This window comes from Chiloscyllium plagiosum, unplaced genomic scaffold (assembly GCF_037043375.1).
Source record: "Chiloscyllium plagiosum isolate Xiang-an unplaced genomic scaffold, Cpla_swu_hap1 HiC_scaffold_39, whole genome shotgun sequence".
Lineage (NCBI taxonomy): Eukaryota > Metazoa > Chordata > Chondrichthyes > Orectolobiformes > Hemiscylliidae > Chiloscyllium > Chiloscyllium plagiosum.
This window is the reverse complement of record NW_028270177.1, coordinates 5,738,044-5,882,222: the sequence shown is the minus strand read 5'-3', so window position 1 is coordinate 5,882,222 and position 144,179 is coordinate 5,738,044. Positions and strand designations below refer to the sequence as shown.

At 44.7% G+C, this 144,179-nt stretch overlaps 1 protein-coding gene across 14 annotated transcripts; it reads right to left on the bottom strand.

Moving 5' to 3' along the window:
* Window positions 1–26,667: 26,667 nt before the first annotated feature.
* On the bottom strand, window positions 26,668–100,428 carry LOC122540892 (transducin-like enhancer protein 3). 14 transcript variants are annotated; one of them, XM_043677140.2, is made up of 21 exons: window positions 99,690–100,427; window positions 99,418–99,515; window positions 98,999–99,062; window positions 98,325–98,369; window positions 77,199–77,261; window positions 74,929–75,033; window positions 65,488–65,517; window positions 63,089–63,293; window positions 61,408–61,424; window positions 53,209–53,325; window positions 52,382–52,432; window positions 50,060–50,212; window positions 46,921–47,047; window positions 44,674–44,855; window positions 44,469–44,545; window positions 42,237–42,486; window positions 38,678–38,925; window positions 37,075–37,222; window positions 33,908–34,058; window positions 30,505–30,581; window positions 26,668–29,319 (listed from the first exon to the last, which is right to left on the bottom strand). In XM_043677140.2, the coding sequence occupies exons 1-21, from the start codon at window positions 99,711–99,713 to the stop codon at window positions 29,212–29,214; spliced, it is 2,340 nt and encodes a 779-aa protein (XP_043533075.1). In that variant the 5' UTR covers window positions 99,714–100,427; the 3' UTR covers window positions 26,668–29,211. The 14 variants fall into 14 exon arrangements, with proteins under 14 accessions (XP_043533075.1, XP_043533079.1, XP_043533076.1 ...); XM_043677144.2 differs by having other exon boundaries at window positions 44,689–44,855; XM_043677141.2 differs by having other exon boundaries at window positions 63,089–63,290.
* Between the last annotated feature and the right edge of the window lie 43,751 nt (window positions 100,429–144,179).

Below are 144,179 nucleotides of genomic sequence, written 5' to 3'. Positions count from 1 at the left end.
CAGGGTGAAATATGTTTTGGAGAGAGGGGGAAAATTGGAACCTATGTTCCCAGGTTCTCTTCCTGAGATGATCTCTAGAATTGTTCTGCTGGTCAGCACGTTGTTTCAGTTGCTGTTCTCCAGAGACACAACGTCCCCCTTACAAATAGACAGGGGAAAATACACATGGATCGAGGGGTAAAACTGGAAAGATACTTCAAATAGTCTTTGCTCAAAAATTGGTTCTTGAACTGATCCAAACTTTTCTTCCTGGCTTCTCTTCTCTGAATGCTTCCACCAGTTTGCAAGATGTTCAATGTGGCAGGTTCAAATGTAAAATGTCCCATATTTATCAATTGAGTGTCACAGCCTACAGCAACTGCTGAAGGAAAGATGAACTATTTTATACATATCCAAAGTGAGCATTGACTGCAGAGAACAGAGAGACAGCTCCTGAGCTGTGGAGATCAAATTCTCTTTGTATATCCCATTCCCAAGCTGCTCAGTTACCAGACAACCAATCATATGGCAAAAGGCCTTTGTCATTGATAATTGGCTATTAGTTTATAGACCAACCAGAGCTATATGTGAATACCCTTAGCTCCAATTCATTTGCAACTATGTCAATAACTGATTGTTCAAAAAACTAGTTACATAATGCTGGCCACGAGGGTCAACTCACCTGCTTTTCAAAACACATTGCAATCCTTTCCAAACACTGGTTTTATATCAACTCTTTCTCATTTCAGTCTATAATTCTTAAAAAGCACAGAAATAAAAATATACATTCCTTACCAGAGGGAGGGTGCTGTAGTTTCTGAGGTGTTGCCTTTCAGATTACATGGAGGAGCCTGCCCCCTCAGGTAGACATAGACAATCCCAAGGCCATTGTTTCCCAGTGTTCAAATCTTTGGGGTAACACTTGACTTTAAAATGTCCTGATTCATTCTTTACTCTTATGATGAAGGTCAGATCTCTATCAATTCCACCCAAGAAACCACCTTGAATTTAGCCACACCCAGAAAAGTGGCTAAATTCAAGGAATCTCACTCACATGCCCCTCTGTGTTTTGGTGAGTATCTGGTCTTATTATCCAATCTTAAACACGCTAATCATAGTCAGGTTACTAACTAAAGCCAGGTTACTAATCATAGCCAGGTTACTAACCAAAGCCAGGTTACTAACTAAAGCCAAGTTACTAATCATAGCCAGGTTCTTATCTGGTTCAGCATTTGGGACAAGGAGGGGTCTATCAGCTCGGATTCAACAGGGTTGCTGCAGTGTTGCTTTTAAAAATGATATCTTAAAACTAGACCATTAAAGGTTAACCATTAAAGGTCAACTGAACATGCCAATGAGTGATTGAAGTAGAGTAGAAATATATATGAGAAACAGGCCTAATGCAAAAACAGCATGTTTTGACTGGCGTGGGGGTAAGGTGGGGTTAAGGGTGAGGATGAGAGTGAGGGTGGGGCTGAGGGTGGTGCTGAGGGTGAGGGTGAGAATGAGGGTGATGGTGGCACTGAGGGTGAGGGTGATAGTGGCGCTGAGGGAGAGGGTGAGGATGAGGGTGAGGGTGAGGGTGAGGATGGAGCTGAGGGTGGGGGGAGATTGCTGATCCTTGAAGACAGTGGAATCTATCCTTCACTTGACTATTTTCTGTTGGAATCTGCTTCTGAGAGGATTGTAGGTGGTGATGGGTCGGGCATGAGGGTTGGGATGTTGGATTAATGCTTCGACCAAGATGGACACACAATGTTTGTCTGGATACGGGGAGCCTGGACAGAGCACTGGAAAACCAGTCTCTGCTCATTGGTGTATTAACACATGTGCACTCATGTTCATTTCAACAAACATTAATATGCTGACACATTAATGCACACAAACACACATATATGATGAACACACACTCGCACACATTAACAACACATTTTCACACTTATACACAGATTCATGCACTCACACACACAGTCACACACATACACAACATTCAAACACACATATATGATTATTCATGTTCACATATCCTGTGTCTCACACACGCTCTCATATATTCACTGGCACACACATTCCACCCAGGCACATACACTCATACTCTTACGTGCACACACTTCCTCACACACCTTCACGCTTCCTTTCAATTCCTTGCACACTGCAAAAAAAAACAGGCAGTCAAAATAATTTCCACCAGCAACTCCAATGGATTCGTAGTGAAATGGCAATGACTACACCCTTACAGACAGCGAAACAACACTGAGTGAACCAAGACTCACAAGGATTAGAACAGCATTTTTTTGCAACTAATTTGGAATTAATAGCCGTAAAATTGCACAAGCACTTGCATCAATTGCATGACAACTTTTGTTTAATTACATTAGTTGTGTCATATAGAATTGTGTTATTAACATATATTAGCATAGATTTTAATATTTAATACATGTTTTAATTAGTACTAATCAGGGAGGGTACATGCTATGAAGTCATTCAGTTTGTAATGGATGGCAAGACATGAGAAGAGTGTTCCTTAATGCAAACCGCAGTAGCATTTGTTTCGATGTGAGTTACAGCTGAGCACATAGCAGATGCTGGAGAGAGTCATTTCCTAGCTCTGATACTCACACACACTCTGAAAAAAGTTCTCAATTCATCCTGATGAGAGATATCTCTACAGTATTCCTGGGTGTGATGTTTCCCACTGAAAGGTGAGAGATTGTTCGGGTTGGTGGCAGTGCCAAAGTTCCATCACGTTATCTTGTATCTCCTCTTACGTGGCTCTGCTGGGTTTTTTTAGATACACTCCTGTGATGTGCGTTGAGACATTTTACAATTTTAGAATTTTACAGCACAGAAATAGACCCTTCGGTCCAACTCGTCCATGCTGACCAGATATCCTAAATTAATCTAGTCCCATTTGCCGGTATTTGGCCCATATCCCTCCAAACCCTTCCTATTCATATACCCATCCAGATACCTCTTAAATGTTGTAATTGTACCAGCCTCCACCACTTCCTCTGGCAGCTCATTCCATACACACACCACCCTCTGCATGAAAATGTTGCCCCTCAGATCCCTTTTAAATCTTTCCCCTCCAACCTTAAACCTCTGCCCTCTCATTTTGGACTCCCCCTACCCTGGGGAAAAGACCTTATCTGTTCGTTCTATCTATGCCCCTAATGATCTTATATATTTCTATAAGGTCACCCCTCAGCCTCTGATGCTCCAGGGCAAAAAAAACCCATCCTGTTCAGCTTCTCCCTATAGTTTAAACTCTCCAACCCTGGCAACATCCTTGTAAAACAATATTGTAGCTGAAAATGTGTTGCTGGAAAAGCGCAGCAGGTCAGGCAGCATCCAGGGAACAGGAGAATCGACGTTTCGGGCATAAGCCCTTCTTCAGGGCTTATGCCCGAAGAAGGGCTTATGCCCGAAACGTCGATTCTCCTGTTCCCTGGATGCTGCCTGACCTGCTGCGCTTTTCCAGCAACACATTTTCAGCTCTGATCTCCAGCATCTACAGTCCTCACTTTCTCCTCAAAACAATATTGTACTCAACTATAAGATACCACCAGTTTTGAATGAATCCAAGAGTTAAGGGGACAATCAAAATGAAAGACAGGATATAGATAGAATGGAATGATGCAAGACAGGAGACTCGTGTGGAGCATGAACACGTTGGGCCGAATGGACTGTTTCAGAGCTGCACATTCTGCATTATCTTCCACGGTGGCTCAGTGGTTAGCACTGCTGCCTCACAGCACCAGGGTCCCAGGTTTAATTCCAGCCTTGTGTGGAGTTTGCATGTTCTCCCCATGTCTGCGTGGGTTTCCTCCAGGTGCTCTGGTTTCTCCCACAGTCACAAAGATGTGTAGGTCAGGTGAATTGGCCATGCTAAATTGCCCGTAGTGTTAGGTGCATCAGTCAGAGGGAAATGGGTCTGGGTGGGTTACTCTTCGGAGGGTCGGTGGGGACTAGTTGGGCCAAAGGGCCTGTTTCCATACTGTAGGGAATCTAATCTAATTTAAAGGTGCTGTACAAATGCAGATTGCTGTCCACTTTCTTCCACACCTGGGCATTAGTTGCCTGCTGAAGGACCCACAACTGACATCACCCTTGGGTGAGGGTTGGGGTGGATCAGGGTAGAAGTGAGAAGACAAGAAAGACACTGCCTTCCATCCCATCCATCCCTCCATCACCGAACTCAGGGAACAGCACTAAATTGTGACCCTCCTAACTCTGAAGACCCCTCCTACTTCTGCAACACAGTAGTTTCAGGCAATGGGACAGAGGCCTACGAAACTCTGAAGCTGCTTCACAAAGTCTGGCCAGCGTTCTAATGCTGTGCGTTCGCTGATGTTTGTCAGGTTGCTAATGTGATTTGACGAGCTGGAGGCCGGAACGGCAGCTGAGTGAAAAAGTCAGCCCCTGTACCCCGCACGACCGCTCAAGCGATAGATAGATAGCACTAACCACCTCTGGCTGCTCTCTCCCCTCCTGCCAGAGATAGCTAATTAAACAGTGGTTTCCCTTAGGCCAGGCCCAATGGGTTTGCACGCTGTAGAATTCAGTCCCCCAGCAGTTTATCACAGCCAATAGCAACACGCTGTGGCAACAACTTATATTTATATAGCACCTTTAACATACCTCCACACCCCCCCCTCCCCCAGGCACCATGACACCAAAAGGAATTCAGTTGACTCAAAGCTTGGTCACAAAGGAAGATTTCAAACTGTGGCTTCAAGGATGGAGGGATTCAGGGAGGCCCCTCTTGAGTTTAAGGGACAAGGCAGCTGAAAGGACAAAGTGGATCAAGTTTCAATACTCAAAGCACCAGGATCCTAAAAAACAAAGATGGCTCCCAAGGGGTGACATGATTGTCCATCCTTAAGGCAGTGCAGGCAGAAAGGTAGGTGTGCTGGCATAATATCATAGCACCAAGTACAAAAGGAGATAATGAGAATCAGATTCACTCTTGTACAACACATTAGATTAGATTCTCTACAGTGTGGAAACAGGCCCTTCAGCCCAACTAGTCCAAACCGACCTCTGCAGAGTAACCCACCCAAACCCATTTCCCTCTGACTAATGCACCTGACTCTATGGGCAATTTAGCATGGCCAATTCACCTGACCTGCACATCTTTGGACTGTGGGAGGAAACCAGAGCACCCAGAGGAAACCCACGCAGACACAGGGAGAATGTGCAAACTCCACACAGACAGTCACCCGAGGCTGGAATCAAACCTGGGACCCTGGCGCTTTGAGGCAGCAGTGCTAACCACTGAGCCACCGTGCCAGCCATGAGGAAGGATTGAAAAGGTTTGGACTGTTCTTCAAGAGAGGAAGGCTGAGTGGAGTTCTGATAGAGATTTGCAGAATCAGATGGGGAATGCTGCATGGAGTGGATGGGGAATCTGTTTCCACTCATACATAAAAAAGAACAAAGAGATTTAAAATGATGTGTGATTAAAAATGCAGGGTTACGGGGAAAAGGCAGGAGATTGACACGAGGGGATAGATTAGGAGAAAGTGAGGACTGCAGATGCTGGAGATCAGAGTCGAGAGTGTGGTGCTGGAAAAGCACAGCAGGTCAGGAAGCATCCGAGAAACAGGAGAGTTGACGTTTCGGGCATAAACCCTTCATCAGCAATGAGGCTTATGGGCCGTGGGGCTGAGAGATAACTGGGAGGGGGTGGGGTTGGGGTGAAGGTAGCTGGGAATGCAATAGGTAGATGAAGGTGAGGGGGGGAAGGTGATAGGTTGGAGAGGAGAGTAGAGTGAATAGGTGGGAAGGAAGATGGATAGGTAGGACAGGTCATGAGGTGGTGTTGAGGCAGAGACTTGGGACTGGGATGAGGTAGAGGGAGGGGAAATGAGGAAACTGGTGAAATCCACATTAATCCCATGTGGTTGCAGGGTGTCAAGGTGGAATATGAGGCGTACTTCCTCCAGGCGTCGGGTGGTTAGGATTTGGCGTTGGAGGAGGCCCAGGACCTGCATGTCCTTGGTGGAGTGGGAGGGGGAGTTTGGCCACAGGGTGGTGGGGTTGGTTGGTGCGGGTCCCAGAGATGTTCTCTGAAACGATCTGCAAGTTGGCGCCCTGTATCCTCGATGTGGAGGAGACCACATTGGGTGCAACAGATGCAGTTGATGACATGTGTGGAGGTACAGGTAAATATCTGTCCAATGCGGAAGGCTCCTTTGGGGCCTTGGATGGAGGTGAGGGGGGAGGTGTGGGCACAGGTTTTGTACTTCCTGCGGTGGCAGGGGAAGTCGCCAGGAGCTGGGTGTGGGCTTCTGTGGGGGGTGGGGGGGGGGGTGGGGGGCGCATGGATCTGACAAGGGAGTTGGGGAGGGAATGGTCTCTTTGAAATGCTGATAGGGGTGGGGAGGGGAATGTATCCCTAGCAGTGTGGTCTGTTTGTAGGTGGTGGAAGTGGCGGAGGATGATGCGATGTATCCAGAGGTTGGTGGGATGGAAGGTGAGAATGAGGGAATAGAGCCAGAAGAGGCACTGTGGGCTGAATGGCCTTCTCATGCACTGGAACAATTCTGAGATTCTATAATGGATCCTTTTAAATTGGTGAAAATTCAAAGCTTCTCCAACAAAGAGAGAAGACAGGATAAACCTTTCCCCACTCTCCCACACCCATCTGCAGTCACACACACACAAACACTTACATACTCACACCAACAGACACACACTTATAGCCCTGAGCCACCAATTCCATTCCCCCATTCCTGACCCACCCCCGTTAATGACTCAACGCTGACATCATTAATGTACATAAGGTTCTCCATGGACTTGACATTGCCTGTGTCCTCTGGTTGGTGGGTACAGACCATGGGGTTACAGTCTTGGAATGGTACATTAGCCATTAAGGACTGAGCTCAGGAAGGAGTTCATTCACTTGCAGGGGAACAGATCATTGGGGTTCTGTACCTTAGAGGCCATTGAGTGCTCAGTCATTGAGTAGATTCAAGATGGAACTGAGTCCCCAGTTCCTGCTTTCTCCCCATACCTTTTGATCCCTTTACCCCTAAGAACTATATCTAAGTCCTTCTTGAAACATTCAATGTTTTGGCCTCAACTGTTTTGTGTGGCAGAGAATTCCCCAGGCTCCCCACTCTCTGGGTGAAGAAATTTCTCCTCATCTCAGTCCTAAACGGCCTGGCCTGAGTCCTTAGACTGTGAGCCCTGGTTGTGAAGTCCCCGGTCTAGGGGTGTGTGGGGCGCGAGCGATGAGGGTGGGAGTTTCATTACTTTCCCTGCACCCTACGTGACTGTGTGGCCGGTGATCAGATTAAAGTCAGGGCCCTTTCATTGCCCACACGCTGCTTACCCCGAGGACAAAAACCTTGCCTGGAAGATCGCCAAACTGCTGAGGGACAGAAAATAAGGGGAAGAGGCTCCACATCAGATGTTTGATAGGGGCAGCACCGTGTCAGCGCCAGCATCAATGAGGAAGTTGACTTTGGAGTAAGTACTTCCTGTTGTACTGTGAGCAAATCCAAACAGACAACTTCACATTCATTATAGCTTAATTATGGTAATTAAAACTGGTAGGATGCAGCAACAGAACAGGAACTGGGCCAACATAATTTGCACATGGTGTCTTCAGATACTGATAACAGCAGCTGATGGTGTGACATAACCTCCCACAGCCATCTGCTGAACTGGAATAACAGCACTGGCTGCTGCAGTTACTGAGAGGCTGCGAGATGAAAGGAAAGCTTTCAACCTTATTCAGCTGCTGCTAATGAATTAGTGATGCTCAGCACCTTCCAAGGGAGCCTGGGCCCTGCCACGTAACGTGGGAGACTACGGGGGAATTGGAAAATATCAATCTAATGGCAATAGGACTATACTTAAGAGGGAAATCAGGAGGGCAAGAAGGGGATGTGAGATAGAATCCGTACAGTGTGCAAGTGGGCCATTCAGCCCACGCCATACCTCCAAATAGCATCCTACTCAGACCCACTGCCCTAGCCAATTCCTATATTTCCTATAGCTAACCCATGCAGCCTGAATACTATGGGTCAATTTCCCATGGCTAATCCACCTGACCTGCACATCTTTGGACTGTGGGAGAAAACCAGAGCACCAAGAAGGAACACACACGTGGAGAGAATACGCAAACTCCACACAGACTGAGGCAGGAATTGAACCCAGGTCCCGTGAGGCAGCAGTGCTAGCCACTGAGCCACCGTGCCACCCGAAAATAAAAGCGTTTCAGGATGGCTTTTCTGGTGTTTGAGCTATTACTAACTGAGCAGGGGGTCATTTTAAAAACTGCAAGATCAGGAAACAGAGTGGGCAGGATTCAAACTTGCAGAGGAAAATCCTAATTGATTTCTAACCCATTGCTTAAATAATCATAGATTCCCTACAGTGGGGAAACAGACCCTTCAGCCCAACAAATCTACACTGACCCACCAAAGAGTAACCCACCCAGACTCATTCCCTACATTTACCCCTGACTAATGCACCTAACCTACACACCCCAAAACACTATGGGCAATTTAGCACGGCCAATCCACCCTAACCTGGTCACCTTCGGATTGTAGGAGGAAACCCACACAGACACAGGGAGAAGGTGTTGCAAGCTCCATGTGGACAGTCACTCGAGACTGGGATTGAACCCAGGTTCCTTGTGTTGTAAGGCAGCAGTGCTAACCACTGAGCCACCGTGCCACCTGTACTTAAGGGCAGGTGTTTATTCCTTTGAGGATACGAGTGAACCAGATTGTTTTTTTCTTCCTGACAATCATCAATGGGTGCACGATTATCAAGAGACTCAATTCCTGATTTTTATTGAGTTTAAATTCCACCACATACCATGGTGGGATTCTAACCCAAGTCCCCAGAACATATCCTCATCTCTGGATTAATGCTGTAGTAATAACACCACTAGGCCATCTCATCCCCAATAGTGTTGGCAAATAATGTTAAGGAGCATTTTGGGGTGGCATGTTGGCTCTGTGGTTAGCACTGCTACCTCATAGCACCAGGATCCCAGGTTCAATTCCAGCCTCAGGTGACTATATGTGTGGACTTTGTACATTCTCCCTGTGTTCTACGTGGGATCGTTCTGGTTTCTTCCCACAGGCCAGGTAAGTTGGCTGTGGTAAATTGTCAGTAGTGTTAGGTGGGCTGAAGGGCCTGTTTCCACACTGTAGGGAATCTAATCTATTTTTAAAAATCCAAACAGATTCTACAAATACACTAAGGGCAAAAGACTAACTAGAGCCCCTTAAACATCAAAATGCCATCAGGAGGTGGGTAAGATGTCCAAATGAATATTTTGCTTCAGTATTTAGTGTTGGGAAGGACATAGAAGCAAGAGAACTTGGAAAAATAAATAGTGATATCTTGAAAAGTATCCAAATTACATGAGATAAGGCACTGGATGTCTTAAAATGCATAAAGATGAATAGATGTCCTGGACCTGATCAGATGTATGCCAGAACTTTGTGGGAAGCTGGAGAGGAGATTGCAGGCCTCTTGCTGAGATAGTTCAATCATCGATAGCCATGAGTGAGGTGCCAGAAGACTGGAGGTTGGCTAATGTAGTGTTATTATTTAAGAAAGGCTGTAAGGAAAAACCAGGGAACTATAGACCAATGAGCCTGACATCAGTGGTGAGTACGTTGTTGGAGGGAATCCTGAGGAACAGGATTTACATGTATTTGGAAAGGCAAGGACTATTCAGGGATAAGATTAGAATGGTGCTGGAAAAACACAGCAGGTCAGGCAGCATCTGTGGAGCAGGAAAATCAACATTTCGGGCAAAAGCCCTTCATCAGGAATCACTCCTGATGAAGGGCTTTTGCTCGAAACGTCAATTTTCCTGCTCCTCAGCTGCTGCCTGACCTACTGTGCTTTTCCAACACCATTCTAATCTTGACTCTAATCTCCAGCATCTGCAGTACCCACTTCTGCACTATTTAGGAATAGTCAACATGGCTTTGTGTGCTGAACATCATATCTCACGAACTTGATTAATTTTTTTTGAAGAAGTGACAAGGGAGATTGATGAAGGCAGAGTGGTGAACATTGCCTATATGGACTTCAGTAAGGCATTCGATAAGGTTGCACATGACAGACTGGTTAGCAAGGCTAGACCACATGGTTTCCAGGGGAGCTAACCAACTGGATACAAATTGGCTTGAAAAAAGGAGACAGATGGTTGTGGTGGGGGTTATTGTTTGCAGCCTACTGGCTTGTTACCAGTGCTGTGGGGCAGGGATTGGTGCTGGGTCCTCTGCTTTTCTTCATTAGTATAAATGCTTTGGATGTGAATATAAGAGGAATGGTTACTAAGTTTGCAGATGACACCAAGGTTGGAGGTGTAGTGGACAGTGAAGAAGGTTACCTCAGGTTATAATGGGGTCTTGATCAGATGGGCCAATGGGCTGAGGAATGGCAGATGGAGTTTAATTTAAATAAATGCGAGGTGCTGCATTTTGGAAAGGCAAATCAAGGCAGGACTTATACAGTTAACAGTAAGGTCCTCGGGAGTGTTGCTGAACAAAGAGACCTTGAAGCACAGGTGCATAGTTCCTTGAAAGTCAAGTCACAGAGAGATAGGATAGTGAAGAAGGTATTTATTGGTCAGAACATTGAGTATAGGAGTTGGGAGGTTGTGCTGAGCACATTGGTTAAGCTCTTTTGGAATACGGTGTTCAATTCTGGTCTCCTGGATATAGGAAGGATGCTGTGAAACTTTAAAGGGTTCAAAAAGATTTACAAGGATCTTGCCAGAGTTGGAGGATTTGAGGTTTTGGGAGAGGGTGAAAGGCTGGGGCTGTTTTCCCTGGAGCGTCGGAGGCTGAGGAGTGACCTTATAGAGGTTTATAAAATCATGAGGGGCATGGATAGGGTGATTAGCCAAGATCTTTTCTCCCAGGGTAGGGGAGTCCAAAGGGGTAAAAACAATGACTGCAGATGCTGGAAGCCAGATTCTGGATTAGTGGTGCTGGAAGAGCACAGCAGTTCAGGCAGCATCCAACGGGCAGCGAAATCGATGTTTCGGGCAAATGCCCTTCATCAGGAATAAAGGCAGAGAGCCTGAAGCGTGGAGAGATAAGCTAGAGGAGGGTGGGGGTGGAGAGAAAGTAGCATAGAGTACAATAGTGAGTGGGGGAGGGGATGAAGGTGATAGATCAGGGAGGAGATGGTGGAGTGGACAGGTGGAAAAGGAAATAGGCAGGTCAGACAAGTCATGGGGACAGTGCTGAGCTGGAGGTTTGGAACGAGGGTGAGGTGGGGGAAGGGGAAATGAGGAAACTGTTGAAGTCCACATTGATGTCCTGGCTTTGAAGTGTTCTGAGGCGGAAGATGAGGCGTACTTCCTCCAAGCGTCTGGTGTTGAGGAGTGGCAGTGAAAGAGGCCCAGGACCTCCATGTCCCTGGCAGAGTGGGAGGGGGAGTTGAAATGTTGGGCCACAGGGCGGTGTGGTTGATTGGTGCGGGTGTCCCAGAGATGTTCCTTAAAGCGCTCTGCTAGGAGGTGCCCAGTCTCCCCAATGTAGAGGAGACCGCATCAGGAGCAACGGACACAATAAATGATATTGGTGGATGTGCAGGTGAAACTTTGATGGATGTGGAAGGCTCCTTTAGGGCCTTGGATAGAGGTGAGGGAGGAGGTGTGGGCACAGGTTTTACAGTTCCTGCAGTGGCAGAGGAAGGTGCCAGGATGGGTTAGATTAGATTACTTACAGTGTGGAAACAGGCCCTTCGGCCCAACAAGTCCACACCGACCCGCCGAAGCGCAACCCACCCATACCCCTACATCTACCCCTTACCTAACACTACTGGCAATTTAGCATGGCCAATTCACCTGACCCTGCACATCTTTGGACTGTGGGAGGAAACCGGAGCACCCGGAGGAAACCCACGCAGACACGGGGAGAATGTGCAAACTCCACACAGTCAGTCGCCTGAGGCGGGAATTGAACCCGGGTCTCTGGCGCTGTGAGGCAGCAGTGCTAACCACTGTGCCACCGTGCCGCCCAGAGTTGTAGGGGTGCAGACACCTGACCAGGTAGTCACGGAGGGAACGGTCTTTGCGGAGGGCGGAAAGGGGTGGGGAGGGAAATATATCCCTGGTGGTGGGGCCTGTTTGGAGGTGGCGGAAATATCGGCAGATGATTTGGTTTATGCGAAGGTTGGTAGGGTGGAAGGTGAGCACTAGGGGCGTTCTGTCCTTGTTACGGTTGGAGGGGTGGGGTCTGAGGGTGGAGGTGCAGGATGTGGACGAGATGCGTTGGAGGGCATCTTTAACCACGTGGGAAGGAAAATTGCAGTCTCTAAAGAAGGAGGCCATCTGTTGTGTTCTGTGGTGGAACTGGTCCTCCTGGGAGCAGACACGGTGGAGGCGGAGGAATTGGGAATACGGGATGGCATTTTTGCAAGAGGTAGGGTGAGAAGAGGTGTAATCCAGGTAGCTGTGGGAGTCGGTGGGTTTGTAGAAAATGTCAGTGTCAAGTCGGTCGTCATTAATGGAGATGGAGAGGTCCAGGAAGGGGAGGGAGGTGTAAGAGATGGAGTCCAAAACTAGAAAAATTTCAAAGGGACCTGAGGGGCAACTGCTTCATGGAGAGTGTGGTGTGTGTGTGGAATGAGCTGCCAGAGGAAGTGGTGGAGGCTGATACAATGACAACATTTTCAAAGGCATCTGGATGGGTATATGAATAGGAAGGATTTAGAGGGAAATGGTCCAAATGCTGGCAAATGGGACTAGATTAGTTTAAGAAATGTGGTCGTCATGGATGTGTTGGACTGAGGGTCTGTTTCTGTGCACTAAGGCTCTAAATACACAGTGAAAAATATGTCATGTTCAAATTAGAACATGTAGCATTACAGAGATAGAGTTGTCTAGAACTTTATCATGACATCTCAAAGTGCTGCACACACAATAAACTACATTGATGTCCAGTTACTACAGTTATCAGAGAACCCAATGGCCTTTTCTGTACTGTATGAGTCTATCAACTGCACCAGCCATATAATTCCTGCAACTCTGACATCAGTTCAGGGTCTGGGTATAATGCAGTGCTTAATTCACCTCCTGATTCCCCAGTGTCTATGCACTACAAGGTCCAGGTTAGGCGTGTGATGGAACACTCCCCACTTGCCTGGGTGAGTGTATCTCCAACCCCTAAGGATCTTCACCATTCACAATAAAGCAGCCTGTTTGATTGGCACTCCTTGGATCCACCAATGGAATCAATGCATATTACCAGTTACGCTGTAACACTGATCAAGCATGAGGCATCCAGTGCTGAAAAGGACAAAGGCATCAGAACCCCTGAGTTCCTTTTCAAGTCACAGAAATGTAGAAAATAGCAGTAGGCCATTCAGCCCTTTGAACTTGCTCGGTCATTCAATACGATCATGGCCGATCATCCAACTCCAGGTCCTTATTCTTGCTTTCTCCCAATGCCCTTTGATCCATTTAAACCGAGGAACTATTTCTGATTCCTTCTTGAAAACATTCAATATTTTGTTCTCAACTATTTTCTGTGACAGTGAATTCCACAGGATCACCACTCTCGGGGTGAAGACATTTCTCCTCATCTCAGTCCAAAATGGCTTCCCCTGTACCTTTAGACCGTCAGCCCTGGTTCTGGACTGCCTGGTCGTCAGGAACATCCTTCCTGTGTATATCCTGTCTGACGTTTGCCTGCACTTTTTGGTGGACATGTGAAAATCCCACAGCAATGTTTCGATAGAGAGCAGTGCAGTCATAGCCCTGGCACTCTGGCGAATATTTACCTTCAACCAGCACCCGGAAAAGCTGGATTATCTGGTCAATATCACACTGTAGTTTGTGGGAACTTGCTGTGTACGAATTGGTTGCTATAATGACAACAATTCAAAAGTATTTCATTGGCTATCAGAGACAAGTTGACGCTTCTGTACGCTTATGTTTTGATCAGGTACAGGGGAGATCCAGGTATGATGCTACTCTCTTTGTTCAAGCAACCGATTAGAGCTCTATAATTCAGTCTCTCACTTGACGACTCACCGCACAGATGTTACAACAGAAGGCTGTCTGTACCCATGGAAACACAAGTCCCCAGCCTCAGAAGGAAACGTATTAAGTTGATCATAATGTGTTCCCTCATTTGAGATGATGTGACGAGCAAAAGCGAAGCTTTGTTGCCAATTACAACTGTGGCTTTAACGAGATTTTGACGAGATCACAAGAGATACCTGCTGCTGACCAATGAATGAAGCAATGTAGGAAGCAGCTTATTCACTGAACAGGCAGACTGTGTTCCACTGAACGTTAACTGCTATGAAAACTCAGCTCCTGCTGCAGCTCCCCACTAACCCAAATCCACACACAAAACATGAAAATTCACCAGACAAAATCACATCATCTGACAGTAGCTGAGGTGATGCAGTGCTGAGCAGGAATTGACACTGAACATCTCTAATACGAGTTGAGCCTATCATTACACAGGGCATTTCCCAGTAAGAGAGAGTTCTGAAAGAGGACAACAATCATGGAGTCACCAAAATACTACTAGAAGCAAGAAAAGTCATGGTGGAGGGTTGTGGGGGGTGGGGTGGGGGGGGGGGGGGTGGGGTGGGAGACTTTATAAATTCTCCTGGACCATTTTAATTATCAGGCTATTTAACTTGGTGGGGAATTTAAGGCTCAATGCTCAACTGTGACTTGGACTGTCCTCAGCCAGTCCTTGCTGAAAGTGGTGGTTTGTCAGTTAACCTGTACTCCCCAAAGCTCCAGATACCTCTGGACTGCTGGCTACCCCCTATTGGCAGTGTTTTGAGATTCAGAGATTGACTGGTGAATATACTTCACATGTTAACCCTCTTGAAAATCTTTGAACTTTCAGTAAATTGTTCACGTTTTATTTCTGGCACAATTTTTTAGAATTAATAAAATGTTTTCACGACTGTTTCGATTTTCTTTTAGCAATGACTGTGGTCTCTTGAAGATTAAAAGATTATAAATATATTTAGAGAGGGAATCCTTGAGTTAGACTGTTGGAATCTGCCAATGGAACTGTTATTGAAGAGGCCAGAATTGGAGAGTGCTGAAATCTAGGAGGGCTGGTCTTTATAGATTTCACTTAATTTCCCCCTTCTAAATGCCATTTCTCTGAAATGTAGAGTCCATGTTAAAGCATGTGGCTGTCTTGATTCATTGCTGGCTAGTCAGATCACACAGTGGATATCCTTCTTTGATTTTCCTTTTATCTTCAGTTATTTCTGAAGAGTAGCAAGAACCAACCTAAAGAGATATTGGAGAGCAAGGTGGAATTGGGAGGAGTGTTCGGACTGATTGCTATAAGTATGTTGTTGCAATACTGTGCACTGTGCAAGGTTCCTGCAGGCTCTAGGGCTTAACGTCAAGTTCAATCACTTTACAACCTGAGTCCATCCATCCATGTTTTTCACTCCTGTTAGGACAGGGACAGAAATTGCTGGAAAAGCTCAGCAGGGCTGGCAGCATCTGTGGAGAGAAATCAGAGTCAATGTTTCAGGTCCAGTGACCCTTCCTCAGAACCAGTTTGGCTCTCATTATTTAGGCTACATTCAGCACAGCTAACCTATTTTCTCACTCTTAACTCTCATCATTTATTCGGCTTTTCTTCTGTTCTGACCTGCTATCCATAAACTCTTGTTTCCCTAACTCTCTGGTCTGAGGTTACCTGTTTTTTGTCTCCCTCCCTTTTTAATTAAAGGTGTTACACTGGCAGTTTACCAACTCTAAGGATTCCTGGAGATTTACTATTCGTGCATCCACTATCACTGTAGCTATTTTTTTACTATGCGGGGCTACAATCCATCAGGTCCAAGGGACTTATTGGTCTTTGAACCCATTACTTTCCTTAGTATATTTTTTATAGTGATAGTTAATGTACATATTTCCTCCTGCATCTCCCAACCTTTGGCCTTTATTTATTTAGTATTTTTGGAATTCCATTAATGTCTTTTAATGTGAAGATTAATGCAAAGTATTTATTCAACTCCTCTGCCATTTCCTCATCCCCATTATTGTTTCCCCACCCTTTCTCTCTCAGGCAATGGTTCCCAACATTTTCAGTAATATGGCACACTTTAATGTTACAAACAATTCAACCACACACCCACTTTCTTCAGCTGAATTAGTTGCTTGTAAACATTGACTTGCATTTACCACGGTAATGGTCTTTGCCTTTTTTTTTTGAAAGGACGTCACCATAGTCCCACTCTTTCGCTAACGGGAAACAACCAATGGAAGTTTAACCTGGGGGTCACCATGTCTCAGATGAGGGGCAAGGTTGAGAAGGTAGGACCTTCCCACTGACCTCAGCCTCTTGGCATCACTGTGCGTTGGAAACCAGCTCACTGACCCATTACAGCAACATGGTGCAGACAGCAAGTTAAAGATGGATCAAAGCTTTTGTTTAAGATTGATTTTCATGACCTTTGTGCAAAATTCCATAACACGCTTGGACAGTTCTCATGGGACACCAGTCTTACCAATGCACAACAGATGTCCTTCAGGTTCACTTCCCCCCCCCACCCCCATTCCTTTTCATTCAATTAAAGAACCTCTTAGACAGTAAGACATTGGGGCAGAAATTAGGCTATTCATCCCATCGAGTCTGCTCTGTCATTCACTCATGGCTGATAAGGTTATCAACCCGTTCTCCCACTTTCTCCCTGTAACCCTTGATCCCCTCGATACTCAAGAACCTATCAATCTCGGTCTTACATATACTCAATGACCTGGCCTACACAGCCTTCTGTGGCAGTGAATTCCATAGATTCCCCATTCTCTGCCTGAAGAAGTTTCTCCTTATCTCTGTTCTAAAAGGTCTTCCCTTTACACTAAGGCTGTGCCCTCGGGTCCTAGTCTCTCCTCCCAATGGAAACATCTTCCCAACATCCATTCGGTATTCTGTATGTTTCAATTAGATCTTCAGATTATTTACTAGTGTACCTAAAAGTTTATGTTCTCATTCTATTTGGTCCATCATCTTTTGTTGGTTTTTAAAACTCTCCACTAAATTTTGCCACATTGTGTGTTTTCTTTTATCAATTTAAAACCTACCACTTTGAGTAAGATCCTGGTTGCCTGTCCAATTATCTCATTACGTGGCTAAGTGCCAAGTCTGTTTGAGGATCGCTCTTTTAAAGTTCCTTGGAGTGTTTTACTGTGTGAATTGTGCTATGTAAATGTACATTGTTGCTGTTTAGGGTGCTTTGTAGATGAAGGTATTAAGATCAGTACATGGAAGGATTGATTGCCAGAGAAATATTTGTCGGAACAAATGCCAGAAGAATGAGGTTTAGTACAGAGTACTCACTGAGTAAATATAAAACTATACAATCATAAATTATACAGATGGGGAGACTTGAGTCACTTTATTACAGACATGCACTCTTGTTAGCTAATTATTTTTTTCTGTCCCCGCAGTGTACGTTAAGTGAGCTTCTGTCCATGTTGTGCTGGTCTAGTGGATATCTTGATAATGATTACTGCAGACTGGTGCCAACTGACCACTGACCAAGATGTCCTTGGGGATTTGGCACAGATTGTGACCATAAAGGATAAACCACAGCAAGGTTCGTCATAACTGCATCTTAGATCTTTAACTCCAGCTCAGATAGTGCATGGACTGAGGAAAAATCAACAAAGAACACTGAACGCAGCACAGTCGGAGGTCCCAGTGTTTCAGGTGAGGTATTATACCCAGATCCTGTCTGTTCTCTCAAGCAGATGTAAAACATCCCATAACACTGTGTGGAAGAAGGAAAGGGGAGATCACCCACTCTAACCCCCTCCCCCACATTTCTTCTGCATCCTGAGCAATATTTGGCCCCAAAACACGATCACTGAAAGCAATAGGACAATGGCAAGCCTATATCTAAGTGTGGGAGCTGAGTGTGCACAAATTGGCTGCTACAGATCCTGAATCAAAATATCGCCAACATGTCAAAATGCCCTGCATTATCCAGAAAGCACTTTGCGATGTTCTAAGGCAGTGCACATTCCTCTGAAAGCTCCATTTTCTATTTTCCTTTCTGATAGATTAGAGATGAGGTGGATGGTTTTGCAAACCTTTAGATTAAGAAATCTACTAGAGATTGACAGTAGAGTACACCTCCCTCTGCCAACCGTCTTTCCTCTTGTGATCATAGCCATGATGTGATGGTGTTACAGGCTTGAAGGACTCAATGACCCACTCCTGCTCCTAGCTCTTCTCCTCCCAGGCTTAGCTTTCCTCCAGCCACTGACAAGCTGCTCCAATTGCATTGGGATCCTACTGACATGAGCCTTTGTTGATCCATTGTTGGTTTAGCTCTGTTGGCTGAATGGCTGGTTTGTGATGTACTGTAACACTGACAGTAGAGTCATAGAGATGTAAAGCACGGAAACATACCCTTTGGTCCAACTCATCCATGCCAAACAGATATCCCAACCTGATCTAGTCCCACCTGCCAGCAGCCGGCCCATATCCCTCCAAACTCTTCCTATTCATTTACCCATCCAAATGCCTCTTAAATGTTGCAATTGTACCAGCCTTCACCACTTCCTCTGGCAGCTCATTCCATACACGTACCACCTTCTGCATGAAAACGTTGCCCCTTAGGTCTCTTTTATATCTTTCCCCTCTCACCCTAAACCCATGCCCTCTAGTTCTGGACTCCCCCACTCCAGGGAAAAGACTTGATCTATTTGTCCTATCCATGCCCCTCATGATTTTGTAAACCTCTATAAGGTCACCCCTCAGCCTCCAATACACCAGGGAAAACAGCCCCAGTCTATTCAACCTCTCCCTACAGCTCAAATCCTTGAACACTGGCAACATCCTTGTAAATCTTTTCTAAACCCTTTCAAGTTTCACAACATCTTTCCGATAGGAAGACCAGAATTGCACGCAATATTCCAACAGTGGCCTAACCAATGTCCTGTACAGCCGCAACATGACCTCCCAACTCCTGTACTCAATACTGTATTGAATTGAATTGAATTGAAATGAATGAATCATTGTCACTTGCATTTTACAGTCAATCATACAGTAAAAAGCTTCAACTATCGCCACAATCCGGCACTATTTATAAAAGTTTTAAGTATAAAAACAGTAAGAAGATAAAACTGAAAGAGAGTCTATCTTCACTCTGCTGCTTCCACCATGAGCCCTGAGCCAGCTCACTAGCAACATGGTCACTGCCATCACCCCTCCCCCACCATCAAAGCAGGAGTGGCCACTTGTAACCAGGAGTCCTTACTCTAGGCCAACAGTGACCGTAGCCAGGAAGCCCACTCCCGAGAATCCCTGCTTCAGGCCTATGGTGACCATAGCCAGGAGACCCCACTCCAGGCCTACAGTGACCATAACCAGGAGACCCTGCTCTGGGCCTACTGCAACTAGGAGTTCCTGGCTCCGCTCCCAGGCCAATTCCCACATCAGCTGAGGTTATGATGAAGGATTCTTCATCTCAAACTCTATCCTTTCCTGAGGTATGATGATCCTCAGATTAAACCAACACTCGTCTCCCTCCAGTTAGAGAGCATCCCCAAGGTCTGGGAAGGTAATGGTAACTTTACCCTTTATCAGTCTCCGCTATACCTTCACATGCAGCAGGATGAGAAAGGACAAAGTTAGAATGTAGGAAACAATAGACTCGTTAATCTAACATCAATCTTTGGTAAATGACTGGAGTCCATTATAAAGGTGGTTATCATAGGATATTTAGAAAACCATTTCAGGACCAAGTAAAGTCAAGCTTAACTAATTTATTGGAGTTCTTTGTGGGAGTATTAAGTAAGGTACATAAAGCAGAACCTGTAAATGTGGATCGTACTTGGATTTCCAAAAGACTTTTGATAAGTTTGCTAAACAACCTATGAGCATATAGTGTAGGTATTAACACTGAGCTGGATAAAACATTGACAAGGGACAAATTAAATATTTTCAAGTGAGCGAGCTCTAACTAATGGAGAGTCTCAGGGATCAGCAATGGGGCCTAAATCATTTGCAATCTACATCAATGATTTGGATAAACTGATCACACATACGGTAGTCTAATTTACAGAGAACAAGATATGTTGGAAAATAAAAGTGTGAAGAGGAGATAGATAGTCTGCAAAGCGATTTACACGGGTTGGTGAACAGGCAAAATGTTGGCAGATGGAGTATAATAATACAGGACAATAGGAGCTATTCCTATAGAATAGAAAAGCAGTAATTTATAAGTTGGGAGAAATTGCAGAACTCTGACATTTGTAATTCATCTACAATATATCCACAAACAAAATGAGACAAAATGCAGATAGAGGAAGTGATAAGGAATACAAATGGTTATGATCTCAGCTGATGGTAATACTTGATGGATGAGATCTCAGAATGAAACCAGAGTTGATAATGATAAGATTAACTTTTACAGTTAGGTAACATGGTTAGTTATTGAAACATATTTACATGAGGCTGCAGATGTTCTACAATAATAGAACATAAGTTTATTACAAAAGAATTAAAAGTAGCTTCTTCCCCGCTGTTATCAGACTTTTAAATGAACCTCTCAAGTATTAGAGTTGATCGTTCTCTGCACCTTCTCTGGCTGTAACACTATATTCTACATTATGTTCTCTTATCCTGATGTACTTAAGATATGGTTTGATCTGCCTGTAGAGCACACTAAACAATACTTTTCAACACAGCTTCATCAAGGGGACATCATTCCTGACAAATCTGTTAGAGTTCTTTGAGGAATTAACAAGCAAGTTAGACAAAGGAGAGCCAGTGGACATAATTTTCTTGAATTTCTAGAAGGTGCCACACAGGAGACTGTTAAGAAAGAAAATAGCCCATGGGGTTAGCGACAAGATATTGGCACAAATTAAAGATTGGCTGGCTGGCTGGCAGAGACAGAAAGTGGGAATAAAGGGGTCTTTCTCACAATGGCAGCTGGTGGCTAGTGGAGTTCTGTAGGGGGTCAGGTTAGGACCACAAGGATTCACATTTCCTTTATTCAGATCACTAATGGGTACTGAGGGTATCGTTGCTAAGTTTGCAGATGACACAAAGATAGGTGGAGAGGCAGGTAATGTTGAGGAGTCGGGGCACTGCAGAAGGACTTGGGCTGGCTAGGACAGAGGGCAAAGAAGTGGCAGATGGAATACAATGTGGGAAAGTTGAGGTTATACACTTTAGGAGCAATAGAGGCATGGACTATTTTCTAAATGGGGAAATGCTTCGGACATGGGAAGCAAAAAAGCACTTAGGAACCCTTGTTCATCTTCCTTTAAGGTTAACATGTAGGTTCTGTTGACAGTTAGGAAGGTAAATGCTATGTTAACATTCAGTTCAAGAGGGCTAGAATACAAGAGCAGGGATGTACTGCTGAGGCTGTATAAGGCTCTGATCAGACTGCATTTAGGATATTAAGAGGGGTTTTAGGCCCCGTATCTAAGGAAGGATGTGCCAGTGTTGGAGGGGATCTGCGGGAGATTTACAAGAACGATCCTGGGGATGAAGGGCTTGTCATTTGAGGAGTGTTTGAGAACTTTGGATCTGTACTCGAGGGAGTTTAGAAGGATGATGGGTTTCAGATTGATTCCATAGGTCAGCGCAACATCAAGGGCCGATGGGCCTCGACTGCACTGTAACAGTCTACGTTCTATGATAAGGGGGAAATCTCATTGAAACTTTCAGAATATTGAAAGGCCTGGAGGAGTTGATGTGAAAAAAGTGTTTCCATTAGTAGGAGAGACTAGGACCTGAGAACACAGCCTCCGATTGAAGGGATGACCCAACAGAACTGAGATAAGGAGGAATTTCTTCAGCCAGAGAGTGGTAACTCTGAGTTCACTACCCCAGAGGGCTGTGCTCAGTGGGATTAGTTCACAGTTTACAAGTTTAATGAAGCAAACTCAGAAATGAGCCAAGTAATATGTCAATCTTCTGCTGCATTGAATGGAAGCCAACTCTCTCCAGTCTGTTTGCAAAGGAAAAGAAATGGGTAAAAAGGTACACCCAGTTCAATGGGGCAGACAGTATTATAATAAAAGCTGACATCCGCTGACAAGAAAATGCCAGGTCCTCCCACTGAATCTCACAACAATGTAGCAAATAAGTCAAATACATATTCCACTAATTGTTCTGAAGTTTATGATCTCTGTAAAGACTGATAAACATTTTAAAAAGTTAAGTTGAACTTCCAGTTAATAGCTAAAAGGATGTCACATTTCCAATTTTTACAATACCAAATGACTAACAAAAAAAAACTATTGACTAAACATTATTTTATCTGCAAGCAATGTATATTTTAAACTACAGAAACCATTGTCATTTTATACTTATTACATATTCCATGCCAGATAGAATTACAATTCTTTTAGAAAGGTTCCCACAGTTGATTCTCTTCAGTTTCCTTGTCTATGTTTAGCTGAGCAGTAATTTTGAGAAACGGCCGTAAAGTTTTCCTTACTTTTCGGAGATCTCCATAAATCCATCACCAACAAAGCCTCAGACAGTCATACTTCATATTCCCAGTCACTCCAGGACTAGGAGAATGTGTTGCTTCAATTGAAGACATCACCTTTTTGCAGCCAGCTGTGGTGACTCACCAACGCAAGGCACATTTTCTCTCTGCTGTCCACGTAAAATGTCCATTTGAGATAGTCATGGATTTGTAGGGAAGCCTGTAACCTGATCTCAAAATGCCTTCATCAGCCCTCCCTTTTCCCATGACAACATAAAACATTTTGCAAGAAGTTTGAACCATAGGAGCTTTGCACCAAATGCTTGCCGATGTGGTTGGGAGAAGTACACTAGCACATTTTTCAACAGCAGGAGGATGCAGTGGAAATACCATTGATGTAAGTTTCTTCAGCAGGTCTTTCAGCAATTCATCCAAGATCAGCAAAATCAGGCTGCTGGATCAAATCTTTATTTATCCCATTGGACTCATTGCTTCATGTTCAAGCACAAATAGCAGAAGGATTTTGTGCATTCAATAGACTTCGCAGCCATTTGAATCTTGCTGCAACCTGTATTTCAATTTGAAAATTCCTTGGCACTACATCACAAGAGTAAAAGGTATCTTTTTCCAATATTTAGTTATATTCCTCAATCAATGTGTGTTTTTAAAAAAAAGCAATAATAAATGCCACACTGCTGCTTGTGTGATCTTCCTGAACCCAAATCAACTGCAGCTCATAGTTAGCACTGAGTGTTTTTGGAGCAATGAAGGGTTTGGGGACATTGAGTTTTCCATAATATAAATGAGGGTTCTTTCTTTTGAGTGAGGCAAACTTGATAACGTTAAATGAATGCAGGAAGTAAGTGACAATACAAAATGTTAATGCAGCAGCTGTTGGAATCTGTAATTCCCACCTCCAGGACGTTATACCAATGCCATGTGTAGGATACTTGGCGGGATCAGCTGGGAGTCCTACGTAGATGGTTTTAAAAACATTTGTGTCTGAAGAACTTCCTGAACACCCGCTCTCCCTATTCAAAATTCTCTTCCCCACCAGGTTCTGTCATGTTCAATACATCACTAGGCAAGCCTCTAGGATATTACATATGTCCTCATTTGGAAAATATTTCAAATGTGCCAGAATCTTGCTGTTTCAGGCTTATTAAAGATATTACATTCAGATTGCATGACAGTCAAACGGCGAATAAACTGCTGTTACCTCCATCAACCCTTTGAGAGATGTTGGAAAAAAGCAGGACAATTTGAGGGCAAGATTCAATGTGATTCATTAAAAAAATATTGTAAAGTTATTATATTAAAAGAAAATCTAACTATTAAGACTGAGGTAGACCCTTGGGTTAATTGGAGAGTTTGACAAGAAGGGATCTCAGTGGGTATAATGGATACAATCAATGAACTATCTCAATGGTTAATCCAGTGCAGATCACTCTGCAGCTGACACTGTGATCGAACACAGAAGACCCAATGCATCAGGGACAAGAAATGGCATCTAGTCTATTAGTTCAGGAAAATTACTGAACACTGCATAGTCAACACAATTACACAGTGTCCACAAAACTAACTTTAAACTGGATTGGAAAGTCACCTCCATGTTTAAAACAAGATGGCATGCAATATTGTGGGCAACTTGCCTGAAGTATGTCAGTCTGAATTGCCCATTCACCACAAACCTCCTTATGCAACTCACATTTATAAAATGCCCCTGGGGTAACATCCATGTAAACAAAACCAGGCAAATGTCAAAAAGGAGGCTTTGTCACAGGTGACCAAAAGCCTGGTCAGAAGTAAGTTATAAAGATGGATTTTAAAAGGTAGATGAGGGAGAAGGGTTAAGGGAACATTCCACATTTGTTAGTTGAATTGAATGGTTAGGTGTTTGCTTTTGCTCGGCACAGACTGGACAGCTCAAAGGGCCTTTTTCTCCAGTGTTGTAGAACCTCTATGGGTGGACTGGTGGCACAGACACCAAGCGGGCAAAGCAGTGGGAACAAGCAGCCTCTCAGCCAGTCAGAGTATTCCACAGTACTTCAACAAGGAGAATTCTACCCACTGCTCTGATGGCACACAGTTGAATGGGTCATTCTCACATTGCTGTCTGGGAGCTCTTGCTGTGTGCAAAATGCTAGCAGGATCCATTTCTGATGGTGGGCTCTTGCCTGAAACATCGACTCTCCTGCTCCTCAGATGCTGCCTGACCTGCTGCGCTTTTCCAGCACCACACTCCTGACGCTGATCTCCAGCATCTGCAGTCCTCACTTTCTGCTGGCAGGATCGGTGGTGTTACTCGCAATAAAGTACAATGGGTCATCCTGAGGTTGTAATATAGATGCTGTATAAAGGCAGCTTGTAAACAATAGTTGTCTTATTGGCAAATAGATCCTAAATTATGGACACAGTGAAGCATAGACCCTTTGCTTGCAATCTTTGTGCAATTCACTGCAGGCTACTGAAAACAGCAAGCATTGATGTGTGAGAAAACCAGGAGAAAGCATGTTAATCCAGACAGATTGGTTCTCATTTTCTCCAGCTTCACAGCAACCATCCCATCACTAACTGGCTTTGCATTTTATTACATCTTGGAAGAAACAATCTGCTCATATATAAAACAGTGTTGTCCAGCCATACAGCATTTCATTACAGCACAGTGCATGGTTTCACTGTGTAGGTAAAAACAAAATACCACTGATATGCTGGAAAAGCTAAATTAAAACAGAAATTGCCAGCTAATCTGGCACCAGCTGTAGAGGGAGAAACTGGTAACTTTTCCGGTTAAATAGTTGCTGAATTCTATGTGCAGTAACTCACTACAACTCATTAGAGGCATTGATCTGAATAGTGCCGACTTCAAGTGACCATTATACGTTTTCCTGCATTGTCTAAAGGAAGCATCATTGGGCAATGTCACAGAATCCTGGCCATCTCCTGTGCCTTCATTCAGCACATACGGTACGTGCTATTGTAGTATCCAGTCGGGTCCACTGCCATTTTCCCAGAGCCACTCTGGGACTACAGGTCACTCTGCTATAACACACGTTTCATTAACGCAAATTCACTAACGCGATTGACAAGTTGGAGGGCACTGTTTAAAGTGCGAACGGTTGAAGCGTGTATTGGTTATAAGGTGATTCCAGCCACATTAGTTTAAATGGTGCCGTTATTATGCGATTCTCTTTAACATGGGATTACATGAGAATGGAATTACTGCATTACAACAGAGCAGCCTGTAAATAGATCATGACTTCCATCACCTTCATAGGTGGCAATCTTCAGGTCATTGTCACACACTCGGTTGAAATTTGTGCCTCACATCACCCCCTTGTAACACTTCCCCAAAACATTAAACCGGTTGGTTTTTGAGCCTAACACCATCTCATTGGAATGCTTTTCTTTGGGCATGCAACTTAAGACTCGAAACTCCCCTGCACCACCCCTGTTCCCACCTAGTCCCCTCCCCCTCGGTAACTCCCTGCCCTGCTCCCAGCCAGTTTTCCCATCACTCCAACTCCATGCCCACCCACAGCCTCACTCCACCTCACTATGCCGCCCACTCTGTCCCGCACTCACTCCTGCCTAAAAAATCAAGTTCCCATCCTATCAACGCCAACGCCACCCACACCAAAAAACGGAGCTCTCACTCAGTCTCTGTGCTTCCCACCCCCACAAAAGGTCCACTGTTAGGGAAGACAGTGGGGTGAAGTTTCCAAGAATGCAGAGTTAGTAACCCCTGGTGAGAAACCCTGACCAACACCAATCCTGTCCCATTGATCATGGAACTTCTGCAGAGAGTGGGATCGGACATGTGCAGTTGGTGGTGGGGGGACGGGCAGGGAAAGTGACAAAAGAGAAATGGGGGATGGAGGTGTGGTGGGGGAGGGGGATTGAGGACGAGGAGAAGGGGAAGGAGGAGAGGGGGAGACGGGAGGGGGAGACAAAAAAGGGGAAGAGTGGGAAGTCGGAGTTGGTGGAGAAAGGGGTGGAGGAGGTGGCTGGGTAAGGATTAGAGGGTGAGAGTGGGCATTAGAGGTGTGGGTGGAGAAGGGAGTGAGGGCATCAAACCTGCCCTGTTCAAAATAACTAGCCAGTCTTTGGTCTCAACGTACAATCCATCCACATGCTCAAACAGAAAAGGGCCAACAGGAAAGAAATACCTTGGTTTCAATTCTACAAAACATCTCTGGAACCTTTACCAGATTTCCAGTCATATATAGATAGGGCTTTTTAAAAAAAAACTTTTATTGAAGTATTAACAACTGTACATCATCTTCTGAAATCACAAAGTTAAGTTGCTACATATCCCGGTGTTGAAGATTTTGACTTAAACACTTCACCGACTTATCAAGTGGTTTCTAGATGACTCAGCACCAGCATTTACACATTTATGTACATTTTTGCTCAGTTTTGTGTTTACTTAAAAAAAACAAAATTTTGACACAAGCATTAGAAAAAAATTAAAACCAAAATAAGTCCTGCCAATTAGATTACCTTTGGGCTGGGATTAGGTGGGAGGGAGTTAGTGAACATTTACATAAATCGCTCATTACAGCGAAAAAAAAAGGGAAATAAATGAATCAGCAAAACATTAGCTCACCAAAACTAGAAACACATTCAAACTAACTGACTTCTCGAGTAATGTTGGTGACGAGAACCCTGGTTATAGGATTCAGATGGAGAAGGGACTGAACTACTTTACATAATGCGCCGAAAGATTGAATTCTAATAGCAACTGTCACTGAACAGCACGCACCAAACCCCAGTCTCGTTGCTACAGCATGAATCATTGATAGTGACCTCACAGCAACTTACACTGAAGGAGACAGGATTGGAAGGGGATTAAAAATAATGCAAAAAATGATAAGTCTAGGAGAATCACAAAGGTCCCTCTCCTACCATGGGCAGTGACAAAGCTACAGGAAGGGTAGAGACTTCAACTTGAGGGATGCAGGCATCAGGTTTTCGATATTGGTACCACACCAAGCTCTCTCCACAGCCACCCCCACCCCCACCCCCATATTCAAACCACAGATACACACCACATACCCATCAACCCCTCTCCCCCTGCAATATACTCACCATTGACACCTTGCTCACATACCCACCACAGACACTCTCCCTGCACCATATACCTATCACAGGCACTCCACAGGCTCCCTCCACCCATACAGCCACCACAGGCACCAGCCCCTCCATATACCTACCACCATCACCCCCATACACACCACCACCACTTGCACCACATACCCATCACACACCACACTGCAGTGTTATACATCCCCCACACTTGAACCTACCCTTCTTATACACCCAGACACACATAACCCCCCTCCCCACATATTCCCCATACACGGAGAGGGGCCCACATCCCCATACAGAGCTCAGCACCCTTCCTCCAGACCTAAATGCACCTTCCCAGAAACTTCAGTCTGAGCTGATCCTCGCTGCTCTGTGAAGCTGTATTTACTGGGACAAATCAAAATGAATACTAGTGTACCATCATTGCTTTGAAAGTGAGGAATGGAAACAGCACACATACATGTTAGTTTGGAGACACTATCCAGATCAGATTCTTGCTGTTCAAAAATTAAAATTAAAAATAACCAAGACACTTTAATATGGCAATACTGTGCCACAGGTGACCTGGGAATTAAACATATCCAGAACCAGACTATAACAGAGCCTAGGCTGTATGCATCAGATTGTGCAAAGCGGAGAAACCAGTGTTGGGGTGGGGAAAGGGTTAAAACCTGTTGGCCGACATTTACAAAATTCACATCAGAAAAGTCCACAGTCTTCATCAGTGAGATCCAAAGAATTTCTGTTTGTATTCAAGAGGCAAATTTAAGAAGAGAAAGGAAAAGTCACTCGAATCCGTTCCACTGATTCCCTGAGCTGTGTCACCAACATTGCATTTTCCAGATCGATCTCTTCAGCCCCTCTGCGTCAGAGCAGGAGGGGAGAGGGCGAGGAGAATAGGGGCTGCTCAACAACTCTGCACTTGAACCAAAAGTAGATGCTTGATGTTTTGATTGACCATGGGAGAAAATTGCAACTTTATTAAAGTTTTGCCTTTTTCTCTCTCCCCATCTTCCCCAATGCCACTCATCCATTCTTTTCCAAACCAACAAATTCGCTTCCGATTCCAGTGGCAATAAAAAAAGATTCAAACCTCTCTCAGCTTGGATGAGGAACTGGTGCCACACTCTCATTGGACTGAGAGAACATACTCAGAAGGTCACTGGACGCATCTAGGGTCAGGCGTAAAAGTTCACCCACTGTCAAATATTTACAGTACACTGTGTAATACATCCAGGATAATGAAGCACTGCTTCACTCGGAGGTTCAAAAGCTCTCGCTCTCTGTCTCTCTCTCACACACACACACACACACACACACACACAGTCTCTATCAGCAGGACTATCCTGCTTTCTGTGCTCAATAGATTTACCGCTGCAGGTTAAACGAAGAAAAGGAAAGTCTTCAACACCAACCTCGGAGAAATTATAAAACTCAAAATATCTCGGATTCCATCTGGCCACCACAAGCGTTTGTTCAGAGGCAGACTTTGTAATGCTTCCAGTCGCAAGTCCTGCATTTCCCAGACAGACAAGTCTGGAAACTAGTAAACAACTAGTTAACTAGGCCTCGTTAGCTTGACGACAATGCCAAATACGTCCCTGTTCATTTTTTAAAAGCTGTGTTTTGAACCAGAGTGACTCGGTCCCCGAACTCCACAGTTTAAAGTGCCGTTCAGTCCCACCACCGTCAGTAGATGACTTCGTAAACTGTTGCTTTCTTGTCACCTGACCCTGTGACAATGTACTTGTCATCAGCGGAGATGTCACAACTTAGTACAGACGATGATTCCTTTGACTAGAGGGACAAGAAAACAGTTTTAGCACAAATGGAAGCATGAAAGAAATCAAATGACATTCCTCTTTCAAACCTTCTCAGCCAAGGTCATAGTAGTAAGCAGCGTGGGTATATCCCCACCCTTTCCACACAGCCCTTTTGGTGAGGCCAGCAAGAATGAGCCCACAAGCAGTCAATAACCTACAAGGGATTAGCAGAGCTCATTGCTGCTTTCTGCCAATGTTGGTCAACTAAACACTCTCCTAGGTGGATCAGATGTTTCTGGAAAGATCATCTACACATTCATAAATCCTCTCGGAGGGAAACAAAGGGCTACTCAACTGCAGAAGGCATCTCAGAGCAAACACAGCTCCCTGCCCTCCATCCAAAACAGAAAAGGGCAAGTGATTCCGATTGGGAAGATGGACTGTGACCATCACCAGGCCCAGGATTTCAACTGTACCCTTCATTTACAGTTTAAATGGGCTGACTGGCCTTCCACAATGCCGTAATCCCTCCTATAACCCTAGATTTGGCCTGCAGCTTCCACAATTGTATGCTGGCTGACAGCTGGAGCTTCCAAAAAGGAATTTAATTCTTTGTACAGGAAGAATTAAAACCAGTGAGCAGAGGTCAGAAATCATCCATTCAGATGATAAAGAACTAGCTCTCCTTCCTGTGGGATGGTGGGTGGGGTATGCCAGGCAGTCAATGACAGGAACGAGGAGGTGGGTCATACGGTGACACATTGAAAGATATCCACAAACAGAGGAACCCCCTTAAGCTACTGAACAGCTCCAGGTCAATGAGAGAGGAGCTCATTAATCACATACCCTGGCATTTTTCTTTTGGATGGTGGAGGTGGAGGTAACTCATGAGCATCAAAACAAGAATTGATCCCTTGTAGGATCTGCTAAACTGCTTCAAGTCAAAACGTGTGGTGCTGGAAAAGCACAGCTGGTCAGGCAGCATCCGAGGAGCAGGACAGTCAACATTTCGGGCATAAGCTCTTCATCAACATTCCTGACCAGCTGTGATTTTCCAGCACCACACGTTTGGACTCTGATCTCCAGCAACTGTGGTCCTCACTTTCTCCCTGCTTTTCTTTTTTTGAGAAAAAGAAACAAAAAAAAAGAATGACAGAAGACTCATCTCTCTTCAAGAACTAAGAGAATGAAGTACACATCAGAAATTCTTTACACTTACTTGGAATATACTGGCACCATATGGTGTCCTCCAAGCATTCAGCAGGTTATCCTTACCAGTGCTGACAAACCACTTTCCTGTAAATAAACAAGTATGATTTACGTAAAGCAACAGCAAGTTTTTAAGAATCTATTATATTTATAATGATATTACAGCTGTAAATAATCAAACCAGTTTGTACCCATCAGGATGCGCTCAACAGGCATTTAAAGAGGGGGAAGGCCAGGAGGTGAGCTAGAAGGGTTTGATGGGGGCAGATATTAAAGGGATGGTGCTTCCATCTAAATGGGGAAACATATCTTGACTAGAAGCCTCCAATATAAAAAGGTCATCACCAATAGGAGCAGACCATTCGGTCCATCAGTCTCCTCTGCCATTTAATACATCATGGCCCATCTTCAACTCCATTTTCTACATCCTTTGAATTGTTGAGGGCCCAATAATCTGTCCATTTCAGCCTGAAATCTATTCAATGAAAGCACTTCCAGAACTCTGTGGTAGAGAATTCTAAAAAGATTCAATTCTTTTCCTGAGGAAATGTCTCCATATTTCATCTCGAGGCACTATTTGCGTTAGACAAGACACCAGAAAAGGCGTCAGCATGGAGCGGCTCTGTACGGTCACTGCTAACCAGGTGCTTATCATGTCATTACGCCCATGTTCTACATTCCCAGCTAGGGGAAGCAGCCTTTCAGAACAGAGTCATACAGCATGGAATCAGACCCTTCTCCCCAACTCGTCTTAGATACTAGTCGAAATGGACACTCACCAAACCATCTCAAAAGTAAGTGTATGTTTCTTTAAGACTGAAACTATGCACAGTAGTCTCAAAGTTCTAAACATTCCTAGCAACTTTTCATTTTTGTAGTCCAATCCTCTTGCAATAAAGGCCAATTCACCATTTAATTTCCTAATTGTGGTGACGAGTTGCCCTCTTCCACTACAGCAATCCAGTTGGTCTGGAGTCACACATAGGCCAGACCAGGTAGGGACGGCACATTTCCTTTCCCCACGGGACACTATTGACTCTGATCGGTTTTTGTAACAAAGTGACAATAACTACATGGACACCATCATGCAGAGACTACCTCTATGTGCCAGCTTTATTGTTGGAATACAAATTCCACAAACTGTTCTGATAGGATTTTGATTCATGTCCAGACAGAATTACTCTAAATCTCTGATTTACTCATCCAGGGAGCTGAACATAATGCCATTGGCAAGCGGAGGGAACATTAGTAATTTTGCAAGGAGATTAAGCATAATGTACTATAGATTGTAAATAGCCAAGAGCCTACCACAGAACCCTGTTATACTCCACTGGACACAGCCTGTCAAGCCAACAATGCCCTATTTATCCCTACTGTCTGCTTCTTATCCATTATCCAAATAGCTAATACATCATGCAAACACCATGAAATCTTATTTTGCATGGCACTTCAGTGAATTCATTTTGAAAATCCAAATATACTATATCTAGTGTTTCCCCTTTATCCACCCTAATAATTACATTCTCAAAATGAATGGTTTTGTCAAACAAACAGGAACTCTCTTTTATAAACCAGTTGACATGTAATAATTTTGAACACTACACTTCAGAAAGCATTGCAAATCTTTCTTAATAACAGATTCCTGTGCATTTCTGAAGACTTATGCCATGACAATTGGTCTGTAGTTTCCCCTCTTTTCTCTCTCCCTCCCTCCCTTCTTGCGGACTGGTACAACACTTGCTTCCAATCTGCTGGGGCTGCTCCAAAGTCTAGGGAAATTTGGAACTCTCAGCCAGCAGATTATCCAGCGGCTTCAGAAATCCAAGGAGGCGGCTTGTTGTTGGGGGGTGGGAGAGAGAGTGAGAGCGAGAGCGAGAGTGAGAGCGAGAGCGAGAGCGAGAGCGAGAGCGAGAGCGAGAGCGAGAGCGAGAGCGAGAGCGAGAGCGAGAGAGCGAGAGAGAGAGCGTGAGAGAGAGCGTGAGAGAGAGCGTGAGAGAGAGCGTGAGAGAGAGCGTGAGAGAGAGAGAGAGAGTGAGAGTGAGAGAGAGAGAGACAGAGGGGTGGATTTATCAGATTTTAGATTCTCGGGTTTCTCTAGTAATGTTTTTTGCTGCTTGTGCTAAAAAACCTGAATTTCTGCCCTTGTATTAACCCCAAGACTACCTTTTATTTCTGGTGTCTAACTCATCTTCTAGAGTGAAGATAGACAAAATATTTGTTCATTACCTCTGCCATTTCCTTATTCCTTATGATTGTTCGACCTTTCCTAGCTTTTAAAGGAACAAACACTTTCTTTAGCTCTATATTGTTTAAATACTTGCAAAAGCTCTTGATGTCTGTTTTTACGTGACTGGCTAGTTCAATCTCAGCCTGTGTTTCCCCATGGTATCAACTTTTCGGTGGTTTTTCAGACACTTCCAATACTCCGATTTTGTTTTAATACTGCAAAGGCGGCAGCTCTGTTAATCTAATCACTTCTTAGTAAGTCTGAGATTAATTTTCACTGAATCTTTGTTTACCAATGGAACTATTTTTCAACATTTTAAATAACTTTTTTTATTTCTCATTTTATTCACTGTCATACCTTTCAAATCTACCGTACCCAATCAATCAACCCACATGATTTACTTCAGTTTAAGCTTGCGGTTTGTGAATCAAGTATGACATTTTCAAACTCAATGTAGAATTTATATATTACAGAGTCACAGAATCAATCAGCATGGACAGACCCAACCAGTCCGTGCCAAACATAATCCCAAACTAAACTAGTCCTACCTGCCTGCTCCTGGCTCATATCCCTCCAAACATTTCTTATTCGTGTACTTGTATAAAAATGTTTTTAAACATGGTAAATGTGGGCATAGTCACAATTTCCTCAGGAAGTTCATTCCACACATTAACCACTATGTTAAAAAAAAATTTGCCCCCATGTCTCTTTTAGATCTCTCTCCTCTTAGCTTAAACGTATGCCCCCTAGGAATAGCCACCTCCCATTAATGGTATCTAAACCTCTCACAGACATTTATGAAGTCAAAGGTCATCTCTCAACCTCCTACGCTTCAGTGAGGGAAGTCCCAGCCTTTCTTTATAACTCAAACCTTTTGCACCTGAAAACATCCTGAACCCTCTCGAGCTTTAATAAGACCTTTCCTTTAACTGGACAACTATGAAGCTGGCCTGGAAAACAATTGATGCATAGATTTGTCAATACCGAATGAATTTCATCTTTTTGGTATTATGAAATTGGTTTCTGTATGAATATATTCACATGTATAACTATATGGATATGTTATGGCCATTATTTCATGTGATGTCTCCCTGCCACATTATTTTACATTTGGGATTGTATAGTTTTACTCACCCCAGGAGACAATTCAGGAGAATAACAGTTAAGATTGCAACTTCCTACTTACCACAGTATGCAAACTTCAGTGACAGGACACAGCTCTCGTGCAAATGCAGCTGATACTTGTCAGGTTTGGTGTGATGTAGCACTTCGACATTACTGCTCTCCATCCCCACTGCTAACCACTCCCCAGTGGGGCAATAACCCAGAGAGAAGATCTGTGCAGGGGAGCAAAGATAATTCAGTGATTTTCACTATTGATGGCAGTCTACAACAGGTGAATACACAGGGCTAAAAAAAGATGTTTAAAATAAAATCGCGTCAGTGTGGTTAAGTTCTGGAAACTAGAATTAAAAAGCAGGTGATTTTTTCACAGAGAGCTTTGCAGAGGCTGCACTATGGAATCAGTCTGGTCTCCACGTTGCCAATCATCAGAGCATTGTCAAAGGCATGAAAAATATTCTCAAAGATGACCCAGGACTGAGAGGATATACATCTCAGAAGAAAAATAAAAAAGTGTTTAAACAGAATGAAGTTCAGCCTTCCCTTTTTAGGAGGACAGTAGATTGGCCTGACAAAGTCTTCAAAGATCCTGAAAAACGGGTTTGTTATGGTTGACAAGGAAAACGCTGCATGTAAAAGTATGTTGAAAAAAAAATTACTATAATCAAAAAACATGTCAATAGTGATTCTAGGTCAGCGAGCTGATCATAGAATAAGTACCCTGATTGGACCAGGCTAACAATCCCAATCGGGGAGCCCTGGCTGACAGATCTAAACAGGAGTTTCGGAGGTTCTGTTCATCTAGAGCTAGCTCTGAGGAAGTCAGACCAGTGTCAGGTACAACGCACGTGTAAATAAAGGGTGACTCTGTGGAGTTATTTTACAATGCAGTGGAAAGACCACGAGAAATTTCATTGAACAAACTCGCTTTGAACTCACTGCTGCAGGGAAAGATTCCAGTGAATGTGTATATTGATTCAAAGGCAAGATTGATTTAATTACAAGGTTCAAACGATAGTTATTTTGGGGATTGTCTTTAAATTGGAGGGTAAAATGTAGGGGGATGGGGAAGTGTATCGTCAGACATGTTCTAAGGTCTGCCTGATGAAGCCTGGTGGTCATTCAATTATTGGAGATTGGATGGCCCAGATCAATTTACTGGGAAGAAAAGTACAGGTATTTAGGGAGACAGAGGCAGTAACCGGTGTTCCACAGTGGATAGTTGGAGTCTCCAAACTCCCAATAAAGTGCTGAGAATGTCAGATTGTAAAACAATTGTGCTTCCATTATCTTGGAATTCACGGTCTCAAGGAAAATTACTCAGCATGTCTGTCTTGATACAAGGCCCATATAATTTGTGTTGCCATGCAGATGGGTTTTGTGGGGGTCGGGGACAGTTTCTAAAATATCATGGAAACTCTAGGTCAAGTCAGTCAGGATCGGAGAAGGGGGTAGCAAGCACAGGCAATCTGTGATCCAGCATGCAGGGATAAAAAGATCAAATTTACAAGGAATTCAAACAGAGCTGGAAGATTTTTCTAACTTGTACTTGGAGGAGGATCTCTGGGAGAGAAACCCTCACCATGAAAGGCTGTTCTGAAATTAAAAGTTTCCTTGGCTAAGAAAGGAAAAGGAAACCTTTGGGTGCAAGGGAACAAGCTTGGCCTGTTTCCAGGAAAACTGAATAGTTATACACTCCTTTTAATTAAATATCAGTGAAACGCGTTTTCGGTTGCGTCAAATGTTTAGTCAATGGTGCTTTTAGATTAGTCTTCTGTTGCAATAAAGGTATTTAGTAGTGAAATTTTGTCATGTTTTTAAACAGGAAACTAGAATTTATTGCAAAAATGATCAGTCTTGCTGGAAATTGTAAGAAAATCTAGATAACCTCGAAGGGTTAAGAGAGATATGCTGATGGGTAAGAGGCGGCGTGGGAGTGGGTATGTCTCAGGCAAACATGCCATAGACCATTTGGATGAAGGGTCTACCTCAATGCAGTAACTCAAATGTTAAGCACAACAACAGACAGGGGCTAAACTACGCAAGGTACAAGCTCTCATTTATATGAGGTTATGTTCTCTTCATAAACCCAACATCTGTCTAAGTGCTGGAAAGCCAATGAAGTACTTTGTGAGGTGCAACTTTACACATTCCATTCCATGGTCTGATGGCACATCGTCTGCTGATGTTTCATCCAGAGCCATTTTTCTTGGTTGATTAGGTCATTGATAGATTCCCATTGCCTTCCAACCCTTGGGACAGGGAGACAAGCTGCAAGCCAGATCAGCCAGGACAGGAACGAGAATGGAACCTGTGCCATCTGGAGTTAACCAGCCCTCTGTCAGGCAAGAGAAACAGAGGAATGGAAGGGTGGAACTACTTGTCCACGTTTCCCTTTCTTCTTCAGCCCCAAAAAGATGACAAGTGATGTGTCAGATTCACGACCACACGCAGTCATTAAGGCTAAAAGCATAGATGTATTTGAGAAGTTAGAGAAACACTTGGCGAAGGAGGGAATGGAAGGATGCCTGATAGATAAGCTGAGAAGGTGAAGCTCCGTAGGAGCACAGACACAGATAGACCAGCAGGACCATATCACCTGTTTCTGGGTTGTTAACTCAATGTGGTTCAACACACAGATTGTTACTGAGGCAGTGGGACAGGTAGATAAAAAGGTTGGTGCTTGTGTTAACTGCATTCTGACAGGTCTAACGCCCCTTGGCATCCTGGCAAACACAATGCAAAAAAAAACAAAAGGAATTGCAGGATAATGCAGGGAAGTAGAGTCCCAGAACCAACAAGAACAAATGATATCTCCTTGTTCTGTGCTTACTGAAGGATTACTAAATGCATTTCACCAGCGTTTCAACATTAATGTGTAAAACATCAGCACCACGATAAAAGTGATGTATTGGCAGTTCCTGGTATTAACAGTAATGGGGAGGCAATCCTTTGTTGCCCAAGAATGACTGGGACAAGACAACGGTGTATTACTGAAATTACACATCAATGTGACAGCACTGTGCCAGGCTAGTGAGAACATGGATTATGAAACCATCAAACCAGGCACACTATGTACTCTGAGGAAGTTAGTGGCTACAGTTTCAAGAAATGACATTTCTACATATTTGATGGATTCTTTCAACAGTTGACAGGTTTGGAACCAACCAATATCTGTCCCCCGAAAAACAAACGAGACCAGATTAGCCCCACTGATGGCCAGACACTCACCTGTGAGGTAAAGTCATGCTGTTGGAGCTGTCTTCCTTCTCGCAGGTCCCACGATCTCACTGTGTTGTCCAGGCCACCCGTCCATAACTTTGTGCCATCATGGGAGATGTCAATACAACTGGCACCATCTGTGTGCCCTTGAAATTGCCTAAAACCACACAAGTCATTGCTTTTTAATTACAGTTTAAAATGGAAAGAACTGTAGATGATCGAGATCAGAAACAGCCAAAAACAGAGACAGAATGCTGGAGAAGCTCAATGGGTCTGACAGTGCCTGTGAAGAGAGAAAACAGTTAACATTTTGAGTCGAACATGACGCTTCTTCAGAGCTGAAGGACTCCAGCTCTGAAGAGGAATCAGGTTGGACTCAAACCATTAACTGTTTCTCTCCCCACAGATGCTGCCAGACCCAGAGTTTCTCCAACGTTCTCTGATTTATATTGTGATCGATCAAAAAAAAAGTGGCAATTCCCCCAACCCCCCCTCCCAGCACCCCCAACACAATTTACTTCTGAAATCCTACTGCATTTGTTCCTGTCCTTTTCACGATTCTCAGACCAATAGAAGACCAGCGTATTAACTTTCCAGTCACTATAGAGTGATGGAGGCACTTGGAGAAATTGAATGTTAGAATAGGACAGGCATTCGTCCTTTTGGTTTTACTCACAGACTATCACACACAGGGGGACCTTCAAGGCACAAATGACAAACCTCAAACAGTACAAAACAAGTTGTGATTTTGGAATCTCAGAATCCCTACAGAGTGAAAAAAGGCCATTCAACTCATTGAATCGGCACTGACCCTCTGAAGAGCATCCTACCCTACCTCCATAGAAGAGCAGAATCATAGAATCCCTACAATGTGGAAACAGGCCATTTGGTCCAAAATGTCCACGCTGATCCTCTGAACAGTATCCCACCCAGACCCATTCCCCTACCCTATTCCTCCGCATTTACCCCTGACTAATGCACCTAACCTACACATCCCAGAACATTATGGCCAATCCACCCTAACCCGGCAGGCACTCTGCCTCTATTCCTGATGAAGGGCTTTTGCCCGAAACGTCGTTTTTTCTGCTCCTTGGATGCTGCCTGACCCGCTGTGCTCTTCCAGCACCACTCTAATCTAGAATCTGGTTTCCAGCATCTGCAGCCCTTGTTTTTACCTAATTCACCCTAACTGGCACATAGAGTCATAGAGATGTACAGCATGGAAACAGACCCTTCGGTCCAACACCTCCATGCCGACCAGATATCCCAACCCAATCTAGTCCCACCTGCCAGCACCCAGCCCATATCCCTCCAAACCCTTCCTATTCATATACCCATCCAAATGCTTCTTAAAATGTTGCAATTGTACCAGCCTCCATCACTTCCTCTGGCAGCTCATTCCATACACATACCACCCTCTGTGTGAAAAAATTGCCCCTTAGTTTTTTTTATATCTTTGGATTGTGGGAGGAATCTGGAGCATCCAGAGGAATCCCACGCAGACACAGGGAGAACATGCAAACTCAGACAGACTGCCGCCAGAGGCTGGAATTGAACTGGGGTCCCTATCGCTGTGAAGCAGCAGTGCTAACCACCAAGCCAGTAGCCTTACCTGACCAGTGTTTGATTGTGTAGGTCCCAGACAGCAATGTTCCCATCGCTGCAGCAAGAGAAGCAGACTTTAGCGTCAGGGCTGATGGCCAGCGCGTAGCAGGCAGGCGCCGAAGAGGTGAGCTCAGCCTTGATCCTTGGCGTGGGGGAAGCGAGATCCCATATTGTTAGCGTGCTCGCTTCCCCTCCCACAATCAGCGTACGGCCATCCGGGAGGAGTTTGCAGGAACGGATGTAATTATCTCTGTTCTGTGAGGAAAATCAGAGCGGGGGACAGAGGGAGACAAACAACCACGTTACACAAAATAGAGGGCATCCCATCCCAACCGAAGCAAGGGTCAGCACGCACTCCTCTGCATCATGAGGTCGTGGAGTCAAGTCTGACGCCAGACAGTAAAACACTAAATTTAAACTAAATCTAGCCAATACAAGCATGAAGGTTTTGTCTGGGCAGGAAGGTATAGAGTCCAGGTCAAAGGGAGTATAAACCCAGATTAGGAGTGGAAAATGGAAACCCTCCATAACAATCAATCTGGAACTATCTTCCTTCTAAAAGAGGAACTGTTGAAGTTTAGGTATTCAAAAAAACTTCAAAACTGAAGCTGGTTAGAGTTAGGCTCAGGTAGTAAAGGCTGCAGCTGAATAGATCCCGTTAAAAGTACAGACCTGCCAGGACACTATCAGAGCTGTGTAATGGGCTGAATGGCCTCTAAGACTGACTTAGAAAAGCTGAGAGGGCTTTCCTCCAAACACTGGGTTTCTGAACTCCATAGAAATGTCCAAGTGGTTTAGTTTGCTAAATCTCATATGCTCTAATGGCTTTCCCCACGATATCTCGGGAAGTTAAATCAGTTATCATCAAACCTTAAGTTAAAGTCATTTCGAGATGCCCAAGACTATCACATTAACGGCACAGCTCAGAGGGCCAAAGGATTTTGACTATCCCAGCATTCAATAAGAGCAACATTTATTCTGTTTAGGCTCTCCTTTCAAAAACAAGAAGTTCAGTAACAATCATCTTGCAGAAAGTTAACTATCATTCACAAAACTGATGTGGTTCAGGCCAATCAGTCCAATCTGGGTCAGCCAATTAGCTACTATCTACACCATAAAATAGAGGAAAATGAGGCCATTCACCCCACTGAATCTGCTCCACCATTCAATCATGGCTGATATGTTTCTCAATCCCCTTCTCCTGCTTTCTCCCCTTGATCCCTTACTAGTCAGGAACCCCTCTCTCTCTGTCTTAAATACACTCAATGACTTGGTCTCCACAGCCCTCTGCAGCAATGAGTTCCACAGATTAACTACCCTCTGGCTGAAGAAATTCCTCCTCCTCTCAGTTCTAAAGGGTCATCTCTTCAATGAGGCTGTGCCCTTGGGTCCTAGTCTCGCCTTCTAGTGGAAAGATCTTCTCAACATTCACTCTGTCCAGGCCTCAGTATTCTGAGAGTTTCAAACCAGATCCTCCCTCATCTTTCTAAAGCCCCAGTGAGTACAGATCCAGAGTCCTCATACGACAAGTTCTTCATCCCTGGGATCATTCTGGTAAACCTCCTCTGGGTGACAGTGTCTCTTTGATGTGGGAACAATTTAAATGTTTTCTCACTCCAGTGCCCAGCTGGTAATAGCAGCTCCATGGGTGACAATCTCACCTCAAGGCTCCAGACTGTGCCTCAAGCTCTGCTCCAGAGTTTGAACAAAATCCAGATAGATGCTTCTGTGCAGTAATCATATGAATCCCTATTGTGTGGAAGTTGGCCATTCAGCCCATCAAGTCCACACTGACCCTTCAAAGATCATCCCACCCAGATCCACACTCCTTACCCTATCTCTGTAACTCCCGCTGCGAATCTACACAGCCTGCATGTCCCTGGATACTATGGGAAATTTAGCATGGCCAATCCAGCTAACCTGCCCATCTTTGCACTATGGGAGGTCACTCACACACACACAGTGTGGACTCCAATCACTTAAGGTGGGAATCAAACTCAATCCCTGGCAATGTCAGGCAGCAGTGCTAACCACCAAGCCACCATGCTGCCCAGTACTCGGCCGTCCCCTCAGATGAGCATAAGACTACCTTGCAGAGAAAGGGAGATCTCCCAGTGTCATGGCTAAAATTTATCCCTCATGGTTTTCTCACTGATGTCCCTAGGAACTTACTATGTGCAAATTGGCTGCTGTTTCTCCTACATTACAACCAGCATTCAAAATAAACCAGGAGCATGAATGAATTCAGGCCCAAATAAGTAATGAAGGTGCTGACTGATCGAAGGAAATGTGAAACTAAGGGAAAAAGAGTGTGGCTATGCAGGGGAGGGTGGAAAAGGTGTTTGGCTGCCAACTGGGGGATTGGCCGATCGAGGGAGGCAGAGAGAGAGCGTACGAAGAAATGAAAGCATAGAATACGCAAGTAACTAGGAACCAGGAAAACAGGAGCTCGGTGAGGAGATAAATTTCTTCAAGATTAACAAGTTTTTTAACAAAGTGTGTGCTCAACGAAATAATGTGTGTCAGAATTTAAAAGCTTTTCTTACAGTTATGACTTTTAAGTTTAATGAGAGGAGGAGTGGTAAAGAATAACAATGAATTTTACAAAATTATATTTTGAGGGACAACAGACCCATCACCACAAATACAGAAGGTATTGTTACTACGGGAGACGACAGCACCTGAAGGAAGAGTTAGTGAAACTGAAAAATCTCTGAAAACAGAAAAAAGTTGGCTTTGACATCACTTCAAGAGCGCAAAAGAAACAAAAGTTATTTTGGTTTCAGTTCATTTCATTGACTGCAAATGTTTGGGATGTTTAGAGGTGGTGAAAAGGTGGCATATGAATGCAAGTCTTTGGAATTCCCTCCCTAAGGGCATTGGGGTCAACCCACAGCAGGTGGACTGCAGCAATTCAAGGAGGCAGCTCACCCCCACCTTCAAGGGGCAACTAGGGACGGGCAATAAACACTGGGCCCAGCCAGCAACATCAATGTCCCACAAATGAGGTTGCTCTCAGTGGTACATTCACATTTTAAGTCGCACTATACGCAGAACATGCTGACGTCTAATCCAACAACATCTGTCAGTAGGTGACCCAGATTTCTTGTGTCAAGGTGAATGCTCCCTTCTGTATAAAACATTCAGAAATCCCTGCCTTCCCCCCCCCACCCACAAACTGCACAGCTCCTCAAAACTCTGACACATGACAAGGTGGCTCAGTAGTTAGCACTGCTGCCTCACAGCACCAGGGACCCGGGTTCAATTCCCACCTCGGGCAACTGTCTGTGTGGAGTTTGCACATTCTCCCAGTGTCTGCGTGGGTTTCCTCCAGGTGCTCTGGTTCCTCCCAAAGTCCAAAGATGTGCAGGTTAGGTGAACTGGTCATGCTTAATTACCCATAGTGTTAGGCGTAAGGGAATGGGTCTGGGTGGGTTGCTCTTCGGAGGGTCGCTGTGGACTTGTTGGGCCGAAGGGCCTGTTTCCACACTGTAGGGAATCTAATCTAATCAACTCCTGCCCATCCGACTCGGAGTTGGTCCAGCGCCTAGCTCCGTTGCACTTACAAGGCAATCTAACTGGGAGACAGGGCTCTTGCTGCCTGGTTGGCTGATGTCCCAGATTTTCACACAGCCTTTGCCTCCTGTGTACACGTGCCGCGTGGGGTTGCTGATGGTGACGGCGCACACCACTTCGCCGTGGTTCAGCGTGTTGATCTGCCGGGCGTGTCGTGGGATACCAGGCCCAATCAAGGCATCGGGGGGAAAGGGAACGGGCTGCATCTGTCCATCTGCACTCACGTGAAAGGAATACGCTCTGGGGAGGGGAGAGACACCAGAGAAATTAGATAACAGGCTTAGAAAAATGAAAAACGCGAAGCATTCCCGCTTTAAACACTAAGCGCACAATAGTTCCCTTCGCACAACAGGCATTTACAAGAATCTGTCAGCATTCCAGACTGACATCTTACAGTGCAGAGGACAGCCATTGGGCCCATCGGACCAGTGCTGGCCCCTTGCTAGAACTACCCAATTAGTCCCAGTCCGCTAACCCAGTCAGTCCGTCAGTCATTTTTAATTAAATGTTTATCCAATCCTCTCATGAGATGCATTGCTGTTCCCACAGCACCAACAGCACATCCAAGTTCCGATAACATACTACTAGGATGGTGCTGGTGCGCAGGGGAGGTTTTGGGAGGAAAAAGAAAGGAAAAAGAAAAAAAAACAGAACAAGAGAAAGAGAAAGAAAAAGAAAAAGGAAAAAAACAGAACAGGTTGCTAATGCTTCTTCTACCTTACACCTATTTCCATTACTGAAAATGTGTTGCTGGAAAAGCGCAGCAGGTCAGGCAGCATCCAAGAAGCAGGAGAATCGACGTTTCGGGCATGAGCCCTTCTTCAGGAATTAGGAGAGTGTGCCAAGCAGGATGAGATAAAGGGTAGGGAGGAGGGACTTGGGGGAGGGGCGTTGGAAATGCGATAAGTGGAAGGAGGTCAAGGTGAGGGTGATAAGGTGAGGGTGATAGACCGGAGTGGGGGTGAGGGCAGAGAGGTCAGGAAGAAGATTGCAGGTTAGGAAGGTGGTGCTATTTCCATTAGTCTCCTGCTATTTCTACAAATAGAAAACAAGTACTTCTACTTAATCCAATTGAACCAACACACATTGTTCAGCGTCTACAGTAGATCCCTTCAGAACTCAATGGATAATAACCTCAGGTTCCACACAAACTGCAGAGGAAGTAACTCTGAATGGTTTCATCTCTTTTCCCACCTACTGGAGCTCACCATTCTCATACTGGGCTTGAAATATAGACAGCCTATAGTTTCACATAATAGCAATATTGGTATCTAGCAACTGAGTATGTACTGTAGCTGCATTAAAGACAAAATACTGCAGATGCTGGAAATCTGAAACACAAATTGCTGGAGAAACTCAGCAGGCCTGGCTGTATCTATAGAGAGAGAAAAACAGAGCTAATGTTTTGAGTTCAGTCTGAATCTTCAGTGGAACGGTTTAAAAAAAAAGTATCATACTGACTCAAACATTAACTGTTTTTTAAATTCATTCATGGGATGTGGAGTGGGCCAGCATTAATTGCTCAGAGGGCAGTTAGGCGTCAACTATATTGCTGCAGGTTTGGAGTCACATGTGGGCCAGACCAGGCAGGAATGACAGTTTTCTTGCCTAAAAAGGGCATTAGTGAACCAGACGGTTTGTTTACAACAAACAGCAATGGTTTAATGGTCATCATTAGACTAGCTTTTCTTTTCATTCCAGATTTTGTTGAATTCAAATTTCACCATCTGCCATGGTGGGACTCAAGCTGAGCACCGGCCTTAGCGCTAGTTTGGTGACTTCGCCATGGCACGACCAGGGTGGAGGGAAAGCAAGGTCTGCAGATGCTGGAGATCAGAGGTGAGTGTGTGCTGCTGGAAAACCACAGCGGGTCAGGCAGCATCCGAGGAGCACGAGAATCGATGTTTCGGGCATAAGCCCTTCATCAGGAATGAGGTCACCATTACTCTTGGATGCTGCCGGACCTGCTGTGCTTTACCAGCACCACACTCTCGACTCTGCACTCCCACGTCCCCAACTCTCTCCACAGACCTGCTGCGTTTCTCCAGGATTCTGTGTGCTATAACTGAACCGCTCCAAAACTCCAGTTTTTACTCAAAAAACAAAGATTTATTTCTTTTATGAGCCATGAAACATCAGCAAATTAGCACTATAATCGAGCCACATTATAACACACTTCCACCATAATTCCGAAAATGCACAGCGGGATTGGAAAAACTTACGGTTTCCCTCCAGGTATTGAGGCAAGACTGGCAGGGAGTCCAGGCGCTCGCATGTGCGAATGAGGGTCAAAGCTGACCTGTTCAGAGAGATGCAATGCACAATTGAGTTTATATTCATTGACAGGCGCTGTCAATAACAGCCCACTTTTAATTCGGAGAAAATTGCAAGGAATTGTGATGAGAAAGAGTGAAGTTCATTACGTACACCTCCAAAGCTCACCATAGGAGATCGATAGGCGGCCGCTGCAGCGCTCATCTGCGGTGAGATGCTGTGGAGACCAGGGTAAGCTCCTGGACTGGTCAGTGTGCCGTTCATCTCATGGTGAGACATCATCGCAAATGGGGCATACGAGCCAGTCAGAGAGATCGGGGCACGAAGAGTCGGTGCTGGAAGCCAATAAACAAGTTCACACAAGCTGGTCAGTAACTCCTCTGGCAAGTCATAACCGCAGCTCAGTGGTTAGCATGGCTGCCCCACAGTATCAGGGACTTTGGGCAACTGTCTGTGTGGAGTTTGGACAGGTCTCCTCCCACAGATGTGCAGGATGGATGGATTGGCCATGGGAAATGCAGGGTTACAGAGGACGGACACACACACACACACACACACATTAACACACACATTAACACACACATTAACACACACATTAACACACACATTAACACAAAAGCATCCCAAATGTACAACATGGTACTAGAGCTGCCGATACACCAGGATTGGGCTGGAGTCTGCAAGATTCATAAAATTAATTTGCAGGAATCTACCACAACCAAATTATCTGGGAGAAAGCTCATTAGCCAAGTTATAAAAACACTTCAGAAACAGATGATTCAACTACTGCTGAACTTAGACTCATATTTGCAAAAGTAAACCTACACATACAGGCATGCACATAACATTTCCACTCATTCAGCATCTTTAAAACCTCCTTAAAAGACAATGATTTCTCTTTACGAACTCATCCTATAATTCAACTGCAAGGCTGATTTTACATTTCAACTCTTTAGAGAAACTCCTAAAGATTCAATAGTGTTGAATCTTCCACCCAAACCACTTCACGTAGAGATGGATGTGGAGGGGTTGGTGTTGGGCTGGGGTGGACAAAGTCAGAAGTCACATGACACCAGGCTCTAGTACAACAGGTTTACTTGAGATCACCAGCTCTCGGAGCGCTGCCCCTTCATCAGGTGAAGTGATTTACAATAGACCATGTGTCAAAATAAAGGGTCATTTCAACAGACAAACTTATTCATATTCAGCACTTATCCAGTGAACTGGAGAATAGGGGAAAATGTTGCCACCTTATATTAGGGTAGTTCCTACTTTATGCTGAGAGTCTAAACTCCAAAATAAACATGTCAGGCAAAATTCACTGAAAACAAAATGGCCTAATTTCTATAAAGTCGAGTTCACAGGAGCCTGTCCATTTGTGTCTAAGAAATTTAAACAATACAAGGTTTAAAAATAATAACGGTCTTATATGGGAAAGAGAGGATGATATATGGTCTCTTTACTCTGCTATTCAAAAGAGATGATAGTTAATCCATGACCAAACTCTTGTAGACTTGCCTTTGGCTTATCCTCTTTAATAACCTTAACGATATCTACCCATTTGAGACAGACCATCAATAATTGAATTGATTGTTCTTCATGGGAGTGTTCCAAACCTCTACCACGCTTTGCATGCAGAAGAGTTTTCCCAATTGCACACAGCACCAATCTCAAACCACCCCAACATTTCCCCTTTGATCAAATCACCCCATAACTTTCTAGAATCCAGGAAAAACCACCCTGGTTTGAGATTTCTCCTTGTAATTTAACCCTGGAGTCCATTCTCATCAGCCATTACTACATTATCACTTCCAGACACAAACCATGTGTAAAACATTGCCCCTCCTGTTAAAGGTCAATTTGGGTTGTGGTGCCATGTGGCACTCAGTTGATTTTGTTTTTATTTTAGTGGACATATGGGGGATGCGGGGGGGGGGGGCTTCACTGACAATGCCAACGTTTATTGCTAGTCCCTAGCTGCCTTTGAGAAATTGGGGGTGAGGTGCCTTCCTGAGTAGCTGCAGTCCATGTGCTGAAGGTAGAACCACAATGCGGATAAGGAGTTTCAGCAATACTGACCCAGCCACACTGAAGGAATAGTGATGGATTGCCAAGTCAGGATGGTGAGGGGCTTGGCGGGGAGCCTGCAGCCGGTGGTGTTCCATTGCACCTGCTGCACGTCTCCTTCTAGATGGAAGGGGTGATGGATTTGGAAAGTGCTGTCTAATGAGCCTTGGTGATTTTCTGAATTGCATCTTGTGGATGGTACACACAATCATACACGTTGTTAGCTGGTCGTGATTTTTCCGTGACCATCAACGATGGAACACAAACCAAACCCAAGACCTTCGCGTATTAATAAACATAACAAGAATCAGAAACAGAGTTGGAGACAGTTACCTAGCGAGTCCACACTTGGGGGTTTCCCTGCTCTCAGTCCTGGTGTTGAACTGGTACCGGGAGTCGGGGCGTCATTCCGTGGGGTTGGCGTATTTGACTTCAGCCCGGGAGTCGATGATTTATCATTCTGAAAGAAAAAACGAAAAATGATCAGAGGCTATCTGACCGAGCGAAACAAAGAACTACAGACCGTACAGATTGCAAATGCTGGAAGTCAGTCAGTAGATGTGGAGCTGGAAGAGCACAGCAGGTCAGGCAGCATCCAAGAAATAGGAACCTCAATGTTTCAGGCTGAAACCCTTCATCAGGGTCTTGGTCCCAAACATTAAGTCTTCTGTTCCTCCGATGCTGCCTGGCCTGCTGTGCCCTTCCAGCTTCACATCTACTGACTCGGCACAAAAAAAAAGTATTTCTATTGAAATCAGTTATACAGCACAGAAACAGACCCTTCAGTCTAACCAGTCCATGAGCACGTTCCCAAACTAAACTAGTCCCACCTGCCTGTATCTGGCCCATTTCCTTCCAAACCTTTCCTAATCATGGACTTATCCAAATGCCTTTTAAGTGCTGTAACCATACCCGCGTCCACCACTTCCTCTGTCAGTTCCTTTGACATGCAAACCACTGTGTGTAAAAAGAGTTGCCCCTCATGTTCTTTTTAAAATCTTTCCCCTCTCACCTTTAAAAACATGCTCCTAGTCTTGAAATCTCCCCCGGAACAAGGGTTTGAGTTACACAGAGAGGCTGGGACTTTTCTCACTGCAGCGTTAGGAGGCTGAGGGCTGACCTTATATAAAGGTTTATACGGTCACGAGGAGCATAGCTAAGGTGTTCCACATCCTTACAATGGTCCAAGGATTTCACAGCTAAATAAGTTCGAGACATTAAAGATTGCCTTGGAAGGTTGTGGGTCAGTGGGAGACATTGATTTCTCCACTGAATGGTGTTTAGTGGGATTTTTACAAAACCCTTTACTGTATCAGTCACTTATGCAACACTGAGCTCACCCCAGAATTACTCAGATATGCCGCAATCACAAGACTGGTTTACTACACCCAGTGTAAGTGCCAAATAGAAAAATGTTCAGCTGATCATATGCCATTCTGAGTACTTGGAGGGAGTTTGATTCTAACTTTCATCCTCCAAACATAACGGATTTTGTGTTTTGAGAAAAGCTAACATCAGTCACAGAGAAGCAGCAAATTACAACTGGCACATGGCCCAGATCAGACCGTTTTGTAGGACTGGTCTTTACTCCATTCTAACCCCCTCTCACTACATCAACAGACCCTTCATTTTTAACCAACCTGGTCTGGGGAAAGTGACTATTGAACCCAGGCCTCCTGGCTCATATCAGGACACTACCACTGTGCCACTAGATCCCTAATGGGTCCTTTTGTAGCTTGCCTGCAAATGCACTCATGTGGTTTGTATTAACCATATCAGAAAAGTTCTACATTTTAACCACTCACTGGGTAAGGATGATCACATGGAATTTACAGCAGATAGCCAGGCTATTCAGCCCATCTGGTCAGTGCTCATGCTTCTACCTGAGCTCTCCTCCTACCCCCCACCTGCACTCCCCAAATCAGCTCATTTTCTCTCTTATTCCGCCCTCAGTCTACCCCCATGAAGTGTCCGCAGAATTCCTCATCTAGATGGCTATGAAGGCTTTGTATTTAATATTTTTTCATGATTGGAGTTGAAGGGTTATGGAAAAAAAAAAGATTTATTTCCAAGTTCTGTGGATGCCTGAATTGTTCGTCTTAAACTGAGTGCAGTGACGTGGTGGAAAGCCAGTGATAATGGGTTGGTGAAGGGCGATGTACACATTGATCTCTCTCTCAAACTGACTGCAAAACTCCATTTAACACCAGCTAAAACTTCCTGTAGGAACACACACCAAACACAAAACAGATTTAAAAGAAAATCATCTAAGGCTACATTCATCCCCATTACTTTCAACTTCTCCCTTGCTAGCACAATACAGCAATGTAGCCTTAACATTGCAAGATTCATTTCAACATAATACCATCACATGACCCCCCCCCCCGCCCCAAACCGCAGCCTCTCTTGCTCTCCAACTCTGAATCAAGGCCACTACCCTTCCACTGACTTGCTGCAACTGATATACATAACACTGGCAAGTCATTGAAAGGAAAAAAAAACACATCACTGATTGAAACAATCCTGGACTCCGACAGTAACCTTGGAGCTTTTTACAGGAGCAGATGTATTTGAGAGAGAATTCCAGCAAATGACAGCCAGCTGGCTTAAGGAGTAACCACTGTACAGTCAAACAAGAAACCAGAAAGTAGGGCAACCCTAGAGAAGGAAGGGGTCAGGCATTTGACAAATTCTGAGCGAGTAGTGAGTTACATCTTGAAAATTATGAAAATAAAAAAGTTATTTCGTTTAGCAATGTAGCACACTGGCAATGCAAAATGTGTTTCAACTTCCAATGTATATTGCTTTAGGGTTCTCTTGCAAGGAGCTCCTAGAGAACACAAATTCAACATCTATTTCCAATGGAATCAATGGTTCACTTCAAGTCATTTCCCTCTAAACCCAGAGGTTATCAGCCGGAGTCCTTTGTAGATGGTCAAACACACTCCTGCTGTATGTCAACAATATCAGAGGAGGCCGGATTGTCACACTGGGTCAACAAGGTCACTGGGGGTCTGATGGACACAAGACGTTCCTGTGTTTTAACCAGACACAGCCAGATTGAAGAATTGTTGCTGTTTCTGTTGGTACCTTATCCAAACCCCATTTAGTATAGGGGCATTTTCTCCCTTAAAATAAAGAAACCTGCCCCACTATTGCCCTTGCAGCTCTACCCACGCCTCATGATCCCCTTCCCAGTGGAAGAGAGGGAAGGAGGTAGGGAGGGGAGATAAGGAGAGAATTGCTTGGGGGGGGGGGATGATTATGATAATGAGAGCACACTGGGAATCACTCTGGATTAGCTCTGGCTGTTCAGTCTAGACAATGGTCAGAATTTCACTGACCACAACATGCTCTCCTTCCTGTCTGATTGTAGAACCAGATGCACCTAACCTCAATGGTAGGCCAAGACATTAAACCCTTTCAGAGCAAGCGAGTGAGAGGCAGAGGGAGAGCAGTGGGTTATACTCACATGTCCAATATCTTTTGTTTTTGACGAGGGGGTGCTGCTTGATGATGCAATAGAGGCTGGGCTGTTGGGTGCATCTTTCTTTATCCCTCGGGCCTTGTCCAGGCCATTCTCCCGCGGCGAGTGAGCGGGGCTAACACGGGGTGTAGCTGGGTCCTGCCATTATAAACACAGCACTAATTGTTGGAATGAGACACTGACAAACAGTGATTGAGCAAGATTTAAAGAGATGAGCCAGTGTGGTCTCCCTCAAATAATTTAACTCTTTTATCAAACAGCCATATTTCCAGGAATAACAGCAAAATTCCTTTCCCATGAGCTGGTCACTTCTCCAGAACATTGCAAATCCTCCCACGCCACACAACACTCAATAAGGTCAAAGTATTGAAGGTCATGGAGGGGCTTTTCCAGAGAACCTGTCAGTTCCCTCCCCCTCCCGCCACCAAATCCCTACCCTGCCATCTCAAAAGACACAGCCTCCTGCAGTGGACTCATAGCTCCGCCCCCTAGCTCATTGCCAACAGCTGTCTTACAGTAAGAGCAACAACACAGTAGCTGGAAGGCTCTCTCTTTCATCTATAAGAAGCCTTTGGCATAGGCCTCTGTTGTGGATGGGGAGGAGAAAACGTTTTCTCACAGCGGGTCATTGTAATCTGGAATTTACTCTCTAAAAACAAAAAAAAAGGTGGTGCAACCACAGTCAGCAGCAACTTTCAAAAAGACAATTGGGCAAATACTTGAAACTATGACTCTCTGGGTATGAGAACAAAGAGGAGTCAGAGACAACTCCCTCAGATGACACAGACTCTATAGTCTCATCCCGCGCTTTAAAAATCTGTACAGATGTGGGAACAATGGTCAATTTTCACCTCTATCATAAGGACACTCAGGCCAATTGGACAAGGCCTACATTGGCCAGTGAGGAGGTTTCATAGGATAAGGACACATTGGCAAAGTGATCGTTCGTTGTTCATTCCCAGCCACCCTTCAACTGAGAGGCTCACTCAGCTGTCTGCATTCCAAGGTGGAGGAGTTAGATATAGTTCTTAGGGATAAAGGGAATGGGGAGAAAGTGAGAACAGGGGACTGCGTTAGATGATCAGCCATGATCATATTGAATGAGAGCTCGAAGAGCCAAATAGCCTACTCCTGCACCTATTGTCTAGGTTTCTCGTGCAGAGGGCAGTTACAAGTCAACCACAAAGTGGGTGTGAAGTCACACCAGACAGCAAATTTCCTTCCGTCAAGAACATCAGTGAACCAGATACATGTTTGTGGTTTTCAAAAAAATCAAGAAAAAAAAATTGATAGTTAATTGTCACAAGATTTGACTGATAAAACTGAAAGCAAGTTCGAGCAGTTGATATGGTGGGGTTTGATACAGGGTGTTAACCTGGGTCTGTGGAATACAAAATCCAAGGACATCACCACAAAACCAACAGGGGCTCCCGGAGTTCATAACGCCCAGTTTCACACCAGGTGACAAGGTGCATGGAGTTATTCAGGGACACGGTCAATGGTTATTTAACAAGGACAGAATAAAACAGGTGCTCAGAATTAGGGGCATCACAGAAAGGAAAACGCCAAGACAAACATTCTGGGAGGTATTCTGGAAATCTCTCTTGACAAAACAAAGTAAAAACGTCAGATAAACAAGATGAAATCTCCCACGAGAGCCAACATCTGACAGGAAATCTGGAAATGTGATGGTAATGTCACTCTTTTCCAAATCCTAGGATTTATCCTGGCTTTCACCAGGTACAAAAGAGCAGGCAGGCAGAAGGAGGTGAAGGTTCCTTCAATTTCTAGACCAAATTTAGAAAGATGCCCATCTTCATATAACTGATCTTGGTCTAAAGTTCCTCTAACAAAAAAGGAACCTTAGTAAGGCAGTGTGAAAATAGCAATTTTGCCTGCTCTAGCCACTCAAAAAAAAAATCAGCATAGAATGATCAGATATTTTTTAAACTCATTCACAGGATGTGGGCATCACAGACTGTACCGCCCATTCCTAATTGCCCAGAGGGCAGTTAAGAGTTAACCAAATTGTGGGTCTGGACTCACATGATGGCCAGACCAGGCAAGGACTGCAGATTTCCTTCCACACTAGGTGAAGGAGATGGGGTTTTCCCTGAACCTATGATGGATTCATGATCATTAGACTCTTGATTCGGTTTTTAAAAATTGAATTTAAAAATTTGGTGGGATTCTAACCTGGGTCCACAGACATTATCTGGATCCCTGGATTCACACTCCAGTGATAATACCGCCAGGCCATCACCTCCCCCTTATTTCCTGGTGTAAAGAAAAATCACTAATTCCTACCTCATTGGAAACATCTACAACCAAGTCATCGCTTTTATCACCGTCACTGTCCTACAGAAAGAGCGAGAAACTAAAGTTACTCAGCATCCAGTTAAAGACTGACCAATGTTCACTTCACAACTAAAACTTCCAGCACCTTCAACGTAAAATAAATCTTTTAGAGGCTGGGTGTGCTCAATGGATACCATATGGAGATTAGGAGGAGATCAATAAATGCATAAAAGAAAACATTTAATTATATAGTGCCTTTCACAATCTCTAAACATCTCAAAAAGTGTATTACAGCTGAGTAACGCTCACCCTAAGCTTCAAGTGACAATTGATGTGTAAACACCATTCCCAGCATTCTACTTATGGAAGTAACAGCTACCCACAGACCTTAGGGCTGCACGAAAAGAGAGGGACACAGGAGTCAAGCAAGTAGAAATATAGCAGCCCATTCGTGCGTAGTGCACTATGAGGTATAGGTGGAGGGAGAGAAATTGGCCCAGGACATTAGGAGGAAAAAAAAAATCACCCCAGCGCTCCCTCCTTCAATAGTGCCATAGGATGTTTTATATAATAAGGTGGATGGGACATCGATTTATATGCATTTTTGAAATACAGCACTGACTCAAGTGTTGTCTTCCCTTGGTACTGCACTGGGAATGTCAGCCTGGATCCTGTACGCAACATTCTGGACTGAACTCACCCTAGCTCAGCTGTGGCTGACGACAGCTGAGTTGGAGAATCAAATTTTGAGAGGCTTTAAAATCCATACACAGCCCACCAGCCCAGTCTCACTAAATCTTCAAATCTTCCAAAAACAGCACTACAATCCAACTTACATATCTGTTCATGGCCTCCTTCTCTTCCACCTTTCGTTTCTTTGCATCCAGATACTCTGAGGAACTCCTGCTGTTCCTCTCGGGCCTCAGACTGTCTGATGGTGAGATACAGTTATTCTGCAGGGAAACCAGAGGGGTTAGTCAAAGACCTAAGCAGAGCAACTCATTACCACTCAGACCAAGAACGGAGCTGATCAAAGATCACTGAACATCAAATCCAATACAAGAGTGCAAGACAGACGTGCAATCGGAAAGCGTACAGCAAGATACACAGTCATTCTGTATTGCCTGAATTATCCTGGAGATAAAGCCACATGACTGGAAGCAAAGGTGGTGCGAGGGGTAAACATTTTAAAATAGTTATTTTTATTTGAACAGCCAAGAATCATCAGATTCTTCTCACTTCTTCCTTGACTGAGGGAGGACGGGATGCCACAAGGGAGACAAATGGCTTCCTTTGAGTCTTTTGTGGTGTAGTGGTAATGTCCCTACCTCTGGACCAGGAAGTCTCAAGATCCATTGGAGGGGAGGGGAGATGGGGGGATGGTGATGATTTAGTGGCATTATCACTAGACTATTAATCCAAAGATCCAGGTAATGTTCTGGGGATCGGGAGATGGTGGCATTTGAATTCAATTTAAAAAGTGAAACCTGGAAATAAGGGCCTAATGTTGACTGCCAATCCCATTGTCAACTGCTGGAAAAAGCCCATCTGGTTCACTAATGCTTTACTTACTGTAGGGAAGGAAACTACCATCCTTATTGGGTCTGGACCACATGACTCTAGACCCACAGCAGTCCCATCAACACTCGAGACAGCAATTGTCCCTCACACAGCAGCACCAGGAACAATGGGAGAAGGACTACGCAGCAGGCAAGCACGGACAAGGAACAGGGACGCGACGAAACTAGCAGTCATCTTATTGCAAAGAGGAAAACAACCAAGGCATACAGCGAGCAAACTAGAGTCACTTTCAGTTAGCTCCTCTTTAAAATACACCCCTCAAGATTGTTACAAGCCAGCGAGGAAAGAAATTAAACTGCACACAGCAGAGCATTCCCATGTCACTATGAATGGAAATATGCAACAGGTTTGTGTGTTATTGGAAAAGACATGTTAGCCTGGGATTGAAAGCCAGCTTCAAACTGTCAATCACTTCAGAGCACAAGCGCTCCCAAAGTACTCCAGTACTTTACAGAATGCAAGGCCGGAATATGAAGACTGAACAGACGCCTCATTGCTTGAGAAATAAAAAAAAAGAGGAAGGGGACAAACACACAAATCAGCGAGATTTCAATCTCTATTCAACTCCATCCAGAAACCCACTCATTCAGCGAAACAAAGAGAAGGGATTTAGCCTGGAGACTGTAATACAAGCCAACATTAGGCCTAACAACTTGCTAATCAGCCGTGCTTTACATTTAAAGCATCAACTCATTCATTTCCAAAACTGCTGCAGGTACAGAATAAGGCAGTTCAAGAGGCAAGCTCCCTAAAGGAGCTCTCACAGCGTGAGCTGCCTGAGTGAACCGCTGAGAGTGGAAAGGCACGAAAAGAATGTATCAGGCTGATTGGTAGAGAGAGAGAGAGAGAGAGAGGCGGAGAGAGACACAGAGACGGAGAGAGAAACCATAGTGCCTTGTCTTCATTTCTCAATGATGCATCTATTCATTGCGCTCAAAGAGAAATAACAACAGTGTTCCTTCAGAATCATCAACCTTTCTTCGTTTGCTGGTGGGGGGTTTGAGGGGAGAATTAACTCATGACTGCGGGGAAGACCACAGAAGTCAATCAAACTGGGGAAGAAAAAGCTGGGGATATTGGAGAAGTGTTTCAAACATTTTCCAGAATCCATTCAATCCCTCAGAAAAAGCGACCCATTGCCAGCACAGCGGTAATATTCACATCATCGACAATTTTTTTTTTATTTTTCTGAATGGAGCTCTTCCAAGATCACAGCCCATTCAGGCCTTTATAGAGCTTTTCTCCAATGGGGTTTCATGGTTCTCATTTTTGGAGTGTAATAAAATAATACGCTTTTATCTTTCGGCCGCTGTGAATTTTTTATAAAGGTTATAGGAGAGCAGGCGGGCTACTCAAAGTTTTTCTTTCTGCAGACGTTTGGGACTCTTAAAGATCTGCTGAATTCTCGCCTCACTCCCCTACCCTGTCAAAGTCTTTGTGTGAAGTGACATTTTGAAAAATCAATATCAAGCGGCCACTGGTGGAGCGTGGATGTGTGTGTGCACACCTGCTTGCAAGTGTGGGTGGGTGGGAGATTGGGTGTGAGGCGTGGTCAGGGCCAATCCCAGCATCAGCTCCTCCCACTACATAAAAGCCTCAAAGTTGACAGGGGTCACTCTCCTGTACTCCCCACACCCCCCGACTTTGAAGTAAGTTTTATGTTAAAAGAAACAGTGACCAAGTATTAAAAGACAAGATTCGGCTCAGAGACTCTTGCGGATAGTCTACAGAAAGGTGGGGGATGGGCGAAGGACAGAAAATATTTTCAGCACACTTACTGAAGTCAAGATCTTCATACACCTGTTGACTGAAAAATGAAATGCCCAGATATGAAAGCAGTAAACCCCTTGCCTTACTACACAACCCCCACCCTCAGGCAGTGCCAAAATGAAATCACAGTCCAAACTGTCAAATGGACTGAAGTAGTGCTATAAGCCCAGATCTGTGAATACCTGCTCCATTACCCACTGGTGTAGATGCTCTGGGTACACTCAGGAATGTTCCTAACCTCAAACATTTCAGCTCTGGGATGTTATGGGTCACACCAAGACCAGAGTAGACCATCCTTTATTACAGCCAATAGCAGTTTGCTCTAAAACACCACAACACTTCCCAGACACACTGGCAAACAAAATTCAACCTCGAGTGATTGGAGATGGGAGAACAAGCAGCCAAGAAAAGTTTCAAAGAAATTCCTTTAAAAGGAGGACACAGGAGGTAGAGATTTTAAGATAGCCAGTTCTCTACAGCTCAACACAAGGGCCATATCAAAAGCCAGGCAACTTAGAGAGCTTCTTTCTGGCTCTTGTTTTAATGAGAAAACTGGGTTCCTGTAAATACAGGTCAAAAATTCTCATTTCTTACAGCCATTCAAAGCAACACCTCTGAATGACAAAACCCATCTCACACTCGGGAGTTGGGTGAGGGGAGGCGAGATCCCCTACACACCACCTTTCCTGCTGAATTCTAACAGAATCAGAGCAGGTACTGCACAAATGGTGGCCATTTAACCCATCATGGCACTGTCAGCCCTCTGTAACAGCAATTCAGCCAAAACTCCAGATGCAAAGTAAAAAAAAGTCAGCTTGGACTGCAGTTTTACCCAAGAGTTCTGTTCACAAATAAAGATGGAATTATTAATTTTCAGCCACATTATCCTGGGAAAGAGATGGCAGAAGATGTGGATCAATTTCAGTTTTGATGGAGCCAATTTAAGTTTTTTTAAAACCACAATTTAAACAGCTATCCAAAAGAAAATGACAAAATTGTACGTGGCAGTGAGTTCAACAATCAGTACTGTACAGACTGAGACCATTCAGGTCATCAAATTTCTTCCTGCTCTTTTGAAGAATAAAGGTCCTAGTCAGCCTGACTTGCCTACTCTTGCCCCATTACACTGCAGCTTCTCCTCCTATAAAGTATCTTTATTTGAAAGAAGTTTGGCTTCTTCAAAATACTCCATAAATGGGACTGAGTCACTGGTTGTGGAAAGTAAATGTTATTCCACATTGTACATTTCACAGTGGCCAAGTTTAGACTCAAACTTGGAAGACTGCGTGGGACTCTAAACCACAGTTGACATGTCAGGATATTAATTTAACACCAATGACAGGGCACGGAGTTGTGTTTTAAGAACACTAAATGTTTTCTGGATGTTAAGTTCCTGGTTTCACTATCTGTACCTCAGTCATACAGCACAGAAACAGAGCCTTCAGTTCAACCAGCCTGCGCTGACCATAATCCCAAGTGACCTGTGCTGCATTTAATCATTGATACCTACATGAGGAACAGGGAAAAAGATGCTGGGTGGGAGGGTAATAGAAGGAGTGGTGGGTTTAGGGTGGGGTTAGCTGGTTTGGAATAGAAATGGGATGGCTGGGCAGCTGTTTTACTGTGGATTCGACATTAGCATACAGCCAATGTTGAAACTGTGCTAATCTGTCGCTTTGAATTCCTTCTCCTGCCAACTTTTAGCTTGGACATAGTCCTCTTCTATTTTCTCCACTCATCATCTTTCATTTTCCTCCTCAGCTGCTCTCATGACCAGTTTCAAGGAGTGAATCGATTCAGGAACAGAACACATGAGGGGTAGGGGTGTGTGCGTGCGCGTGTGGAGTATCCTCATCTAAAAGGGATCTTCCTCCTGCAAGTAGCCAGTGGGAATTCCACCTCTTTCGCTATAACTGCGGAACATTCTCTGGTCCCACTGTCTGTCCTGGAGCAGGGGACTCTCTGTGGAGACATCTCACTATGGGGGTGGGGCCCACCAGTTCAAGGCCCCAGTTGACCCTGTCACTGTAAACAGTGAGTAGGCAGTTACCTACACAGCTCATGGGGTGAATCCAATTCAATGCAGATTCAATTCAATTCAATTCAATTCAAACCTTCATCATGAGGTTTGACGTCCAGTGCTCAGTCCGTCATTAGACAAGGAACAGTCAGGTTGTTGGGGCTGGGTTAAGGTGGTTTGGGGGAGGGGGCATGGACAACATTCACCCTTTGAGATGAAGATGAACACGTCCATCGTCTGCAGTGTCTATTGTCAGCTTTGAGACTTGCAGCCTCCTCAAAATTTGCTCTCCCGTCTTCGTATTATTCACAAATTTGGTAACAGAGACATTATCCAAGTCATAGAGTGTTGCAGCCCCAGCACTGATCCCATCGCCACTTCATTAGTGAGATCACCAACTTGAAAATGACCCCTTTTGGCCAACTCTGGGCTAACAAACAATCTCCTCTCAGAGCTCAGTGCCAAATTTCTTATTAAAGAATCTCTCTGAGAAACACCGAGGCAATTCTGTCCATTAAAAAGATGCTAGATAAGTTCAACGCTGTTGTTAAATCAGTCTTTGTGCAATGCTGATCCTCCTGCTATAGGAAGGATGTTGTGAAACTTGAAAGGGTTCAGAAAAGATTTACAAGGATGTTGCCAGGGTTGGAGAATTTGAACTATAGGAAGAGGCTGAACAGGCTGGGGCTGTTCTCCCTGGAGCGCTGGAGGCGGAGGGGTGACCTTGTAGAAGTTTTACAATCATGAGGGGCGTGGGTAGGATAAATAGATAATTTCCCCAGGGTAGGAGTGTCCAGAACTAGAGGGCATGGGTATGAAGGTGAGAGGGGATAGGTTTAAGAGGGGCTCGTGGTGTACCATTTCCACGCAAAGGGTGGTGTGTGTGTGTGTGCGCGTGCGTGCGTGCGTGCATGCGTGCGCGCGCGTGTAATGAGCTGCCAAAGGAAGTAGTGGAGGCTGGTACAATTACAACATTTAAAAGGCATCTGGATGGGTATATGAATAGGAAATATTTGAGGGGATACGGGCCACATACCAGCAAATAGGAGTAGATCAGTTTAGTAAATCTGGCCGGCATGGACGGGTTAGACTTAAGGGTCTGTTACAGAGCCTCAGCAATAACGCAGGAGCCTGATCAAGGATAAAACCGTTACTTAATCACAGGGGGATTTTTAGTTCTTTAGACTTGACTGCACATATTCAGAAAACTCACTCGCATGAGACATAAACTTGCAATGGCAGTGCAAAGCATCAGAATGCTTTAAACTCAACTAACAAAATGGTTTATTGCAGCCTCAGCTAACAGTTTGCTACGTGTACTCCCGCGTCATCCTCGGACAAAAGAAACCCAGAGCCTCTGGGGGAAGGTGCCAATTGGTGCTCACTCTGACAAAATTAAGGAATTGCTAACTGCCTCATGCCGTCTCACCCTAAAGGGCAGCTCTCTTTACAAAGGAAATTAGAGGCAAAAATAGCAAAAAGACTCAAAGTACCCAGAAGGTGGGTGGGGGACAGAGCTGGTGGAAGTAAAAAGGTCAAACAAAAAAAACCTGAAAAAAACCACAAACTGGCCTTTGACTAGAGGGTCGATCCCCTGTGGTGTGCAGTCATAGTATTAGCCCCAAAGTAGACAGGAAATATCATTCCTGAAGAAGGGCTCATGCCCAAAACGTCGATTCTCCTGCTCCTTGGATGCTGCCTGACCTGCTGCGCTTTTCCAGCAACACATTTTCAGCTCTGATCTCCAGCATCTGCAGACCTCACTTTCTCCAGGAAACATCATTCCACACCAACAGGAAACCGCTTTGATGAGAGGCTCAGTGCCCAACTCTATCAGAGACATGGAGCTAACCACCAGGTCTGTGCCATGCATTCAGCAACCAGTCAATGCCCCCCATTAGGGTCAGGACCAATGCAGTGGGCTGAGATCATGGAGTAGGTCAGGACTTGCCTGGGGAGAGGGGACCGACTCAGTTTCACGATGAGAGGGTTAGACCAGGAGCCCTCTCCCCACACCCACAGAGACAGTGTCAGCCGCTGGGCATTTCCAGCCTGGCTCACACGATGAGAGTTCCTGCGTTGGTCTTTGAAGGCCATTTTCCTGAATCACTTCATCACTTCTCCTCAGTACAAGGGGTGAAGCTGCCTCACTCCTGAACATGGCTTGAATGAGGGAGGGGGGGTAGGTGCCCTGACTGACCCTGGATCTGTCAGACCAACGTAAGGAACAATAAACCCCCAAATGCCAATCCCAAAACAATATTGTGATACAGCCAAGCTCCTGGGCAGCAGGATTAGATTAGATGCCCTACAGTGTGAAAACAGGCCCTTCAGCCCACTGACCATTTGAAGAGTAACCCACCTAGACCCATTCCCCTACATTTGCCCCTGACTAATCCACCTAACACTATGGGCAATTTAGCATGGCCATCTGGGAGGAAACCGGAGCACCTGGAGGAAACCCACGCAGACACTGGGAGAACATGCAAACTCCACACAGTCAGTCGCCCGAGGCGGGAATTGAACCCGGGTCCCTGGCGCTGTGAGGCAGCAGTGCTAACCACTGAGAGAATGTTTTATTTTGCAATACAAAAGGGAGTACTCCTGTTTAGGCAACATCTTCAAAGGCTCTTAACGATTTGTAAATCAGGCCACTCTACAGAGCTAGAACCATGTTCTTCACCCTCCCTGACAGACTGGGAAACTGGAACAATGCAGAGCAATACACTTCTTAGTTCAATGCCTTCACAAATCATTATTTCACACCACTCCACTTACAAATCTCATTATCATCCACCGCAAAAATCTCCAATTACACCGAAACTTTTATTTAACATTCCCGACATTTAAAATCCATTAACCCAGACCCTGCGCACGTGTCAATGGTCTGAGTTTTCTGGAGATTGAATTGTAATTACTCTACACCAAATATCATATGAATAAAAGCAAACTTCATCTTATGAAAACGAATTGTCTTAAGTCACTGACCCACAGCGAAAGCAACGTACAGACATTAACACGAGTGTGTGAATGAGCACTTGCACAAGGAAAGAGAGAGAGGGACAGAGCGAAGCAAAAAGAACAGAAAGATGACCAAGGAGAGAGAAGCAAGACAGCAACTGATTAGAAAGATAAAACGTAGTCAGTTCTTACTCCGCTTCCCAAAGATTTAACAGAGAGCAATTTAGGACACTGACAAAGAGAGTTTGCAGTCCAGCTGTGTGATAAACTTTATAAAATACAGCCAAGTTAGGAACAGGACTAGAACGGTGGTGAAAGGTTCATGATCCATGTGGTAACTATTCAAACTACAAACTTGCAACTTGGGGTTTATTAGTCTGAGGTAATTGTCATGTTAGCCAGTACATTTTCACACAGCTATCAGGCAGAGGGCAAGAGTGAACCAACAGCAATAGGAGGAAAAACCCCCTTAGACAGCGAGCGATCACAGCCTTGCCCGAAAGCGTGCATGGTGGAGGTCAAATCAATTATGGCTTTCAAGAGAAAATTGGATCATTATCTACAGAGGAATTCAGCGTGCAGCCACCGGGAAGGTGCTGAGCTCTTTGTCCTTCCTGTGGTGTGAAGCTCAAAAGGAGAGGGAAACGAGGAGGTCAAATAAAAATCACATCACAAAACTACGCGAGACAGACTGTATACTTACCACGCTGGATTCTCTCTCTGGTCAAAGGCGATGGCATGTCAGAACAGCAATGAGATCAGTGACCAGGTAGTGACAGACAAAGATAAACACGGGAAAGAGAGAAGCAATTAGTGTCTGAATTCTCAACAAATATTCAGTCCAGCATTCCAGTAATGCACTGTGAACCTGGGGTTGAGTCACCAACTCTGACCAGATCCTGCCCTGCGTGTCTGCTGTCCCAACCTCCATTAGACCATCCTCCAGCCAATTGGAAAAGGATCACATATTGAACCAATTGGATCATTTTTAATTATCAGTCTTTGATGGTTTGATGTTCTCAGCAGCCAATGTTTCCTATCAATTGCCTCAATGTTCTCTGTTCTGGGCTTTTCCCCCAAAGCAGTGCAATAAGGGAGCTGCAATTATATAGCACCGTTTATCACCAATGGATGACTCCAAACACTTTGCAGCTAATCCCACACTCATGTACGCTTGCTGTGGCAAGATAGGAAACTCCATAGCCAATTTCTGCACAGCAAGCTCCCACATTTAACAGTGCGCTAATCAGCTTATGTTTATTCGGTGATGTTGATTGAGGGGTAAACCTTAGCAAGGGCACCTGGGAGAACAGTCCTGATCTGTAAAGCAGGGTCACAGGTACTTTCCTCCTAACCCCCACCCCATCCCACGTTGTCCAGAGCAGGCAGATAGGGACTCCAAGTCCTTCCTGAAAGCCTGCACCTCCAACAGTGCAGCGCGCCCTCAGTATGCACTGCATTTGTGCTCTTGGGGGCACAGAGTGGAAATTGAACCCAGGACTCAGTCAGTCAGCGGTGAGGGCACTACTGGCCAAGCCACAAGATGCACGGCTGTCCTGGAGACTCTAAAGGATACCTGCAGAGTTGGTAAACTCCCCCCCACCACCCCCAAACCTGGATGGCAATTAACTTCATTATCACCAAAATGAAGAAAACTTCAAGTTCAGAATGAACTTGTTCAACTGCTGACTTCAAACCTCCCTAACGCTGGCTGGTGTTCAGCTTCCACCATGTTAGATCAATCAGCTGCTATCCCACTCAGTCAGACACTTCTACTACAGGTTTCAATGAGGAAGGCAGCTTAAATACCCTTCTCAGGGTAACAAGGGATGGGCAATAGATGCCTATTTCCCCAGAGTGCTCACATCCCAAGAGGGAATTGAAAAATATCTAGGAATGTCCATGACAATGGACCATTCAGCCCCTTTAACATGCTGTAGCACTCACTAAGATAGTGGCTAATCGGAGATAGTTATGGATTGTTTCCTTTTGCTACGAGTTGCTTTACAAAGTTCTAATCACATGATTTTATATCCCATTGTGCTGTGTGTCTGTCAGCTCCTTACAGTTTAGTTTCATTTCTTATCCTCTACTTTATAAACAATGTCAATTCACTCCTTTTAAATGTCACATTGTGAAGTCCCATTGAATCGTTTCCCTGTTGAAATTTCAAACGCACGGAGAACGGCAAGAAACAGAACCTTGGGAACTGAGTCTCACACACAACAGGGAGGGGTCACCGGCCAAAGGAAGTGACCATTCCCAGGATGGGACTCAAAACACCACAGAGTAAGTTCTCCAATGTGGTGTTCCCACCCACTAAGACCCGTTCACCCTTTCAAAAATAAACAAAACCGAGCACAGAGAGCCCACTCAATCCTCACCTCTGTGATCCAACTCATGGTGATTCTTCTCGTCCTTCACTGACAGGTGAGCCTGGCTTCCCAGAGCACTGGAAAGTGCCAGGAGACCAGAGGTGCTGCCAGTAACTGGGGGGATGCCTGGAGGCTGCAGGGTTGATGGATGGGGTGGCATTTGGACAGCGGGTGGGTGGGTGTGCGAGAGGTGCTGGGCCTGGAGCTGCTGCTGCTGCGGAAAAAGTAAGGGCACAATGTGTTGGAAGGAAACACAGAGATGGAGAAGAGCAGTGAGGACAATGAGGAAGTGACAGAATGCAAGAGAGAGACAGGAAAATCTCATCAGTAACATTTCACGATTAAAACAAAATTTACAAAACAAAAAAGCATCCTGCGAGAGCGAGAGAGAAAATGCCAGAAACAGTGTGGTTAATTTAACCCCAAACTGTACAAAGCAACAAAAATACTTCAGCCAGACAACAATGAAGCTTTGGGTTGGTTTTTTTAAAACCCCCTCCATACATCAGAGTAATGTCCAAATGGAGCTCTATTACTCCTCTGCGTCTTGCTCACAGGATGCAGGGGTTGTGGGATGGGGACTATCTACACCACCAGTGGTAGCCGCTTAGCTTCAAGCGAGCAATGGCCCTGGGATGAGAGAGGAGATGGTTAAGGAAGGACCTGATGTACAATGATGTACTGGAACTCTGACCCAGGTCTTCTGCACTGCCCAGCTGCCCCAGGCAATAGGACAATGCAGCATCTACTTTACCAATCCCACCCCATCTCCAGCTAAAATCTGGTAAATCAGCACAGACCCACGCAGTGTACTTTAACCAACAGCTCGTTCCCAAGTCCAGAGAGACCAACATCGCAACCTCACCGGTGATTTACAAGTCAAACTCTAACCAAAGTGCATACGTATGTGCACACACCAGAACAAATAGTCCAGAAAACAGCTCCGCAAAAAAATCAAACCACCCAAAACAGATAACATCAGTACAGTCAGCTGCACAGCCCCGGCCTACACACACACAGCACCCGTGACACAGCCCCGGCCCACACACAGCACCCGTGACACAGCCCCGGCCTACCCACACACAGCACCCACCGCAACACAGCCCCGGCCCACACACAGCACCCACCGCGACACAGCCCCGGCCCATACATATTATATAAGTTCAGATTTTTGGCTCAAGGACATGCTTTGTAGCTGTTATGGTCTCAGATTATCATTCTCATCCTTGACAGATTGTCCCTCAATTGAATACCCAGGGATTGGCTTTAAACAAGTCAAGGTTCTGGGATACCTCGGAAGCATTCATAACAGACACATTCAGAAGATAAATAGGTCAGTGTCCTCTCATTTTGAGTGAGTTGATCTTTATTTTTAATCTTTTCTTCCCATTCCACTGATGACAAACATATAGTTAGTTAAAAACCGGAATGAGCCAAGACACAATGGGCTGTCTGGTCATTGAGACACCCGCCATCCAATCGTACGGACAGGAGGGATGAACCAGAGGACTTTTCATTGACCTTGCTTGTTCTTCTCATTGGGGGGGGGGGGGGGGGGGAAAGAAAATCGGAATGTCAGAGAACAGGAGGCGGCCATTCAGGCCATCACCCCTCTACCAGCTTTGTGACAACAGGTACCCATTACTCCAAGATTTACCAGGATGTTTCTGGGAATTAAGGGGTTGGACTTGTAAAAAAAAATAGGCTGGGACATTTTTCACTGGTGGGTGCAGGAACTGTTACAACATTTAGTAGACATTTGGACAAGTACAGGACTTGGAAAGGTTTGGAGGGATATGGGCCAAGTGCAGGCTGGTGGGTCTAGTCTAGTTTGAGAACATGGTCAGTGTGGACTGTTGGACCAAAGGGTCTGTTTCCGTGTTTGATGGCTTCGCCCCCCACCCCACAGCCCTGTACACTTACTCTTCAGATTTGGTCCAATATGGAGGGTCCAATAACTCATTCATCTGAACTCTTGCACTCCAGCTATTTCTCTGCCTCACTAAGCGCCCCTGCCCCACACACCCCCACCACAGTTGCTGTTCGGACACTTGCTGACCCCTCGTAGCCAGCCCTGTCTGGACGGAGGGTGAAAGTTGATGATCGGGGCTCAGAGAGGAATAAAATCTGGCACAGGACCGTCCCCATTCTCCCCATTTCTTCCATTGACCCGAGTTAACGTGACCTTAGAAAGCAGAAGGAAGGGGTTTAGGGATAGCAGCTGATATCCACACAGTCCCTATTAAAGCTCAGCCACACTGCCAGTTAGCATTAAGAACACTGCAATGCCAGAAGCAGCCAGGTCTGTGTGCACACACAACTGGCACAAAAGCAGCAACTCACACTGGGAGCATATTTGAGACATATTTTAAAAACAGGTATAAAGAATTCCACTGGGAGGGACTAACCGTGAGAGGTGGGTAGATAGCATGGTGCTGCTGGGGAAATGAAAAAGAAAACAAAATAGATTTCAGATGTTAAATTATAACGACCATAAACTCCCACCGTCTGCATCTCAGCAACCCCACCCTTTTAAAAATAAAAATCACACAATAAACCCTTTCAAAAAGATGACTTCACAAAAGCCAACAGTCAATTTGGTCTTTTGATCGGAATGAGAATAAGCAGGTTCACAGGATGTGGTGAGACACGGGCCAGGGTGAGACGGAGAGAAAAAAATATATCACACGCAATGAGCAATCCGTTCCTGTCATTGTTCCACCTCCTTCCATTCGGCCGCCAACGCATGGACTCTCATAGGAACGAGACGTAGGCCATTCAGCCCCTCGAACCTGCTCCACTCAAAAAGATCAGGGCCGATCAGGTGGTAGTCTCAACTCCACAATCCTGGCCGTTCTCTGACACTCCTCAACTCCCTGTTAGTGAAGACACTATCTATCTATATCCACCTTGAAAATTCCATGTTTGTACCTCCATCACTCTCTGGGAATGCAGTCGGTTCAGATAGAACAGTAGTTCCGTTCCAGTGCAATTCCACTTTATAGCAGCACCATTTAAACTAATGGGGCCAAAATGGAGTTATAGCCAGTATAGGTAAGGAAAAATCGTGTTTTACAAAATAACGGTCTAAGTTCTTCAATCACATTATAGGCAATTAGTGTTGAAGAAATGCACATTATAGCAGAACCAACTATATAGTGATAGACCCTTAACACTCAAAAATAAAATGATTTGCTTCTTTTTGGTGTTAAAAGGAAGCTCCCTAATGTTCAAACTCCAACTGTAGAGGTAACATCCTGTGAGTATCCACCTCTCGCAGTCCACTCAGGACCATGTGCATTTCCTGATCAGCTTTTCTAGACTTCCGTGGATACACATTGAACTTTTCCTCATGAAAGATCCTGCCAACTGTACATCTGTAGTTTCACAATAACCTTGCATTGATCTCCTGCTCCACATTCACAAAATCACACCATCCATAGGGCTGCACTTGTTAGAGCATCCTAGTACCCACAGTGTGAAGCATTCCTTCACCCGAACACCCCAGGGTCTGCCTGGAGCCTGGATATTACTGCCCACTGTCCCCACTGAGGGAAGGATCAGCCCAGTCCATCAAAAAAGCCAACCTTCTGTTCAGCTACACGTCACAGTACCTTGAAAAGGCAGCCAAAGACCCCTCCCATTCCAGTTACAATCCCTTCTGTATCTTCTGACAAATTGCCCCATAGTGTCCAGGGATGTGCAGGTTAGATGGTTTAGCTATGGGAAATGCAGGGTTACAGGGATAGGCTGGGTCTGGGTGGGAAGCCCTTCAAAAAGAATCAGTGTGGACTTGATGGGCCGAATGGCCCGTCTCCACACTGTGAGCAATTCTATACGTATGAAGTACAATCTTAAAACTTGGATTGAGGATTCACAGTAAAAATGCTCATTTGCTGGCAAATTTGCAATTCCCAACTCCATAAATCAGAAAAGATTAAAACGTACAGCCACAGGGATTGGTGACCCGTAGCAATCCTGTATCGAAATCAGCCTAAAACAAGGCAAAGCTGTTGTCACCAATTAAACAGTAACTGCTCAATGAAGGCTCTGTCTTTGGGAGGGAGTTATAGCTCTGTTTTGCTGGTATGGGGAGGGGGGTGGGGGTGGGGGTGGGGGTGGGGGTGGGAGGGGAAGAAAGAAGTGACAGCTGAAGACAGAGTGGAGGGGGAAGGCAGGAAAGGCAGTGGTACAGAGGAGAAAGATGAGGAACTATGTACCATTCTCAGGAATTCAAACCACTCCTGATCACTGATCAGTTTGAAAGTGCACGCACACTGGGCTAGTCAATAGATACTTGATGAACTCCACAGTCAAGCAGCCAGGAAATGGTCACTGCACAGACTCATATTTAAAGGAGAAAGTGAGGTCTGCAGATGCTGGAGATCAGAGCTGAAAATGTGTTGCTGGAAAAGCGCAGCAGGTCAGGCAGCATCCAGGGAACAGGAGAATCGACGTTTCGGGCATAAGCCCTTCTTCAGGACTCATATTTAACCAGTTACAGGAGTAGGGGCTGCTAATACAAGGGAGTCAGAGACCCAGAAATCAGTCCCCCAGATCATGCAGCAGCATCTGATAATGTGACCTGGAGAGCGGAACGTGGAGATGGAGCAATTACTGTTTCAATAACAGGTCAGTGCCTCAGTTGAACTTTGGTGCTAATTTTCTAAATGGCCCACTCGATTCAGATGGCAACCCATTAGCGAGAGAGCTATCATGTGTTTGGTTTGTTTAGAGATTAGAAACAACAATTGACTTATGAAATGGTAATGCACACCACAGTTTGTGAACGTGCTGTTGACTGCCTTGCTTGGTTTATTTAACCATGAAAAGCATCTCTGCTGGGGTTCAATATTCTCCTCACTTCCCAAGGCAGGGAAGGGTGGGGGGGGGGGGGGGGTGCTTGCACAAACCACGGAGCATTTAGGGGGAAAGAAGCCAGTGATTTTGTTTTGGCAACTGAAATTGGAAGCTGCTTCTGTAAAAAGAGTTGAAGCATCGCGCTGCGAGGGATGAGGCACAAAGACCGGAACACCCACTACAATGTTCAGTCATATCTTCACCATCTTGATCAGGAACACACTCACCGTCCCTTCACTGGCACTGGGTCAAAATCACAACTGTTCAGGGAGGCAGCTCAGCAGCACCTCCTGCAGGGCAGGTGAGACTGGGCGAGGAATGACAGCCCAGCCAGCAACACCCACATTCCACCAAGGATTAAAACCATGCTGTATGGGGACTGCTCTCTCAGGTGCTAATACAATCTAATAGGGATAAGAGAGAGAGACAAATCTGACAATCCTACCATCCATGAAGTGGAGGCCATTATGCCTTCTGCCAGCTCTTCAACTCATTTCACTTCCTTCCTGATGTTTCCCCATGGTCCTGGAGTATTTATCCGATTCCATTTGGATTACTCCATCTTTGTGCGTCTACCACCTGTTCCAGATCACACCAACTTGCTGCAGCAAGAGTATTTCTCATCTCCAACACTGGTTCATCCATCTTCAAAACTGGTCGGGGGGGGTTGGGGGGGAAAGAGAGAGGGAGGGCTATTCAACTCCATCAGAATCACTCCACCATTCAACATCACGATGGGTCTTCACCAGCAGCTCCACTTTCTTGCCAACTCCCTTAACCTCATTAGAGAATCTACTCAAAGATGGTGCAGCGTCATCGTGTAAGAGAGAGGATTGCAAAGATTCCCAAACCTCAGCGAGAATTCCATTCCCAAATAGAGCAGCCTTTTATCCAGTGACCATGAACACCTCCCACCCCACAATCCAGCTCAAGGGTGTCCAGTCAGAGGGAAGCAGCTTCTCCGCCCGTCACCCTCACCAAGAAAATCGGTTTCCATCAAATCACATCCCATCCTTTTAAACCCAAGAGTGCCGGCTGACTCTGGTCACCCCAGGAAGCCAGTAATGAACCTTCATTTAACTCCATCCAATGGCAAGTATGTCCTCTTGAGGATAAGGAGATCAAGATTACAAGGCAAGTGGTAGACAGCTTAATCTGCTGTGGCCTTACCCTTATTTATAAAAACGTATCAAAGCAGTTTGATAAGTAGATACTGTGGTTGTTACCACCATCTAGGGAATATAAAACATCGGGTCACAGAGAGCCCGGCATAGCTGACCCAGGATGAGAACTTTCTTCATCGAGATCCTCCAAAGTGTTCTACCCCAGAGACATCGGGAGGAATACACTGTTGTCAAGTATCCTCCAACCAGGAGTAGACAGATTGCAGGCACCCAATGGGAAGTCGTTTTTGGGAAAGCTGGGGTCAACAAGGGGGTGTGGGATGGAGGTGGAAGGTCAACCATGACACCGTTGCATGTTGAAGCAGGCTGGAAGGGCCAAATGGCACACGCCAGCAGCTATTCCTTACATTCGCGTGTTGGATTTGGAAGATTCAATCATTCTATCGAAGAGTAAAAGTGTCAGGGAGCAAAGAGAGAGTACTTAAGGTTTGCTTGTTGTGCTGAGTTTGGATGCCCAGAGAGAGGACGGCAAAATGGTTACAGAAACATCAGGTTCACAACTTATGGAGAAGTGATCGGAGCCTGGGCTGCCAACACTCCAGAAACTAAGAACTGGGCACTGCAGCTAGTAACACTAACGGGTAAAGAAAAACATCTCTGAAGGAACTTTCTAATTTTCAGTCATCTGGTTTAAAAATGCAATTGGGAACCTAGGTTTAATCACAGTCTGTTCACTTTCCAATTGACTGTGGGAAACAAGGATGGATGTGGGAGGTGAGCAAAGGCAGGTGAGGTTTGGTTGGGGGTCACCAGGAGGTGATAGGATTATGTAATAGCCACCACTGCAATGCTCCCCTCAATATTTCATTGGAAAGGGGTCAAACCCTCAGGACGTGTGCTGTCATCCTGCATGCACCTCCTCCAAGGCCATCTATAAACCATCACTTCAGTGACTATTACATGGAATCAAGCCAACACACTTTCACACACCAGCTCCCCCACTCCCCCCTCCCAATTTCCCTCCATGAAGGGTGGTTGGTTTGGGGGAGGGGAGGGGTTGCAGGAGAATAAAGAGTCATTAAAAAGGGGCTTTTTCAATCCCCAGTTGAGACTTGTAAAAACCTGATCATCATGGTCAGATCCCTCTCTGCTTAAATTGTCCCACTTCTCTTCCCCCACAAAGCTCTGCTACAAAACACAACTGAGGCCACATCACTGATCGCTTTCAAGAAGGATTTAGATATAATTCTCAGGACTAAAGGGACTGAAGGATATGGGGAAGTGGACAGGGGACTAAGCTGGATGATCAGTCACGTTCATATTGGCCTATTCCTGCTACTTTTTTTTTGTGTTTCAACTATAGGAATAAAACAATTATTTTCAATAAACCCACTAGAATAAAACAAAGAATTCCAAATACTGGAAATCTAAAACAAAAACAAACTGCTGGAGAAACTCAGCAGGTCTGGCAGCACCTGTGCAGAGAAAGCAGACATAACATTTCAAGTCCGACATGGACTCCTGAACTCTGAAGCATTGCAGCAGTGTGGGGTCGTTGTAAAGCCTAGGAATCTCAGCTAACCTGGGCACAGCCAGACGATAATGACCAAATAATCAGCCCTCTCTTTTAAAAGATGGCGTTGATTGAGGGGTAATGCCTCAATATTCCATATATCCACACACACGGATACAAGAAGAGTCTTCGTTTGATTAATATGTCAAAGACAGCTCCTCCAACAGGGCAGCACCCCCCCCCATAGAGACACCTGGGGCTTCTGTCTGGATGGTTCTTCCCGTCTCTTTCCCGGGATTATAACGTACAACGTTCTACCTCAGAAACAAGAGGAACGACTTGGCTAGTGTCCGATCCCACAAATTCACCTCCAGCGCAGCACACATTGGGATCTTCTCTCAGCAGGAATGGTCTGTTTTACAGTCAGGCAGACATCTGGTGACCATTACAATTAAGAGGTGCCTTTTATACATCACTGACATGCAGGGGAAATCTCTCTAGACCGCAGAATGGTTTCAACAAAACTGAAAAGGCCAAGGTGGTTAAACGTAAGGCACGGTCTCAGACTGAGCTCTCACTCACAGGGCTGTAGAAAATTAAACAGCAACATAATTCACATCTTTTTGGGTAAAGTGAGCCAATAGTTTATCCCTCGCTATTATATGGTTTGGATGGGAATCTAAATATGAAATGGAGTGCCAAGCTAAAATCCAAGAGTGACAACAGAAAACCATCCTCATTTACAGGGTGAGGAAATCATTAACTCTTTCCCCCAAGCACAGCAGAAAGTGCTGAGGCTGGAGGAGGGGGCTCTGTTGAAGATTTCAGCAATAGATCAGAACATGTTGGACAAGAGTCAAAAAAGAAAGAAAGAAAAAAGAATAAATCAGGGAATCTAAAGGAGGAAAGTTAAAGTTAAGATCAGCTACCATTGAACAGAAGGGTGGTACAGGCCTATTCTTGCAGGCCCTTCACGAAAACTAAGGCACCAGAGATGGATATTTACTGACACAAAGTGCCTGCTTCCAATGGGCAGAGATAAAGTGGAGGGAGGTGAACATCCCACAGTAACCGAGGGAACAGGGGAAAAACCCCAGAGCATTAAAAGCAACAATGGAGTTTGACTGGGATCTCAGTTAGGTCAGCAAGCGTCAATGAGCATCATTGTGAAATGACCCGTGATGAAAGAGTGAAAATCTGTGCCTGTTCATTCTGCTGGAAAATGATGCTGAGAGTTTTGCTGTTTGAAGATTAAATTTAGAGGGAGGAAGTAAAACTCTAGAGGACAACTTGTCCAGACTGTTTATGCCTGCAATGGTGTTATATATCAGCCAGGAGGCCTTTTTATTTGTTAACAAGTTCCAGACACAAAAAGAGGACAATCCTTCGCACAGTAGCATCTCACCGAGACAGGAGACAGTGCCTGGCCTTGGAGACTGCAGGGGCAGAGTTACTGACCCAGAGACAGAGATCAGAACTTCTCAAACACAAATATTTTTTTTAAATATAAAACATTCAAAAAGCAAAGCCTTACATACATGATAAGTGCTCTCATCAAAACCTTGCAATTCTGAATATTTTCCACCTTCACTCCCAAACATTGAGGGGACAGTTTATGTTATAAACTTCTTAATCACAACTGGGAACAGACAGTTATAGCAAATTATTCCAAAGGCCAGGCTGTTTACATACTTTATCCAGAAGAAGGAGATAATCACAAAATAAACTATTGAACACGTGTGGGGAGAGAGCAAGAGAGCGACTTAATTTAAAAAAAAAGGGGTTTCAGAAGGTAACACATTGGCTCAAATTCACAAGTGAGGGCTGTAAGGCAAAATTAAACCCTTGCTCCCTGTCCTTTCCCAAAGATGATTGGTAGGTAACACTTCCCACGACTGTGGAGACTGGAGGAGTTGAAAGCAAGAGAACATTAACCAGAAGCAGTCAGAGACAAACCATTTAAAACAAAACCGCAGAAGCGGGATCCTGCATCTGACAACAAACTTGCCTTAATCCAAGAACCGTCAATGAGGAGAGAACATTAGAATAAAAAGGTGCCGCACCATCATCCTGCTCATAGCCACAGGCAGCACAGAGCACATCCTGCACCATAAAGTAACTGGATTGGCTGGCCATTAATGTAGAGACCACCAGTGGCCTTTTGTTGGGGAGTAGGGGGTGGGGGAGGGGAGACTGTTACCCTACACCCAGGTGCCTCCTTCCCCCCCCAATCAAATCAAGCCTCCGTTTTCTTAGGACAGACAAAAAAAAAAGGCCATGCCTGAACAACACTGCAGCGTGTGAGAGACACACACACACACACACACAAACACACAACCACAGTAGAGGCGCTCCTTGATTGCCCATAATTCCATCATTGCAACGGTTCATCAGACAAGCTGACTGAATGGCTGCCTGCTTTAATGACAGCCCAACAGTTGTATTCAGCCAGATTCAAGGAAGCAATTACCTCAAAAATGGGGTCACAGGCCTAACTCATTTGCCTTAATTGAATTCCAATATCTGCCTCCAGCTGCCACGACCCATCTCTTGGCCTCAACTCTCCCACACACAAAAAAAAGGAGGAGGCTAATCAAACTGTGGCCTCTTTATTCTGAAGCCTCCTATACATCTTGCCATTTTTGAAAGAAGGGAAAAAAAAATCTTTTATAAAGCATCCAAGAGGAGACCAGATCAATTTGTCTTCAGGAGTTGGGTGGAGTGTCTGAAGGTAGTTTATTCATTTATGCATCAGAAGAAAAGATTAAAGCAAAGTACGTGTCTGAGGCTTTGGATTTCTCCTTTTCCTGATTACACCCTTGCTCACATCTCCAACACTTAGCGGATCATGTTGTGTTAAACCCCTTTCCACCCCCTCTAGCATCTTCATTGACAGCCACCAGAGTCTTTTCACGTCAAATATCTCCAGTTGCTGCAATGTCACACACCATTGAAACCATTAATTAGACGTGCTAAACACTAATTTAACCCAATTAATTTCTATAGCGACTTGCATCAAAATACAACATTGTCAGAGCCAATTGTGCAGTCACAACTTGAAAGGAGGGTGAGCGACAACTCTTTAATAAAAAGGCACCAGACCTAGTGATCAGGTTTTTAATAAAATGGAACAGGATTCAAGGCAAAACTTGATCTGCCAAGCAATGGGTTTAGCTTTGCAACCCTGCCCCCTCTCTCCCTCCAAAACAAACACTCATTTCAGTTGGTGGAAATTGTTAGGGGCTTCAGAGTACAGCTAAACATCAATGACCTAAAACCAGGAGTTGCAAACCTGCTACTTCACACAGCTTAGTCTCATACTGTAGGTGACTAAGATCAAAGGAACTCTCTCTAACGCTCTGCAGTGATCTCCTCCAGGTACTGCCAGCACTGCTGTGTTAGGATAACGGGCATACCCTTTAAGAGACAGTGTGACAGTACCCCTTTAAAAAGGGATATGCTCGTGAATCTCTCAGAAGATGTGACCCAAGAATGGTTGGGGGGAAAAAGCAGGTTTCCATCCTAACTGACTGCTGAAAGCATGCTGCTCTGTTGTAACCAAATTGCTTAATATAGCCTTGGCACTGATGTGCCCATGTATGATACTTGTACTTGTTAATGAGCTACAATAAATGCCTTTTGGATCTTCCAATACCACATGAGCTACACCTCTTTTCTTAAAGGGAGACAATGGCCTTTTGGTATTATCACTGGACTGTTAATCCAGAGGCCCAGGTAACCCCCAGGTTCAAATTCCACCACTCTAGATGTTGTGGACTGGACAGATACATTGAGGAGGAGAGGTGTGGGAGCAACTGGAAGCAACACAAGAGCAGGAATAGGCTATTCAGCCCATTGGGTCTGCTCTCAATCAGCCACTTCAATGCTTTTGTCCCCTATTGCCATATTCCACTACATTTTCAGTCTGTAAAAATCTACCTTAAACAGACTCAAAGGCTGAGCTTCCACAGCCATCTGGGGGAGAGAATTCCAAAGATTCACAACCTGAATGAAAACAATTTATCTCAGTCCAAATTGTGCCCTTAGTTCAAGACACTACAATCAGGGAAACATTCTTCCATCTGGCCCATCTATCCCTTTTAAATAAAAACTTTCAATGAGAGGGAGGCTTTTAATTGGACAATGGATTGAACAGCCAGTGCAGATTTATAATTATGCACACAGGCTGTGCCAACATTTACTGCTGGCAAACAGCAGTTTTTGATTTTTGTTGTTTCATTAAAGATAGTCTTTGTTACAGATCATTAAAGCACCACCGTCCTTTCAACAGGCCAAATGTATTAGTTTACTCTTCAATACTGTCAAGTAATAATAAAGGAGAGTGTACACACTGTGAGAGGCAGATTGGGAACTCCACGTACCCCGATGATCGAATTTAGTTCCGTCATAGTCACCTGCTTGGCACGCTCAACAGCTTGTGCCACTTGCTGCTGATGCTGAGAGATTGAGGGGAGAATCAGGAAGTGGGAAAGAGAAGAAACACATTCAAAAAACATCCAGGAATTATGCAGTTTCAATTTCTTTTTTTAAGATGGAGGTAAACAAGGTGAAACCACATTTTAAAAAAAAGATTGAACAGCAGGTGGTGTTCAACTAGTGCTGTCCAATAAACACTAACTCAATTCAGCTTGGACTGATCAGACACCAGCAAGAGATAGGCTGAACCAGAACAATATCAGTCACGGTGTGCTGCAGTGGCTCAGTGGTTAGCACTGCAGCCTCATAGCACCAGGGACTTGGGTTCAATTCCAACCTCAGGTGACTGTCTTTGTAGAGTTTGTACACAGTCTCCCCACGTCTGCATGAGTTGCCTCCAAAAGATGTGCAGGTCAGGTGGAAAGGCTATGCTGAATTGTCCCATAGTTTCCAGGGATATGCAGGCTGGATGGGCTAGCCTCGGAAAATGCAGGGTTTCAGGAATGAGGTGGGTCTGGGTGGGATCCCTTTGGAGGGTTGGTAGCGACTCAGTGGACTTAATGGCCTCTTCCCACTCAATAGAGATTCTCATCTCACAAGACCTGCTCAGAAGGAGATGTTGGGTAATTTCTCTACTCCATGCCTAAAGATTGCATTTTCAGATAAGACTAGGATCAATTTTACACACTATTTACATAACTATCCTCCACTGACCGCACAGACACTGGGAAAATAATCCTGTCTTTTTGGGGGGGCCACGAGTGTCAGGGAATATCAACTGGAGAGCCCACCCCCTCCAAATTCCTGACAAACCTTCAGAGGGCAGCATGTTAGAGGGTCTTTGAGCAGCTTTAGGATTGTAGCTGCCAGCTCAGAAGAGGCTGCACCTCCCCACAGTCAGGGTAATGCAGCCCACGCACCATGCAGGGTCTGATCGGCGCAGCCTGCAGCGTGGAGGTGGGAGCAGTTACAGATAGTGGGAATCTCACACAAGGGACTGGTTTTCCTCTGCTCTAATCTTTAACAGAGTGAGAATGGTGATCAGAAATATGTTGAGGAACCATTGTTCAATCAACAGAGACACCACCAATCAGCAGTGTACAAGCCTGGGTCAGAAATGGGGGTGGGGAGTTAATAGAGGTCATGAATAGCCCACCATTGAAGGCCAACGAAATTCTCCAGTTCAAACTCAGAATGATGGCAAGTTGGAATTACAGGCCATTTTGCCATAACGTGCGTTTCATTAACACTAATTTGCTGTAACGCCATTGACAAATTGGGAATGCTGTTTCTAAAGTGCAAACTTTTAGTTGTAACTTTAACGCGATTACATCGCCATCACTTTAAACATTAATGTGCAATTTTCCTACACAGGGTTGTACAAGGACGCAACCATCATGTTGAGAAGAATGACCTATAGATCCTCCAATTGCAAATATGGATTGAAACAGACAAACTTTTGTTAGACCAGGATATCGGGAGCATGGGGAAAACAGGGGGCAAACAAAATGCAGCAGAGTAGAAGGAGAGCAAAAAAGACACAAGGTACTGAATGAGCCATTCCTACGCTAGGATGGAGTGGGCATTGGAACAGCATTGACCAACTGTTAACCTGAAGAAGGGCCTGTGCCCGAAACGTCGAATCTCCTGTTCCCTGGATGCTGCCTGACCTGCTGTGCTGTTCCAGCAATAAAGTTTCAACTGTTAACCTGGGCATGCCAACATAACCAAGAGAAAATCCAGAACTTGGCCAATCTAACTCGTGCTCCCTGGTTGGATCCTTCCACACCAGCAAACTTTCTTCTATTTCAACTGCAGATAGTTCACAGCCAGGGTTTAAATTTTGACATGTGCCTGTATGGATGGAGCATAGACAGATTTGCACAGCATTCCTCCATTAAGACAACATCATGTAAGTGGGGTAATTAAGAGGTTACCCATTCAGATCACACTAGCACTGGGATCTGGAATACTCCCGTTCGGAATAGCCTTTTGTGGAGTGGGGTATAATAACAGAATAAGGTGGTCAGTATAGGCGATACTGAAGAGATGGTGTTTCAATGAAAGAGACAGGAAAGATTTCTCGTGACATGTACTGAATACAAACTGGATACATTTCAGCTTCAGTACTCTCATACAAAGCAGTGAATAGCAAGGAACTGGAAGATCAAGCAGGACCACTTACCTCTTGTGAAAGAAATGGCATGATTTGTGCCAAGATCGTGTTTAGCCTTTTGGCAATTTCAGTCTGAGCAGGAGAAAAAGGAAACAAGAGAGATAAAAAACTTTGGTTAGTATTTCAAACAAACTGTTTTGCAGAACCACATGGCATCAGCAGATGACAAACACAAAGCAAAGAGGCAGGGGGAGATAACACCATTATGGAGCTAACTACTTATTGAAACGATATCACAGAATGCGACTGTGTCCAATAACAACAGCCAAGCAGGAGTCAGTGTCCATGAGAAACACGGTGCATGCCCATTCACAGAGAAGTCACATCCAGTTTTACAGCAGTAACTGGGGGAAGAGAGAACGACTGTGCAAGAGAGCAGGTGATGGCAAATCAACGAGAGTGTAATTTATTGGGGTAAGTGTGTCAGAATAAGAAGGGTCAGTTTTACACTTGACCAGGAGTTAAAATTGGTTTTAAAATTCCTTTAAAAACTTTTCCTGAATCAGCTAAGTCAGTTTGAAGGCTCCAACTCTAATTCAGAGCTGGAGACTTAGAGAGTTATAGATGCCAGGTCATTGCCTACATGGGGTTTAAACTTTGAAGTCCCACATGGTAATTGCTTGGAAGTGATCACAGTGTATCTTTCAGGACTAGTGTCTGATCATTTGGAGATAGGAAGATCTGAGTCACATTTAATAATCATATATCCATTAAAAAGAAAAAAAGTCCTGAAAGCTTAAGCTGGTACAGACACCACCAACCACTTCCCCCCACCCCACCTCCACACACCATCCAAAGCAGGATTTCATCCCTTCTATTTAATCTTAGTTATACAAAGTGCAATAACTGGATCAAAAAAGCTGCTGCTCAAGTTACAAACAAACAGAAATCATTCAAACACTTCCAGCTTTTCCTACACTTCAAACAACTTGATGGATAATCTTCAACTTTCAGCCTAACTTCCCGCACACTCCTGTACAGTGGTGAGACCATTAAGGCCTATAGATATTGGCTGCTCACCATCACACCAGGACCAATCCTTGGCAAAAAAAAAAGCCAGTAATTCCCAACAGCCACCAGAAATCGCGATAGAGGTTTAACCAGAATGACCAGAAAATGGTGGGGAGATTGAGCCCGCGTTCCTTGACTATGGCCCACAAGCACGTTGCCATGGGAACAAGTCAGCACTGCAGGTACATAATGCATCAATTTTGTTGCATCTCTGCCTCTTCACTCAGAAGACAGGAACCGGAGACTTCCTAGCTCAGATGAGACAAGCCTACAACAGGGATTGGAGATTGCTTTACTGAATTAGGAGCTTTCAAAAGGGATTGTACTTTAGCCCAACATGTTAAACAAGGCACTAGAGAACACTTCGGGCACAGTCCAAGTGCTCTGAAATACACAGAGGTTTGCTCTTCTCGTTCTAGTTGCTTGAACGCAATTCTCCACGCTGCCCAATTAAGCACACAGTCTGCCATCCAAACAAATCACAGGCTGCACCTTATGCAGCTCTATTAACAATCTCCCTCATGGTCAGCCCTCACTTAGAAAACAAGGCCAGTAAAGCAGAAATACTTCAGCAATCGCAAAGCTCCTTTGCTAAGGAAACATTTATTCCTGACTACGTGAAACGGTCACTGCTGAACACATTCCTTACACACCATAAATTACACAAGTACCTGTACACTGAAAGGGAACAATTACCTGACTAAACAATTCAAAAGGATTATTCTTGTACATTTCAGCTCACAGACATCTGAAGTTTCATTAAGAGACAATCACCATGGTAGATGTTCCTATTCCCTCTATCACTAAACCTGCACGTAGTCTTTGATGTTAAACAGCTGTCAAAACGACATCAAATCCAACCTTCAGCATTCTCTGTGGGCTCCAGCATAAAGATCAGGAGTACAGCAGACTTCTGAAGTCAAAGACAGTTTGAACAGACCAATAACATAGAAGATGTAAACATATCAGTTCACAAGGCCTGCTCCACATGAATAGGGGGAGTGATGGTGAGGAGAGAGACACAGACAGAGAAAAAGAGAGGGAAAAAAACACAAGATAGAGACAGAGGAGGAGGCTGGCGTAGACTGAGGAAGCTGTCCACCTTTAGGCTGGGATTGTGCTATTCTTTAGGTAATTGATATGTTTAACACAGAACTCCCTCGGGCACCACCACCCAAGGACATGCTGACCCCCTCAGTAAACCTCCACCAGGACAGGATGTCACCAAAACTGAATCTTAAAGTAGGCTTAATGCAAGTAACAACCAAAGCTGTTCTCAGCTCACCAACTCTTCACTGAGCTTCACCTTGCCATGCCCCAGTTTGAGAAGGTCCCTCAGCACCATGTCTCAGTGTAGCCCCCCCCCCCCCCCCCCCCACCCCCCCCACCAACCCCAACGGAAGAGAGCAGATGCTCTCAAACCAATCCGTGCCTCTCAGCTGTCTAACTTTCACAAAGGGGCTGAGAGTCAGTCAGAGGAGGATAAATGAAGCGGAGGCTGCTCCATCAGGCTTAGCCAGCTCAGTGAGGTTGCACCGATGGGTCAAATGGAGGGTGGGAAATTTTTTCCCCCTCTTATTTCAACAAGAATCATACAGCATGGAAACAGTCTTATTGGTCCAAATCATCCACACTGCACAGATATCCCAAATCAGACCTAGTGCCATTTGCTAATTCTACTCTGCTAAACAGCACATTGTGGATTTTGTCTGAAATACTGAACTAATATGTTAAACTTAGTAGAGAGGGTTGAACAATTATCTCACCAGTAGCTTAGTTTACTCATTTAGCTTAAAATCATATAATTTGCTTGGAATATTGTCTAGACCCACTGAACAGAAAAAATGTTTGACCCTTCAACTAAAACCCATTCTCCTCTGCTTTAGAGTGAAATTTATAAATAATTATATTATAAACTTTTATTACAATATTTTATGTACGTTGAGACTTTGGGGATGATGGGGGGGGGGAAAGAGTTCTTCCTGTTAATCAACTTGTAAATTAAGAGCCCTACAACTGCTACTCAAGTAAAGTGGTGTTTTTAAAATGGTCATGGATTTTTTTCCCCCACTGCATCTTTCTGGGGATTCTCGAAGTGACCAACCACTTTCAGACAGAGGGACAGTTCACAAGTCACTCCTGTCCACTGGCCTCCAGATTTTCTGGTGGTTCAACATTGCAATCCCCACACGACACAGATGCCAAACAATTGCAAATAAAAAACAAAAAATCCACTTTACAAAATAACACAAGAAAGCACTCAGCATTTTAAACGTATGTCTGTATAGGGAGAGACTCTACACATGGAGGGCATGTGCCTATCACTGCCTGACCAAAAGCATACCCCACCTGGTGGAACTAGGAAGCAAGCCAAGTCCACAGCATTAACTCATGACAGATTCCTGGTATTCAGGCCCTCCACATTTGTATTTATATGGCATCTTTCATAACCTCAGCACAGTGGCTCAGTGGTTAGCACTGCTGCCTCACAATGTCAGGGTCCCAGGTTCAATTCCAGGCTCGAGTGACTGTGTGGAGTTTGCACATTCTCCCAGTGTCTGGGTGAGTTTCCTCCGGATGCTCCAGTTTCCTCCCACAGTCCAAAGACGTGCAGGGCAGGTGAATTGGCCTTGGTAAATTGCCCATAGTGTCAGAGGGAAATGGGTCTGGGTGGGTTACTCTTCGGAGGGTTGGTGTGGACTTGTTGGGCTGAAGAGCCTGTTTCCACACTGTAGGAATCGAATCTAATCATTCTAAAAATGCTTTATAGCTGACTAAGTGCTTCCCCTGTTGTGTCACAGTGCAGAGCTGGGCAAAGTCTGCCCAGTGAAAAGTCTGCATCCAAACCTCTCCCCTCACCTCTATCCAAGGCCCCAAAGGATCCTTCCACATCCAGCAGAGATTTTCCTGCACACCCAAACACCACCTCATCTACTTGGTCTGTTGCTATTGATGCGGTCACCTGTACACTGGGGAGACAGGATGCAGACTTGCGGAACGTTTCAGAGAACATCTCTGGGACAAATGCACCAAACAACCCCACCGCTGCATAGCTGACCACTTCAACTCCCCCTCCCACTCTGCCAAGAACATGCAGGTCCTGGGCCTCCTCCATCAAATCAAAGCCCAGAAGAAGAATGCCTCATCTTCTGCCTTGGGACCCTCCAACCACACGGGAGCAAGGTCGGTTTTACCAGTTTCCTCATTACCCCTCTCCCCCATCTAACCGTCCAACTCGACACCACCCTCTTGACCTGTCCATCTTCCTTTCCATCCATTCCAACCTAACACCACACACCCCACACCCCCAACACATTTCTTACACCCAAAACATCGACTCCCCTGCTCCTCAGATGCAGCCTGACTTGCTGTGCTTTTCCAGCACCACACTGAGACTCTCCTGCATCTGCGGTCCTCACATTCTCCCTGAACCTGGCAGCCAATGTGACCACAGCAACAAGCTCTTTCCCCTCTGTGCTGTTTAGTAGCAAGTTCAGTCGAGGATTCAGAAGAAGGTTCTATTCACCCAGAGAGTGGCAGGGATGGAGAACCCACTAGCACAAGGGTATTGTGGAGATAAATGAAATGCTGTCACGGCATTGGAGTCTTTGCTCACCCAAGGAATTAGTGACACTGCTGAGGACCACAGCAACCTTCTCTACAGCAGGGGCCAAATTCCAGACAGGCACACCCACAGACCAACAGATGCAGGTGGGAATCCCTTCAAGAGGAAGGCAATGGCCAAGTGGTATTAAAACGCTGCACTCTTAACCCAGAGGCCCAACTCTGGAGACCCAGGTTCTAATCCTGCCATGGCAGATGGTGGAATTTGAATTCAATAAAAATCTGGAATCAAGAGTCTGTGATGACCAGGAATCCATTGTCAATTGTTGGAAAAACCCATCTGGTTTACTAATGTCCTTACCTGGCCTGGCCCACATGTGATTCCAGACCCACAGCAATGTGGTTGACTCTTAATCAGTATTTATTGCCCATGCCAGCCGGCAGTTACCTAGTGACACCCTCATCCAGTGAATGAGTAAAAAAAACCTGTTCCCAAGTGGGATGGAGCAAAAATTAACAGTTATTAGCCTGTTATGGAAAGTCTTAGCGGGTTACAGTTAACCACGACTCAGCACAGCGCAGTTACTTTCAGCTGGCCAGGTATGTGTGTTTAAACAGAGACTTGAAACCTCTTTTCCATTTGAAACTGGGAGGTTGCATTCTGTTTATCCAGAAACAAAATGACAGTGGTTTCTTTTTCTCCTCCTGACCCCTGCACCCCCACCCCCAATTTTAATATGGAAAAAGGAGTTCTCTACTTACAACAGGTTAAAATCTAAAAAAAAAACCTCATTAATGTTCAGATTGTAAGCATATGTACACGGGGATGGGGGGGGGGGAAAATCAAAAAAAAAAGAGAAAAATGATACCTTGCCAGACAGAACGAGTCTGCAGCGCAGATGCAAATACTATTTCAGAGTCATCAAATTCTGCAGTCCATCTGTTCAAACCAGCCTTGCATCATTATCACTTGAAAATTTTAAAATTGAGATTGATAGATTTTTGTTAGACACGGGTTTTGCACAGAGTCTTGGGCTGGACAAATGATTCCAATCAGCCAGTTACGATGCAATTGACTTGCCTGATCCCTTTGCTGCAGGACCATATGCTCACTAAATTCAAGCATTGCCCTACCACCTACAAATACCATAACTAGACAGCAGTGAACCGCAGGGGTTTTGTTTGCTCAACCCAACTCAAGATAAGTGTGGGCTCTGAAAACACATCTGAATAGTCAGTCACCAAAAGTCTGACACACAACACAAAGTCCAAATTAGCAGAGTGTGGATTTTACCAAGCTTTACACCTCACAATAATACTCAGAGAGACCTCAGTGGCAAAAACACACCACTCAGAACAGCAATGGCAATTTTAGCCAAGAATAATTCTCAATCCATCTTTCCCGTTACTATGGCTACATGAGAACCAGTCCCAGAGATCGTTATGTAAATTGCATCTTTCTTTGACCACAACAGTCTGTGAAACCGCTCAATATGCACCAACGCAGGTCATTCAATTGGAGTTTAAGCTGCTAATCGGAGCCACTTTGCAAATTAAGTGCAGATAACGTGAGCAGACAGCAGTAGCAGGCAAAGAGGGGAAAGGAGGTTCCTAACTTGAGGCTTCTGTCCCATTTATTATACTCTTCAACACAGCCTCCCCCATGCTGCACCTCCCCCCCCCCCCTCAACCATAACCCAGACAAATTTATCTTGCTTCACTTTCTCAGGTAACGTCACATATCGCAACACACAAAGTTATGACTCGTTACATTCAGAACAGATTTACAGGAGTGGGAAAGCATAATTGGAGCAGCACTCTATTTGCATTTAGATAGCACCTCAAGATATTCTAAGGGTAGTGATTGTAACAAGGTCAGTCAGCTGGAGCTCAATGAGTTGCCTGATAGTCTGCTAATTTGGTCCAATCAGGGAGCCCTGGCTGACAGATAGTTTCTCTGACACGGTGTCCCCTAACACTCACAGTGGACTCTGAAGAGGCAGTACTAAAGTCAAGGATTGCTCATGGTTACATAAAGGGGTGACTTGGTGACAGGATACTGGCCTCTGTGGAGTTATTTCACCAAGCTACATCCCACAAGCTTATCCTGCATCTGGCTCAGCCTCCAATTCAATGGCACAGCAGTGATCCCAGAGGGAAGTGTGCAGTTGGATTTAGACCAGGATCAGACTTGGCCGTCAAGACGAACACAGTCTGTCTACACCATCCTTAAAAGACAGATATGGACAACACTCTTCTTGGGACAAGCTCCCTCAGTAATGTGCAGTGCCAGAAGGCACAGACTCTGAAGAGCGGAAAGGTCTAACATTCTCTGACAGACTTCTTCCGGGTGACACCATCATTGAATCAAAAAGCACAGGAAGCACCCCTGTTGCCATTCGGCCCATTGGGTCTGTGCCGGCCCTTCGAAACTGCTATCCAATTGCTTTCAGTCTCCAGGAAACATCTCCCCTTAAAAATATTCTATTCAATTTTCTTCAGAAAGCGACTATGGCACCTGCTTCCAGCCATACATATAGTGGTGTAAAAGGGGTTTACTTTCTGTCACCTCTCGTTCTCTAGTCACCCACCATAAACATTTTCAAGGTTAAAAACCAGCCTCAGTTAATTGGTATCTAAATCGTATAGAATTGCGAACACCTTGATTAAATTGCCAACTCCTCTGGTGCTCCAAGAACAACCCCAAGCTTCTCCAGTCTCCATTCACACACCGACTCCCAGTTTGTTTCATAATCCCAACATAACCAGCCCCACCACCATTACCCACCTTGCTAATATCACAACACATACTAACTGGTAGTAATAACATTGCCAGCTTAAATAGAACCAAAAAGGTGATCAAAGTAAACGGATGTTAGGACCCATTCCACAAATCCCATATTGAAATGGAGGGAGGATATTTTGGGATAAACTGGAAATGATTTGAAGTTCCGCCTCCAAAAACCAGCAAAGTAACTTCCTGTCCGACATGACCTGATAAGTACAAACCAGAAAGTGCCTGAAATATTCAGTTCAGCCTCAGGTGAGAAACAGTGTAATATTTTTCTCCCTCCAGTCAAGGACACCGTGAACTCGGTTTCTCTCTTCACAAACATCATCAAGCTTGCCGAGTATTGCTAGGATTTGTTTTTCTTTCAGATTCCACACACCTGGAAAGTCACACTTTTGTTTTTTAGATCCTGGTGTTTCCTGCAACCTCTCATTGTTGTCGCCAATTTAACTAGTCCCCAAGTGTCAAGCATTGAAAAGTCCTGCTATCAAATAAGCTAATATTGCAGTATTTTATTAAAAGTTTTACCTTTAAATTGCACCACAGGCTATATCTCACAATATTGTCAGCAACAGAAGAGCAGCACAGTGACTCAGTGGTTAGCACTGCTACCTCACAGCACCAGAGACACTGTTTCGATTCCAGCCTCGGACAACTGTCTGTGTTGAGTTTGCACATTCTTCCCGTGTCTGCGTGAGTTTCCTCCCATAGTCCAAAGGTGTGCAGGTTAGGTGAACTGGCCATGCCAAATTGCTTATAGCGTTCAGGGATGTGTACGTTAGGTGCATGGGTCAGGAAACTGTAGGAGAATGGGTCTGGGTGGGTTACTCTTCGGAGGGTCACTATGGACTAGTTGGGCCAAATGGCCTGTTTCCACACTGTAGGGATTCTAAGAAAATATGCATGCATTACCCAAGAGTTCAGTCTTTTGAAAGAAAGATTAAGCTGGAAATAAATTCACAAAATTGCTTTTCAGCATCCTCCTAAGACAGTCCGAACACATGAAAAACTTTCCTAGTCAGAGTTCCGTTTCACTGACACTGGGGACTGGCAAACAGCTTAAGTAGCTTTCTCTGTATTAATCAGCCATAGTCTTAAATCAAAATCTTTTCACTATCATAGTCAAATTGCAAGAGTAGGGCTGTTTTGGTGCAGTGGTAGTGCCCTACATCTGAGCCAGGGGGTCTGGATTCAAGCGCCATCTGCTCAGAGAGATGTGCAATAACAAACTCTGGATAGAGTTGATGAGAAAATATCAAATTGAAAACATCGCAAGTACCAATGATGCAAATAGTTTGATAACCCTGTGGTTGTTAAGCTGTCAGAGTCACAGAAACCCTAATAGTTGATGAAGGAAACTTGTGCTCTTTAAGGAAGCAAGCCTCCTTCCCCAAGTTGCCCTTTTGTAATAAGCTGCTCCAACCACATCAGCTCAAAATGCAAGTCAAATACATGGATCTTGGGGCAAGTAAGGGACTGATAACACACACCATCCTTGACAGCAAAGCCACATTCAGGAGAACGAAATTCAATAATCTGCAATATTTTGTCTGGCACTATCTGACTCTTCACGATAAGCGAGTGGAACAAGTCCTCAGTGAGAAAGCAGACTGGAGAGGAATGTGTTGGGCTAAGTTGCTTAAAACAAGCTCTATCCTTTGCTACAAATATCTTTCTTTAAAATTTCATCTGAAACAACAGGGCGGTTGAATACATTATTCACTCTCACTCTCTCCCCCATATCAGGCAACATGGTGCAGTGAGTAAGCCAGAACCTGGGAGGGTCACTGGGATCAGTACTAGGGCAATCTCTACCCCCGATTTGGATAAAGGGACTGAACACATGGTAGCTACTTGAAAGGGGTGCCATTTCAGTAAGGCTAATGTTGTCCTATTTTTAAAAACTTATTTTTCAACTCTAAAGTAATGCAACTACTTTTAATTCCTCTGCTGTATCTAAGAATTGAACCTAAGATGTCACTATAAGGAGACAGACATTGCAAAAGCTCTTCACTGTACTTCTACACGGGGCAACGAAATGACATTGGATAACCGATGACACCATGAGAGGTGGGAAGGAAAGATGTCAAGGTGGTGGAGAGAGGGATAGAGTGAGGCTAAGGTGAGTGAACAAGATGTTGGCAGATGGTGTATAATTGCGGGGGGGGGGGTGGGGGGGGGTGGAAATGGGGGAGAAAAAAAAACATGAATTCACCCACTTTAGCAGGAAGAATAGAAAACCAGTATACAGCTGGAGTCAGCTATTACGAGGGGGCATAGCTTTAAATTAAGGGGTGGTAGGTATAGGACAGATGTTAGGGGTAGGTTCTTTACTCAGCGAGTCGTGAGTTCATGGAATGCCCTGCCAGTAGCAGTGGTGGACTCTCCCTCTTTATGGGCATTTAAACAGGCATTGGATAGGCATATGGAGGATAGTGGGTTAGTATAGGTTAGGTGGGCTTGGATCGGCGCAACATCGAGGGCCAAAGCGCTGTATCTTTCTATGTTCTATTAAATGGAGAATTGAAGTGCGAAGCGCAATGAGCATCACGGAACATGGAATACAAATAGATATCCATACAGCACACAATTCGGAAGACAATTGGAACGTTGCTATCTATTGCAAAGGGAATGGAACACAAAAACAGGGACAATTGTAATGAGGTACAGGGTCTTGGTGACACCACACTTGGAGCACATGGTGTAAGTTTAGCCTCTTTGTTCCAGTCTCCAGAGAGGAAATAATTCTAGCAACAGCATCGTCCTCAAAAAAAAAATCTAATTGGGTTCAGATTAGATTAGTGAGGGAAAGGGCAGCAATTGATAGCAGGTTGAGCACTGCAACCAATATGTGCAAGCTTCCCAGTTTGAAAAGAGACACTCTACCATGAAAAACCGCCCCGGGAGGGGCGGGGGGGGGCCGACGACGTACTAATGCTCCCCACTGACCAAATCTTGGCCTGGTGACAACTGCAACAGGGAGGAAGCAAAACTGGAACAGGGAGCAAATTTTACAACGACATCCCACCCACACCCCAACACTGATGACGATGGCTTCAAACAGGCTGGGTGTTTTTTTTTTAAACCCAGGGTTGGGGTGGTGGGGGGGGGGCAGATAAAAAAAGAGGGGTGGGGTGGAATAGTTCCAGCAGCTGGTTAGAGGGAGAGGATTGGAAAGCTATCCACAAGTAAATGCCAGCAACAGGTGAGAGATAAGGACGGAGATTAAAAAATAGCAAAAACAACCTCAAGGTTACATTTTTCTCAAAGATGTTGTGGTGACATTGTTGTCAAAACATAATGGAGGAGAGAGGAGAGAAAAAAAGGCTGGGACACAGTGATGCCAGAAATACTTTACAAGTAAAACAAAAGGTTCGGGGCAAAGAAAAAAGGACTGGAATCTGCTCCTGCAAACACTTAACCCTTTCAGAACTGAAAACCAAAAACAAAAAATGCTGGAGATCACATTAGGTCAAACAGCATCCATGAAGAGAGAGCAGGCTAACATCAAGTCCAGACCTGCAAAGAGTGTCATCTGGACTCAATGTTAAACTCAGCAGCTTTTGTTTACAGTTCTGATTCCAGCATCGAGTGTAACTTGCTCCGACCCAGTCCTCGTTCAGACCGAATCAGGCAAAGGCTACTCGACAGCAAAGATGCTCCCAGAATCTAGAACTTTGTCCGAACTAAACTCTAAAAAGATGCAGAAGAGGAAAGTCTCAGCAAGTATGCCCAGGAGGGCTGCTAAGGCTCCAGTATGACCCTGCAGTTTCTTGGCCTTTAATGTTAATTTCCAATGTCCTGCTGCGAATAATTAAAAAAAACTGAAGCATTAGAGACAGATTTCCTTCCTCTTTAAAAAGGTTCTTCAAAAGAGCATTGCAATGGAGGAGAAAGGGAGAGGACTGGGTGGGATGACACGTAAGGTCATTTGACAAGATCACCAGGAAGAGATCTGGATTGGAAGGTATTAAACCAACTCCTGTGGCTTGGAGCTGTCACAGCAAGTAGTATTCCTGGATGACCACCCAAACCAGCAACTTCGCATTTAACTAGAAACCAGAGGATGTGTGCCAGTGTCACAGATCCACAAATACGTGTGCACATCAGTCTGAGTGAGAGGATGAACAATGCGAATGACAGATTAAAAATGAAGAGAAAACATGAGCTGGCAAGGCCCATTACACTACACCATCCATTAAGTGAATAAAAACAAGCCCCAGAGCACTGGTGGTCACACTCCTGCTCCACAATTATCAGCACTTTCCGCTGTCTAGCACCATTTCAAGTGCTCACTTCAGTACTCCCGTCAAAAGCATGGTGAAAGCTATTTGACCTTACACTATCATTAGGAACTGAGAAGTGAGACAGAGTATACGTACGGGTGGGGGAGGGACAGGAAAAGGGGAGAAAAAATGAGCTGAGCACAGCCCTCCCTCCCCCCAGTGAACATATACACTTGAATAATTCTTGCAAACATGTCATTTAAGTGGCTGGTGTTTATGATGCCACAAGGGAAAAGAATCAAAGCAGTGAGCAGTGTTTGTTGAAGCTAAGGAGACTCCAACAACCATTTCAATTAATAGCCATAAATCGCATCTATAAAAGATATCCTTTCATGCTGAAAAAATGTCAAAGCACTTTATGCAATGAATTACTTTGTGTACACAAGTCACTGGAGTTCACGGTGGCTCAGTGGTTAGCACTGCTGCCTCACAGCACCAGGGACCTGGGTTCAAATCCTACCCTTGGACAACTGTGTGGAGTTTGCACATTCTCCCTGTGGCTGCATGGGATTCATACCACAATCCAAAGATACACAGGGGAGGTGGCTTGGCCATGCTAAGTTGCCCCATAGTAACCAGGAACATGGTGGATTAGCCATGAGAGATGCTGGGTTACAGGGATGGGGTAGGATTCTCCTCAGAGGGTCAGGGCATACCCGATTGGCCAAATGGCCTGCATCCACACCATAAGGATTCTATGATTCACAAATCATAGAATTGTCCCCATCATCTCCCATCCCAGCAGCCACACTGTTCCTACATTCCCATTAGTAACTATGCCCCATAAACTAGCATGACTGAAACAAGCTAACTGGTCACGTTGCTCTTGTGGGAGCTTGCTGTGCACAAATTGGTTGCAGATCTCCCATCTTAGTGACTGCAATCAGTTCAAAACTAATTAATTTATGACAGATCCTCTCAACAAAAACGGATCAGAAAATCTTTAAAAAAGATTCACTTTGGAAACTAAGTGCCACTATGTGCAATCAGCAATACCCAGCACCACTGACCCACCAAAACACACAAGGAGCGGTCTCTTCCCGTCTCAGCAATAAAGCAAGGACTAGAGGATAATGGGGGTGTCATGATCAAACAATGGACTGGAAATATAGGGACACAGGCTGTTGTATGCCACTTTCAGGTCAGTGTTGAATTTTATATCCTTCACCAAATCAATATTTATTACAATCATTCTTGAAAATAGTAGCACTTACTATATTTTCTTTAAAAACCACAACACCAGGTTATAGTCCAACAGGTTTATTTGGAAGCACTAGCTTTCAGAGCACTGCACCTTCATCTGGAAGCTTACCTGATGAAGGAACAGCACTCCGAAAGCTAGTGCTTCCGAATAAACCCGTTGGGACTATAACCTGGTGTTGTGTGACTTTGTCCACCCCAGTCCAACACCAGCACCTCCACATCATGGCTACTATTAAATATGTCATCACTGTCCTCTTTGGGAGCATTTGATGTTTTAGATTATAAACAAGTCAGTTAAGAACAATTAAAAAATCCTAATGTGAGGCAAGTCTGCAGAACAGACAATCCTGGAGCAATGCCAGCCTGTCTCCACCATTTAGGACGGAATGGACAGCTCAGAACGAAGCCTACTCTCACTGACACGACCAGAAAAGTTACTTCTTGGTGTCAGAGTGATACATCAACCTCTCCAGCCCAGAGATCTCTTGGCATATCCAATCTCTTGACTGTCTCGATTCTTATCGCCCCTCCACTGGAAGTCACATCTTCAGTTGCAGAGAGCTAAAACTCTGGAAATCACTCCAGATCATCTCAAATCAAACATTCAGGAAGATATGCCCCTTGACTGAATTATATGGGGCGTTTGCCCTACGTCAATGTCAAGCTTTGTTGGATGGGAATCCTACAGAGTGCCTCAACATGTTGTACATGTTGATGAGGTCACTTTTGGAGTACTGTGTGCAGTTCTGGTCACCCTGCTATAGGAAGGATATTAAATCGGAGGTGGTTCTGAAAAGATTTACCAGGTGTTGCCACGAATGGGAAGACTCGAGTTCGAAGGAAAGGCTGGAAACCTTTCTTCACTGGAGCATGAGGTTTATAAAATCACTGAGGTGCATAGATAAGGTGAATGATGAGGGTCTTTTCCCCTGATGGGGACATATTTTAAAGTAGAAAGATTTTAAAAAAAGACATGAGGGACAACTTTTTTTTTCCCAAAAGTGATTCACGTGTAGAATGAGTTGCCAGAGGAAGTGGTGGATGCAGGGGTAGTTACAATATTTGAGACGTTGAGACTAGGAAAGGTTTGGAGGGATATGGGCCAAACACAGACAAGTGGGACTAGTTTAGTTTGGGAACATAGTCCAACATGGACTGGTTGGACCGAAGGGTCTATGTTTCCATGCTTATGACTCTACTATATTCAAACAAAGTGCCACTTAAAAAGGCAAGTGTTGTTGCTGTAAATTTTTTTATTGGGGCAGGATTGGGATATAAAATGGGAACAAGATGTTACTATTTAAAGTGTTGCAGGATGCGTTTAAGAGGCAGTAACTTTGCCAGCACTTTTACCTTATAACATCCACGTGTAATGTGAGAAGTGCAAAGAATCACAATTGCTGCTTAAAACACAGAGAAGGCTTGGGAAAAAGAGAGAGAAGAAACCAACAGAGGGCAGGTGTTGAACAATGTACACAAAGCTTTTTATTGCGTGCTCCAGGCCACTACCAAAAAGTATCTACGATTCTATGTATCCTCTCACTGCCCTGGTTACTAGCTCATGCTCTCTCCCAAAGCGGTTAACACCAATCAATGTGCTCACCCCACCCCACCCCCTAACCCTAGATGTCAGATCCCACTCGAAGCTCCAAACTAAACCATCCCACAAGGTAGAAAAACAGCAGAGTGGCTGCACTCCATTTCCCAGGCAGAGTCAGGGTTCAGCACAGATGGACAATGAAATGGACAGCTCTGAGGGAGGGTCACTTGACCCGAAACATTAACTCTGATTTTGCTCCAGAGATGCTGCCAGACCCACTGAGGTTTATCAGGAATGCCTGATGTGGTGTCAGACAGACAGGTTTGGAAGATAGGACACTGCTTGAAATATTCACCAGCCCTACCCCAACCCACTCGCCACTACACAGACAGCTGCTTTGATTCCAGGATGGTTTGCAAACTTACTCCCACTGCTTCACCCCACCCTCAAAACCTGTCTCATCATCTCTTAAATCTCTGCGCCCTTCCAATTCACACCACTGTCACACCGAGTCTTCATCATCCCATCAATGGCTGAAATCACTGATACCAGTCCAACCCCTGGAATTCCCTCCCACCCTCTCCTTCCTCACCTTAAAAATTCACCACACATTTGTTCAGACATGCTAACATCTCAACTCAGCAGTTTCCAGTGATATGCTTCAGGACTCATTGCTACTTTTTAAAAAAATGGTGCTACTGAAACGCAAGTTGATGTTTACAAGGATAAGCCATTGGTATCCCATGATAACCCCTGGGGTAATCCTGCTAGAATTACAAAGGCAGGCCTCTGGGAGGGATCAATTTAAACAAAACCACTAAAGAGTAACAGCACCCAAGGGGAGTTTGGAATTTGCTGCATGTAGCACTTACCCACTCTCTCTTTGCCCCATCCCCTACACACACCACCCCCTGCCAAACACCACGAGTAACCATGGCACAAACCCATCCCACCCCCAACAGGTCACCAACTGAATAAACACTCAGCAACATAATTGCACTGTCTTCCTTAAACTTTCATCTTTGCTCATCTGTTTGTTATGTTTTGTAAAGGCTTAGGAATGAAGGTTCTCACCCAATGTGAGCACCACATGTATAACAGAACCAGGGATGCAGTACTGAAGGAGTACCACAGAGCCAGAGGCACAGTTCCCTCAGTGGGAGGTAAAATCAAGGCACTGGCACCAGCTGTGGGAGTGTTCAAACCAATATCCCTCCCTCAAGGTTATCAATTAACAACAGATCAGTTACCAGATTTTAATCGAACAGCTCAGGAGATTCTGGTTTTATGCTCCTAAGTTGGAAGATGGGGTCAAGATGTAGGAAGGATTTTAACAAGCTCAGTACCAACTTCATCCCTCCTAGAGAGATTCAGATAAAAGTTGATCCTGCCCCACAGTCAGCTCACAACTTCTTATGGGATCTTACTGTGAGAAACTGCGACCCCAATTTCCCTAAAGAACAATGGGATGTCATCTTCATATTGTACAAAAGGGAACTTCAAAAATGTTGTTTGAGTGATTGGAAAGGACATAAAATGCTATGCACTGTCTCAGATGCTCCAAGTTATAGAGATCTTACAGCTCCTACATGCTAGAACTCGGTCAGTCTCGGGCTGATGGTCAATAAATGCTGGGAGACATGCGACAATTCCTACATCCCAGGGACTACATTTGAACAGACCGTTATATATAGAGGCGCGTAGTAGCTCAGTGGTTCGCGCTGCTACTTCACAGCACCATGGACCTGGGTTCGATTCCAGCCTCGGGTGACTGTGTGGAGTTTGAATATTCTCCTCATGTCTCTGTGGGTTTTCTCCCACAATCCAAAGAGTGGCAGATTACAATGGATTGGCCATACTAAATTGCCCATAGTGTCCAGGTATGTGCAGATTAAGTGCATTAGTCAGGGGTAAATGTAGAGTTATAGGGTAGAAGAACGGGTCTGGGTGGGATACTCTTCAGAGGGTCAGTGTGGACTTGTTGGGCCAAACAGCCTGTTTCCACAATGTAGGGATTGTATGATATAAAAACACAAGATACTTTAAAGAATAACACAGGGGAAAAAAAAAGTGAATTAGGGGATAAACTCGATTCATCCATCACACACTGCAATTTTTTGACATCTAGACTGAGTGTCATCTTACACAACCTAAAAACTCAAATTCACCAGTTGAAACATTTTCCAAAAAGAAAAGCATAAAAAAGGAACATCTTAGAATGAGGGATCAATCATTTTTAAACAGTGTACAGAGGAGTGCAAATCTTTGGAATGCTGCTCCCTGGAGAGCCAGTCATTGGGTATTTTCAATACAGAGATGAATTTTTGGAATCCAAGGGGAGACAGGGCAAGGAAGTGAAGCACAGACAGAAGACCCACTTGTGAGAAGAGTCTGAATCAGGGAGGGCACAGTTCAAGAAAGAAAAACAGGGATCTCTCACTGAAGTTGGAGGGGAGGTGAAACTGGGCTCGACTCAGAGGTTCATGACTCTGTGGAAATAGAGCCAGAATCGTTGAACATCAAGGTGACAGAGGTAGCTGGATTCTAGACAAAAGTCAAAAAGGTGATCACGGGCAGGTGGGTGTGTGAAGTAGAGACCACAAATAGATCGGCCTTAAATCTTACAGAATGGCAGAGCAAGCTCGAGGGACCAAATAGCCTTCTCCTGCTCTCTCTCTCTACGCTGCTGGATGTCCTAAAGGCTGGAAAACGTACTGCTCAATTGCAAGTAACCTGCTTTTGGAGGAAAGCAGGAAGAGACAAATCAGTACAACTCCATCCTTTCTTTGTATCAGGACCCAGGCCAACGGACACAGTCAAGTCCCCAAACTGTGAACACCAGGTTTGGGCTAAGGATGGGAATGGTCCAGAGACACTGAACAATGGACCTTTGAACAACTGTCCATCCAAGACCTCCCTTAACAAAGAATTCTTCACTTACAACAACAGGGTGTTAGTGTTTACTGAAAAGTGACTGTTTCTGTTAGACAACACCCAGCATGCACTCCTCCAGTAACCATGGCAATATGCTGGGAAACAACATGCCACAAGTCCAATTGCAGGCTGGGAAATTCCAGTGATACAAAAGCTCATTAGCTCAGTTATTCTGCACTCCAACACAAAACAGCAACCAGCGAGGACCACTGCAAAAGCCAAAATCACGTACAGCCGTTATTATTGTTCAAAATAAATCTCTCAGCTCCGTTAAAGGAACAAGACTAATGGATTATTATCTTGTCATTCTTGAAAGTTGCTTCATTGTTTTCCTGATCTTTACAAAGAAAGCTTTGTTTAGACAGGGCAAAAGATATAAATATTCAGTGGCAAGGGCTGGTGAGAGGTGACAGAGACAGGGATGGGATGTAGGGGCTGCTGGGGGGTGGGAGACGGAGGGGTTGGGAGGTTAAAAGATAGGGAAGGGGCAAGTTCAGAGAATTTGGAAAGGTGGAGAGAAAAAAATGGAACAGTTCCACTGAGGGTCTCTAACAGGTTGCACTTGATTAATACAAATCTACCAACAATAAACCCCATACTAACCGAAAGCCGGTGTGTGGAAATGGATGTGGACAAGGATGAATCGTATTCTGTAAAGGTCATTGCGACTAGAGAGATTGTGAATGCGCAAAACATCACAACACATAGACTGTGGTCTTGACACAGGCCTCCCATCCCATCTACAGTCAAATAAACTAAACACGAAGAAACCAGAGACAGAGTCTTGCTGTGCTTGTTCAAACTGAGAACACAGCAGCTAGATAGACACCAAGTTCCAACTCACTAACATTGATCAAGAATTCCAGAAGAAAGAGAAAAAAAAAAGTCTCAAAACCACATATTTTACAAGCAATAAGATCAATACTACCCTTAATTCTGAGCTGGAAGGTTTCCTTTCAAAGTTTCATTCTTGGGCACATGGAAAGCAGTTTATTGCCGGTCCCTTAATGTCCTTGAGCTCCCTAAAGCAGAGGGGTCAGCTTGACCATTTCAGAGGGAAACCTGGAGTTAACCAGCTCGCCGAGAGTCTGGAGTCACATGCAGGCCAGACCAGGCAATAGACAGCAACGTTCCTTTCTGAAAAGGATGACTGTGATCCAGGTAGAATTTCTGCTATACTCCAATAGTTTGAGGATCAGGACTGAGGGCCTGCTGCATTGCTGGGTGTGCCAGACGTTCAGTCACAAAAGTCAAACCAAAGCCCTGCCTGTCCTTTAAGTGAATGGTAAGATCCCATGGTGCTATTTTCATAGAGAGGCAGAGTTCTTCCTGGTGAACAGGCCAATGTTTATCGTTTAACTTGCAAAATTGGTGAAAGGAGGCTAACCAGTAAATTTATCACAGTCTTGTTCGCTTCCAAATCGGTTACGTTGTAAATAATTCACTGACATCTGCAGAAGGTGAAAACAATGTTTAAAATGCAATTGCTCTCCAGATTGTCTCTCACAGTTACAAGGATACGGCTGCAGCAAGAATCATAGAATCCCTACAGTGGGGAAACAGGCCCTTGGGCCCAACAAGTCCACACCGATCCGCCAAAGAGTATCCCACCAAGACCCATTCCCCAACCCTATTATTCTACATTTTCCCCTTACTAATGCAACTACTAATGCACCAGCCCTGAACACAATGGGCAAGTTAGCACAGCCTATTCACCTAACCTGCATATCTTTGGACTGAGGGAGAACACCAGAGCACCTGAAGGAAACCCATGTGGACACAGGCAGAACTCCACACAGACAGTTGCCCGAGGCTGGAATCAAACCTGGGTTCTTGGGTCTGAGGTAGCAGTGCTAACCACTGAGTTACCGTGCCGCTAAGTGGTCAGTGAACAGACACCCACAAACTCTGCCCGATTCACACCAAGGGCTGAATTGAAAAAGTCTCGATCAGGAGTCAGACTGTTCGCCTCAGCACCCCAGGCCGCCTCGCACCAGCCGCAGCCGCACACACGTCAATAAATCAAAGAGCAGGAGCCACCGAAACATTTCCCAAAAATCGGCAGCTCTGCGGAGAACGAGAGCTTGCATTCCTGCGATGGTTTTTACTGTACCGTGACCTCAGGAAGCCAGCAAAGTATAAATCATTGTCATAACATTGACAACACAGAAGCTGATTTACATGAAACAAGCTCCCAGTAACTGGATAATCTGTTATTTCATCCCTGCCACCCATCCCAAAAAAAAACGTTGACAGAGGGAAACATTTTGCCCAGAGTTCTGGGAAGAACGACTCCGTCCTTCAAACAAAAAAGAAAGCATCCCCATCAGTGCAGTAAACCTCAAAAGGTCCACAGATTCCAACCAACAGGTGAAAGAATCATCAGCAATACAGTGGCAGATCCAGCCAGTCCTCCAGGCAACTCCCTGCTGGACAAAAAATAAAAACGCCACAGCAATGACAGCAAAATCAATGGTAACCAAAACAGAATCTGTTCCAATCTAGTGATCTTCACTCCAGCAGGCACACAGCCCCACCCTGATAGTATCTTATCCACTGAACACGTCACATTCCAACACAGCACTCATTTCTCCCTTGAAGTCATTTCAGATCAGTACCAGAGGGAAAAACAGCATTTAAAAAAAAAGCTAAAAAAGTGACGGGTACCAGAGAAAACTGGAGACAAACATAACTGACAATAAACTTGTTGCACAAGAAAGGGCAGGAAACATGCTCAAGATTGAAAACAATCAAATGGACTAATTTGACATTCACTGGTTTGTGAATACACTGCATCAACAAGTTAAAGGTTGGTCAAATTCCGAGCCAACAGGGATAAAAGGTCTGTAACTGCACAGTTACAGGTAGCTACGGGCAGAGAAAAAAAATCTTTTACGGCCCTTGGGCTTGCATACATAAAGAGAGCAAGAGTGTTGTGGAACAGGTCAGGGAAGGGAGCAGTTGAACAAGCGCCTGAATATTACTGGAGGCTTGACCATTTAGATGGGACCACTATGGAACACTCCCCATTTAAAGACTCAACAAAGCAAATTGAAAAAAAGGAATCTCAGTTTGGATTCCTGGCTTTTTTTTTTGCTCATGAACCTCCTCTCTTTGCTTGGCTTCAAAGTATCAACTTATCACTGGACTGAAATTCCTCAAGCACCATTGAAAACAAACAAGATATTTTTTAAAAACTTACTATAATTCCCTTATTAAAGGTGGAGAGAGGAAAGGCCAAATACAATTGCCCCCAAAACAAGCTGTTTTTTTTATTCATGGAACATCCCCTCATTAATTTTAAATGCCTTTGACATTGAAAGGATCGCTGAGCTTTTATAAAGAATAATATGTAAGGTGGGGACTGATCCCTTCCAAAGCCTGCTTGGGAGAGACAAAAGGAGCCCTGTCCCTTTAAGTCCCTGACTGATTACCCAAGTTTCACATTACCTCCAATTAGTAGCACACAATGCTACTTGGGAAAGCAGGACTGACTGATGTTTGAATTGGAGCACTGCAAAATGAGTTCTCTTCAAAAAGTGAAGCTGTTATCAGTCAGAAGCAGATTGCAGCCCCAACTTGTGGCAGAAAGTGGAACTGCCATTCACAACTCAAAAAAAAAACTATATCCAAACTATTCAAAACAAACCCCAAATTTCACTCCCCCTGCAGAAATAGGGCACACAAAGACCAATCGAACCCTCCACCTGTAAAATCACGGGGACCAGTTTTATGCACAGCCAATACTCAAAATTACAGCAATTCATCTTCCCATCCCAAAGGAAACATTTCCACATTGTTCTTACCTGCTTATGCATCTCAATATTCAACCCATAAGACATCTCGTAATACTGAAACAATAAAAAAATTGTCAATGCATTAAATTTACATTTTGGGATGTTTGAAAATCTCCCTGCAAATTTCCCACTTGTCTGTTGTTTTCTGTGTACCATCAATTGATTTCCACCTAAATTTGATTTTAAAGATTCCTGCTTCCATCTCTGACTGCCTCCTTTTAATGAACAGCTGTGGTGATGGAAATTATAAAATTGTTCACTCATAGACCACGTGGACAGTATGTTTACCTTTTCAAAAGAAAATCATCCAAATACTGTTCACTCAGATGTAAAGGAGAGCCGAATGTTTAGTAACTAGTGTTATTCCACCACAAAAGGGAGGTTAACTACTTACAACTCAACATTAGATTGTAATTTAAAAGTATTTCCCAAATTCAGCAACAATCCCCAGCACAATGATTTAAAATCTTGAAATTAGCAAAACAGACAACTGAATAAGTTTGATTGAGTTGGTGTCAATGGTTATGTCATGTCCTATTTTAATCAGCTCGTAATGAGGGCCAACAAATTTACTGACAAATATTCACATGGATTAACACAGGAACATCCCGGATTGAAAAGAGAGACAGAAATAATTTTTTTTGGGGGGGGGGGGGGGGGGGGGGTAAAAGAAAGAGACTTACCATAACATAATGACGCTGCATCTCTGTTTTTTCGTTTGCCAGTTTATCACATTCCATTTTTAAACTGAATTAAAAGAAACCGTAGAGGAAAAAGTATCAATTTCAAGGGGTTCAGGGAACCGAGACTGTGTCAACACATTAACCAAACAATGAACTGACATCACACGCTGAATAATTTAAAAGCTTGTTTACATGGCATCTACTAACCTAAACAAAGCAAATAAATTGCTCACTGCTTTATTGCTCAATATTATCACTTTAAAATACAGTCTGCTTATTATCTAGTGAATTGTAAATGGAAGGGGGAAGTGGTGTAGGGTGAAAGATAGATTTTGGGGGGAGATAGGGGGTGATGGACTAGATTCTGATCGCTTCCTCTCTTGAACCAACTCAGCGTAAACACCATCGAATTGACCCACCTGTGATACTGAGCTTGCAAGAACTGAAATTCTTCCTTGATGCGGTCGCACGATTCCGCCACGGTGAATTTAAATGGTTGAGCAGGTTGATGAGGAGCCTGCAAGTACAAACAGCATTTTTTAAAAACAACAAAACCTCCGAATCAACAAACACCACTCACTCGATACCGGCGCAATCAGGTGCTAGTTACGTCTAAGAGCAACAACAAAAACTCTCGCTATTCAAGTTAAGAGGATTGTTTGTATCAAAAGAGAGTGTGAAACACACTTACCGGGTGCCTGCCTTGAGGATACATCTTTTAAACAATGTATCCCCGATTAGGGGAAGGGGTAAAAGGGGAAAGAACCCCACGGGAGGGGGAGAAGAGGGAGATACAATTCCAACGATCGATGAACAAGATGCAAGCCCACAACACAAGAGAAAAGCTGTGAAGAGTCTACGGCCACGCCGCTCACGATCAGAACCACTCCCAATGCTACACAACAAAGCAGCAAGTCCTCCGGGCTGCAGGCGAGGAGATTTTGTTTAAAAAAAAAGTCCCTTTGTGCTAAAAGACGAGGGGAGCTCCGACAGCACAGTTTGGATTAAGGGAGCTCATGGTACAACAGTCAGTCAGCAGCGACTCCGGCTGAGGTGGGGGGTTGGGGGAAAAGCAAAGACACAATGTGTTTTTTTTTGTAAAAACAAAAGGATCAGCTTCTCTTCACACAGAGAGAGACAGAAAAGTCGCGATTCAGTTTCCTAAAACAGAATGGCAGCGTGGTCCGGAGGGAGGCAGAGAAATGGGGGGGGGGGAAGGAAGAAGAGGAGGGCGATAGCGTCCACTTTTTTTTGCGAAGGTGCGGCCGGGCAATCTGGAAGTTTGTGCCGGGATCCAGCTCCGTCCTCCTCCTGGAGGATCGGCTCAGCAGCCGAGGGGAGAGGCTCGGAGCTGCGGGGCGACGGCGAATCCCAGAGCCGCAAGCCTCGACGGAGAGATCATGCTCGCTTCTTCCGAGCTGATTGGGGGGGGGGGGTGGAAGAGCGGGAGGGCAGGAGTGTGGGGGGGTGGGGGTGAATCGAGGAGGAAGGGAACACGGAACAACAGCCCAAAAGAAAACCAGCAGCGAGGAGGAAATTGCAATAATCTTCAATGAAGTTCAGCGGCGATTGTTGCAATTGACATAATCCCAAACCGATTTCTCTCTCTCTCTCTCCACCTTGTAATTGCAATTCTATTTTGCAACAATATTTGTTACTGTTACAGTTTTGTAGCAAGACGACAGACAGGGATTCTTTTTCCTGCGAATTGGGAACGATCAGACGGAATGCCACACACAGACAGAGCCACAATCCACACCACGCGGCTTCCCCTTCCTTTGCTTTCCTATTTTTTTCTCTTTCTCTCTCTCTCTCTCTCCTTCCTTTCTCCTTCTCCGAAACTGCCCCGAGAGCCTGACCATATTTGGGTGGAAAGTAACCAACGTTCCGCGGGGCCCGGCCTCAGCCAATCCGAAGACCGCGCGCCCCACGTGGGGCTCAGCTTCATCCCCGGAGGGGGGGGTGGGCTCCTCCGGCCAATCGGTTGCGTCCTGCCTCGCTATTGGTTGGCGTCCCCGGTCCCTGTCAGTCAAAGCCGGCCCTGGCCCCGCCTCCCCGTCTGCTCCCTCCGAGCTGTCAATCAAACCCACGAGGGGCCGCCGCGGCTGTAGCGCTGACAAATGCCTTTGATTCTGCCTACTGCTTGCAAATAGCGGCTGGAATGCTGCTTAATTAGTTTTGAATGTCTTTCCCCCCAACAGCTCAAACAATCTGTCAGTACCATGTGGTAGAAGGATCTGTGTGTGTGCGCGCGAGGATTTTTTTTTGTTTTGGAGTTTGGGGAGGGGGAAAAGATTAAATAGAAAATCAGAATTCTTTATTTTTTAAAACGTGTGCGCTTTTCAAAACACATTAATAAAATGTGATGATCACATCACTACAAAACCCATCAGCTCCGGTGACAGTCGATACTTAGCAAACGTTAATTGCGGGACGCTTTTTGAAAGGGAGTGCAGCCAATTTGTACCATCCCCCTACATGGACATTGGGGTGGTGGGGGTGTTGGAAGAGATAAGTTCCCTACCCACCAAAAGGCTATTTGGGGTTGCTGCCCCGATTCAGAAGCTTTTAAAAACTTAAGTATTGATAGATCCTTACTTCCAACTCCAAGACTTTGACCTCCTCAAAAAAAAGCTATAATCAACACTTCCATAACAAGGGCAGATGTGGGAATGAGGCAAAGGTCGATTGGGGAAATTTCCCCATTATCTTAATATCTAGAGCAGAATGGTCATTTTGAAAGCCAGGCTGCAAGTTGATTCTCCAAACTCTTGTCATTGTTTAATTTCCCATTCAGCCTCCTCTATCACCCAAGTACTGAAACAGCGAAAAAATATCTTATTTTGTTTGCATCTTGTCGTGATCTGTTCTATGCAATAAATTATGACCTTAGTGCATAAATCTCAAGCGCTTGACAATTATTTTTAAAGTGTTCGAATCCTAATTGGAATCGTTTCAACTGTTTATATTACATGAAGTGTCAGGGTCATTTGCTACTGAAAAGATTAGTTTTCATTGGCCGGTTAATTGAGAACGTTGGAAACATCCCACGTGGGACTGAAACTGACTGGCAAAGGCTTGGCTGAAATTTGACGGTAAGAAGGAAATCCAGGAGCGGAGTTTCTGGCTCAGCAGCCCGCCCTGTTAACATGTCGAAAACAAGGCAAGTATAACAGGGCCTCAACAATATTTTCAACAGAAACTTACATTAATATAGCGCCTCTCATAATCGAAGGACGCCCCGAAGCATGCATGGTGGCAACCAATCTGTTCACAGCAAGCTTTTATATTTAAAGCCAACCTGTTAACACACACCTCTGGAGCAGGTGGGATTTGAACCTTGCCCTTCAGGTTCAGATATAAGGGCAGTATTACTGCATCATATGAGCCCGACATAGCAAATGGCAAAAAGCATCAAGAAAGACACTCCATTTTGAGTTCTATCAGTTCTGAAGAAGGGTCACTGGAGTCCAAAGGTTGAGATTAGATTAGTTTCTACAGTGTGGAAACAGGTGCTTTGGCCCACACCAACCCTCTGAAGAGTAATCCACCCAGACACATCTCCCTCTGACTAATGCACCTAACACCATGGGCAATTTAGCATGACCAACTCACCTGATCTGCACATCTTTGGACTGTGGGAGGAAACAGGAGCACCTGGAGGAAACCCACACAGACACAGGGAGAATGTGCAAACTTCACACAGACAGTTGCTCAAGGCTGGAATCGAACCTGGGACCCTGGCACTGTGAAGCAGCAGTGCTAACCACTGAGTCACCATGCTACCCCAAACTCTGTTTCTCTCTCCACAGCTGCTGCCAGACCCCTTGAGATTATCCAGCAATTTCTGTTTTCATTTCAGATTTCCAGTATCCATAGTTCTTCATTTTACCAAAATAGGTGACAGCCACTCAGCAGCCCATCTCTCAAGGTAATGCCTTGACCAATCAGTGTCAACCTGCCTGGTTTATTTTTTTTATATATAATTTAACCCTCACACTACCACCTAAGTGCAGTAGTGCTTGGTTTAAAATTTTAAATGAAGTGTGGCAATTAATTGTCAATCATCATCAACTACTGCATTCTCCATGGTACACCCTCAAGCAATCAAGAGTTCAGAGGCCAACCAATCAGCAGTCTCCTCTCATACAGTCTGGTTTTTGCTCTTGAAGTGGATTTCTTCTAAAATATTTGGCTGTGTTGCATAATGAAGTCTTTGAATAAGCACCACTGATTTTTGGCAAAAGACAAAGGGAAAAACAAGCAGGAGATTAGAATCTTGTCAATTGAAAAAAAGAAAAAATGAAAAGTATTTGATAAAATCTGCCTTTTCCAGGAATTAACAGTTATCATAATGATTAGATATTGCCTTTGTATGCATGTTGATTTTTTTTTCATTCATGGGATCAGGGCGTCGATGGTTAGGCCAGTATTTATTGCCCATCCCTAATTGCCCAGAAGGCAGTTAAGAGTCAACCACATTGTTGTGAGTCTGGAGTCACATGTTGGCCAGAGTTGAAGCATCCAGCATCTGCAGTCCTCACTTTCTCCCACATGTTGGCCAGACCGAGTAAGGATGGCAGTTTCCTTCTCCTAAGGACATTAATGATTCAGATATTCCCTTTTCTGACAATTGACAATGGATTCATGTTTATCAGTAGACTCTTAATTCCAGACTTTGTTTTGATTGATTTCAAATTCCTCTATCTGCAGTGGTGGATTTAAGGGTGCACATTACTACTTTTTTAAAAAAATCAATTTCCCTTGACCTTCTCATCTCTGAAACCTCCTTCAGCCCTACAATTCTCTGAGATTTCTCTAACTATCTGGTCCTGTCTCCTGCACATCACTGAATCCCATCACTTTGACAAACTGGCAGCAACTAGCATGGTGGCTCAGCAGTTAGAATTGCTGCCTCACAGCGCTAGGGACCCAGGTTCAATTCCAGCCTTGGGTGACTGTGTGGAGTCTGTACATTCTCCTTGTGTCTACTCTAGTTTCCTCCCACAGACCAAAGATGTACTGATTAGGTGGATTGGCCGTGTTAAGTTGCTGATAGTGTCCAGGGATGTGTAGGCTAGGTGGTTAGGTTAGCCATGGGAAATGCATTGTTACAGGGATGGGGTGAGTCTGGGTAGGATGCTTTTCATAGGGTCAGTGTGGACTTGACTGCTTCCACACTGTAGGGAGTCTGAGTCTGATTTAATCCTTGAGTCTGATTTAATCCTTGAGTTGCTTGGGCCCAAAATTCTGGAATTTCATCTCTAAATCTCTGTTCCTCCATCTTGGGCGGCACAGTGGTTAGCACTGCTGCCTCACAGTGCCAGGGACCCGGGTTCAATTCCCGCCTCGGGCAACTGTCTATATGGAGTTTGCACATTCTCCCCGTGTCTGTGTGGGTTTCCTCCCACAGTCCAAAGATGTGCAGGTCAGGTGAATTGGCCGTGGTAAATTGCCCGTACTGTTAGGTGAAGGGGTAAATGTAGGGGTCTGGGTGGGTTGCTCTTTGGAGGGTCGGTGTGGGCTCGTTGGGCTGAAGGGCCTGTTTCCACACTGTAAGTAATCTAATCTAATCTTCTTCAGAACAAACTTTAAGATGTAGCTCTTTGACCTGACCAAGTGTTTGTTCATCTGTCCTTTGCTATGGTCAAAGTTGTCCTTTGGTCAAATTTGCTCTGACAACACTTATTGTGAAATGCCATTTTATTGCATTAAGGTGCTAGATAAATATAGATTGTTGTTGCTCCTGCCTCAGGTTTAAACCCTTCCTTGTTCGGAGGTAAAAATTCCACATGAACTTTGAACAAGTACTTTCCACATTCCATCTGCAGTGCATTTTCTCATTTGAGTTATTAACTTATCATTTTTAGAATGTCTATGTGTACATAGAGAATCCAGATTGTGACCTAAATGTAACATTTTGCTATTCTTGTTTGAAAGATACGCCCAATTCTCAGTATCATGGCAGCATCAGAAAGGGTACAGCGTATGCTTCAACGTTACAAAATACAAACAGCCATTGAGCTACACATCAAATAGTTTGTATCACATTGAACTGTCCTGTTCCCATGCCCTTCGAACCCTTCCCTTTCATCCACCTCCACGAACCAGTTTTGAGTGTTGACTGAGTTTCTCCCTCATCATTGGAAATGAATCCCCCAGCCCTGCAGCTCTCTGAGAAATCCAACCCCAGGCTCTGTCCATCTCCCAGCCGTTATCAGTGACTAGTCCTGACCTTCAATCTTCAGAGTTACATGGTCCACTGCTATGCTGATTTTCTCAAGCTGCTTTCTGTTATTCGTTCCTGGGTCGTGGGAGACAGTTTCAAAGCAATGGTTATTGCTACAACTAATTGCTCTGAAAAATTGGCTTTTGTATATACAGCGCCTGCCAAGACATTCCCACTTTCTGAAGTGTTGGAACGTAAGGGGAGTGCTTTCGTGGTAATGTCACTGGACTAGTTACCAGAACTACCCAGGCTAATGATCTGGGAACATGGGTTTGAATCCATCTATGACAGATGGTGAGACTAAAATCATGGAAAGCTGGTCTAATGGCAATGCAACTGTCAGTTGGTGTAAGGCCCATCTGGTTAACTAATGCCCTTAAGGGAAGGAAATCTGCCAACATCACCCAGTCTGGCCTACATGTGACTCCAGACTCACAGCAAAGTGTTTGACTCCTAACTGTCCTCTGGGCAATGAATGCTGGCCTAAATAGCAGCCACAACATTGGGAAAGAACTTGCCTGCCTTTCTAAATAGTTTCATGGTTTCTTTTACATTCAGAGTGGACATTAGACATGGCTTCAGTCTTAAAATCCCATTCAAAGAGCAGAACGTTTGACAGTGCGCTGCTCTCTCAGTACCGGCAGTGGGAGAATGGATGACGGAGCTGAAGGCTGTTGAGTGGGTAATTACACCAATGACCTGCTGACTCAGCTGGTGAGAAGTATTCACCATACTGATTCAGCAAAAATTCCCAAGAAGCTTTCGTGGGCATGGAATGTGTATGGATGTGATGCCAAGACACATTCCTTTCTCTGCAGAGACACACAGCTCCAGCCTTTGTAAAGATTGTGGCTGATGGGCGCCAGACATCTGTCTCCAAGACTCTCAGATACCGAAGTCCATGTATCTACAACAACTTACACCATATTCCGCATATTGACCAATGCAGTAATTGAGAAATATCTTTTTAAAAGGCTATAAAGAGTATCTAGGCATCCATCAATTGAGCTGGCATCACTGAGTGAAACAGAAGTAGAAAGCTCATTATTTATTTACCAACTGAATTCTTAATAATAGTCTCACTGGAATATAATAATGTCCTTTAGTATGAAGCTTTGGCATTTAGTGTTGGCTAGATATTCAACTAGTGAACACTTCACAGAATTTGCACTTTCTGCATGCTCCTGCTATTTTCTGGCTGTCTGCTTTTGCTCAATGGGGAATAGCCTCCTCTCTGAGACTGAAGGTTGTTGCTCCTGCTTCTACTCTGAATCCAGACCGTTAGTCGCCGTGCAGTATTGAGGGAATGCTGCATTGCCAGAGGTACCTCTTGTTGATGAGAGGTTAAACTGAGGTTCCCCCACCTCTATCCTCTTAAGTGGAAGTATCACAGATGATTGCCACTGATGGAAGGGAGGAGATGGGTGGTCTGATTTGAAAGTAAAATTCAGGAAGGGAGCAAAAATAGAAATTGCCGGAGAAACTCAGCAGGTCTGGCAGCATCTGTGGAGACAGAATCAGAGTCAACATTCTGGCATTTTTTTTATTGAAGAGCAGCCCTATTTAGCAGCTTTACAACTGTCCTGTCAGATGGACATAAAGGATCAAAAACTGAAATTGCTGGAAAAGCTCAAGAGGTCTGACAGCATCTATGGAGAGAAATCAGAGCTAATGTTTCGGGTCCAGTGGCCCTTCCTCAGAAGTCTAGCAGTTCTTTCAGTTTTTATTTAGGACATGGTTCTATTTCAAAGGCAAGCAGGAGAGTTCTCCCTGGTAGTCTGGCCAATAATTATCCCTTAAACAACATCACGAAATAGCTTGTTTGGCTATTTACTTCAATGCTGTTGGTGGGAGTTTGCTATCGCACAACTCAGCTGCCATAATTCCTATATTACAGCAATAGTTACACTTCAAGTAAAAATAAACAATCATTGTTTGTAAAATACTTAGGGACATTTGAAGCTCTTGAAAGGTGCTATATAAATGCAACTCTTTTATGACAGAAATAAACTTGTTCACGGTTGAATACCTGAAATCAAGTTCTCAACCCACTCATGAAGGTTAGGTATCACAGAGCTGTTAGTATTTACAACAGGAACACCTTGCATTTATAGATCGCCCTTACTAATAAACCATCCCTTCACAAACATTATCAAACAAAAACACTGAGTCACTCAAGGAGATAATTAGCCAGATGACCAAAAGTCTTGGTCAAAGAGGAAGGAGTTTAGGAGTGTCTTAAAGGAGGAAAGGGAGATAAAGAGATGGAAAGGAATTCTAGAGATTAGGACAGAGACAGCTGAAGGTGCAGTCGTCAGTGTTGGAGCAGTTAGAAATGGAGATGCTGAAATGTCCAGAATTGAAGGAGTGCGGAGATCTCCGAGGGTTTTGGAGCTGGAGAAGATTAAAGGGATCAGGAGAGATGAGCAATTTGAAAAGCTATGGATCCAAAGAGACCGGTCTCATGATTTAAAATTAAACTTTGGGTTTGGAACCCTCCTAGGCAGCTGGGAAAGATCTTCCTTATAATGTGAGTAACTAGTTAATCTCTCCCCAAGCAATCAGGACTAACAGCCAGCAGTGATCACTGCACAATGGCTGTACAATAGGAATCTTTTTGACCTTTAGCTTCTAGAGTGCAATCACCAGCTGAGTCATTTCATGGGTTCACAGTCTCACAGAGTAACCACTTTCATTAAACATAATCAATTGAAGTCCACAATTCTACTTATGCAGCTAGTTTAGCAGTTGGCAGTTTGCTGTAAAAGCCTGGACTTTATTTTCTTCCTAAGCCTGACTCATTGAGTGATCTGGAGAGGCAGATGTGTCAACGGCAGATTGGGTTCCGTTCCAAATTACCCCAGGAAGTAAATGAGAAGCCATGTGCTGGCTGAGTATAGGGAGGCCTCTGAGTACCTTAAGGGTGGATAGGTTGTCGAACAGCTGTGACTCAGTGGGTTTCACTCTGAGTCAGAAAGTTGTAGATTCAAATCCCACTCCAGGACTTGAGCACAAAAGCACATTGGAGATGGCAGCTGACAGGTGACATGTTAAAGTGCACGTTGTCTCAGGTGGATGTACAATCATAGACATGCACAGTACAGAAGCAAACTTTTGGGTCCCACTTATCCATGATGACCAGATATCCTAAATTAATCAAGTCCCATTTGCCAGTATTTGGCCCATATCCCTCTCAACCCTTCTTATTCATATATCCATTCAGATACCTTTTAAATGTTGTAACTATACCAGTTTCCTCTGGCAGCTCATTCCATACATGCACCACCCTCTGCCTGAAAGAGTTGCCCCTTAGATCCCTTTCAAATCTTTCCCCACTCACCTTAAACCTATGTCCTCTAGCTTTGGATTCCTCTACCCTGTAAAAGATTCCCTGAAGTTATTTCAAAGAAATACAAATATGTTCTTGATGATTTCCTGATCAATATCTATTCGTGAGTAACATCACAAAAGCAGATTATTAATTTACTTTCACTGCTGTTTGTGGGATCTTGCTGTGCAAATGGACTGCCATACTTCCCATGGTACAATAGGGACTTTACTTCAACAATTTTTAATTGGCTAGAAAGCACTTTAGAACATCTTTAGACATTGGAGCAGAGAAGAACATTAACACATGGCTGACCTGATTTAGGAATAGCAAGATCCCATAATATACGTGACGCTTTATTAATCAAAAATAAAACAAGTGGAAAGAAACAAAATGATGGAAATACTCAGCATACCCAGCAGCAGTTTCAGAGAGAGAGGCCGAGACGGATTTAGCATTTCAGGGTTTTTAAAATTCACTCATGGTTGTGGACATCACTGACTGGGTCACAATTTATTGCCCAGCCCTACTTGCTCTTTAGAAGGTGTTGGCAAGATGCCTTCTTGAACTGCAGCAGTCACTTGCTGAAGATAGACCCATAATGTCCTTTAGGAGGGAGTTCCAGGATTCTAAACTAGCGACACTGTGGGAATGGTGATATATTTCCAAGTTGGGACAATGAGTGGTTCGGACAGGAATCTTATGGGCATATATCTGCTGCCTTCATCCTTCGAGATGGTAGTAGTTGTGGATTTGTAAAGTTCTGTGTAAGGAGCCTTGGTTGATTTGTGCAGTGCATCTTATGGATGGTACACATTGCTGCTATTGAGCGTCGATGGTGGAGGGTGCTTCAGGATATGGTGCCAATCAAGCAGGCTCCTTTATCCTGGATAGTGTTGAGCTTCTTGAGTGTTGTTGGAGTTGCATCCATCCAGGCAAGTTGGAAATATTCTATTACATTCCTGACTTGTGCCTTGTGACTGATGGACAGGCTTTGGGAAGTCAAGAGTTTGTTGCAGGATTCCTAGTCTCTGACCTACTCTTGCAGCCACAATATTTAAATAGCTAGTCCAGTTCAGCTTCTGGTCAATGGTAACCCCCCAGAATTTGATAGTGGGTCTTCAGTAATGCATATGGCATTGAAGGTCAAGGGGTGATGTCAGGTTTTCTCTTATTGGAGATTGTCATTGCCTGGCAGTCACGTGGTGTGAACATTAGAATCCCTACAGTGTGGAAACAGGCCCTTCAGCCCAACAAGTCCACACTGACCCTCCAAAGAATATCCCACCCAGGACCATTCCCCAACTCGACCTAACCTACACATCCCTGAATACTATGAGCAGTTTAGCATGGCAAATTCACCTAACCTGCACAGCTTTGGAATGTGGGAGGAAATCCACACAGACATGGGGAGAATGTGCAAACTCCACACAAACATCCAAGGCTGGGATTGAACCAGGGTCCTTGGCTCTGTGAGGCAGCAGTGCTAACCACTAAGCCACCGTGCAACTTGCCACTTTTCAGCCCAGAACCAGGTATTGTTCAGGTCTAGCGGCATTTGAACAAGGACTGCTTCAGTACCTGAGGAGTCATGAATGGGGCTGAACATTGTGCAATCATCGACAAACATCCCCATGCTGAGGAAGGGTCACTGGACCTGAAACATTAACTGATTTCACTTCGTGGATACTGCCAGATCTGCTGACCTTTTCCAGAAACATCTGTTTTTGTTTTGGTTTTTATCCCCACTTCTGTTGTGTTGGAGGGAAGGTCGTTGATGAGGCATTTGAAACCGGTTGGGTCGAGGACACTATCATGAGGAACCCCTGCAGAGTTGTCCTGGAGCTGAGATAACTGATTTCTGACATCCACAACCATCTTCTCATATGCTATTTGCCTTTTGCATTGGTCCCATTTTATCAATATTGGAATGTGTTCAAGGTGTCAGAGATTATGAGCAAGTATCGAAGCAAGGAAAGGGAGGAAACTAAAGGGAATGTCTATGATAAGTTAGGAGAGATTTAATGACAAAATTGAATGGCAATAAATCTGAGGAAAGTGCAAAGAACAGTGCCAGTGACATTACCAACAGCAGTGAGTGCTCTAAAGGAATGGGAGCAGTGGTTATTATGTGACCTCAGTATTGGCTCTAATCGAAAATGAAGTGTTCTTCTTTGAGCTTGATTGAAACAGTATCAGAGATGCAGGCCAGAACGGGAGTGGGATGGGAATTAAAATAGCAAGTGACTGGGATCACAGGGTCACACTCACAGGCTGAACAGAGACACTCAGCAAAGCAAGTACCCATACTGCATTTGAATTCCCCAGTGAAGAGGAGACTGCGAGCAGCAAATAACAGCATACTAAAGTGAAGGAAGGACAAGAACTAATGAACACACAATTGCAGATCAAAAGAGATTGAGGCCTCAGTCCTCAATGGGCTGTATGTGAATTACAGAGCTCATATCATTTACAAAGATAGTCATATCAAGTTGAAGCAAATTTGCCTGCCTGTGAAACTCCTCCTTAAAAATGCAGAAGTAAATTGTCACAAGATTCCATCTTTGAATGAGCTGCATAGCCTGCCAGGCTGTCACACACCTGCCCCTTGTGAAAACTTAGTGGCTGTCTTAACCAGCTTTGACAGGTTCTATGGGACTAAGATAAATTATTTGACAACAGAATTATATTAAGAGAAGAAACACCCAGCTAGAAAACAAGCAGCCTTGAGAGACAGTGAAATAGTATTTTGGGGCTACTGTTAGCATCTGTTACTTTTAGGAATAGTGTAAATTTTCTTTTATAACCTTTCTGTGAGTGTGTATATTGGCTGCAGTCATGGAAAACATTAAGTTGTGATTTTAGTTTTTCACTTGGTGAGCTAGTAGCTCTCTTGACTTTGTGTCAGAAAGTTGTAGGTTCAACTCCAGCTCCACAATGTCAACACACTCCTTGAGTCTGATCATCTCAACACCCAGAGTGTTATGTTGTCAATTTCCTTGGAATACAGAACTCTCTTCTGAATACAATGTAACCTGTTTGGTTGTAGTGGGGGTGGGAATGAAAGATTTCCCTGAAGGAGATACCTGTGAAACAGGGAGTTATCTCGCTACCTTGGCTGGTCTCCAACAAGTTAGTTGGCTGTGTCTGCTGGATGTGTTTGCCCATAGACCCAGTGTTTTATGTGTTTCTGAAAGAATTCATTGTGTTTGGAGCTGCTGCAATAATCTGATGTGGTGTTCTCTAAATGCAAAATGTCTCTGCTGGCAAATCGTAGCATAATATTCAAATTGTAACGATACGGAATCTGAAGGATCTCATGGCTTTATACAAAGTAGCACAGTTTCCCCACAACCTGAGTCAATATTTACCACTCAACCAACATCAATTATTTTCTAACTCACTTATGAAAAACTCACTGTGATTAAAAGAACTCATGTCACCTCTGGTTCCTCTGTCAATCACTATCTGTGTCATAGAGCCATAGAGTCATACAATACGGAAACAGCCCCTTCAGCTCAATACCGACCGGCTTTTCAAACTGAACTAGTCTCATTTGCCTGCATTTGGCCCATATCCCTCTAAACCTTTCCTATCCACGTACCTGTCCAAATGTCTTTTAGACGTTGTCATTGTACCAGCCTCCACCACTTCCTCTGGCAGTTCGTTCCACACACTCACCACCCTCTGCCTGAAGAAGTTACCCCTCTGGTCCTTTTTAAATCTTTCCCCTCTGACCTTAAACCTATGCCCTCTAGTTTTGGACTCCCATACCCTGGGAAAAAAGATCTTGGCTGTTCAGCTTATCTATGCCTCTCACGATTTTATAAGCCTCTAAAAGGTCACCCCTCAGCCTCCTACGCTCCGGGAAAAATAATCCCTGCCTCTTGCTACAACTCAAACCTTTAAGTCTCAACATCCTCGTAAATCTATTTTACATCCACTCCAGTTTAATAACATCCTTCCTATAATTTTAGTTACCAACTCTTCTCTGCCACTGGAAACAGTTTGTCCTTAATTTACTCAATCTAAACTCCTCATAATTTTGAACACATTTATTAGTCATGATCACATTGCTGTTTGCTGGAACCTGCTGTGGGCAAATTGACTGCTGTCTTTCCTATATTTTGAAGTAATTTTCATTAGTACTTCCTTGACAGTAAATCCCTTTGGGATGCCTGAAGTCATAAAAGGTGATATATATAAATGCAACTTCTACCTTATTTTTCTTTAGTTCCAATGGATCTGGTTGGTGTAAATTCAGAGACAAGAAAGGTTAGAATCTCTACAGTGTGGAAACAGACCCTTTGGCCTAACTAGTCCACACTGACCCTTCGAAGAGTAACCCATCCAGACCCATTTCCCTCTGACTAATGCACCTAACACTGTGGGCAATTTAGCATGGCCAATTCACCTGACCTGCACATCTTTGGACTGTGGGAGGAAACCCACGCAGACACTGGGAGAATGTGCAAACTGCACACAGGCAGTCGCCCGAGGCTGGAATTGAACCTGGGATTGCGAGGTAGCAGTGCTAACCACTGAGCCACCGTGCCGCCCAATGAGTTTTTCCAACATTTTCTTGAATTTTGGGTTATTGATTTTTCAGTACAAAAGCAATGGAATTTTTACAGTCACTCTGTTAGAGGAACTCAGCTAGCCCTAATCTCCTGCTTTATCCTCACTGTCTGGCTGGTTTCAGTGTAAATGGATCCCAAGATCAACTGCACAAAGCAAATAAGGGAGAAAAGTTTATAGTGTCAATGATTTTAGATCTTGTAATGAGTTAAGATCAAATTCAATTATTCTGATCACCATTCCTGCTTTTTCATATCCCACAGAATTCTCAATCCAGGAATTTCCTTCAAGGATCAACATCTGACACAGCTTCACTGTGATCTTTTGGTGTTGGAATATGACGGAACAGGCTGGGGCTTCTTTCTCTTGAAGAGAGAAAAATGAATAATGACCTGTTCATGGTTGTTAAGATTATGCAAGGTTTGGACGGGTTAAATGTAATGAAGCTGTTTCTACAGGTGGGCCAGACCAGCACAAGGGTGTTGTAGGTATAAGACTGTAACAAAGATATCCTGAAATACTAACAGGGAAGTTATTACTATTGGGGATAAAAGAAATGTGGTGTTAAGGCTACAATCAAAGCAGCAATGATTGTAGTGAAATGAGCAGTTTAGAGAGGCTGAATGGTCTACTCCCGTCCTCATGATTTCAGGAAAGATATATTCATCCACAGAATGTTTAGAATTTGGAACTCACTGAACTGAATTAAAAAAGCTTCATTGTCACATGTACTCACACAAGTACAGTGAGTGAAAAGTTTACAAGTCGCCATCTTAAGTACAACATAACTAGGGGTACAGATTCTTCAGTACAATTTCTTAGGGAAAAAAATTAGAATAATAAAGAAATAAAAAGTCCAGCACTACACATCGTAGGAATAAATGAGAAAATACTGAAATAAAAAGTTCAGAACAAAAGTCCTTCCAACTCGCTACACCGTTGAGCTGAGGTGTATAGATACCACCCTGTCCTCACCCTGAACAACTTCTCTTTCCAATCCTCCCACTTCCTCCAAACGAAAGGAGTAGCCATGGGCACCCGCATGGGCCCCAGCTATGTCTGCCTCTTCGTAGGATATGTGGAACAATCCATCTTCCGCAACTACACTGGCCCCAACCCCCACCTTTTCCTCCGCTACATCGATGACTGTATCGGCGCCGCCTCGTGCTCCCACGAGGAGGTTGAACAGTTCATCCACTTCACCAACACCTTCCACCCCGACCTCAAATTCACCTGGACAGTCTCAGATTCCTCCCTCCCCTTCCTCGACCTTTCTATTTCTATCTCAGGCGACCGAATCAACACGGACATCTACTACAAACCAACCAACTCCCACAGCTACCTGGACTACACCTCCTCCCATCCTGCCCCCTGTAAAAACGCCATCCCATTCTCCCAATTCCTTCGACTCCGCCGCATCTGCTCCCAGGAGGACCAGTTCCAAAAACGCACATCCCAGATGGCCTCCTTCTTCAAGGACCGCAATTTCCCCCCCGACGTGGTCGACGATGCCCTCCACCGCATCTCTTCCACTTCCCGATCCTCCGCCCTTGAACCCCGCCCCTCCAACCGCCACCAGGACAGAACCCCACTGGTCCTCACCTACCACCCCACTAACCTCCATGTACAGCGCATCATCCGCCGCCATTTCCGCCACCTCCAAACGGACCCCACCACCAAGGATATATTTCCCTCCCCTCCCCTATCAGCATTCCGTAAAGACCACTCCCTCCGTGACTCCCTCGTCAGATCCACACCCCCCACCAACCCAACCTCCACTCCCGGCACCTTCCCCTGCAACCGCAGGAGGTGCAAGACTTGCGCCCACACCACCCCCCTCACCTCCCTCCAAGGCCCCAAAGGAAACTTCCATATCCACCACAGATTCACCTGTACCTCCACACACATCATCTATTGCATCCTTTGCACCCGATGTGGCCTCCTCTATATTGGGGAGACAGGCCGCCTACTTGCGGAGCGTTTCAGAGAACACCTCTGGGACACCCGGACCAACCAACCCAACCACCCTGTAGCTCAACATTTCAATTCCCCCTCCCACTCCACCAAGGATATGCAGGTCTTTGGACTCCTCCATCGTCAGACCACAGCGAAACGACGGTTGGAGGAAGAACGCCTCATCTTCCGCCTAGGAACCCTCCAACCACAAGGGATGAACTCGGATTTCACCAGTTTCCTCATTTCCCCTCCCCCCAGCCTGTCTCAGTCAAATCCATCAAATTCAGCACCGCCTTCCTAACCTGCAATCTTCTTCCCGACCTCTCCGCCCCCACCCCAGTCTGACCTATCACCCTCACCTTGACCTCTTTCCACCTATCACATTTCCGACTCCTCTCCCCCAAGTCCCTCCTCCCTATCTTTTATCTTAGCCTGCTGGACCAACTTTCCTCATTCCTGAAGAAGGGCTAATGCCCGAAACGTCGATTCTCCTGTTCCCTAGATGCTGCCTGACCTGCTGCGCTTTTCCAGCAACACATTTCCATCTCCTGTGTATAGATACCATTAAGGGGAACTGTCCTAGAACCAACATAGGAGAAGGGAGTTGGAGGAATAAGGTGAACGAGAGTGGGAAGAGGTCAGTGTGAACCTGTCCTGAATGTTCTGTTTGTCTTCCGTTAATCCAAAAGTCATTTCAGTATAATGGTAATAGACATCTGCTCCTGCACAGTTAATTCCATGTAATTCACCATATCTGAAGCTGGGCTTGAATCACTCAGTCCTCATGCAGGCCAGAGTGTCCTGTTGTTGGTATACTCCTCTCACTGTATTACCACGTTATTCAGCAGTATCCTGATGATTGCCTCAGCTGACGTTTACATTAAAGCAGTCTCCAACCCTCCCAATATCCAAGACCGTCTACAGTCCCCCTGACAGCAATTCATTCAAACTCAAATCTCCAGGCCGACTGGCCTCCATACACCCCCAGCTGATGACAATAGTGAATATGTTGCATTTTCCAATCCATTGGGAACTGTTGTGGGAAGGTATGTAGCTCTTGAAGAGACAGTGTTGCTCTCCAAATTGCATTAACAATTCGATCTAAAAGAATTCTAATTTTTATATTCTCTGTATTTTTGATTTTTTTTTGTATACTGATTGCTGCCTGTACCTTAAGCCCCCGTGACCTTTCCCCTCCTTTGCTCACTCCTTTTTTCCCAAGGGGTAACAATTCTAAAATTAGATTAGAGTTTCTACAGTGTGGAAATAGGCCCTTCGGCCCAACAAGTCCACACCGACCCTCCAAAGAGTAACCCACCCAGATCCATTTCCCCTCTGAATGATGCACCTAACCTATGGGCAATTTAGCATGGCCAATTCACCTGGCCTGCATATCTTTGGATTGTGGGAGGAAACTGGAGCAAACCCATGCAGACATGGGGAGAATGTGCAAACTCCATACAGACAGTCACCTGAGGCTGGAATCAAACCTGGGACCCTGGTGCTGTTAGGCAGCAGTGCTAACCACTGAGCCACAGTGCCACCCGTGCCTCAGCATTGTTTTCATTTCATCTCCCATTCTCCATTTCCACGTTATCTTTCTAACATCCTCTAGCATTACATCTCTCTGAGATCTTTGAGCTCCTCTAACTCTGGCCCCTTGTGCATTCCTGATTTTCATCATTCCATCATTGGCGTGACCCTGCTCCTTTGGCTGTAATCTCTGGAATTCCATTCCCAAAACCTCTATCTTTCCCTTCCTCTTTTTGTCTCCTCCTCCTTCAAAACAGGCATTAAAATTCACCTCTCTGTCCAAGGTTTCAAATTAGTCATTGGCCCCAATAGCACTTCACGTGGCTTGGTGATAAATTTTGTTTGTTATCAATCCCAAGAAGAGTCATGATACATTTAATTACATCAAAAGTGCTTTACAAATACAAATTGTTGTTGTTGATAAAGTCACACAGGAGGTGACACCAAGCCCAGCCTGTAATCTTTCAATTGAGAAGTCAGTGTTCAAGAAAAAAATTTAAACACAATAAAAATCTCTAAGGTTGAATATACTATGAAGGAGGACACTTAGACCATTGTGAGTGTGGTGCCGGAAAAGCACAGCAAGTCAGGCAGCATCCGAGGGCCAGGAGAATTGAGGGTTCAGGCAAAAGCCTCACCGTGGGTGGCACGGTGGCACAGTGGTTAGCACTGTTGCCTCACAGCGCCAGAGACCCGGGTTCAATTCCCGCCTCAGGCAACTGACTGTGTGGAGTTTGCACATTGTCCCCATGTCTGCGTGGGTTTCCTCCAGGTGCTCCGGTTTCCTCCCACAGTCCAAAAATGTGCAGGTCAGATGAATTGACCGTGCTAAATTGCCCGTAGTGTTAGGTGCAGGGGTAAATGTAGGGGAATGGGTCTGGGTGGGTTGCGTTTCAGCGGGTCGGTGTGGACTTGTTGGGCTGAAGGGCCTGTTTCCACACTGTAAGTAATCTAATCCAGCATCTGCAGTCCTCACTTTCTCCCATTTGGTCCATTGGGCCTGAACTGATATTTAATTGATTTACAGCTGATTTGTAACTCAAAGGCTAACTAGGAAGGGGCTGTAAGTGTAGGCCCAGACAGCAACACCCACATTCCATGAATGGATGCAGAAACACAATTCTATTTCTCCATCTTTGATCTTTATCATTTGAGAACTTAACCCAACAAAAACCTATTAAACTCAGGCCTGAAAACTGACTGCTACTATCAGTACCCTCTTCCAAGTTAGGGGGTGGGAGAGAGGTCCGCATTTTCACTCTTTTTTTTTGCATGAAGAGTCTGGCTCTAATGTTAAATTACTTGTCTCCACTTCATTACAGACTCCCCCTCCCACCAAAGAAAAAATAGATCCCCATCCACCGCATCAGAATCTTTAATCATCTTATTCTCCCTGGCCCCCCCAACAAACCCCCCAGCCACCTTTCCTCTTCCCCATGGTTTGGATCACTCCTTAATTGTCTACACTCAAGGGGATACAAGTCCAGTCGATGTAACTTTGTAATTTAACCCTTTCTACCCTGGTATCAGTTTGCTGAATCTGTGTAACCCTTCTGAGTCACTGCATGCAGTCACTCAGTATGCACACTAGGGCATTGTGTCGAGGACGTAATTTGCTAATTTTGGAAATGGTAAACAAACATTAGCTTGCTTTGACCAGGCTGACCCCCTGTATTCCTGGGGAAAACCTTGAGGTAATGGGTATGCGACTGAACACATCTTGTTCAAGGCTTAACCATGTTTTACCTGGAATCCCAGAGAGTCCTCATTTAATAAACTATCCCAGTATCATGTTACAGCCTATCCCATACAACCATAAGATGTAAGTCATGATTTGGAGGTGCTGGTGTTGGACTGGGGTGTACAAAGTTAAAAATCACACAACACCAGGTTATAGTCCAATAGGTTTAAGGCATAAGAGCAGAATTAGACCATTCGGTCCATCAAGTCTGCTCCACCCTTCAATGAGATCATGGTTAATCTGCTAATCCTCAACTCCACTTTCCTGCCTTTTCCCTGGAATGCTTGACTCCATCGCTAATGAAATACCTCAGCCTTAAATATATTTCGCTATTCACCTATATGACCCTAGCTGTAAAGAATTTCATAAATTCACTACCCTCTGAGAGAAAAACATTCTTTCCATCTCTATTTTAAATAGGTAACCCCTTTAATCTGAGATTACACCCACTGGTCCTGAAGTCTTCCAAATGGGGAAACAACCTCTCTGCATTACACCCGCTAAGAGCCTAAAATCTTTCAATAAGGTCACCTCTCATTCTTCTAAACTCCATTGGGTACAGGCCCGAACTACTCAACCACTCCTCATAAGGCAGCCCTTCTATACTGGAGTTGGCCCAGTGAAATGTTTCTGGACTGCCTGCAAGACCAGTGCCATCTTTCCCCAGGGAAGGGCAGCGGAAACTGTTGCTTTTACAGAGAGCAAGGTGCTGCAGATGCTGTAAATCTGAAATGAAAACACCACAGATGTTCACACAGCATCTGTGTCGAGAGAAAAACAGAGTCTCTCCAAGCTCAATGACTATTCATCAGAGTTTTGTTATGTATAGTTGAAGGCACGGAAAAATCCCAAACAGCCAACATTGTTCTGAAAGAATCAAATTCAGATTTCCTCCCATCTGCCAATTTAATTTCTAATTATACCAAAACGCAAATTTCCTTTCAAGAAAAGCCTCTTCAATTTTGGCTTTCTTTTCTCTTTGCTAAGGACCACGTCAGTATGAAATGCAGGAAGGTCTCAAACTGATTAAGGTCAAAGTGGAAATGGAGCCATCACCTTCAGGGTTCCAGCAGATTCCATTCTCCACCACTGTTTTTACTGCCTATCATCCTCAGGACAAAACCCCAATGTGAGAGAACCCACTGCATAATTTAATTGGGGTTTGTAATCTTTAGCAAGGTGCAGAGACCCAGAGTATGAATGTAGCACTCAAAGATATGCTACTCAAACAGCATTGACAAAGATCTGCAGATAAACAGATGCAATGCGACAGCGTGCAGTCAGATAATATCTCCATTAATGTCTGAGCTGGATCGTCGCGAGTACATTGTGGTCACCCACAGACACTCTGCGCACATGCCCGCACGTTTCTTCTTATTGGTAGCATCTGAGCAAGAAGGAGTATCAAACTGTGTTTCCATCTTGTGATAACATGTTGGGCCAAACTTTATTACTCACCATGTCAGTGAAAAATCAAGGCTGACACACCACTGAGGGAGTGCCACAGTGTCAGGGTGACAGTACTGAGGGAGTACCGCACTGGTGGAGGGTCAGTGCTGAGGGATTGCCGCACTGTTGGAGGGTCAGTACTGAGGGAGTGCCACACTGCCAGAGGATCAGTGCTGAGGAAGTACTGCACTGTCAGAGGGTCAGTGCTAAGGGAGTACCGCACTGTCGGAGGGTGTATGTTGAGGGAGTGTCGCAATTCGGAGGGTCAATACTGAGGGAGTGCCGCACTATCTGAAAGTCAGTTCTGAGCGAGTGCTGCAATTCGGAGGGTCAGTACTGAGGGGGAATTTTGCACTGTTGGAGGGTCAGTGCTATGGGAGTACTACATGGAGGGAGGGTCAGTGTGGAGGGACTGCCATAGTGTCAGAGAGTTAGTGCTGAGGGAGTGCCACACTGTCAGACGGTCAGTACTGAGGGGGTGCTACACTATTGGAGGGTCAGTGCTGAGGGAGTGCCGCATTGTCGGAGGGTCAGTGCTGAGGGAGTGCTGCACTGTCAGAGAGTCAGTGCTTGAGGGAGTGTTACACTGTTGAAGGGTTTGTACTGAAGGAATGCCACACTTCGGAGGGTCAATACTGAGGGGGGTGCTGCACTATCAGAGGGTCAGTGCTGAGGGAGTGCCACACTGTCAGAGAGTCAGTGCTTAAGGGAGAGCTGCACTGTCGGAGGGTCAGTATTGAAGGAGTATTACACTGTCGGAGGGTCAGTGCTGAGGGAGTGCTGCACTGTCAGAGGGTCAGTGCTGAGGGAATCTCACACTGTCAGAGAGTCAGTGCTTGAGGGAGTGGTACACTATTGGAGGGTTTGTTCTGAAGGAATGCCACACTTCGGAGGGTCAGTACTGACCGGGATGTGCTGCACTGTCAGAGGGTTGGTGTTGAGGGAGTGCCGCACTGTCGGAGGGTCAGTGCTGAGGAAGAGCTGCAATGTTGGAGGTGCTATATTTGAGATACAACATTAAAGCAATGCCTTCTTAGGGATAGACAATATCCTGATTCAAGGAAGAGAAATGGAGTTCTCCCTGTTGTCCTGACCAATATTTATTCTTCAGTTAATAACATTTTTAAAAATCTGATCATTATCGCATTGCTGTTTGTGGGAATTTGCTGTTTGGTTGTTATGATTGTTACATTACAACAAGCAAAGTATTCATTATTTTTAAAGCACTTTTGACTAAACGGTGCTATGTAAGTGTAACTTTTCTTCCATTGCATTTGCAAAATATACTATGACTGGGGTACCTAAAGGTTGGGGGTCAGTTAGCTCAGTTGTCTGGACTGCTGAGTGACACCAACAGCGTGGGTTAAATTCCTGCACTGGCGGAGGTTACCACATAGCTCCCACTTTCTCAACCTCCCCCCTTACTCTGCACCTGAGGCATGGTGGCCCTCAGGTTAAACCACCACCAATCGTCTCTCTCTCTCTCTCTCTCTCTCTGTGTATCTGTAATGAGAGCGCAGCCCTATGGGGCTACAGTGACTTTATCTTCACCTAGGGGATGATCCCAAATGAGCTTCGTGACCTTAGACAGAATCAACAGTCCTGTTGGAAAAAAAGAAACAAAAAATAAAACTGAACAAAAAAGAAGCCTTTGAAGGCAGCAGCACTAAAGGAACAAAGGCTTTGTCTAAAGCCTAATTTTATATGCCTGGCCTAAATGGCTTGTGTAAATCCGAGTCATTCTGTTCCTGTCTACTTCATACATTCGCTTTCGCTCGCTGTAGCGAGATGAAATGGTGGGATGAAAAGAATCCTTTCCCAGAATGAATATAATTAAGAAACAAAGGGTGCATAATTTGAAACTTATAAGACAGCTTTCATGTTTGGGGTTAGCAGCTCAAAAGGAAAGCATTCCAACAACTAGTGAAGTCGAGTGTCTGACAGAAGGGGTTGGATGCCTTCCAAAGCCTCGGAATAGCCGTTTCTTGGCTGGAATCAATGCGGGCAGAATGAATGGGTGTAGCCACGGAGAAACCGTGACTATTCACCCTCCCCAGTGTCACCAACAATCCCTGGGTGCTGGCACCAAACTGCTCAGTCACAGAAGATTTTTTTCTCTTGTGTGTGTTTGTGATCGATGAAGCCAATTAGTGGCGTAACAATCTGCCTGAACAGCATCAACAGCTCAGCCTTGTACCCTGTTGCTAACCCCTCGGTGACGTTCCACCCCTGGGCCACTGATTACCAGAACAAGCAGTGTGACCACACTGGGGGGGAGGGATGGGTTTGACTCTGGCCTGGACTCTCAGGCCTGTTTCATCACACTTTGAGCGACACAGAAGGGAAAGCAACAAATGTATCAGAAGAAAACTCTCTTTGCTCGGGTTTTGTTTCTTTAGCTGTCTGAAAACAAAATCTGGAACTTCAGGAAAACAGGTTTTTAACTGAGTGGGAGCAGTTAGTCATAGGGGGTCTACAGCACACAAAAAGGCCCTTCAGCCCATTGAGTCTGTCTGAAAAACAACCACTGAACGATTCTAATCCCATTTTCCAACACTCGGCCCATTGTAAGAGCACATCTAAATACTTTTTAAATATAATGAAGGTTTCTGCCTCTACCATCCTCACAGGTTGTGAGTTCCACATTCCCACCACCTTCTGATGGAAAAGGTTTTACCTCACATCCTCTTTAAGCCTCCTGCCTCTTCCCTTAAATCTATGTTCCCCCCACACCCCCTGTCACTGATCCCTCCGCTAAGGGGAAACGTTCCTTCCTGTCGACCCTATCTATACTCCTCATCATTTTACTCATGTCCTCCCTCAGTCTCCTCTGTTCCAAAGTAAACAACCCCAGTCTATCCAATTCCTCTTCATAATTAACCAGGTGGTGGCAGGAAGCTAAGTGACAGGAGATACAGATAAATGGCCAAGAAGGGTTGTCAAACACTAACTGATGGTTAGTTAGTGAAGAAGGGCTAATGCCCGAAACGTCGATTCTCCTGTTCCCTAGATGCTGCCTGACCTGCTGCGCTTTTCCAGCAACACATTTCCATCACTAACTGATAGTTACCCATTTAACTGAACAGATCAGAGTCTAAAGAGTTAAATTTGTGAAGGCAGGTTGTGTTGATATTTTCTAATCATCCTGTTCAGAAACATTATTACACACCTCTAGAACAGGTGGGATCTGAATGTAGGTCACTTGGTTCAGAGGTAGGGACACTACCACTGTGCTACACGAATGCCTTAAGGGCAGGCTGTGTGAGGTTGGTTTGTATCTGCTTTAGGATAATGGTGGCCTTGCCTTCAGCACCAAACCTAACCATTTCCACCATAAACATGTCCATCTCACACACACATCTCTGCTTTGTAATGCTGCTTTGGGCCTTTTTGACATTCGTCCCTATTTCCACCCTTGGTCTCAGTGTCAGATTTTGTCTGAGAACAGCCCAAGTAAACACCTCGGGACCATGTAAAAATCTGCTGTAAACATTCCTGCTGCAGCGGCAGAGTCACTCTGCATGAATGAACTAAAATGGGCTGAATGCAGTTTGTTTATATGGTGCATACGGCAGTATTTTAATGCAGTTTTAAGATTGTATGTGTCATTGGAGATCGATGCTATCGAGATTCAAATCTCTGCCAGATGTAATCCAGACAGTACACATTTCTCAGTTTAGTGGTTATTTAGTGGTGAACGGCTCATGTTTTGTTTAGATTCTGAGTCTCTCTGTTATCCATTTCACATGTTGGGTTTGCAGTTGGAGTGGATGTGCAGCCCATCTCTGCCACATGTGGTTGAATCATACTGAGCTCACTGAAAGTCTGGCTGTGGGACTTTGTAAAGTCAGCTTAACTCCTGGTGTGCTGGAACTGACTCCTGTTTGGGGCAAAGGTGATGATGCAACTCCAGCTCACTCTCACAGTCCATCCTCATGCGGCCTGATACTGACAGGTTGATCGACAGTGGGAGTCTTCAGAATCCTGCCGCACACTTGTAGTGGAGGTCACTGGGAGACAATCCACAGTGCCAGCTCCTCTATGTGAAAAAATTGCCCCTTAGGTGCCTTTTAAACTTTTCCCCTGTCACCCTGTAGTTCTGGACTCTCCCACTCTAGGGAAAGGATCTTGTCTATTTACCCTGTCCAGGCCCCTCATGATTTTACAAACCTCTATAAGATCACCCCTCAGCCTCTGACACTCCAGGGAAAATAGCCCCAGCCTATTCAGCCTCTCCCTTTGGCTCAAACCCTCAAACCCTGGCAACATCCTTGTAAATCTTTTGTGAACTTTTTCAAGTTTAGCAATATCTTCCTTACAGCAGGGAGACCAGAACTGAATGCTGTATCCTAAAAGTAGCCTCACCAATGTCTCTACAGCCATAAGGTGATGGCCCAACTCTTATACTATTGTAACTGGATTGCAGAACAGCTGAAATGGAGAGGGATGAGGGATGAGGGGAGTGGAGTTCCCCAATGTTTGCCTCCTCCCCCCGCATCACAGACCAGCAACTATAGCCACTTGCATTTGTATAGTATCCTTGACATAGTAAACTAAACTTGCCACCCAGTCACATGTAGAGATTTAGGAAAACAGCACATCTTAAAGCAGCAGAGAAAAAAGGTTGAGACTTTTGGGAGAAATTCCAGAGTTTAGGGAACAGGTGTCATTGGTAGATTGACAGAGATCAGCTATATTGCAGTGCTTCTGTCAGAGTCTTTAAAGAGAATCATGGCCAAAGTCTTTATCCCCCCGGAAGGAGGAGTCCAAAACTAAAGAGCATAGGTTTAAGGTGAGGGGGAAAGTTTAAAAGGGGGCTGAGAGGCAACTTTTTCATACATGTGCATGGAATGAGCAGCCAGAGGAGAAGGTGGAGGCTGGTACAATTACAACATTTAAAAGGCATCTGGAGGAATATATGGATAGGAAGGGTTTAGAGGGGTATGGGCCAAGTGCTGGCAAATGGGATCAGATTAGGTTGGGAATTTTAGTCAGTGCAGGCAAGTTGGGCTGAAGGGCCTGTTTCCGTGCTGTATGACTCTAAGACTATGACTCAAAAACATCATCAATAGCATGCAAAGTGGCAACCAGTAAAACCCATAAGATGTTCAACCAGGCCAGAGTCCCTGTCAAAGGAGGAACTGACCCCATGTTAGAGATTTCCAGGTAAACAGTGCTTTCAATAAAAGTTCAGCCGGACAGAACTGGATGTGCTGGAGATTTTACGGAGAGGATTTGGAGACTGAACGCAGAGTCGGGACTGAGTTAGGAGGAAAGGTGAGGTAGGGGAATGATCTAAACTTGTTTGTTTGGTGATTTTATAGATTTATAGAAAATTGTAACCAGAATATTAACCTAAATTGTGGGTTAGAGCTGGGTTCACAGTAAAGGAGAGTCTTAGGATTGATATTGGGATTGTTTTTGTCCTTTGCTTACAGAAAGAGTTATTAACATATGGATAAATTTATAAGAGAGAAAGAAAGAGAGAGAGAGAGAGAGAGCACTGGAACTATTAACCCTCAGGTACGTAAGGAACAATTAGAAGCTGCTATAGAGGAATGGATAGCAGCTCTTGGCTAGAAGAATTAAGATGGGCTGAATAGCCTTCCTCATCTGCTAGTTTGTTGTGACCTTGTGTGTAGAGATTGCCCTGTACCACACTCTGCAGTCAAATGGCTTGCTGACGCTTGCAGCTTGATTTAACAAATTTCATTTTTGTGGAGCTCTAAGCACATTAGAGACAATAAAGTACCTTTGAAATGGAGTTACTGTTGAGATGTGGCACCAGCCAATTCTCTGACAGCATGCTCCCATTGACAGCAGTGAGCTAGCCTGTTCTTTTGAATGATGGATAACCACTCCCAGTTTTTCCTTCAAAGAAATGTCAGTGGCTCTTTCACATGCCCCAGGAGGCTCAGCATTTAACATCACATCCGAGAGATAGCACCTTCATAGCACCGCACTGGAGTCAACATTGGTTTCCTGTGCTGAAGCCCTGGAGTGGGACTTGAACCTTGTGACTCAGAGGTGGGAGTACTACCAACTGAGCTGCAGCTGACACACTTGTGCTCATGCATACACAATAGGCACTTTGGCAACGTGACAGAGAGTGCTTGAAATTTGTGACACTCTAAGCCAGCAAGAGTCAGACAGAATCTTCAGGGGAGCATGAGCGAATTGAGGTTTTTACGATGATTAAACGTTCTGATAGGGTAGATAGAGGTATGATTCCCTCTGGTGGAGGCAAGTCCAGAGCATGGGGCGGGGGTATCTGCAGAATCTTAGAATTAAAGGCAGGCACTTCAGGGAAGCAATTCATCACACAAAGCACAGGGGGCAATCTGTCTCACACTGCCCAAGAAGCTGGTCCAGCTGTCAACAACTGAAAATTTCGAAACTGAGATTGAAAGATTTTCGTTAGGCAAGGACGGTGGAATGAAGGGGGTAGATTGAGTTAGGATACCAACCAATGATGACCTTATTGAAAGTTGGAACAGTTTGAAGACTGAATGGTCTTCTCCAGTTTCCATGTTCCCTAGGAAAGGCTAGGAAAATGAAACATAAATAAGACTGGTTTCAAACGAGAGGCTGTGTATAATACTGGAGTAGAGTACTGCACACCAAACTCTGTTGACAGTTCTCAGTGCTTTGAATGATTGTATAATTACAACTGCATTGTTGTAATGAGAAACCTGCTTTGATCAGTTTAAATGCTACTGAATGCTTTTTCTCTTTCCCATCGACAGTGCGAAGTAGGAGTTAACAGCTCTCACTTCCTGCAACAAGTACCAACACAGAGACGTGGCAAAGCCCCTAATACTCTATGCTTTCTAAGTGGAACAGAACTTGGAGTTCAGCAGCAGAAGCTGGTCCTTTCACATAGAACATAGAACATTACAGCGCAGTATACGCCCTTCGGCCCTCAATGTTGCACTGACATGTGAAACCAATTTGCAGCCCATCTAACCCACACCATTCCATTATCATCCATATGTTTATCCAATGTCTATTTAAATGCACTTGAAGTTGGTGAGTCTACTACTGTTGTAGGCAATGCATTCTGCGCCTCTACTACTCTCTGAGTAAAGAAACTACCTCTGACACCTGTCCTCTATCTATCACCCCTCAATTTAAAGCTATGTCCCCTCATGCTAGCCATCACCATCCAAGGAAAAAGGCTCTCCCTGTCCACACTACCTAACCTTTTGATTATCTTATATGTCTCAATTAAGTCACCTCTCAATCTTCTTCCCTCTAACCAAGACAGGGGACGAAACGTCTGCAACACAAATTCCCAGCTCGGCGAACAGAACCACAACATCTCATATATCTCTATCAAGTCACCTCTCAACCTTCTCTCTAACGAAAACAGCCTCAAGTCCCTCAGACTTTCCTCATAAGACCTTCCCTCCATACCAGGCAACATCCTAGTAAATCTCCTCTGAACCCTTTCCAAAGCTTCCACATCCTTCTTATAATGCGGTGACAAGAACTGTGCACAATACTCCAAATGCGGCTGCACCAGAGTTTTGTACAGCTGCAGCATGAACTCGTGGCTCTGAAACTCAATCCCTCTACCAATAAAAGCTAACACACTGTATGCCTTCTTAAGAACCCTATCAACCTGAGTGGCAACTTTCAAGGATCTATGTACATGGACACAGAGATTCCTCTGCCCCTCTACACTACCAAGAAATTTACCATTAGCCCAGTACCCTGAACTCTGCATTCCTGCTGCTCCTTTCAAAGTGAATCACCTCACACTTTTCCACATTAAACTCCATTTGCCACCTCTCAGCCCAGCTCTGCAGCTTATCTATGTCCCTCTGTAACCTACAACATCCTTCAGCTAAGAGCAGCAAGGAGAGGTCATGAAAGGTCCTTAGTTGGTAGGATTAGGGAAAACCCTAAGGCTTTCTATAGGTATGTCAGGAATAAAAGAACGACTAGGGTAGGAATAGGTCCAGTCAAGGATAGTAGAGGGAAGTTGCGTGTGGAGGCTGAAGAGATTGGGGAGACACTGAATGAATACTTTTCGTCAGTATTCAATCAGGAACAGGACATTGTTGTCAATGTGAGTACTGAGTCACAATTAAGTAGAATGGATGGCTTTGAGGTATGTAGAGAAGAGGTGTTGGAAATTCTGGAAAGGGTGAAAATAGATAAGTCTCCTGGGCCTGATGGCATTTATCCTAGGATTCTCTGGGAAGCAAGGGAGGAGATTGCAGAGCCATTGGCCTTGATTTTTATGTCCTCGTTGTCTACAGGAGTAGTGCCAGAAGATTGGAGGCTAGCAAATGTGGTTCCCTTGTTCAAGAAGGGGAGTAGGGATAACCCTAGTAACTATAGGCCGGTGAGTCTCACTTCTGTTGTGGGCAAAATCTTAGAGAGAATTGTAAGGGATAGGATTTATGAACATCTGGATAGGAATAATGTGATCAAGGATAGTAAGCATGGTTTTGTGAAGGGCAGGTCGTGCCTCACAAACCTTATTGAATTCTTTGAGAAGGTGACTAAGGAGGTGGACGAGGGGAAAGCAGTAGATGTGGTGTATATGGATTTTAGTAAGGCGTTTGATAAGGTTCCCCATGGTAGACTACTGCAAAAAATACGGAGGTATGGCATTGAGGGTGAGTTGGAGGTTTGGATTAGGAGTTGGCTGGCTGGAAGAAGACAGAGGGTAGTAGTTGATGGCAAAGGTTCATCTTGGAGTGCCGTCACTAGCGGTGTTCTGCAAGGATCTGTTTTGGGACCATTGTTGTTTGTCATTTTTATAAATGACCTGGAGGAGGGGTTAGAAGGTTGGGTGAGTAAGTTTGCGGATGATACGAAAGTCGGAGGAGTTGTAGACAGTGAGGAAGGATGTGGCAGGTTACAGCGGGATATAGATAAGCTGCAGAACTGGGCAGAAAGGTGGCAAATGGAGTTCAATGTAGCTAACTGTGAGGTGATTCACTTTGGTAAGAGTAATAAAAAGATGGGGTACTGGGCTAACGGTCGGATACTTGGTAGTGTGGATGAGCAGAGGGATCTTGGTGTCCATGTACACAAATCTTTGAAAGTTGCCACCCAGGTAAATAGTGCGGTGAAGAAGGCATATGGCGTACTGGCTTTTATTGGTAGAGAAATTGAGTTCCGGAGTACTGAGGTCATGTTGCAGTTGTATAAGACTCTGGTGCGGCCACATCTGGAGTATTGTGTGCAGTTTTGGTCGCCATACTATAGGAAGGATGTGGAGGCACTGGAACGGGTGCAGAGGAGGTTTACCAGGATGTTGCCTGGTATGGTAGAAAGATCGTATGAGGAAAGGCTGAGGCACTTGGGGTTGTTTTCATTGGAGAAAAGAAGGTTTAGGGGTGACTTGATAGAGGTGTATAAGATGATTAGGGGTTTAGATAGAGTCGACAGTGAGAATCTTTTTCCACGTAGGGAGTCAGCTATTACAAGGGGGCATAGCTTTAAATTAAGGGGGGGTAGGTATAGGACAGATGTTAGGGGTAGGTTCTTTACTCAGCGAGTCGTGAGTTCATGGAATGCCCTGCCAGTAGCAGTGGTGGACTCTCCCTCATTATGGGCATTTAAGCGGGCATTGGATAGGCGTATGGAGGATAGTGGGCTAGTGTAGGTTAGGTGGGCTTGGATCGGCGCAACATCGAGGGCCGAAGGGCCTGTACTGCGCTGTATTCTTCTATGTTCTATGTTCTATGTTCTATATCCACAACTCCACCGACCTTAGTGTCATCCGCAAATTTACTAACCCATCCTTCTACACCCTCATCCAGGTCATTTATAAAAATTACAAACAGCAGTGGCCCCAAAACAGATCCTTGCGGTACACCACTAGTAACTGAACTCCAGGATGAACATTTCCCATCAACCACCACCTTATGTCTTCCTTCAGCTAGCCAAATCTTAAAATCACCCTCAATCCCATGCCTCCGTATTTTCAGCCTACCATGGGGAACCTTATCAAATGCCTTACTGAAATCCATATACACTACATTAACTGCTTTACCCACATCCACCTGTTTGGTCACCATCTCAAAGAACTCAATAAGGTTTGTGAGGCACAACCTACCCTTCACAAAATCATGTTGACTATCCCTAATCAACTTATTCCTCTCTAGATGATTATAAATCCTATCTCTTATAGCCTTTTCTAACACTTTACCCACAATTGAAATAAGGCTCACTGGTCTCTACTCCCCTTCTTGAACAAGGGGACAACATTTGCTATCCTCCAGTCTTCTGGCACTATTGCTGTAGACAATGACAACATAAAAATCAAAGCCAAAGGGTCTACAATTTCCTCCCTGGCTTCTAGAGAGTACTAGGATAAATCCCATCTGCCCCAGGGGACTTACCTATTTTCATACTTTCCAGAATTGCTAACATCTCCTAGCAAACTTCAATCCCATCTAGTCTAGCAGCCTGTATCTCAGTATTCTTCTCAACAACATTGTCTTTTTCCAGTGTTAATACTGATGAAAAGTATTCATTTAGTGCTTCCCCATCTCCTCTGACTCCACGCACAGCTTTCCACTACCATCCTTGATTGGCCCTAATCTTACCCTATTCATTCTTTTACTCCTGATATACATTTAGAACCTCTTCAGTAAACTACAGCTCCCTCGCTCGACCACTTCCTCCCTGCCTGACAGGTACTTACTTATCAAGGACATGCTGTAGCTGTTCCTTGAATAAGCTCCAATTTCAATTGTGCCCATCCCCTGCAGTCTCCTTCCCATCCTATGCTCCCAAACGTTTGCCTTATCGCATCATAATTGCCTTTCCCTCAGCTACAACTCTTGCCCTGCATTATATACCTGTCCTTTTCCATCGCAGAAGTAAACATAATCGAATTGTGCTCACCTACCTGCAAATCTAACACCTGACCGGGTTCATTACCCAGTACCAAATTCAATATGGCCTCGCCTCATGTTGGCCTGTTTACATACTGTGTTAGGAAACCATCCTGCACACATTGGACAAAAACTGATGCATCTGAAGTATTCGAACTATCGTATTTCCAGTCAATATCTGGAAAGTTAAAGCCCCCAGAACAACTACCCTGTCTCTCTCACTCCTATCCAGAATTATCTTTGCTATGCTTTCCTCTACATCCCTGGAACTATTCGGAGGCCTATAGAAAACTCCCAACAAGGTGACTTCTCCTTTCCTGTTTCTAACTCAGCCCATACTATCTCAGTAGACAAGTCCTCAAAACTCCATTCTGCCACTGTAATACTGTCCTTGACTAACAATGCCACACCTCCCCCTCTTTTACCGCCTTCCTTATTCTTACTGAAACATTTTAACCCCAGAATCTGCAAAAACCATTCCTGTCCCTGCTTTATCCATGTCTCCAAAATGGCCACAACACCAAAGTCCCAGGTACCAACCCATGCTGCAAGTTCACCCACCTTGTTCCGGATGCTCCTGGCGCTGCTGTTGACACACTTCAAATCACCTTTCTCCTTGCCGGTGAACTCTTGCGACCTTGAAACCATATTTCTGACCTCACTACTCTCAACCTCCTGGACACTGTAACTACAATTCAGGTTCCCATCCCCCTGCTGAATTCCATTAAACCCTCCCGAACAGCATTAGCAAACATCCCACACCACCCCCGCCAGGATATTGGTACCCCTCTGGTTCGGGTGTAGACCATCCTGTTTGTAGAGGTCCTGTCTACCCAAGAAAGAGCCCCAATTATCCAGATATCCAAAACTCTCCCTCCTGCACTAACCCTGTAGCCACGTGTTCAACTCCTCTCTCTCCCTATTCCTCATCTCTCTAGCACATGGCATGGTCAATGAAACAGAGATAACCATTCTGTTTGTTCTAGCACTAAGCTTCCACCCTAGCTCCCTGAACTTCCAAATACTGGCAAATGGGACTAGATTAATTTAGGATATTTGGTCCACAAGTTGGACTGAAGGGTCTGTTTCCCTGCTGTACATCTCTATGACTCTATGGCTCTATTATCATATTGGGATAATTATTGGGATCTTACTATGTGAAAAAATAGCAGTTGTGCTTCCAATGTTAGAACCGCACCTGCACAGTGAAACATATTTCATTGGCTGTAAAGAGCTTTGAGTTGCAAACGGTGCTATATAAATGCGTGCCGTTTAAAGAAGAGGCTTCCATTTTCTGTTCCAGCGCCTCCCTGCCCCCCACTTCACCTCCTCTGTCGGCAGCTCATTTGATGTTGCTCAGGAACACCACCCACTCCACACCTATAACTGCAACTGCTGGAGTCACAGCCTGACACCAGTAGTCAATGTGATAATTGCTTTTAACATGTTCATTCACATTTGCTGAAGAACTTTCTGTTCCCTTCCTCAGTCAAATACATCAAAGTACATCCAATTCTCACTATGTGTCTCCTTCCTTTTATTGAAATCACGGTGTTGTCAGCTGAGATCTGAAACACAGACACCAGACCGGTCCCTCCTGACACTGCCAGCATGTTATTGCATTGACTTTTTTATTCTCCCCTGATGATACTTGCTGGAGTTTGGTCCCATGAGCTTTCCCTGACCTTCCGGAGTCAAGCACAGCTGGATATTCAGCCGGGAATTGGAGCCAACTGTTTTCCCATGAGTTTGCCCTCATCATCTGCAGGCAGTAGTGTTAAACCAGCCTTTGCTACAGGAACTGAATGGATTGAGATCTCAGGGTGGAGCGGTGTGCAATCCTACTATTGGAGTATGGGAATTGGCATGTTGCCGGTGTGTGCTGGGAAACAGGATTTGAACGTTAGGTGTTTGTTTTTGGCTAGCACACACTCAGTGGGCCGAAGGGGCCCTTTCCTCAGGTGTGGATCTCTACGATTCTCTGCTGTGTGTCTCCTTTCTGTGAGTCCATGCTGTCAGAGTGACAGACTGCAAATGTGAGCTTAGGAAGCACCACATGGAGAGAATAGGGAATCTGCATTCGGATAGCACCAGTCAGGGCCTTAGCTCATTCTGACAAATTACAAAACCGCCAACCCCGGTACATAGGCCGCTCCGTGAGAGTTTTGGCTGTGAATGTGTGGTGTTGGCTGGAGGCGGGGTGGGGGGGGTGGGATGGGGAAGGGGGGGTGGGGGGGTTGAGGTTGGTAGTTACAACTGAATTTGATGATTGCCTTCACCAAGACACACAGGCTTTTGCCATCATTGGCCAACCTCCATGTGCTACACGTCCTGGTGAGTTTGCTCCTTCACTATACGTTACTGAGCCCAGTGGTAGTTGTATCCCAGCTGAGATTGTCTACCCCATTCTAGACCAGAGACTGAACCCTTAGACCGTGTCTAAATAAATTGAGGAATAACAGGGCAGTCTTTTTCTCTCACAGGAATATGTTGAGTCTGGGAAGGCTAACCCCATCCTTTGAACTCATTGTTTGGGACATAGGAATTAGGAGCGGGAGTAGGCAATTCAGACTTTCCAGCCCGCTCTGCCATTTAACATGATCATAGCTGATCATATCTTGGCCTCACCTCCACTATTCTGCCCACCCTCCATTACCCTACTCATGGTCTAGCATGGCTGAGACCCTGCTAGAGTCTCAACTCCACTCTCCTGCCTGTCCCCTTTATGCTGCTTTTCATCAGAAACATAACTCTTTCCTTCTTGAATCTGTTGATTTGACTCTGCCTCCATTACATTCTGGGGCAGTGAGTTGCACAGATTCACGACCCTCTGAGAGAAATCATTTCTCCTCATCTCAGTTATTCCAGGGAGACACACAGCTTCCCCATCTCGAGAGGCCATATCTGCTTGGAAATATTCCTGGAGGGTTTCGCCCCATCTGTTTTGGTCCTTTACATGATGAGCTGCAGTGGAGGGTTCACTAGATTGATTTCACAGATGAGGGACTAGTCTTATGAAGAGAAATGGAGCAGTTTAGACCTAGGAGTTTAGTGAGATGTGAGGTGATGTAAATGAGATACATAAGATGCTGAAGAGGATTGACAAAGCAGACAGAGAGAGGATTTTAGGCAAAAGTGAGGACTGCAGATGCTGGAGATCAAAGTCTAGATTAGAGTGGTGCTGGAAAAGGGCAGCAGGTCAGGCAGCATCCGAGGAGCAGGAAAATCGACATTTCGGGCAAAAGGGCTTTTCCTGCTCCTTGGACGCTGCCTGACCCGCTGTGCTTTTCCAGCACCACTCTAATCTAGAGAGAGGATTTTGCCTCATGTGGGACAGTCTAGAACAAGAGGTCACAGTTTTAGAATAGAGGGTAGCAGCTTTAACACAGAGATGAGGAGAAATTATGTCTCTCAAAGGGTCAGGAATCTGTGATTTCAATTCCCCAGAGTGCAGTGGTTGCTGGGACGTTGAGTAAATTTAGGGGGAGTCCAGACAGATTTTTGATGGGTAGTGGGGTGAAGAGTAATGGAGAGTGGGCAGAATAGTGGAGGGGAGGCCAAGATGAGATTGTCCTTGATCGTATTAAATGATGGATTGGACACGAAGGGTTGAATGGCCTACTCCTGCTCTTGGTTCTTATGTTATTTTGTCCTGGAGATTAATCTTTAATTCCTTTAGGCCAGGACCATCATAAAATAGGGAATGATACACACAGACCATTCAGCCCATGAAATGTAGGAAACATGAGAAAGTGTTATTCCATTAGTCCCATTTCCCAGCCTTCCCCCACAGCCCCTGAAATGTTTCTCCTTCAATATTCATCCAATTCCCTTTTGAAAGTTACTAGTCCACTGAGCTTTCAGGAAGTGCATTCCAGATCATAACAAGTCAACTGTCTAAAAAAATGTTTTACTCATCTCCCCCACCTCCTTGGATCTTTTTGCCAATTACCGTAAATCCTGAAGGGTTTGTAACCTTACTCCCATCCCTGCATCTAACTCCCTCATGAATATCTCCAGGGGTTTAGTTTCCAACTGCATTATCTAAGAGATCACTCCAGTCAATGATGTTGATGCTCCTGTGCTTGTTAAGTGTGGAGGAGGGACTCTTACACATAGGGTGTGTAGTCTTTGCCATCCCAGTACAAACACGCTGGGAGAGAGAGAAAGGAAAAATAACTGTTAATTAGGCTTTCCAAAAGCAAACCCTGGAATATAACAAAAACTGGGCATCACAGCACAACAGCTACAGCTGCCAACAGGACTATGAACATCCGTAATTAGAAGGAAACATGTTTGGAAATGGCAAAGTAATTAACATGCAGATCCCACTCATCTGAAACAGGTGGGAACCAGTGTAGTTCTGTGAAATTGGCTGCAAAGTTACTTGGTTAATAAGGAAGAAAGACCACAGACCATCCTCATGGTAGCCATCTGAACACCAATAACTTGTTCATATGATGGGACCACTATTAATGCAATGTTTGATTATGGCAGGAGTGCTCATCAGGAGCCTATCGATTCCTCATCCAGCTCAGCATTATGTCCTTACCTCATTAGGTGCAACAACAACACTTTGCATTTATATGACACCATTAGAGCAGTAAAGCTCACAAGAGCATTACCAAGTGACAAATGTATACCGAGCCACATAAAGAGAATTGAGAAATACAAACAGAAATTGCTGGAGAAACTCAGCAGGTCTGGCAGCATCTGTAGAAAGAGAAACAGAGTTAACGTTCTGATCTTCGTTCAGGTCTCTGTTGGGGAGAAGAGCAGATCTTCTTCAAGATCGGCATAACTGGAGGAGAAGTGGCTGTAAACTAAACATGCAAATAAAAGTGAAATACTGCAGATTCTAGAAATCTGGCACAAAAACAGAAACTGCTGGAGAAACTCAGTAAGTCTGTCAGCATCTGTGGAGACAGAAGCCGAGTTAATGGAAGAAGCCAATAAGGGAAAGACTTGACCAACACTTCCATGTCAGGGATTACAGATGAAAAAAAGACCATTTGAGTAAAGCAGTGAAAGGGGAAACAGTCCAGTGTGAACCAATGGCTTCAGGTGAAAATGGTAGAACAGCAATACATTCCCAGCTCTGATTCCCAAGGAGCCTGACTCTCCGAAAGGGAGAAATACTGAGCCAATGGGAATGACTGGGGGACCATGCGAATAGCCTGCTGTGGCACGTTTCAACCACTGGGCCGATGGTCAGCTGTTTACGTGGAGAAGGTCAGATGGCTCGGGCACATCTCATTCATCAGACTATCTGCACTCAGTAAGCTGAATATTGAGTGCTCTCTCTCTCCCTCCTTCACAGTGTTGTATTACAGCAGAAGAATTGCTTATTATGAAAAGTAAACAGATTTAGCTCTTGTACTGTGAGACATCTGTTATGGGAAGCCTGTTCATAGAAACTCTGACCAATATTATGTGGTGCAACAGATTAAAATTAAAATATATTCATGGGCTGTGGGTGTCACTGGAGTTTATCACCCGTCTTTAACTGCCCCTGAGAAAATGCTGTGAGTTACGTTCTATGACAATTGCAGTTCATCTGATGGTGGCACACCCAGAGGTAGACAGACTGGGTTCCAGAATCCTGACCCAGCAGCAGTGAAGAAATAGCTGATATCTTTCCAAGCCAAGCTGGTGAGTGATCTGGAGGGGAACGTGCAGGAGGTGGTATCTCCTGCTGCATTTGTCTTTCTCGTTGGGGGTGACTGTGAGTTTGGGAGCTGCTACTACAGGAGTTGCTGTGGTGCACTTGGTAGACAGCAGGTGCAATGCAGCTGAGGAGTGGCATCCAACATGGAGCATTCACCCAGTTTGTGAGCACATGTGAATATTCAGCCCATCAAGTCTAAAATGAGGACTGCAGATGCTGGAGATAGAGTCGAGACTGTGGTGCTAGAAAAGCACAGCAGGTCAGGCAGCATCCAAGGAGCAGGAAAATCAACATTTCGGACAAGAGCCCTTCATCAGGAGTGCCTGAAACATCAATTTTCCTGCTCCCTGACCTGCTGTCCTTTTCCAGCGCCATTCAGTCCCTCAAGCCTGCTTCACCATCAATAAGACTGTGGCCAATCTGATTGTTAAACCAAATCCCCATTTCCCACTGAGCCCTCGGAACAATTTCTCACTTGTATAACAATTATGTATTAATTTCTATCTTTAAAACATTCAAGGACCCAGTTTCCACTACCTCTTCAAAGATCCCTAACCCTGTGAGACAAACAAACCACCTCTTCTTTGTTTTTAAAGGGAAGCCCCTGACGTTTAGGGTGGGAGGAGTGTGGTGGAAGTGAGACCACCCTTTTCTGCTTGCCCTCATACTTTACACCAAAACCAACACTCCCCCGCCGCCCCCCCCCCCACCCCCCCCGCCCCCCCCCCCACCCCACCCCATCCCTAACCCCTCCAGGAACTGCGATGCTTGAGTGGCCCAGCAGGAGATTCCATCATTAGTTTCCCAATCTGTATTCATCTTACCCACAGTACCATGGACAAGTTCATCAAATCTCGTCAGACAGCACTTTCCAAACCCACAACCAGTTCCATCTAGAAGGACAAGGGTAGCAGATACATGGAACACCATCCATTGCAAGTTCCACTCTGTGTCACTCACCATCCTGACTTGGAAATATATCGCCATTCCCTCAAAATACTGGAATTATCTCCCCAACAGCATCATGGACACACCTACACCAAATGCCAACAGTCAGGCTTTAAAGAGAGTTTTGTTCTTTAATGAGGAGATGGTGGTAAGGTCACTTACCCAGAACTCCAGGTTACCATTTCGGGGACATGGGGTCAAATCCTATCACAGTAGACAGTGCCTTTAGAACTCAATGAAAATCTGCCATTAAAGGCTAATGTGGTGGTGACCAAGCAATTGGCTGCTGTAAAAAGGCTCATTTGTGCCCTTCAGAAGGGGATATTTATCATCTGGGCTACAGAGGACACCAGAACAACAGCAATGTGGCTGACTCTTAACTTCCCAACAAGCCACTCAGTTATATCAAACATCTTCTCAAGGACAGTTAGGAAAAAAGCAACATAGTGCCACCATCCCATCAACAAATTACAAGAGTCTGGGGTGGGACTTGAATCCTCGAACTCCTGACTCAGGTAAGAGTAGTACTCATTGAACCACACCTGACATGTATCATTTGAATGTTCAATGATTCCTCTCTCCCAGATTTTCTTTGCTCTCAGCAGTGTCCTGGAAATTAATCTTCAGTTTTTGGGGATTTCTGGAGAGCTCGGAACCCTTATTTGGAAAGGTGCTTTCGGCCCAGACAGCGTTTCTGATAACTGGCTGTCGCTGAAGGATTGGGTCTTGCAGTGGGTGGATGACACTTGGCCACTGGAGGGCAGCTTCAGGAGGACCAAGCAACATCACAGAGGAGCGAAAGCTGAGGACGGAGGGCAGCCCAGACAATCTGGCACATTAGCATATTGGTTAAAATAGAAACCGTCCCTCCTTCTCGTTGTCCAAATGGCTCACGCAGTTCAGTAAAAGCTACCTTTGTGAGAGGGAAAAGTCACCCAAACCGATGACAGCTGTCCGGCAGGGTTCCCGACTATGGTTGGATACACGACTGGAGGCTGCATTATGTGATTTCCGACCTCCAAACGCCCCACCCGGTCAAACAGCCTCATCTTCCTCACAATCCACTCCCCCACCCAAACCTCCCCAACATCCTCCATCTCCATGCACGCTCTCTGATGATTATTTAGATAGAGGTGCCAGTGTTGGACTGGAGTGGACAAAGTCAGAAGTCACAAGACACCAGATTATAGTCCAACAGGTTTATTTGAAATCACAAGCTTTCATAGAACATTACAGTGCAGTACAGGCCCTTTGGCCCTCAATGTTGTGCCGACTTGTGGAACAAATCTGAGGCCTATCTATCGTACAATATTCCACTTTCATCCATATGTTTGTCCAATGACCTCTTAAATATCCCTAACGTTGGCAAGACTGCTACGTTTGAAGCACACATGCACACACACACAGATATAAGTCTATGGGGTGAATTTGCATTTGCACAATTATATTTGCAGATACATTCTATTTTGTTCAAAAAGCTCACAATCAGTAGGCAGTCAGCCCATGTGACATTTTATAAATCCCTACTTTGGAAATAGAACCAGTCTGACTCTAGGTTAAGATACGGACAGACTCTAAGCTCAGACATTATCTGAGCTGAAATGTCGCTTTTTTTTTACACTGAGAAAACCTTAAGTTATCTCGAGAATGTGACTTGAAAGAAATTCTGGGATTTACTTATCAATCAATCAAGACCTGCAACCCCATTCTAAGTGATTAGAGACTACAGCAGTCTAGGTTTGTTCAGTACATCGCATCAGTTGTATGACACTATGATCTTTTACCATAAATTCTTGTGTCATATGATCCTGACCCACTCACTCCCTGATGAAGGAGCAGCACTCCGAAAGCTTATACTTGTTGAACTATACTCTAGTATTGTGTGATATATAACTTTGTACACTCCAGTCCAACACGGTACCTCCACATATTGGATTATAACCTGGTGTCATGTGACTTCTGACTTTATTTGAATAGAAACAATGTTCAGGGTTACAGTAAAAGTCAGGAGATTGACACTAAAGTTAAAATGCTTAGAGAGTCAGTGTAGGCATTGTGGGCTGAATGGCCTCCTCCTACAGTGTAACATGGTTCTATGGTTCGATCAATAATGCATCATAGAGTTCACAGGAGATGAAAGAGTCACAATTCCTTTTCAACGTTCTACAGCAAATCCCCACCACACAGCAGCTACTGGCCTGGCGGTGCCGAATGGGGCATAATTCCAAAGGTTCCAGTCTGCATCTGCTCCCTCGAACAAGTCAGCACTAATCAAACCCTTGTTGCTTATAATTCCCAATATTCATTGGTTAAGCATGGTGTTGTCAACCCTCCAGCATAGACCTGTGATCTCCCTCATTGAAGAATTCCAGGACAGAGGTGTTGTTGTGTTATGTCTCATGGTCAGTATAAAGTAAAGACTCCATAATCTTACCAGACTATAGGGCTGCTCTTTCATTAGAGAGAGAAACTGGTAATGGTTTAATCTGAGGGTCACTACACCCCAGGCAGGGGAAGATAGAGAGCCCTTCATGGTGATCTCAGTGGGAGCTAAGCCCATGCTATTGACATCACTCTACATTGCAAACCAGTTATCCAACCAACTGAGCTAACCAATCCATTAGTACGTAAGTGTGTCTTTAAGAGATCACCTCATCATAGAATGTGACCTGAATGTATAAAGATCTCATGCTCCATCTTAGCTCAAATCACTTGAAGCATGAGACTCTATTGGAAGCGTGCTGCCTCTGTTGTAAAGAATTAGCTTAATATTAGCTCAGACACTTATGAGCCCTGAGAATGTAATGGTTGTAATTGTCACTTGCAATTAATGTTAATGTCACAATGTTGTGCACAGCCAGTTTCTTACTCTACAGGAATTGAAATGAACATTGCCATATCAGAAAAACTCATCTTCAGCAAAGTTGTGGTTTTGAAAATTTTACTTTGGAAATTTTTTGAGTTTGTTAGATCCCTGAATATCAATGACAATTCACTTACCATCAACACTTATATAATCATCTGTTGAAAATTGTCTTTGTTTATGGTTGGCGTTTGGGGGAGCAATGCCTTGCCAATGGAGTGATGGCCCAGGGCAAAGTGGTAAGAGGTCTTTACTCCTTCATGGGATGTTGGTATCACTGGCAAGACCAGCATTTGTTACCCAACCCCTAATCACCCCGAGCTACACGTCTTGCTAGACCATATTCAGATGTCAGTTCGGAGACCACCATACTGTTATGGCCTGGAGTCACATTGCCCTCTCTAAAGGGGGGTTTTTAAACAACAATCGTTGGTCATTCTCATGGTCGCCATTTCTGAGAGTATTTTCGTATTCCAGATGATTGCCTGAATTTAAACACCACTAGCCTGTGGTGATGGGATTTGTACCCACACACCTGAGCATTATCCTGGCTCTCTGGATTGCTCGCTTAATGGTTTTGGGATTCCACCACCATGTCCCAATACCCAAAGAGGTTATCCAGCCATCTGACTCGAGAGCTGTGTTTCAGATACTGGGCCTCGCTTCTGATTTAATCAGTCACTTTGCCCCAGGATGTGGCAAATCTAGAAAGAGGTTGCATAAGCATCCTTCAGTAATCAGCTTGTGGGTTATCTCGTTGCAGACCAATGGTGATAAACCTGCTGTTGATATGCTTGATTCAGGGTCTTGTGCTGAACTGGAGATTATAGACTATCAATTTGTAAAATCTTAATCTCATGGTGCCTTTAAATCAACAATTGCATCTAACTTTAAAAAAACCTACAAAAGTAAACAAACCTCATCAAATTAATTTGTTGTTTCTGCATGTGATATAGTCATATGATTTTTCAATGTTTATTCATTGAAGTAATTAGATCTCACTGGGTTTTCACTGTATGGATTCTGCTGTGTCTCCAGTGTTCTCGTACTCTGATGTTCTGGTACTCTGATACTCTGGTACTCTGATGTTCTGGTATTCTGATACTCTGGTACACAGATGCTGTGGTCAGTGGTATTCTCTGTGACACTTTCAGGATGGACAAATCTGATGCTGATGTGTACCTTCAGCTGCCAATTGCAGGGTTTTTCGGAGTTGAAGATTTATCTGGAGGGCACAGCTGCGAGCCAAAACCCTGGAGAAAAATCCAGGATGTTTTCAAAAAAACTGTTTTTCAAGAATGCTCTTTGAGCAAGTTTTGTGTAATCATTATAAAAATAGCAAACTTTAGGGAGTAGGGCGTATTTGACAGCTCTGAACTGAATCATCCAAGCAAGCAGTGACAATACCACTTAGTCTCCAATGAAAGCAAAACACTGCAGTTGCTGGAAATCTGAAACAGTCATGGAGAATTCTGGAGAAACACAGCAGGTCTGGCAGCATCAAACAGAGTGAAGGTTCCGATGAAGAGTCGTACTGGAATTGAAATACTTAAAGTGATCCTGTTTCTCTCTCCATTGATGCTGCCAGACCTGCTGAGTTTCTCCAGCACTTTCTGAGTTAGTGTCTATTTCTGTTTCACCACCAGTTGGGAAAGACAAGTCTCATGAAGATGGATGTAGAGGGGGAACCAATGTTGGGATTGTGGGTGCTTTGAAGGAGGGAGACCATGTGGTGATGTCTCTAGGATTCATCCAAGCTGAGATGGTGACCTCAGGTGTACCAGTGTTGTCTGGAACTTATCCTAAAGCCAGCCCACAGTCAGAGGCTTCAGGACCCAGTCACAAACAGGGTCAGACTGCTGGGGGAGGGGGCCCAGAGAGGTTTCATCCATATTCAGTTCTGCCCAGTGGGGATCTCTGTCTAATCTGCCAAACAAGTTCAGAATTCAGTCCGGATTTGTGGATGCTGCAGCTGGCTTTGATGGGAATGGTCCCCAACAAATTGTGTAATTACTGGGTGGGAGCCTGGTTCGAGGGAGATACCACAAAGGGACTCTCTGCCAAAGATTTCACAAAACAAGAGGTCATTGATATGAGATAGTCCTTAACCAATCCGATAGAGAAATTCAGGAGAAAGCATGTTAACCAGAGAGGGCTGAGAATGTGGTTCAGGCAAATACTATAGATACACTGAAGGGGACATTAGACAATTGGATAGAGCTTATGTTATGGTAGGGAGCGTGAATGTCTCTGGACCAGAAGCTCTATCTTTGAACGTGTTTTCAAAGAAAGCCTCTCTATAGTACAACAGGTTGATTAATCTCAGGCATTTGTCTCAGAAGCAGCATCACTTCCCACGTAGCTCATTCGTGTAGCTTGGTACACTAAAGGCGCTATGTAAAGGCAAAATGTTGTTCCTGTTTGATTGTACTGAACATTGTTTGATTCTCTGTGCCTTTCTTGCACTATCGCTTTTGTAAGAGTTTATCAATGACAGACAGGCAAAAAGAGAGGTTGGATAAGGGTCGAGTTCACTGCTTGCTCTTTACACAGCTCTGTTTAAATATTGCTCCTGCTTCTGTCTCAGGAGCTGTATACACTCCAGGTTAAAGTTTGCTTAAGCATCAAGTGCAGCCATCACTGTATACAAGAAACTCCCTGCTCCTCTCTACTGTCCAACTGTTCAGTCTCTGGGAAGGGGGAGTGCAGGAGATCCTCCTGACACTATTGTGGCCTGGTGTTAAGCCACGGCTGAGTGAGTAGCACAATCACCTCAAATCAGAAACTCCTGGTTAAAATTCCACCTCAGAGACTCTAGCACAAACTCCAGATTGACTTTCCCAGAGAGTGCCGCACTGTTGAAGGTGCTGTCTTTCAGATGTAGTGTTAAATACAGGCCCTGTCTCTCCTGTTAGTTGGACAAAAAGGAGCCTGAGAGTTCTAACAGTGTTCTGGGCCAATGTTTCTCACTCAAACAACTGAAAAAACAGACAGATTATCGAGCCATTGTTTCCTTGCTGTGTGTGGAAGTTTTTTTTGTGTGTCATTTCCTACATTCAACAGAAACTGCATTTCAAACATGCCTGTAATAGTCTTTGGGACATCCTGGGGTTATGAAAAGTGCTATCGAAATGCAAGCGATTTCTTTCCTGATTGCACAACATCCAGAGCCTGTGGTCAGTGTGGGTTCTGACTGTGTACAAACTGCATTTCTGTGGGCTTTACACTTGCACACAATCATCACTTCCATTTCCCTCCTGTTCTGAAGCTGCTGACTCATATATGGTCCAGTTACTGTACATTCTCCCACCACGGCCATAATTGACCAGTGAAGAAGGGCAGTGGCAGTGTCCCTATCTCTGAGCCAGGACATCTGGGTTCTAGTTCCACCTGCTCCAGAGGTGTGTCATAACACCCTCTGAACAGGTTAATTTAAAGCCTATTTGATAGGTGAACCCAGGTGGCATGTGTCAATAGGATATTCAGGCACATGATGCATCACAGTCAAAGCTCAATCTTTCTCTCTCTTGTCAGCACACAAGGGCATTGCTTAGTGTCGCTTCCTCCTGGCCCCTCTGCAGTTAGCTTGTGTACCAGGGATCCTGTATGTTACATCAACAACAAGCTGCACTGAGCAGGCTGTGAGAAATGTCATGAATGAACCAAAAACACAAAAATGCACCTCTTCGTATTTCCCAGTCAAGAAGAAATAAATTGCATTGTTGTAGCACCTGCCATTACCTGAGGCTGTGTCAAAGCATTCTGTAACCAATCAAATGCATTTGATGTATTGACACTGTAGTGATGTCGGAGAAATGGGAGCCCTTTTTTGCACAGCAAGATCCCACAAGTGCATTGGGAAAATGGGCAGAAAGCCTGTTTCTGTGAATGCTGACTGAGTGTCAATTGAGGGTGCACTATGGGGCAGGAACCAGGAGTAACCCTCCTCAACCCACTCTTCTTCAGGATAGTGATGGTGACACACCCACCCGAGGGGCCAGACATGGAGATGGGCTGCAGTTCCCC

What these genes read in the sequence shown, in the direction of transcription:
- LOC122540892 (XM_043677140.2), bottom strand. Translation starts at nt 99,713, where the DNA reads ATGTATCCTCAAGGCAGGCACCCG. An exon ending in ATCCTCAAGGCAGGCACCCG is followed by an intron (nt 99,516 to 99,689) that starts GTAAGTGTGTTT and finishes TTGTACTTGCAG; the next exon opens with GCTCCTCATCAACCTGCTCA. An exon ending in TCAATACCTGGAGGGAAACC is followed by an intron (nt 42,487 to 44,468) that starts GTAAGTTTTTCC and finishes TCCCCTCCCCAG; the next exon opens with AGCGTATTCCTTTCACGTGA.